The 142,711-nt window shown below is 46.8% G+C and overlaps 1 protein-coding gene and 3 long non-coding RNA genes across 31 annotated transcripts; all 4 read left to right on the top strand.

The window, feature by feature from the left end:
- The first annotated feature begins 3,219 nt into the window (after positions 1-3,219).
- Positions 3,220-11,474, top strand: LOC127696602 (uncharacterized). Its single transcript, XR_007980270.1, has 5 exons — positions 3,220-3,439; positions 3,525-3,638; positions 6,612-6,680; positions 9,716-9,783; positions 10,802-11,474. It is a non-coding gene; the product is annotated as an uncharacterized LOC127696602 (long non-coding RNA).
- A 3,615-nt stretch (positions 11,475-15,089) lies between these two features.
- Sec31a (SEC31 homolog A, COPII coat complex component) lies at positions 15,090-74,809 on the top strand. Of its 21 annotated transcripts, XM_052199423.1 has the most exons (29): positions 15,090-15,445; positions 20,256-20,369; positions 23,294-23,376; positions 24,090-24,213; positions 25,753-25,951; positions 27,241-27,336; positions 29,038-29,178; positions 32,082-32,224; positions 35,550-35,649; positions 38,739-38,900; positions 39,152-39,304; positions 39,514-39,747; positions 41,392-41,466; positions 43,359-43,397; positions 43,852-43,929; positions 46,208-46,283; positions 46,774-46,952; positions 48,351-48,477; positions 49,306-49,451; positions 50,996-51,169; positions 53,258-53,431; positions 56,317-56,409; positions 57,048-57,171; positions 59,888-60,226; positions 67,098-67,156; positions 69,320-69,580; positions 72,463-72,582; positions 72,978-73,049; positions 74,253-74,809. In XM_052199423.1, exons 3-29 carry the CDS (start codon positions 23,298-23,300, stop codon positions 74,430-74,432), a joined length of 3,747 nt encoding a protein of 1,248 aa, XP_052055383.1. In that variant the 5' UTR covers positions 15,090-15,445; positions 20,256-20,369; positions 23,294-23,297; the 3' UTR covers positions 74,433-74,809. The 21 variants fall into 21 exon arrangements, with proteins under 21 accessions (XP_052055383.1, XP_052055380.1, XP_052055385.1 ...); XM_052199420.1 differs by lacking the exon at positions 20,256-20,369 and having other exon boundaries at positions 15,091-15,445; XM_052199425.1 differs by lacking the exon at positions 20,256-20,369 and having other exon boundaries at positions 15,091-15,445; positions 59,888-60,181.
- Positions 60,233-64,810, top strand: LOC127696604 (uncharacterized). 4 transcript variants are annotated; one of them, XR_007980271.1, is made up of 3 exons: positions 60,233-63,572; positions 63,639-63,711; positions 63,747-64,810. It is a non-coding gene; the product is annotated as an uncharacterized LOC127696604 (long non-coding RNA). The 4 variants fall into 4 exon arrangements; XR_007980273.1 differs by having other exon boundaries at positions 63,639-63,676; XR_007980274.1 differs by having other exon boundaries at positions 63,639-63,672.
- On the top strand, positions 69,592-72,421 carry LOC127696605 (uncharacterized). Of its 5 annotated transcripts, XR_007980279.1 has the most exons (4): positions 69,592-71,102; positions 71,133-71,200; positions 71,369-71,564; positions 71,633-72,421. It is a non-coding gene; the product is annotated as an uncharacterized LOC127696605 (long non-coding RNA). The 5 variants fall into 5 exon arrangements; XR_007980275.1 differs by lacking the exon at positions 71,633-72,421 and having other exon boundaries at positions 71,369-71,619; XR_007980278.1 differs by lacking the exon at positions 71,633-72,421 and having other exon boundaries at positions 71,403-71,611.
- Positions 74,810-142,711: the final 67,902 nt, after the last annotated feature.

Raw genomic sequence — 142,711 nt, forward strand, 5'->3', positions numbered from 1 at the left:
CCCAGAGTTTGCTAATCTAGTTAGCCAACTTGTCCTGGGGAGCCCCTGTCCTCCTCTCTGCTGAGATCACAGGCGGCTGCCATCTGCCCAGCTTTTTGGGTAAGTTCTGGGCATCTGAACTCCAGCTGAGTCATTTCCCATGTTGATTCCTCACTTCTTAGCTGTCATTTAAGCTCTATAATGTTTATGTCTTCACCTATTAAAAATAAATATGTTTGGCAGCTGGTTTGAAATCATAGGTTTGGAGGTCCCTGAGCATGGACCCCTCCCTCCCAATTAGCAAAACGCAAAACCATGGATGCAAATTGCAGGGCTCTGAGCAGTCAAAGGCAAGGGATTTTTGTGCCCTGCGTGGAAAGGTAGTTCCAAACTGTTCAAATGGTCATTAAGACCTGTATCGACCGGAGGTTTTGTGGTTAAGAGCACAGATAACCACCCTCCTGTCCTTTTAACTATTTTTTGAGACAGGGTGTTTTAGAGTCAGCATTTCTGTGATGAAACACCATGGCCAAAAACAAGTCGAGGAGGAGAGCATCTATTTGGCTTACACACTCATATCACTGAGGGACGTCAGGGCAGGGACTCAGAGCAGCGGCTGATTCAGGGGCCAAGGAGGAGTGCTGCATACTCATTTGCTCTCCATGCCTTGCTCAGCCTGTTTACCTATAGAGCCCAGCACCACCAGCCCAGGGATAACCCACGCACAACAGGCTGGGCCCTCTCTAATTAAGGAAATGTCTTACAGGCTTCTGATAGCCAGATCTTCTGAGTAGAGCCATCCCTTCTTCTGTTGACTGTCTTGTGTGAGGCTGACGTAAACCTAGCCAGCATATAGGACCCGTGGACACAGCCCTAGCCAGCACACAGGACTCGTGGACACAACCCTAGCTGTCCTGGAAGTGTGTAGATAGATCAGGCTGGCTTTGAACTTAACAACTCCACCTGCCTTTGTCTCCTGAGTGCTGGTATTAAAGGCGTGCACAACTACATCTGGTTTCAACACTCCCCACTTACCCCTCTCAAAGCTACTCCAAGTGGGCCCGTCAATCACCTCAACAAAAAAACCAAAAACCAAAACAAAACCAATTGCTTGTTCCAGAGACATTTGTGTTTAAAACCCTTCCTATAAATGTAGGCTGGCACTATGAAGGTGGCTTGGCCTGTGCTCATTTTTGCTCTTTGTGAGCAGGCTTTTATGCCAACAGTCTCTTTGGCCATTGTTTATCTCCCCTTTGGGTGACTTCATTTTACAATACTGAAGCCCATTTATCTTCAACAGTGTGCTCTGTGTGCCTCATCTGAATTATTTCATTGTCAACAAGAAGCGAAGAGCTCAGGTGAGTTCGGTGGGAGAGCCAAGGGTCAAAAGGTTGGTTTGAGGATACAATAAAATAATTTATGTAACTCATCTGGGTTATTTTGGATCTTGATGAGTAGAAACTAGTGCTGATTTTTACATAAAAGCAAAGAAATAACCAGTTTATCACATATAAAAGAAATAAATTATTTTATTTGAAAAGAAATTCAGGGCAGTTAGAAATCCACATATCAGCTTGGTATAATAGTACAGGCATACAATCCCAGCAGTCAGGAGGCCGAGGCGTGTGGACAGAGTTCTGGATCATCCTCAGCTATATTCTATGTTTGAGGACATCTTGGGATATGAAACTTTCCTCAACAAAACAGCAACAAACAACAAACAAAACTCAAGTGCCCAGGGGGAAAAAGGCTCACCTGTGTTAGAGATTCCACCAGGCTGACTGAATTTCCAAGATTGGAGACGAAATGTTATAGGTCCAGAGCCAAATTATCTTGTGCTATCTTTAGGAAGAACCAAGAACGCTACTCATCAAAAGCAGCACACAGATCTGGTCTAACACACATCGCCCGACCAGTATGGAGAAGCCTGAGATTTTCAGTGGGGAAATGAAAACTGATTCAAGGAAATGTTCAGGAAAAGCTAACATCTGGCACTTAGGATGCTGGGTAGTGTTGTAAGTTGATGAAATCTAGAAATTATGAAGGACATGGGCCTCCGAGCACGTCTGTGGGGGATCATTCTGAGTACAGTGACTGGAAAGGATGCCTCTAATGTGGGAAGTGAATCCTGTATGGAATAAGCTTGAAGACAATGCGCTGTGCACATTTCAAACCTGCGCTTGGTGGTGCTGTCATCCCAGTGCTGGGGAGGCAGAGAAAGCTGGAACTTGAGGGCTTTAAAGCCAGCCAGGTTAGTCTAATTGGCCAGTCCCAGATTACCAGTGAGAGGCTGTCTCAAAAAAACAGGTGTCTGGCTCCTAGAGAGATACAGCTGAGGTTGATCTCTGGCGTCCTCAGGGACCTGATCCACGCTTGCACCTACAAATACACATGCATACACACTCGAAGGCTGACATAAAAGCATCCGTTACAGCCAGTGACAAGCTACCAATTACCTACTTGCTAAATGACACCCAATGGAACTCACATCACATGTGAATTGTTATTCAACGAATTTTGACACTAAGAAAATGCGACCCCGTTTCACATAGTGCAGGGCTGTGTTTGAGGCCAACTTGGGTTACATGTGTAGTCTCCGGTCAGACTGATATAAACAGGAAGACAGCACCCCACAAACTAAAAAGGTTCTCCTTGGAAGCTAACGTTAGTAGGAATTTATTTTGCCCACTTTTCTCCTCGGTGTGCCTTCAGCATGGTATTACTGACTTTCAGAAACTGGGGTGGCAAAGTCACCAACTCGGGAATTTCTTACCACACCTCTGAAAGGCTGAGATTATTGGCGTTCACCACCAAGTCAGACGCCTAATAAACGGCAAAATGAAAATTTTCCGATTAACGTCACTCAAGCAGGAAGGCAAAGGCTGAGCACCAGACAGGTCCGGGGGCGCACGTCCGGTGACGCTAGGCGTTGTGCCGCTGCCCCACCTTTGCAGTCCCGCAGCAGTGAGTCGGCTCGGTGGCTGGGCTCACCCACGCGGCCGGAGGACAGAAGCCACACTGCACTGGCACTCCCCGGGGCCGCGGTCCCCTGTACAGCAACTTCCGGCTGTCCTACCCAGTCGAGGTCCCTCTCCGCAGCTCCCGTGGGAGCTTGAGTTGCGGTAAACTCAGTTCCGTCCGAGGACTGGGCGGCCTGACCGGAAGGGCGGGCTTTGGACGCGCGGGATGGCTTAGCCAATCGCAGGCCAGATATGTCGTGGCAGCCAATCGGAGAGGCCCGGCTTCCTTAAGGGCCTTCGTGGACACGCTCTCCTTAGCCTTCCGGTCCTTCTTTTGCTAGAGCTCTGGTTTTTCTCCGGTTTCCACTTCCTCGCGTGTAATCCAGCGCCATCGCGCCGTGGGCGAGCATGGTAGTAGGTAGTAGCGAGATGAGAACCGAGCCCTGGTCATGGTGGCTCGCGACCGGGAGGACTGATTGGACAATGTCGCCAGGAGACGGGTAGGGACAGGTCGTGATGTCTGCCGATGTTGTGTAGCAAGTGGGACAAAAGAGTGATCTCAGCCTTGTCTGGTCTCGTTTGCAGGTCGCTGATGCCGAGGTGACGCGGGAGCTCCATGGGTGTGATACCACGGCAGCTTGAGTGAGGATGCTCCGGTGTCCTGATGAGAGACCTTTTTCTTGTGGTCAATAAAAGAAGGTAAAGGCTCTCCGGCCCGTGCTGCCCGCCATTGCGGTGGGCGCTGCACGGTACGGAAACAGGGAGGGCCGGCAGGTCTTTGTTCGGGGTTAGAAATGGGGCATCGCGGATGGCTAGCTTTCAGGACTGAGATTTTACTGGAGGCCTCCGATTGAAGCATTTCATTTCTTTGTATCCCTGAAATGATACGAAATTAAAGTCCAAAAGATTCTTTTTTTCCCCTCCTATTTTTTTTACTCAGGATGGAAGTCAACCGCGTCATCAAGGTATTAACTTACTCGTGCCTTTCCATTATATGCTTTTATCTTATTTGGATGAAATCAACAGTTTTTGCTGGGTTTCCCCCATTTTATATACTTATTATTTTGTTTCTTTTTAAAACACAGCCCATGAACTTTTGGGAAACCGGATGCTGGGGGAGACATAGTGCAAATGTTTGCTTGATTGTCAAGAATGCCAGGCTTTATGCTTTTCCTTAAGTGAGTTTCTTCACACTTAAGATGAGTTAAGTGAGGTTTAGTATCAGTAAGCAACTCGCAACACCTGTGTTTTTATCGTGCAGTGCTGGGGACTCGAACCCAGCACGTGTGCATGATTTCAGCTACTGCGTCACCATCCAGCACTTGTTTTTAGAACAGTTAGAGTTTTATTATCTTTTTTGAGCCAGGCTTGTTGCCTAGAATCTGTTTTCAAACTGGGGGTTATCTTTCTGAGTATCTCCCGGAAAGCTGGGAGCAGAGGTTCAGGCTGGTTTAGAGGTCTTACCTCACCCTGTCTGGACAGCATTCTTGTTTTGATTTTTTTTTTTCTTCAAGAAAGGTCTCGTGTAACCCAGGCTAGATCAGACTGGCTGTGTAGCTCGGCGTGACTGTTCTAGTGGTCATCTTCCCTCCACCTTCCCAGTGGTGTGCTCTAATGTGCTAGAGGGTGAACCTAGTGCTCTACCACTTGTGCTGTAGCTCTTGCCCAAAGAAACTCCATTCATATTAACTGTCCCTTGTCCCCCCAGTCCCTAGAGGCAGCTTTGCACCTGTAGAGCTGACCTGTTCTGTATGTTTCAGATAGATGGGATAAGAAACTAGTGCATAGGATTTTTGTGGCTGTTTCTTTTTCTCCCCTACAGAAGAATGGTAAGAGGTCACCGTTTTTGACGGACAGTGGTGGCATTGTGTGCCTTTAATCCCAGCAGAGGCAGCAGATTTAAGTGGATTAAAGAGGCAGATCACTTGGTTTCTAATGACATCCTGCTCTACAGAGTGAGTTCTTGGACAGTCAGTGCTACATAAAGACACCAGGTGTTGAAAAACTAAAAAAAAAAAAAAAAATGTTTAACCTTTTTATTGCCTGAGTGTAACCTTGTCTGCGTCAGACATTTAGTATTTGAGTGTTAGTGGGCAAGTATTGCTGCGTTTCTGTTCTCTGGATTATAGAACTGCTTCTCGAGTTCAGGTCCCTATTTACTACCAACCGAGAGCAGACGTTCCATATTTTTTATTTTTATTTCTTGCCACACGTGGAAGTAGTAGCTTGTACTGTGCCCCTCCTTTCCCCCTAAAATTTGTAAGAAGGACGTTCACAGTAAGCAACTTGAGGCAGAGATGGGTCAGACCCAGTTCCAGGCCCGCCGGAGTTACTGAGACCCTGACTCACAGTCTGAGAAGAGTTTATTTTTCTGGCACACGCCTTCTGCTCGTGTGTGACTGGAAAGCATTTGGCTATGTAGCATTGCACAATGTTTTGGGCCCAGTTTGTAGTACTGCGAACAAACAAAATCCATGCTCAAAGAGGAAAGGCAAGGCCTAGCGAGATGGCCCTGGTGGAAGCCTGATTGCATAATCAATCCCAGAATCTGTGAAAGGGAGGGAGAGAGCTAACCGCCCCCATAGGCTGATTTCCACAGAAGAGTCAGAGGACATCTGTACCGCCCCCCCCCCCAAGATAATGGATTAAGTTGAAAAACCATGATAACAAAAAACCTTAAGTATTTGTACAAGGGTTTGTGGGGATGGGTGAGGTTGGAGGCGATTCGGAGCACATGCAGCGCTGTGGCCTAGTCTAATAACTCCAGTTCCAGGGATCCAGTGCCATGCCCTCTGCGTATCAGGCATGAGGGTGGAATGCAGGCGCAGAGAAACGGCTATACATAAAAATAGATACAGGTCATGATTGAGGAAAATTTTTGTGATTAGTACCCAAAGAATACTTTTGTCATCTTACATTGTTAATATACTAAAAGAACATGAGGTACTGCTAAGTGCCATGACACTTCTAGAGAAGCGGGGTCCTAGGGGCAGCTGGGCAGGGAGGCGTGGCACTGGCAGCTGCTGGGAGCTTTCCATTCTGCTCCGCTAGCAGAGAGCAAGACACTTTGAGGGCTTTGGGGTTCCGACGAGGCCACACCTCCTAATCCTTCCCGGACAGACCATGTGAGGTGCCAATCACAGTCAAACCACCACATGGGCTGAATGATTTCAGAAACATAGCCTGCTAAGATATTCATTGGGGGGTGTGGGTGTTGGGGCTGAGCAGACAGCATGGGAGCATCTCCAGTGAGGTGCCTGTTGAACTGAGTGCCTGTCCCCGTGAGCCTCCCGGGGCACTTACGTGGGTCCTGATAGTCCGACAAGTCTGGCCATACAGCTCTGAATGTTTCCGGTCTCTCTGGTAATGCGACTACATTGTAATGCTGACAAATGGGGAACTATGCAAAGCCCATTTACTTAAATGTCATGGACCCTTAAATAAAACAACCTTTAAGAGACATTAGTGAACTGGTGTGGGCATGGAGTGGTCTGTGTGCTCTTTCTGTTCCTCTAGTGGCTGCATATCCGATGATTAAACTCTTCACTGCTGTTCACATAATGAGCTGCTGTGATTATTGAGGAACTAATGAGGATATGTAAGCTTTACTAAAGGTGCTGTAGCATCATGTGTCGGCCCCGGCACGTCTTAAAATACTATCCCTTCTTTCAGGAGCTGTGTTCTTGGTGATGTCTGGAAGAGATGCGTGGCTCTGGAAGATGATTATGAAAGACAGGAAAGGTATAATCAACTGTTTTGTATATATTAATCAACTATCCTGAGTGATACAGTCTGGGAAAGATTATGCTAGTAAAGACTGGAATCCTAAAGGCTTTGGTGAAATCTTAATTACCTATTTTGGGGGTGTCAGAAAAAAATTCTGATAGTTATTGTGTACGTGCTTTCGTGGAGGTTAGAGGACGACTTGGAAGTTCTCTCACCTTGGTCTCAGACATCGAGCTCAGGCCATCTGTCTTAATGACAGGTCCTTTAATTACTTTCTTTCTTTCTCTGTGTGTGTGTGTGTGTGTGTGTGTGTGTGTGTGTGTGTTTAGCCTGCACGTACGTCTGCATCATGTAAGGCCGTGAGGGCATCCGATCCCCTGCAACTGGAGATGGTTGCGAAGCTGCCGTGTCTGCCGCGAATTGGACCCCAGTCCTCTTAACCCTTAAGTAGTCTTTACAGCAAATCCCTCTAAGTTTCAGAGATGTGCTCTATGCACACGTATCAGGCATTTTGCCATAGTTTCTCACAATGGCCCTGTGGGCGGAACAGTCCTCTTCACTGGAGGGTTAGCTCTGTGTCTCTTGAGCATCCGACTGTTGTCAGCTTCCTGGCTAGTTGAGTCAGCACCTTCAATGCTGTGTCCTTCTGTAACTTATTCACAAGGTTTCCACACTGTAAGGATTCTGTTCTTTACCTCGTGCCTGGTAGCAAGTATCTTGGAGGTTGACTGTTGGCTAGCTTCTTTTAAAGATGTATCTATTTATTTCATATTTATGATTTGGATTTATACTTGGCATTTGGATTTAGTAACTGAATCCAGGAAATGAGTATAAGAGAATGCATGTCTAAGTGGTTTTTTAAAAAAATTTCTGTGTATGGGTGTTAATGCCTGAATCCAGAAGAGGGGATCAGGTCCTCCCAAACTAGTAAAGAGGCTTGTGAGCCGTGCGGCTGCTGGGAGCAGCTGGCTCTCTAAGCTGAGCCAGCCCTCCAGCCTAGTGCTGTGTTGCTCTCCCAGCTCCTGCCTTTGCTTTTCAAGACAGTCTCTGCATAGTCCTGGCTGTCCCGGAACCTACTGTGTAGACCAGGCTGGCCTCCAGTTCACACATCTTTCTTGATTTTTTTTTTTTTTTTTTTTTTGCCTGTTTGCATATAATTTATGTATGTGGAAAGTTCCTAGGGCATTTAAACTGTAGTCAGAATGCTTTCCTTGTTTGTTGTTTTCGGGAAGCATTCTTTCTTAATTATGGAGGTAATTGGAAAAGCTGGTGGAACTAGACTATAATAAAATTAGGTATCTTTGAGCTTAGTATTTTTTGGAGGGGGCTGTGGTCCAATTGTACAAACACTTACCATGACTGAAGTATGTTTCCATTTCCCCCAAAGCTTGATTTCTGTGGAGTGTGATGAGCATATACTTACACAATACTTGTCTCCTCCTCGGTGCTTGGAAAATCAGAATGTTGATACTCCGTACCCTACTGTATCAGTCTGGGTTCTTTAAAGGAACAGAACTGATAAATGGATACACACATACAGAAGTGGATATATCAAAGGCAGATTTACCAGGAGGCCTCACGGCTGTGGTCCAACTAGCCCTGCAATGAGAGGCAGGAAGCTGGTAGTTCAGTCCATGAGTTCTGATGTGGTAGAGAAACATTAGACTCTGCAGGAACTGGATTCTGATGCCAGCAAGAGGTGGGCAAGCTGGTGGGAAGCAAGCTCGCATGGGTCTGCCACCAGAAGGTGTGCCCGCCCACCTCCAGTGATCCAATTAAGAACTCCACGGATGTGCCCAGCTGCTTGGGCTGATGACCCAAGGCTGGCGACTCATTAGGAGCCGATCCTGGCTGTCTGGAGGCCTCTCATCTCTCGCCTGTAGGAGTGAACCCACTTCACTCACAGAGAAGACTGACTTTGAAGTTGAAGCACAGCATGGTCACCTTCAAAGTAGATGCATGAGAGAGCAACAGAACCTGACTATCACGCCACACATGACGCGCTCATGTCCTGAGTGTGATTGCAGCTGTTGCGTTGCAGTCATAGCTGTTTTCAGGTGCATGGTGTTGCATCTGGGTTACATGTTGGCCACACCTGCTAGGAAGAGCTTAGTTGGAAACCTCTAAGAAATACAGTATACATCTAAAGTGGCTGCAGAGATGGGTCAGTGGTTAAGAGCGCTGGCTGTCCTTCAGATGGCCTGGTTCACATCCTAGCAGGGACATAGCTGCTCACAGCCACCTGCCCCTCCAATCCCAGGGGAATCCGAAGCCCTTTTCCTTGGGCACATGTAATCAATCACACAGGTGAAACACTCTTACTTATAACATAAAATAAATACCCTTAAGGAAACATAATTAAATGCTGGAGAGATGGCTCAGCGTTTAAGAGCTCTGACTGCTCTTCCAGAGGTCCTGAGTTCAAATCCCAGCTACCACATGGTGGCTCACAACCATCCGTAATGGGATCTGACACCCTCTTCTGGGGTGTCTGAAGATAGCTACAGAGTACTTACATATAATAAACAAATCTTTTTTTTTAAAAAAAAAAAAGGAAATATACTTAAAGCACAAAATATACATTATATAAGGTAGACATTTTCATATGTGGTTTGCTTGATAATGAGAAGATACACTAAGGTGATAAGAGATTGTCTGAACAAAGTAGATAGTATACTTGAATAGGCTTCATGAATTTTTTGATATGTTTTACATTAGAAAATGGATACTTAGTTGTAAAGCTGAATTTACATTTTAAAGGGCTAGGAGAAAACAAAGCTTTTCTTTTTTTAATTTTTTCTTTTTTTTGATTTGGTTTTTCGAGACAGGGTTTCTCTGTGTAGCCCTGGCTGTCCTGGAACTCACTCTGTAGACCAGGCTGGTCTCGAACTCAGAAATCCACCTGACTCTGCCTCCCAGAGTGCTGGGATTATAGGCATGCACCACCACCACCGCCCGGCGAACAAAGCTTTTCTAAGTAGAGCTTAAATTCAGCAAGTACAAATGCCTGTGATTAGCTTTGTGCACTGATTTGTCCATGTTTCTTGTAGGAATGAAATCAAAGGATCTTTTTTGTAACATAGATGGATGTATTCAGTAATTTGAAGATTTATATAAGGTAAGGATTTGTGAACTTACTAAGTTCTTTATGCAGAGTTACTAGGGTGGTTTTCAGCTCTAGCTATGCCTCAGTCTTTTAGGTACCTGGGATTTCTGTGATTGTTGCCTTGGTTTTCCCCAGTCCCGATATGTAGAGATTGCTTTGAGGAGCACAGCCAGTAGGAGACATGCCTGGGGATCAGTGTAAGCAAACCTTCACTGTGTGAGAGCCACTAACTGGCTGGCCTCCCTGGTGTCATCCATGCCTGGCATTTTCTTTATGTGTGGAAGGAAACATTCCCACAGCCAGCTGGACATGCATTGGGTCCTGACTTGCCTGGGTAAAGGTTACTGCAACAGGCCATACCTGTTAGCTGGGTTGGGAGTCAGTGCTGGCTGGGTATGGGTGTACAGGGGGATTTTTTCTATGGCTTCTTAATATTAGTTTGCTAATGGCCATGCAGGACCAAATGGACTGGTAATGTATTACAAAATGGGGGTGGGGGGACAGGCCTGCTGACTGCTAAAAGGGGTACTTATCTCTAAATGAAGAATGTCACCTCCACATTAGAAAGTTGGGATGATCAGAGGTACGACCCAGTAGTTAAAGGAACAAATTGTAGAAGAGGTAGGAACTAGCTACTGTGCAGTTCAGTGTTCCTTCTTCCATTAATGACTCCTTAGGGTACTCCCGTTTGCCAGCCTGATTTGTCCCTTCTCACCCAAAAAACCTAAAACTACAGAGACTTACTTCTCTAAAATTAGTGAATATTTAAGGAAATGATAACTCAGGACTATGGTGAGAAAACTAGAATCAGTTAAGAAGCAAAACCATAAAATCAATGAAACAATTGGTTCAAAACAGCCTTTATTTCTGCTAATGATGGAAGTAAAATGTTCTAAGCCAAATGGCCTGTAACAACAGACTACCTAGACCGGAGCCCAGGCTCTTGGAGATCACTCACCCACAGCCCTGCAATCGTCTGCACTCCTCCATGCCTGCGCCTTCCTGCTCTAACAAACTGTTCTTCACACAGGCCTGCTGCTGACCTCAGTTAATTCTTGGGACCCACAGTGTGGAAGAAGAGACCTGACTCCTGACAGTTGTCTTCTGACCACATATACACAATAAATGTGATTTAAAAAAAACAAAAACAAAAACAAAATAGTAAAACTGAAACATTAGACTGTTGCTGTTTAATTGAAATGTAAACATGCAAAGGTTAATGGAACAAACTGCTGGTGACAGTTTTGTTCAAACTGTACACAAACCATTATCCTGTTTTGAAATGAGAAAGGGATCAACATTGTCAAAAGAAGTAAACTTGTAAATCTTTCCCTTGTAAAGATTCATTTGTAATGGCAATGCTGTGTGCCTGCAGTGCCCTCAGTGCAGCTGAAGCTACAGGCAGCTGTGAGCCATCTCTCCAGCCCAACTTTGTGAATATGAATTTGAAGTCTCTGCGTTGTGGAGAAAAAGCAAGAGTCCTGTGTTGGGATGTTGTGACTGCAGCCCGTTAAATGAACTGTAACTTCCTGTCTGAGTTGCTTTCTGGGGAGGGCTAGCTCAGGCAGACAGAAGTGGCCTCGTTGACATTGCAGGAACCACACTAAATGCCTAATAAAAACAGCCAGTTTGTCCTCTCAAATGCAACTCCAGTCTTAGCTGCTGCTCATTTGTAGTGTAACAATAAACATCGTTTTCTCCTACTCTGGCTGGTGAGCTCTTTATTGCTTGCTACTCCAAACCACAGCAGTTGTTGCCCATACCAGGGTGTGGGGAAAGCGGAGACTCCTGTTTCTGAGTTAGGGCTCCTTCAGTCAAGTGGTCAGAACAATTGTTAGTGACACCCAAAGGTCCCCAGCAGGGGTGAGTTACTTAGTTGGGGACCAGTGCCCCTGGTCTCTGTAGGAGAGCTTGTCCTCCCTGTTAGCTGGGTCACACTGCCTTCTCTGGTAGGGACCCACTGTTCCCTTTGTCAGACCGCTCATCACTCAGGCTCCTCTGGAGTTGGCAGCCACTGAGACGTAGAGTCTGCGTACCCAGCGGCTGTGCCTCATCAGTGTCCAAACTGCTAATCTCTTTTTTGCCCCACTGTCTTTCCCCTTCTGGCCTGCATCATTAAGACCCATTTCATCTGAGGACTTCATGACATCTGATCCAGTAACTGGAACTCATGGTTCTTGACCTTTAGGTGTTGGCCCTTGTCAGGCGTCTTCATTAAGGTGAAACACTCCTTTAGAGGGTTGTACCTTGGATGTAGATTGGGCCCTTGATCTCTTGGAGATGCCATGTTTGGAGTTGGGGTCCAGGGTTCAGGCATTCTCTGTTGCTGTAGACTAGTCATTGGGAGGGAAGTTTCTGGAACTTCCTTGAAATGTTATTTTTTTCTCCACAATACAAACTCCAGTTCTAGGTCTGACTCATGAACAGTAATAGGCTATTTGCCTTTGTTCCTCAGCTCACTATGGGCTGCTATGTTTTCTTGAGGGAATCTCAGCTGAGGATGACCTCCAACCTGTATTTGTGCCCCTTTCTCCTATGCACTGGCATCATAGGCATGTGTCACCATGCCTTGCTCTTTTCCTCCATTCTACCCAGCATCTTCAAAAACCCAGTGAAACAAAATAACCAGTTGTTGACTGTTGTGCCTATGTGACTTAAACAGGAGGCTCCTAAGGCTCTCCTCCCCTTTCTGGTCACATTTACCCCCTGAAGTCAAAGTGCAACTAGTTTACATAATTGGAGCCCTATGCCCATCTTACCAGTTAGATAAAAGCCAGTCATGGCTGATCCCTGACAAATCATCAACAGGAGCTTTAGGATTTCCTAAGGGTTAAGAGCCAATAATGTTCTTTCAGAGGAACCAAGGGAGAACTGACACCTGGCCTCCCCATAGGTGCCTGGATTCAGTGTTCATCCCCTCCCATAAGACACAGAATTGAAAATAAATTTAAAAAGATTTCCTGCTGCCTGAAGCTCCATTAGAGACCTAAACAGCCTGGGAGAAGAAGCCTTCCTGAGGTGCTTCGAGGTGTGTGACAGCAATGCCACAGAGCACTAACCAGGCAAACTTGATTGCCTTTGCATCACGGGAATCAAGAGCTGTGCAACAGGCAGTCTAGTGACCGAATGGTGAATTTTACTGACTCCATCCACCACATGTATTAATACCTCCATTCTGGCTTCAATGAGTAGATCAGTCTGGAATGAACTTTCTGAAAGTTTCATTTTCATTGATAAGTTCACTGAGATGAGCTAAAAGACTTGTGAATGGTACTAGTTTTTCCTTGATTGGTGCAGGTGGTCCTTTGCAAACTCTGATATTGTACAACTATCACTCTGACACCAGTCTCCCACAGTCAACCTAATGGTGCAGGACTGCGAATCCCAGCCACGCAGGAACGTTAGGTTATCAAGTTCATGGACAGGAAAACCTGTCTCAATATGAAGGCTGCAGATATGTATTAGTGGTAATGCACTTACCTAGTATACGCTTTCTGTTTCCTCTTAACATTCCACCCAGGGTGCCCCGGCCTGGTTAGGTCACCATGGTCAGTAAAGGGGCTGACCTTTACTGCGCCCAGGAAGTTCCTTATGTTTGCTGTGCTGGGGATCACTGCCTATCTCTGTCCCTCTACTGCTGGAGTTACAGATGTTGGCTGCTGCCCTGAGCTGTTATATAGGTCCTGTTCTTGTGCTGGGCTTGGGTGGCCTACTATTTTCTGAGCTCTGTAAACTTGCTCTTTAAAGTGAAATACATATGCAGGACACTGAGGGGTGAATAAAGATCATTTCCACTTTCCAGTACTTTGGGCTACTGGCTTTTTGCTAGGGATCAAACAGCCTGGTGTACACTGTGCAAAAACTCTTACTATAAAGCACACCCTCAGCATGGAAAGACAAGGTGTGTCACTATGTAGTTCAGGCTAGCCTCACACAATCTTCCTGCTTCTGCCTCCATGTCCCCCTTGCTGATAGTTTGTGTTTTAAAGACGCATTACTTCATTTAAGGAGTCTGTAAGTAAGGTGTTACAGAAGAGGAGAGTTGGGTGAGGTCAACATTAGGAGACCTCAGTTCAGTCCAGGTGCTAATAGTTACGACAAGTGATTTCACTGCTGAAATAATTTCACCCTAAATTAAAAGTACAACCAGGCAACACATCCTTTAAGGGTAGAACCTCAAAGGGAGATAGTAATATCCTAAGTGTCTGGAACCAAAGGGTCCCAAACCAGCCTCATCTTGTTAAAATTTACAGAAATAGACTAGAGCTAGCTTAAGTTGGGATAGGGAATCTCAGCACCTAATTTCTTTTGTTGTTTATGGTTTATTCACTTTTGTGTGTGTGTTGAGTGCCTGCATTTTTTATGTATGCTCAATTGCATGCAGATATTGCTGGAGGTCAGACGATGTAGGGTTCCTTTAAAACTGGAGTCACAAAACCCACTGCCACATGGGTTCTGGGAAATAAACCCAAGCCCTCTGCAAAACCAGCAAGTGCTCTTAACTGTTAAGCCATCTCTCCAGCCTTTGATGGCGGTATATATATTTTTCTTTTTTTTTGCTTTTTGAGAAAGGCTCTCTTGCAGGTCGCCCAGGGTGACCTGAATTTAGACTAGCTTTGATCTCCTGATCTTCCTGCCTCTACTTCTGGAGTGTGGCATCACTCTTTTGCTCTACAGACCAGCTTCTACATTTCCAGTTATTGGTTTAGATCCCTCATTGGAGATCTCAACTCTCCAATCTGAGAGCATCACGTCAATTAGGGTTCTTACTTTGTTCCGGTAGCCCAGGGTGAGGGCTAAAAGGTCTGAATACCATGGATAGTTACTGAAATATTAAGAATACTAACTTCATTCAATATACCTCACTCACGCAGCTAAGACTCTATAGAATATAAGTAATAGCCTTTGGGTGTGTGCGACAAAATCACGTAAGTTCTCAAAGGGAAGATGAAGAACCAATAATTAACTTAGCCAAGTCACAAACTGAACCGGTCCTTGCAGCCCAGTTTTCGCTCGCCTTCCCAATGTGGGTATTGTCGCCAGCAGCTGCTGACGCTTCACAGAAGTGCTACGTGGCGTCCTCGCGGTCACCGCTCTACTTCCACGACGGAGACGCCCAGCGCGACTTCCCCTTGATCCACCGCCAAGCGGATGCATCCTTAGGTTAGGCGCCTCCTCACACAGCGCGGCGGAATCCTCACCTCCGGCGGGACTAACCTACCGGAGTTGCTGCTCCCGGAAGTGCCTTACCGCGGGGTGGGAGGAGCGAATCGCTGCTTCCGGAAGTGCCGGCCAGCCGGGTGGGCGTGGCGAGTTGCCGCACCCGGAAGTGGCGGCCTGCAGGCGGGGCTGCGGCTGCCACGTTGGAGCGGAGCAAGGAGGTGGCCCTGGGCCGCGGAGGAGGGGCGGCGGCGGATCTTGGGAGAGTCGGACGTTCGCCGGCTAACGCAGGACAGGTCGCTGAGGTCCGCCAGGTGTTTCCGCCGTTTGTTTCCTGCCCCTCGCCAGGTTCGGTGTCCGCTGCCGAGGCCCGCGGCCCGTTCTCCGCTGACGGCGCGCCCCAGTCTCGTTTCGGCCCCGCCGGGACAACGCCTGGAGTCTCAGCAGCGGGGTGATCGCGCCCCTCATCCTCTGCCAACGTTTCCAGGCTGCCCTGCTCGGGAGCGAGTTTGAGGTTAGGAGCCTTTCAGACCCTGTGCACAAAGTGGTGCGAGCCCGAAGGGCATGGAAGGGAAACAGACCTCGGGATTATTCCTTTGACTTCAGTTAGGTTGAGATTTTTGTTTTAAATTGTGTTTGAACTGTTGCCAAATTTAAAGGTTCATGATTTGAAAGGAAGGACTATCACTTAACTACGATTGTATTATTTAGGGACAGCAGTCGCTAATCACAGCCTGTGCTTCAAAAGTGTATGATTTTGCTGCTGTTGTATTAAATTACATTGTGAGGCAGTTGTAAAATAATTGCCTGGACTTGTGGGCATATAAACTTTTTCGGTGAGCTCGTAGAACTAATTCTGCAGGTCTTCCTGGAAGTTGCAAGATAGTTCTCCAAATTGTTAAACTATAAAAAGCTGGAACTTGGTTCTTTGCCTACAGTTGTAACTCTTTAATATATATATAATTAGAAGTTTGCTCATGTCAGTAGCTCCTATATCCTGATTATTCAGGAGTTGGCTAAAATGTTCTTCCCTTTTAGCCAGGCGGTGCTGGCGTACGCCTGTGATCCCAGCACTCTGGGAGGCAGAGGCAGGCGGATTTCTGAGTTCGAGGCCAGCCTGGTCTACAGAGTGAGTTCCAGGACAGCCAGGACTACACAGAGAAACCCTGTCTCGAAAAAACCAAATTAAAAAAAAAATGTTCTGCCCTTTTAAGTGATTCTGTCCTTGGTTCTCTCTTAGTTAAAGCAAGCCAAGAAAGGTTTGCCGGGAATAAGAAATTTTGGATAATTTCTCTCAAGTTGTGAATGTTACACATTATGGACTGGAAATGTGAGATTTGAGATGAGTTTTGGATTTCACTGGTTAATTTTGTAAACAGTTTTTTTTTCCCCTGAAACATGTAAGAGTAGAAAGACATTTGTGAACTATAAAAAGCAATGATTATCAATCTTTTGGCATTTGTAGCCCCCCTTGGAAGCATTGGCTGTCTTCCTAGAAAAACCTGTGTACACTGTGTGCACATACTGGGTAGAATTTTCTGTGTAATTTCATGAGGTTTGAAAATTCCACATTAAAAACTTGTCAAGTGATACAGCTAAATTAATTTCTTTTTTTTTCTTCCTCTATTCTTCCCCTACTTCATTCTTTGAGATAGGGTCTCATATAGAGTAGTCTATATGAGACAACTCGTTGACTAGCTAAGGATGACCTTGAATTCTGACCCTCCTTCTCTAACCGCCCTAGCTGTGGGATCTCTGGCTTCTGCCACCGCACCCGCAGTATTTTCTTTTGTTGTAGATTTAACTTCATCCCCTAACATTTTATCTTGTTGATTTGTAAGATAATGTGCAATTCTGCAACCTTGGTTGATTTTTTTTTTTTTTTAATTTGGTTGAATGAAGTGAGCCTGGAACAGCTGATGATGCGAAGTAACCCTCGGAGAACAAATATTCCTATCCTCTATGAGTTATTCTGCCTACTTGGATCTTTACTAAACATAGTGCCAGGAAGGGATTTGCACTTGTCATTTAAGAATCAAAGGTGTTGAGTCCATGACTTCTGACTTCGCACTTTCTGAAGTGTGGGGCAGCTGTTTGCAAAGTTGCTGTTTTTGACAGAATAGTGCTGTTGGCTTTCACGTTGCTGCATAAAACTTGGAATGTGGAAATGAGTTTAGGCTTGCAGAGGTGGCTCATCAGTTAAGGACACAAGCTGCTCTTCCTGGCACCACATCAAGTTACCTGCAAGTGCCTCTCCAGGGGGACCTGTACTCACACGCATGTGCGAACGAACATAGACACAAACACATATGCATGCAATTTAAAAATACTAAGGACAGTCGCTAGAAAGAATAAAGTTTCCACTTAAGTCAATGTAATTATCATGGAGAAAAGGTTAGTTAAAAAATGAGAGTTCTTGTCAGGAACATAATGTTCTTCAGATGTTAGGTTTTGACTTTTCTGTTGAGGGGAGGAATACACAGGACCTTAGGTATCGTAGGAATGCACTGTGAGCTGCATCCCTAACTCTTGCTTTTTTGTTTGTTTTGTTTTGTTTTGTTTTTTTGAGACCTTATCTGTGTAGCCCAGGAGGCTCAAAACTGCTGATCTCCTACCTCTAGTCTCCAGCACTAGGATTAGACCAGCTCTGTGCACCACTTCACCTAGCACTTAGATGTATTCTTGAAGACTTGTTGAGATAGACGGTTTAAATTGTGAATTGAGAACAAGAAGCATCCTAAATGGATAAGCCTTTTCTCCAGGCCCTTTATTGTGAGCTCAGAATAGCTGTTATTTGTATTTATTTACAATGAGCTAGACGGTGTTCTAAACACTCTAACACCCCATTTAATCCTCAAAAGATATGATGTGGGTAGCTTTTGGGGGGAGGAGTAAGACCACAAAGATGCATTGAGGTGAGCGTTGGACGGTGGGTGTCTGTGGCAGGCTTCAGTCTCCCTCCTCTGCTGTGCACACTGACTTGCAGATGATGGGTATGACTGACCGCTGTCCTCAACGGCCTCATTTCCTGTTTCTATGATTATGTTCTGGGTAAAATGCTCTTAAATGAATTATGCGCAGTGTGAATATAATCATGTAGTATTGAAAGGCTACGTAAGACTGTAAAGATAGTTTGTCATTGAGAAGCACAGATGGCTTCATTCTGTCCCTCATGTTTTAAGAAAATCATCTGCAATTAAATATTTGTAGGAGAAAACCCAGTGAGACTGGAGACTTCCTTCGTAAGTACATGGAGTAGGATGTTCTTGTTTGATTTGGTTCACAGCTCAGGTGTAGGCCATCATTGTAACAGTGTTGAGTTGCTGTTCGTGCAGCCTGCATTGAAGCTTAGTTCTGTATAGCTTAATCAGAGGAGTAAGTTTTACTAGAAAGTTGAGTGTTAGAGCAAAGAAATAGATACACTTAGGAGTGCTTTGAGTTACTACTTAGCTATTTTATGTCCCTGAGGTTATTTCTGTGTTACACATTAACTAGACACTCAGGAATTAAGTAGCCCTTGGACTTCTGCTGTCAGTAAGTGCACTGTGATTCTAGTCCAGATATTATCTACCTACCTACCTATGTATCTCTCTCTCTCTCTCTTTCTCTCTCTCTCTCTCTCTTTAGAGATATTAGGACTCTGTGCGCTTTACTGTGATTTCTAAGCCCAAATCCCAGCTTAAAAAAAATAGCAGTTTGTTTTTCTTTTTAGAAATTATTCTGAAATTAACTCCTACCTACTTCTTGCTAGTATTTTTTTTTTAATATGAGATCATGTAAGCAGTTAAAAATTAATAAAAGAGTTTTATCTGACACTGGCCTTCTTAGCTTATCAAGGTCATTAGTACATTTGTTTTCCCTTGAATATAAGCATTAAAAGTTAAAACAAGGGCTGGAGAGATGGCTCACCAGGTAAGAGCACTGACTGCTCTTCTGAAGGTCATGAGTTCAAATCCCAGCAACCACATGATGGCTCACAACCATCCTTAAAGATATCTGATGCCCTCTTCTGGAGTGTCTGAAGACAGCTACAGTGTACTTACATATAATAATAAGTAAATCTTTTAAAAAAAGTTAAAACAAAATTTCCATATACTTTTTCCGTACCTCAGGCTACCCTATGTAGATTTGGCTTTTTGTTTGTTTGTCTTTATATGCTTTGGCCCATTTATCTGTATCCCTTACATTCAGGAAACTTTTGGAGGCCAGAGAAGGTCTCAGATTCTGGAACTGAAGTTGCAGACAGTTGTGAGCTGCTGTGTGGGTGCTCGGAACTGAGTCTGGGCTTTCTGCAAGCGCAGTGGACACTTTGAATCACTGAGCCACCTGGTTAGCCTCAACCTAAGCAGCTTTGAATCCCAAAGGAGTAAGGATTACTACCTGATTAAAAATTGACACGATGGTACATAAAGCAGTTTGTAAAGAGGCAGACTGGAAAAATCCATAAGTAATATGTGCTAATAGGGTAGTTATAGAAGTATCCACGGAACTGGGTTTCCATAAGTGAGCTGGAACTTGAGTTTTCTCTTCAAGTCAGTGACTGACAGGAGGAAGAGGCTTAGGCGAAGAAGATAGGTCCTGGGTTGTTGTTGTTGTTGTTGTTTGGGGGGGTCCCTACAAAATCAGAATGTTTTTTTCACCCGGAATGATCTCCTTTTTTTTTTTTTAAAGATTTATTTATTTTTATTATATGTTAAGTACACTGTAGCTGTCTTCAGACACTCCAGAACAGGGAGTCAGATCTTGTTACCGATGGGTGTGAGCCACCATGTGGTTGCTGGGATTTGAACTCAGGACCTTCGGAAGAGCAGTCGGAGCTCTTAACCACTGAGCCATCTCACCAGCCCCAGAATGATCTTCTTAAGTATCGGACTCAAAAAAAAAGTAATCCTTTTTATACTGGGTCGCTATATAGCCCTGGCTGGCCTGGAATTTACTGGGTAGGGCCAAACTAGTCTCAGATTTGCAGACCTGCCTCTGCTTTTAGTCCTTTATTTTATTTATTTGTTTGTTTGTTTAGATACTGAGACATGAACCTAGGACCTTGTACAGGCTAGCTACTAAACACTAATATTTTTATTTTTAAATTGAAATGATTACTATCTTTATGTGTATGTGTGATTGCAGGCCACGTGCGCAGGCCACGTGTGCAGGCGGAGTCTGGGCACTGCTTTAGAGTCCATTCTGCCCTGTGTGTTGCAAGGTCAAGCATAGGCTGCTGGGTTTTGCCACCTGAGCCTTTATCTACTGAGCCAGCTTGCCTGCCTTTCTTAATATTTTTTTTTAATCTAATATTTTTTATTGTTGTTGTTGATTTAAAACAGGGCCCCATGGACCTAGTCTGGCCAGGAAGTAGCTGAGACAGGAGGATGCCCATGAACTCTTGATTGTCCTGCTTCTTCTGGAGGGTTGGGGCCACAAGGCCTCCGCCATTCTAGGTTGGCACTCTAGCCACTTAGCCGTGTGTGTGTGTGTGTGTGTGTGTGTGTGTGTGTGTGTGTGTGTGTCTGTACACATTTTGATGATGATGATAGCAAAGCTGAATACACAAACATAGGCAGTTTAATTTTGGAGTTAAACTTCTGAATTCACACATGGCTGTTTCTTGCTAGCTTGTGCAAATTATCTAACTTTCTTTACCTTAATTTTATCATTTATAAAATCTTGAAGCAGAAGCATTTTTGTTGTTGCTGTTGTTGTTGTTGCTTTTTTGTTTTTTTTGGATTTTTTTTTTTGAGACAGGGTTTCTCTGTATAGCCTTGCCTGTCCTGGAACTCACTCTGTAGACCAGGCTGGCCTCGAACTCAGAAATCCGCCTGCCTCTGCCTCCCAGAGTGTTGGGATTACAGGCTTGCGCCACCATGCCGGCTCAGAAGCAATTTGAATGCATACAACTCAAGTCTAGAGACAGTGATGGGAACTTGCCCCTCTGAAGGGCACCTGGGACACCAAGTGCAGAGTGTGGCCACAGAGCGCTGAGAGCATTTCCTCGCTGGCGATGCACTGGGAACGGGTTGGGACCGATGTCACGGGCAGGGTTCAGCATCGCAGGGATGTATGTATGTGCTCGTGCATGCAGAGAAGGGGAGAGTGGCTGTAAGAGTTGGTCCGTTTCCATGTCTGCGATGACCCAGAGGCAGAGGAACATCTTTCAAAGCTGACAAATGCATCAGTAGAAATGCAAGCATATTTAGCCTCACAGAGATAAATCCTGAGAGATACTGCTATTGACTTAACCAGGATCTCCAGAGCAGCAGTAAGGTTATGTGAGCCAGGGCTGGAGAGATGATGGCTCAGCAGTTAAGAGCACTCGCTGCTTTTGTAGAAGACCCAGATTCCCATACCCACTTTTAACCCCAGTTCCAGAGGCTCTGACACTGCCCTGTGGTTCCTCTGGGCACAGTACATGCACAGTATACAGGTATGTGCAGGAAAAGCAACCACATACATAAAAATACTTTTAGAAAAGATTTTATGAGCTAACTTCACATGTCTCGCTACAGTTAATGAATAAATTGAGGACTAATGTCATTAAATAAAATTATTTGAAATTACAAAGGTAGAACCAGCAGTATATTGAAATTCAAATCGAAATGTTCTAGAAAAAATTAATAATTACACAAAAAGAATGAACCCTAGCAGAATACAGGTTATGAAATCAGATAATAAAGCTGGTCTGGATGGCCTGTGCTTACAATCCAGTGCTGGGGAGGTGGGGACAAGGGACTCCTGCAGCGCTGGGGAGGTGGGAACAAGGGACTCCTGGGCTCCCCACTAGACAGCCTAGCTGTATGGAGAGACTGTCTTGGACTGGAGAGATGGCTCAGTGGTTAAGAGCACCGATTGCTCTTCCAGAGGTCCTAAGTTCAGTTCCCAGCAACCACATGGTGGCCCACAACCATCTGTAATGGGGTCTGATGTCCTCTTCTGGGATGTCTGAGGTCAGCTACAGTGTACTCATGCAAAATAAATAAATCCTTAAAAAAAGAGAGATAGAAACACTGTCATACAAAAGAAGGTAGATAGCTTCTCAGGTGCATTGCTGGCACACATACACACACTTGTGTGCTTGTACATTTTATACACACTAAAACCATACACGTGATATATGGATAGTATTCTACAGGGTAGTTTCCCTAACCTAAATCTGTATTTATTGTTATCATCATCATCATCAACATCATTATTATTGTTTTTTGTTGTTGTTGCTTTTGTTTTTTGAGATAGGGTCTCACTATGTAGACTTGGCTGGCCTTGAACTCACTGTATAGACCAGGCTGTCCTCAAACAGAGATGTACCTGGTCTCTCTCTCTTGGTTGCAGAAATTAAATGCATGTATCACCACACCCAGTTATTTATTATTCTTTAATTTATAGGTTTGTGTATATGTTTGAGTGCATATGTATCATATGCCATGGAGGTCAAAGAATGAGTCGCAGCCCCTAGCCCTGGACGAAGTGTGGATGCTGGGAACCGAACCTGAACCCTCTACATGAGAAGCATGTGCTCTTAACCACTGAGCCGTCTCTTCAGCCCCATCAAGACTACTTTTGAAAAATCAAAATTATATACGCACAGTTTAGACTTGGTCTAAAGTCACTGGATTTATTTTATTTCTCACTCTGGCACAGGCTGTCCTGGAACTCAGTGTGTGCCCATGCCTGCCTTGACCTCTGTCTGGTTCTCCGTCAGCTGGTTGAATGCTGGGATTATAGGCACACACCACCACTGACTGTGAGACTGACTTTAAAACGGTTTTTATCATTGCACAGTCCTCCCCCCAGAAGATCGTCTTGTTTATCGTGTTGGTGTCCTTAGTCCTGATACGCTCTTGACAGTTTGAGAAGGGCATGTGTCACTTTGGCTGTTTGTTTTTATTCTCCTGGGATGTTTTATAGACTGGTTTTTTTAGATAAGAGACTGTAAGTTGAGCATACTTAATTGAAACATCTGAAAAGCTTCATATTTTGAAGCATGTTAGATCTTGTATATCTGCACGCTCAGCAATCGGGTATGAGAAACAGCCCAGGGTTAGAGGAACCCTGAAATCTGCTCAGTAGTTGGGTGTGGAGAATACCCCAGTATTAGAAACCCTGAAATCTGAAGCATTTCTGGTCCCAGTCATCTCAGATTGCAGGTACTTACCTATGTTATCTGTAAAGAATTAGAATAATAGAATATTTGTTTCAAAAAGTTCCTCAGCTTATGTCTAATATTAGACATTTCCAATAAATGACAGTTGTATTATTGGTATTTGGGCATTATTAATACTGTAGTGATTTGTTTGTGTGTTTCTCTATATGTATTTTTAATATTCTTGGTTATATGCTCAGTTTAAGTCTCTGTAAAATGTTCATTTAGCAGGATGAAGTTAAAGGAGATAGATCGTACAGCCATGCAGGCCTGGAGCCCTGCCCAGAACCACCCCATTTATCTAGCTGCAGGTAAGCTCAGGAGAGGACCGAGTGAGTGTCCCAGTGCTGTGACTGCCAGTCCTGGGACTGCCTTCTACTTGTGTTTTAGCTTCAGTTCAAGCTTCATCTTCTGAAAGGTTTGTCATTCTCCAGCAAGGGCCCTCCCTTTCCCTTCCACTTAACTTTGGTGACTGTCCCTTGTCCCACTCAGCATTGGTCATTGTTCCACAGTCTTTCCCAGTGGGCAGGGGGCTTGTTCCTCTTTAGCCCACAGGTGGTTGGAACAGCAAATGACAAAGTTTCGATGAATGGTGAGCAAACTTGACAGAAGCCTTTTTTAATAAGAGCTGCTTTTTAAACATTAATTAATTTACCTTACATCCCGACTGCAGTTCTCGCCCTCCTCTCCACCCAGTCCTCCCCTGAGCCTCCAGTCTACTCCTTAGTTTCAAGAGAGCTGCTTTGTGTAAGACTTAGAGCAGATACAGTACATCCTGGGACTGTTACTCCAGATAGCTTCTAAAGTATCTACAGTCCTCAAGCAGCTGCCTGTAACTGCCTACCCTTGGCCCTGGGTCACACCTTAGTGCTGCAGTCACATAGCCGTGCTCAGGTTGTATGTGCTGAGGTCCTGTCACAGATGAACTCATGACATCAATTAAAAGCATGCATTTATTTTCTCTTTCATGCCCCTCTGGAGTCTTTCCTTTGCATCTGTAGTTACCATCATATGTTTTCTGTAGGAACATCTGCTCAGCAGTTGGATGCGACATTTAGTACCAGTGCTTCCCTTGAGATATTTGAGCTGGACCTTTCGGACCCATCCTTGGATATGAAGTCTTGTGCTACTTTCTCCTCTTCTCACAGGTATGAAATTCAGCCTTAGGTTCACAGTATTATGTAGCTATTTGTTTTTGTTTTTGTTTTTGTTTTATTTTATTTTATTTTATTTTATTTTATTTTATTTTGAGGCATGGTCTCCTGTAGCCCAGGCTAGTCTGGAGCTCACTAATAGCCAAGAACAGCCCTGAGCAAATGCTCTTCCTGCCTCTTGTCATGAGTGCTGGGATTATGGACAAGTGTCACCACTTATTCAGTGCCTATGACAGAGCCCAGGACTTTGTGAGTCCAGGCAAGCACTTAGCCAAGTGAGCTCCAACCTGGCCCTGTCTTGTTTGTAATTATGATTAGAAGCTTTAGGAAATAATGCCAATGGCGTGAAAAACTTGTAAAAAATTGTGCAATTGCATTTTTGGGCAAGTAAAGTATATTTTTAAAGTTAATTATGAATAAAGGAAAACACACACACACATACTTACTTTTTTTTCCTCTGAAGACAGGATCTCTGTATTCCTGGCTGTCCCCAGACCTAGCTATGTAGACCAGGATAGACTGAACTCACAAAGATCCACTTGCCACCATGCCTGACTGTTTTTATCTTGTGGAAGTTTATGTGGAGGGGGCATGTGCGCCAGAGTGGACAATTTAGAGGATTTGGTTCTCAACTTCTGTGTTGGCCCTGGGATCAAACCCAAGTTGTCAGGATTGGCAGCAAGTGCCTTTGCTCTCTGAGCCATCTTGCTGTACTACAATGCAGAGAAAGGATGCTTAATTTAAGAGTGAAAGAAACCTTGTATGGTTTTATTAGGTTGTGAAGAAACAGCGTACACTAGCTGAGGGATGAGTCCTGGGGCTCAGTCCTCCATGAGCTGGAGGGCTTCTGCCTGTTATAAGATCCCAGGATGAACTTGTCATGGAGCTTTTCCGACCACTGTCATGTACTTCCACACCTCTTCTAACTTTATCTCCACCTGAGACTGTCTCCACCTGAGACTGTCTCCACCTGAGACTGTCTCCACCTGAGACTGTCTCCACCTGAGACTTGTACCAGAAGCAAGGCACAGAATTTTGACCCCATGCCTTCATTTAGAAAATTTCTAATTAATTTTGACACCATGTTTCTACTTTGAAGATTTCCAATGACTCCCTTAACACTTTTACTGTTTCAAGAATACAGATTAGTAGACACTCCTATAGCAAATAGATTGGTTTATTTTCTCAGAAAGCATTTGGTAAGCTCTGGTTTGCAGATGTTTACAATAATTATTAATATTAAGTTGTACAGTTTCTAAATGATAAAGTCATTATTAAGCTCATATCTTTTGCCATGCAAGTGACTTTCTATATACTGTGTTACTCTGTAGAGCCTTCACTGTTTAAAGATCAGGAAATCAAATATGAATGTATAAGTAAATAGTAAAAATTCTGTTTTACTAATTATACAATCAGCAAGAGTCAAAGAGAAACTAATTTGTATTACATAGAAAGTTAGAGACAACAAATATGATTAAAAATTTTTAGACACTTACTTGACTTGAAGAATGACATATATATTTTCTTCTTAAGGTACCACAAGTTGATCTGGGGACCTCATAAGATGGATTCCAAAGGAAACGTTTCTGGAGTTCTGATTGCAGGTGGAGAAAATGGAAACATTATTCTTTATGACCCTTCTAAAATTATAGCTGGAGACAAGGAAGTTGTGATTGCCCAAAACGACAAGCATACTGGGCCAGTGCGAGCCTTGGATGTAAACGTCTTCCAGGTTTGACTTTGTTTGGTATTCATTCATAGTTCTTAAAATATGTCTGTGTCATTTGAAATAACTTTATGACTAAACTAGGATTCAGTATTGGGAATGAAAGGTAAAAGTTTAAACCTTTAAAGTTCAGAGCTGAGATTAGGAGCTGGCCATGGGCACTTTGGGGTACAGGCAAAGGAGCAGGAGTTTGAGGCTAGCCTCAGCTACATGGTGAGTTCAAGGCCAGCCTATATTTCAGGAGATCCTGTCCCAACAGCAACAACAAAAGCCCAAGGGGCTGAGGAGACAGATGGCTGGTAAGGTATTCACACCATAAGCAGGGGGCCCCGAGTTCCATTCTCAGAGTCCCTGCGGGTGGAGCTCAGTGGGGAGGAAGAGGCAGGGGGATCCCTGGGACTTGCTGCCCGACTAGAGTGGCCTGTTTGCTGAGTTCCATGCCAGTGAGAGCCTATGTCAAAGGAGGTGGACAGTGTTCCTGGGTGACATTTGAGGCTGTCCTCTGACTCCATATGCTTCTGTGCACAGGTGCGTGCACACTCACATTTTGCGTGTGGGCTCACACCACCAAACACACGTGAAAAATAAAACTCTCCCCACCCAACCAAAGCTGAAATGAAGACACTGAAACCATCCTGCTGTCTGTCTGGGTTCCTTTAGATAGTAGGAGCCCCACGGTTGGGAAGCTGCACTGCTTGGGTTTCAGCACCTAGCACCAGCTGATAGAAACTTAATGAGCAGGAACAGTGGCAGATGAGACCCGTTTTAGCGTCATTTTAACCCAGGAGATCTGAGTAGAACCCACCCAGGAATACTGCTCCCTGCAACAGAACTGTGTGCCCATGAGCCAAAGGTCGTGAAAACAGACAGCAGGCTTTACTAGCTGTCGTGGGCCAGTTCTGGGTGCTGGCTGTGAGGTCCCAGAAAGACAGCTGTAGGATTTGGGTGTCTTGAAAGCAGTAGTTGCGATAGTTTTGTCTTCTGTAGTCACATTGTCTTCCAGAGACGCACTTTCACCAATGCTAGGACCTGTGTGGCTGATGTGATTGAGCTTTAGCAGTTAAACCAGGGAACTGTCACTTTTTTGTAATGTATTTGATTTAAAATGAGTTTTATTGTCAGTAATGTACTTCATTTGAAAAGTTTTATGATGTTTCTCTAAAAAAGTTGGATAATTATGTGATCCAACTTTGTGATCAATTTGTTGTTTGTGATCGTTTTGATCAATAAACGTTGTATGTATTAAACATGTTGGCTTTTAGGTATTTGCTACTTAGTCACGGTTTCTTTTGCAGACCAATTTGGTGGCCTCTGGTGCTAATGAATCTGAAATCTACATTTGGGATTTAAACAATTTTGCAACTCCAATGACGCCAGGAGCTAAAACACAGGTATCGTGTTAATTGATGATCAGTGTAATCAAGGAACCAGAAAAGCCATTCTTTTAAATGCGTTTATGTTGATTTTAAGAGTTTAGAACATAGAGACCAGGACTTAAATATCATTAATTTTTAGTAGTAAAGTACTGATAAATATGTTTCTCTCGTAAAGTAGATGCAGGGAGATTGTCCTGAATTTGAAATCAACTTGGAATATAGAATGAGACCTTAAATAAACGTTGCTGTGTGTGGTGGTGCATACCTTTAGCCCCAGCACTCAGCAGGCAGAGGCAGGCAGACATGCCAGCCTGATCTACATGGTAAGTTCCAGACCAGTTAGGGCTACATAGTGAAACCTGTCTCAAAAAAGAAAACAAAATGTAGCGTTTTTTTAAAGTAACCATGCTTCTCTGAGCAGTAAGTAGTCACTCAGCCCTACCAAGTGCCATTAGGTGTCCCTAGGCCTAGAGAAGCACGCAGAGCAGTGGGCGCTGAGGGCCTGCAGTTGCTCACAGTGGCACGCTGCTGCTTTGAATGCCAGCTCTTCATCAGCGCGCGGATCAACCCACTTTCCCTGTGTGCCTCATGTAGGCTGGGTCAGAGCCTCGCGTGCTCTGTTTTTGAATTTTTCATTGTTTTGTGCATCCTCAGGTGCCCTGGCCACCCACTGTACCTGCTTCTACCATTTTGAGATCTTGAACGGTGGCTTCATGATATGGTCTGCTCCTTACAAAGGCTTTTCCCTGTAGTTCAGCTGCTTGTGTGTCCCCCCTACGTGTAGGACACACCCTCTAACCATCACCAGGTAGTCTGTCGTCTCTCTTGCAACAACATCAAGTAAAGAAACATCTTGCTTTATAGCAGGAACTCAGCAAATGCTTGTTGCATGAGACAACAGTAAACAATATCCAGTATTTGAAGTCATGTATGTCTGTGATTTAAACAATCTAGTATATGTTGTCAATGTATGATAGAAAGGAAATTAATGGAATAGATGGGTCTGATTTTTAAGTAATAGATTTCTTTAAAATAAAGGGTCGGCCAGGCATGATGGTACATGCCTTAAACCCCAGTAAAGGCTGGTGGATCTCTGAGTTCTAGGGTAGCCAGAGCTACATAGTGACACCCTGTCTGTCTCAAAAAGAGGAAAGGGAAGGGAAGAAAGGGGAAGGAAGAAATTACAAATGAAGAATTATAATTTATAATTAAATTTCTTTTTTAGTTTTGTGAGGCAGTCTTACTATGTCATTCTGGCTGTCCTGTAACTCAGTAATGTAGACCAGACTGGCCTAGAACTCAGAGATTGGCTTGCCTCTGCCTCCAGAATGTGGGTACTAAACATGGACACCACCACATCCAGCTTCATAATTAAATTTGAGTATAGCTATGCCCCAGTCACTTCTGTGGCTGTGATTAAACACTGCCCCAAAATAGCTGGGGCAAGACAGGGCTGGTGTGCCTTCTGTATCGTACCGCAGGCTGTCGCCGGGGAGTGGAAGGGCCTTCCTTGCCTGGCCTGCTCACTTACCTCAGGGGCAGTCCTTCTCACAGTGGGGTGGAGACCTTCGCTTCGTCAACAGCCCAGAGTGTTGTGCAGGTGTGCCACAGAGCCTCTGACAGGGTCAGACTCCTCACAGTGACTCCAGTCTCTCAAGGTGACAAACACTAACCAGCACAGTAGTGAAGTGGTTTTCAATGTTTGTTCCTTAATAGCCACCAGAAGATATCAGCTGCATAGCCTGGAACAGGCAAGTTCAGCATATCCTAGCATCAGCCAGTCCCAGTGGCCGGGCAACTGTGTGGGATCTCAGGAAGAATGAGCCTATCATCAAGGTCAGCGACCACAGTAACAGGGTGAGTGCACGAGGATCGCGATGAGCGTGCGATAAGTACACTGTCATTTCTTTCAGGAATTCACAGTTCTGCAAAATTAAAATTCTGTCTTTATCCATCAGTTAATAGTGGGAAGAATGCAGCTCCCTTAGTGAGAACAATTACATATCCAAGAAGTCATGTTGGATATGTTTTTAAGCTTTAAGCACTTTATTAATTTTGTGAGCATGTGTGGATACACGTGTGCCCTGAAGCACATGTTGACTGAGAGGACAGCTTTTATGAATCTTTTCTTTTTACCAGGTGGGTCCCAAGGATCAAACTCAGGTTGTGGGGACTTAGTGGCAGGACTTAGTGGCAGGCACCTTTGCCCAGTGAGCCATCTAGCTGGCCTGATTTTTGTCGTTGTTGAAGTTAAAATGTAAATATTTTTATTGCGCTTATCTATTTGTGTGTGTGTGTGTTCATGTGGCAGGATGGATGTCTGGGCATCCACACTCCAGTGCGCACTTTTGTGGGGTCCGAGGACAGTTTGCAGGAATCGGGTCTCTCCATTTACCATGCGGGTGGGTGCCAGAGATTAGACTTGCGTTTGGCAGCAAGTGCCTTTGCATGTGGAGTTGTGTTGCCTGCCCTGGTTAAGGATTCCCTAAAGCGAGAGCGCCTGAATCACAGTGTGTATCGCCATAAAAACTCCTTAGAACTGTTGGAAAAAAAACTTTTCCAGGTTATTATTGTTTAAGGGGACAAGAAATTTGAAAACTAAAGTTTCAGTGGAATAAAACATAGAAAAATAATTTTCCTCATCATATGGAATATTTCTTAGAAATCAAACTTCTGGATAATCCTCAATAATCTTAGTTGTCTCATGAAACTTCAGATGGTAGCTGTTGCTTGAGACATTTTTCTTTTGAGTTTTTTTTTTTTAATTTTTTTCTTTTTAAATTGATCTTTTTTGAAGATAGGTTACTTTTATTTTCATTTTCAAAAATGTTATATTTTAAGTCTATATAAAATATTTCTTTTAGTTACAGTATTGGCATTGAAATTCACTTTAGATGAAAGAATCATTTTGACTCTGAATTGCTTTGTGTGTGTCAAGTAGATGGACAGAAAGCACCCAGATGTTAGGGTTTGAGACTGTTGCTTAAGACTGGAGAGGTCTTAATGTAATGGGGCTGGAGAGGTGGCTCAGTGGTGTGGAGCACTGACTGTTCTTCTGAAGGTCCTGAGTTCAAATCCCAGCAACCACATGGTGGCTCACAACCATCTGTAACAAGATCTGATGCCTTCTTCTGGACTGTCTGAAGACAGCTACAGTGTACTTACATATAATTATAAATATATCTTTAACAAAACTGTTTTGTAACACTGAAAACTGTGGTTCTCAGCCTGTGGGCGCGACCCCTTTGGGGGATGTCACCTTTCACAGGTGCCAAGAACTGAGAAAAGGAGTGTCCAAATGACGAAGTCAAATTGTGGGTCCAAGCTGGTGGTCTCTATTCTGCTCAAGATGGCTCCCCACACAGCTGTCTGTAGATAGCTCTTGGCCCTGTAGTCTGCACGAGACAGCTTTTCAGACTGCTGTCTTTTGCTCTGCTATAGACAGTTTTTTCTTGCTATTCTAAAAAATTCTGGTTCAGACCACTAGCTTTCTGCTCTAGACAGACAAGACAGTTCTCTGGTTGAGACAGCTCTCTCTGCTGGTAAAAATTTTAAAAGCTCTCTGGATAGCTCATGGGTTTTCTGACAAAAGCCCAGCTTTTTGTTTACAAATCAATTCAGTTATTTATTTCAGATTCCCCTCCTGACCATCCCAGGAAGCAGCATTCCATGTCCTTAGCCCCTTGGCTCCTAGAAAGAGAGCAAGCATTAAGCACAGATAACTGGGTAGCACCATTCTGACCACACCAGGACCTCAATTCCAACTAAATTTGCTCTGTCCTAGGCTGACTTTGAACTCAGGAATCTGCCTGTCTTTGTATCTTTCTGACAACCTGGCTCATGGTACAGCTGCCTCTGTTCTTTTGATCTGTGAAGATCCTTAATACAATTCATATTGCACCCTTATTTTTTCCATAGTTGAGAAATTATATATTTTTAAACTCATGTCGTTAGAGTTCCTTTTTATAGTCTTTTTTTTTTTTTTTTTTGGTGTTTTGGTTTTTTGGATTTGGTTTTGGTTTTTCCGAGACAGGGTTTCTCTATGTAGCCGTGTCTGTCCTGGAACTCCCTCTGTAGACGAGGCTGGCCTCGAACTCAGAAATCCGCCTGTCTCTGCCTCCCAGAGTGCTGGGGTTACAGGTGTGTGCCACCACCGCCCTGCCCTTTTTATAGTCTTAAGGGCTGTCCTGAAGGTCTCAGCACTTACCTTTTTGTTAAAGACATAGACACATCTCAACTCCTGATCTTGCTGTTTCTAATTATCATAGACTCATTAAGGTTAGCAGGATTAGCATTAGCTTTTCTCAGAGGAATGTGAAAATACGTACATTATTACACAAGTAGCCATCGACCCTTAGACTTGTGAAGGCCTGTGCCCTGTTGACCCTGTCCCAGGGTCAGGAGCTGTGTCATTTTACCCCCACTAAGGCCATGACAAACATCAAACACAGGAGTCTCCTGATACCGCTGGAAAGCACAGATAATTATATTATGATTCATAACAGTAGCAAAATTACAAGTTACGAAGTAGCAATGAAAATAATTTGTGGTTGGGGGTGAGCACAGCATGAGGAGCTGTGTTGAAGGGTCGCAGCATCGGGAAGGGGGAGCAGCACTGCTGTAGCAGGTTCACAACGGGTCTGAATGAGCCTTTCGTTCAGTGCATTTCCTGTTCATTTCAGTAACGACATAGTCCTCACATTTTATGTCTGCTTCATGAAGTCCCATGATTGCTGAGGTCTGAGCCTTCCTGTCTGCAGATGCACTGCTCTGGCCTGGCATGGCACCCTGACGTTGCTACTCAGATGGTCCTGGCCTCCGAGGATGACCGGTTACCAGTGGTCCAGATGTGGGATCTGCGGTTCGCCTCCTCTCCACTCCGCGTTCTGGAAAACCACGCCAGGTACATGCTGCTGTACAAGGAGCCTTGTTTCTTCATATTTTGTTGTAAAACATACTTACTCATGTTCATTCGAAGCAGTAGTCATGATTTCCTCTCCAAAGTGGGGGATAGATAGATCATATCACACTCCCATGAGTCTTTTGTTCAAGATTGTCCAGCACTTATTTCAAATAGTGGACCAGAGCAGAGACGTGTACCTATAGTCCCAGCACTTGGCAGGTGGAGGTAGGAGCGCGGGAGTGAGGCCCTCAGCTACACAGTGCGAGCGAGGACGGCTGCAAGTCACCAGAATATCTGGAGGACTGTCAGATGCTGTGAGAGCTTTGGGCATGCGTAGATGTGCGCTTAGGCTGCAGTGCTCCGCAGCCCTCAGAGGCCGGGCTGCCTGATGCCCGATGCTGTCTCTATGGGACTTTAGAAGTCAACGCTTTTGGGCCAGTACATGTCCTCTGCTTTAAGTGCTCATTAACATGCCGAGTAGGTGTTCTGAAAACCCAGGAGCTTTCTCATGGTGCAGTGTCATTACATTTCATTAATCTGGTAAACTGCCTGATGTTGATACTTAGGTGGTAGCAAGTTTATTTGAATTAGTTAATGTGTTTAAATAAGAAAATCCCTTTTAGTATTGTACTAGTTCCTAAGTTCCTGAGGAGTGTCCATTCCTCCTATTTAATGACAGGCAGACTGAAGTCTGAAGTCCTTTCCACTCCCCTATATGGTAGCTTTGAAGGAAAGTCTTGAAGTCTGTGATCTGTCACTTCTCCTAAAGGAGAAGACCTGGTCAGAATATGTTTTCATTAACTGTTATACTTGAGTGTCATTCATAGCAAGAACAGATGATTCTGAGGAATCTTAATGTTTTTTATTCTTACTTAAGATTGAGTTTATCGTTCAGTAAAAGACGCTAAATTCGACCTGTTTACGTTACTTTCTTATTGCTATGAAGAGACCACAACCAAGGTGACTTAGAACAGAAAGCATCAGGCATGGCCCTGGCAGTGCCTGAGAGCTCACACCTGGGCTATAAGCAGGGTCAGAGACTGGTCCTCGTACCTCCTAATCCTTCCCAAATGGTCAACAGTTGCAGACCAAGCATTCAGAAGTAGGAGACTGTGGAGAAACCATTGCCCTACCTTCAGGGCAAACTCTCCTAACAGACAATGTGCAGTCATCTGTGTGATTCCATAGTCAGTCCTCATGACAGAAATGGCTGTAGAAACTGCAGTTGTACATCTTACAGGACCGAAGCTCAGCAGGGTTAAACTGGTCAAGGGTCATAGATAACCAGCCACGTGCTGACTTCCAACCCTGAACAAGGTGCTCTACCTCAGAGCATGGGCGTGGCGTGGCCATCATTTACCAAGCACGGTGCTGGCTGGCAGAAATGAGTCAGTCTCTAGTTAGCTGTTTTCTTACACTACTAAGTGGTAGATTGCTTAGTTGGAAGGTCTCTTCCAGCCTAGAGTCTGTTTCTTTACTAATGTATACATATCAGGCTGGAAAGATGACTCAGTGACCTGTGGCTCTGCCCGAGAACCCCAGTGTGTCGCTCAGCACCCACGCCGTTGTCAGCTCGTGCCTTCTGTAAGTCTAGCTCCATGGGGTCTGATGGCTCTGGCTTCCTCAGGCTCCTGCACTCATGTGAACACACACACTTTAAAAACATTTTAAAATGAACTTTGACCACTTGTTGCTATGTTAGAGATCAAACCCAGGGCTGTATATATGCTAAGCAAATGCTTACCACTGAGCTAAACACTGAGAGCCTCCAGTGGTGTGAAGGTTCTCTCAAGAATGATTAAAAATAAAAATTTTGGTTTCTCAAAGAATCTCTGAGTAACACAGGTATGAATACAGAAAAGGCAGAAAACTGTCTTTCTCTAAATAGAGTACAGAAGAGTGTGTGTGTGTGTGTGGGGGGGGTATATGTGGGGGTGCACACATGTTTGTGGAGGCCAGAAGTTAATGCTGGCGTCTCTCTGAGCATTCCTCAACCTTATGTTTTTGAGATGCCGAACCTGGAGTCACCATTGTACATATAGCTAATGGCGAACTCCTTGGATTTGGCTTTCTCCAGCTCCCTAACGGGGATTATAAGTGTGTGCTCCCATGCTTGGCATTACATGTGTGAGTCTGAATGTGGGTGTGGGTGCACACATGCCATCCTTCACACATGTTGAGCTCAGAGTAACCTGTGGGAGTCGGTGTGTCTCATGGAAGCCAGGAATGTGGGCCCTATGTGGGTCATAGGGCTTGGCAGTGGGTACTTTTACCCACTGAGCCATCTCGTGGGCTGGGTTTGGGTTTTTTTGGGTTTTTTTTTTTTTTTTTTTTTTTTTTTTTTGAGACAGGGTTTCTCTGTGTAGCCCTGGCTGTCCTGGAACTCACTCTGTAGACCAGGCTGGCCTCGAACTCAGAAATCCGCCTGCCTCTGCCTCCCAGAGTGCTGGGATTAAAGACGTGTGCCACCACCACCACCGCCTGGCTGTGGGCTGGGTTTGTTAGCATGCTGACAGCAAGCATGTCACTACTGAGCAGCCTTCCCAGCTCAAGGGTTACACTGTCACACTGTACAGCCCAAGGAAGACTACTTATTAATACTTGGAATAATGCTTGGAAGGATTACTCTTATACTAAGGTTACAAATATCCCTTACTCTAAGATAGTTATCTATAAAAACATGTTTCTAGAATCTAGAGTTTACTATTTCCTTGAAACATAACTATTTTTTTTCTTGTCATTACACTTGATAAGGAATACTTCGTGATGGCAGAGGTAAGCAGTAGGACTAGGATGTGGGTTGGTGGGAGAACACTCCTCCTACCTACAGGAGGCTTTTCTTTGTGTTTTTGGAGACAGGGTTTCTCTGTGTAGACCAGGCTGGCCCGGGACTACGCACAGAGATCTGCCTGCCTCTGCCTCCCAAGCTGGGACTGACGGTGCATGGCCCCACACCCTGCTACTCAAGGCACTTTTATCTTGTGTTTTCTCATTAAAAAAACTAGCCTAGGGCTCACTATAGTCGACGTGGCTGGGCATTGGCTTTCCTTTCTTACCATCCACACCTGTGCGGTGCTAAGCACCCGGGTTACTGTTAGCAGCCCGTGAGTCCCCGCGCCTACAGGCCTGGCTGGGAATTTGTTTTCCTCAAGATTGAACTATTCCTCATCTCTTTTTGGTTTTTCTTCATCTCTGTCTGTCTGTCTGTCTGTCTCTCTCCCTTCCTTTCTTCCTAGGTAAACGGTCTGGACTAGTAAGCAAAGGTGAGTCCCGTCCCTACACTTTCTTCTCATGGCTCCTCTCTCCTGTTTATTTTTTTTTATAGGGGGATTTTGGCAATTGCTTGGAGCATGGCAGATCCTGAATTGTTGTTAAGCTGTGGAAAAGATGCTAAGATTCTCTGCTCTAACCCTCACACAGGAGAGGTAGGAGGAGGAGTGCCAGGCTCTCAGCCTGTCAGCCCTTGTAATAGTTTCTCTCTACCCGAATAAGACCTTTCCATGTGGATATTGAGCACATAATTATAATTAAAACCATTGGTTGATCTTTCTCTGTTGGAACATAGATTCTAACTACGGGCTTTATTTTTTCTTCTTTTTCTTTTAAAAACATTTTTTTTTTTTTTTTTTTTTTTTGGTTTTTTGAGACAGGGTTTCTCTGTGTAGCCCTGGCTGTCCTGGAACTCGCTCTGTAGACCAGGCTAGCCTTGAACTCAGAAATCCGTCTGCCTCTGCCTCCCAAGTGCTGGGATTACAGGCGTGCGCCACCACCGCCCGGCTAAAAACATTTTTTATAGAGTGCTTTTTTTGTTGTTTTTTGTTTGTTGTTTTAAGACTTATTTATTTCATGTATGTGCGTACACTGTCGCCATCTTCAGACACACCAGAAGAAGGCATCGGATCCCATTACAGATGGTTGTGAGCCACCACGTGGTTGCTGGGAATTGAACTCAGGACCTCTGGAAGAGCAGACAGTGCTCTTAACTGCTAAGCCATCTCTCCAGCCCTAGACTTTTCTTAGCATTGGTGTTTTTATGTGAATTGGTGCTTTCTATGTATGTGTGCGAGGGTGTCAGATCCCGTAGAACTGGAGTCAAAGCCAGTCCAACAGGCAGGGACTGGGATTTGAACCTCGGTCCTCTGGAAGAACATTGAATGTTCTTAACCACTGAGCCATCTCTCCAACCCCAAGCTATAGCCTTATATCTTTGCCTCTTCTCTATTTTTTTTTTATTATTATTATATGTAGGTACACTGTAGCTGTCTTCAGACACACCAGAAGAGGGCATCAGATCCTGTTACAGATGGTTGTAAGCCACCATGTGGTTGCTGAGATTTGAACTCAGGACCTTCGAAAGAGCAGGCTGTGCTCTTAACTGCTGAGCCATCTGTCTAGCCCCCTGCCTCTTCTCTATGAAAGCATATCATTGCAGATGCTTTTGTGTACTTACTCTGATGGAAAACCAAGAAAAATGTGAAGGCTGGGGCTGGCAGTGTGGCTCAGCGGTCAAGCGTTCGCTTAGCCGTGCAAAGCGTTAGGCTTGGTTTCCAGCAGCATTCGGAACTGTCTTCTGGCTGGCAAGCCGGCACAGCAGATAAGGCTGGAGACCTGAGTCTGCTTCCTGGCGCCGGCAGAAAAGCAGGGTGCAGTGGCTGCATGTAAGTCCACGTCAGCACTGCTCTGTGAGATGGGAGCACTCACCTCTGCTAACGTGGCTCTGCCACCGCAGAAACGAGAGGGTGAGACACTTCCACAGGAGGAGGGAGAGCGACGCCTGCACTTGGTCATCCACCGGTGTAACACACACACACACACACACACACACAGCGTGAATAAATAAAATGTTTTAATAGATTTCCTTTCTTAGGTGCTGAGATTTGAACACAGGGCCTCAAGTGCTTGGCTAAGCTGTATTCCTGGCCTGTCAGTAGATTTGCATCCGTCTTATTAAAATAAAAGCAAGTTCTTTAGTTCCTTGGTTTCCAGTTTAAAGTTTTAGATTATGTTTTTTTGTAGGAATACAGAAACCTTAAGGTTAGGGAGATGAGAACAGAATTAATCCAACAATAAATTCGGCCTGTGTGATTTGAAGCCAGGAAAAAACTCGTGTGTTTTTTCCCTTTATCTGTTCATTTTAGGCCAGGTTCTTGGAACATACTGTTCTCTTACCATTTCCTTAGTTGTAAAATAAACATATGAGTATGGCTGTATTTGTTTGGAATTTGAAGGAATTGACTTTTCAGTATACATTTGCGACAACTGAAAGAACTAGATTTTCTAGTTCAGTGAATTTCCAAGTTACAGATTAGCCAGTAGAAACACCAAAGGCCCGAGGGCGGGGAGCCTCTTCACCCAAGGTTGGGGGTTTGCTTGTTGTTTGTTCTTTGTTTGTTAATGCCATGTAACACCAAAGCTAGTACCTCCTAAACTTCTGCATTGTCACCACGCTCTGGGTCAGCAGCACTCCTGATAGCTTTTTTTAAATTCAGTATATTTTCTATTTACACTGCAAATGTTGTCCCCTTTCCTGGTTCCCCCTCCCCTGAGCTGATAACTTTTTATTTATTTTTAATTTTGTCTGTGTGTATATGTTCATGTACAAGTGCGTGTGCATTTACGTGTATATGACCTGGCTGCCGGATATTGACAATGTCTCTTTGTTAGTTGCCTTTCTACGTATCTTTTGAGGCAGGATCTCTGACTGGCCTCCCTGAGGGCTGGCATCTAACCCCAGGAATCTTCCTGGCTCTGCCTCCCTAGCTGTGTGGGTACAGTCAAGTGTGGGTGCGGGGCTTGAACTGGGGTCCTCATGCTTGCCTGGCAAGTGCTTTACAGACGGCACTATCTCCCCAGCCCTGGCACAGCATTCTAAACGCCTTGCGTGTCCTTTCCTTTATAGGAAACCTGCTAGGCTCCACCAGCACTAGGAATGGCATACACTTGTTTACTCTCATGCCTAAAAGCTAGAGCTATCGGTCTTCCTATGGGTGTGGTTTGCAGAGTTTAGCCTTTTTTTGTGTTTTATTTTAAATGTCTGAATGCTCTGCTGCATATACATCCTCAGACCAACAAGGGCACCAGGTCCCAGTGCCGATGGCTGTGAGCCGCGTGTGGTTGCTGGGAAGTGAACTCAGGACTAGCCAGTGCCTTAACCACTTAGCAGTCTCAGCTCATACACTTCGGTCTTTAAGTGACCTAAATATAGTGAAATTTGGATCTCACCAGGCAAAACCAGTTGAGGGGAGAAAACATTAGCACTTGGTAAAATGTTGTGGCCTTTCCAGTTTGTCTGCTGCTGACGTTTTAGGAGAGAGGAATCCTGACTTACATCCCTGCTCCTAGTGGACGCTCCCAGGGCCTCTGCACTGTAAGGAGAACTTGCTGTCAGCTTTCCTGGCTGAGCCTCTTTCTTAAAGAAAATGTTCAGCTGCACTTACACCAACCTTAGTGATTTTGCTTATGACCTGGCTATACCATGTTCTAACGTTTGCTCATTTTATTTATGTCGGGCTAGGTATTATATGAACTTCCCACCAACACGCAGTGGTGCTTTGATATCCAGTGGTGTCCTCGAAATCCTGCTGTCCTGTCTGCCGCTTCCTTTGATGGGCGGATCAGTGTCTATTCCATCATGGGAGGGAGCGTAGACGGCTTACGGCAGAAGCAAGTCGACAAGGTAACAGGCAGCATTACGGCTTTTGGTGATTGCAGCCGAGGACAGTAGCAATATGTGTGCAATTATTTATAAAGTGACTTACCAACCAGCAATGTCACTTTACTGGATAATTGTTGGATATTTTGTTGTTGTTGTGGTGGTGGTGGTGGTGGTGCTGCTGCTGCTGCTGCTGCAATATTTTGTTGTTGAAAAATTGCAACACAGTTTGCATAGGTTACTGATTTATACTTTTTTTTTTAAAAAAAATCTAGCTTTCATCGTCTTTTGGGAATCTTGATCCCTTTGGCACAGGACAGCCTCTCCCTCCATTACAAATCCCACAGCAGACTGCTCAGCACAGCATAGTGTTGCCCCTGAAGAAGCCCCCCAAGTGGATCCGGAGACCCGTGGGCGCGTCCTTCTCGGTAGGTGGATCTGTTTATGGTCAGGGCAGCGTGCTAACTGAGGAGCTGTGGGACTGCACCAAGTACTGTTCATCAAAGGTGGTGTGGGGAAACTGCACAGGACAGCTGACGGGCGGATGGAGGTCTGGGCTGTGGGAGGGCGTGTCGTGTCGTGTGTCCACTCGTGGGGAGCTCAGCTCCGCAGCTCACGGCTCATTTGCCTTTCACAGTTTGGAGGAAAGTTGGTGACCTTTGAGAATGTCGCAGTGCAGCTGCAGCAGGGAGCGGAGCAGCAGAGGCGGCAGCCCGTGTTCATCAGTCAGGTGGTGACAGAGAAGGACTTTCTCAGCCGGTCGGAGCAGCTGCAGCATGTCGTGCAGTCTCAGGGCTTTATCGGCTACTGCCAGAAAAAGATCGATGCTTCCCAGACGGAGTTTGAGAGAAATGTGTGGTCTTTCTTGAAGGTAAAGTTGGGTTTATTTTTAGTTTTCTTTCCTCTGTGTGCCCATGCATGTTCATTTTACAGCAAACACATTTATTTGCTTAGCTGTTTCTCTGGTCCTAAAGGTAGTTTTCATTATTAGTAAATTATTCATATTATAATCAAAATGTGTTTTCCTTTTCAAGAAACATTTGAGATAGTGTGATTTCAGAAATGCAAGATGAAATTCAAGAAACCCAAGCTGGGCATAGTAACACGCCTCTGTAATGCCAGTACTTGGATGTCAAGCTCAAGGCCAGACTGGGCTATTACAGCAAGACCTTGTCTCAAGCCAGAAAAACTCAGAAAGAGAACACAGCATAATCTCTTACGTCATTATAAGCTAAAGAGTGTGGAAATAACGTAAAGGAGAGAGACATCATTGAGCAGACTTAACATTAGGACCTGACAGGTGCTATAATAAAAACATAAAATATTTAGTATCCATCATAGCCCTGGCTAGTGAGCATGGGCAGAGAGTTGGGGTGGGGTGGGTGGGGTGCTTAGAGGTATTTCTCTTCCTGCTGAAACAGATCCAAAGGAAAAACCTTTCAGCAAACTGTCCTCTCATAGCAGACTCAGTTTCCTCATGGGCATTTTGCTTTTACAGATGTTTCTTGATACTGATATTTCTAAGAAAACCAATCTTGAATACAATAAGGTTCAATTCTATAATTCTGCAATTAGAATGTGTTGGTTAGGAGTGAAGTTTCGTTTCTGTGTGAGACAGGGTCTCCGCTGTGCATGCAGTTCTGTGTTGACCAGGCAAGCCCACGAGCTACCTGTCTGCTTCCCTAGAGCTGCGGGTACAGGTGGGGCCAACATGCCCAGCTTAGCTGGAAGATTTGGAAAAGGGTTTGGATATCGAATACTGTATACACTGTTTACTTTCTCATAAAACATGAATTACTTTGTATTTAACAAAATTATAGGTAAAAAACAAGCCTCGCTTATCCAAAATGATTAGTTATACATTCTTAGCTTTAAAAAATAGCTGGCTTATTCAGGCCTGTAACCCCAGCAGTTGATAGTCAGAGGTGGGAAGGTGAAGACATCAGAATTATTGTTTGCCACATAGAGTTTCTGAATCTGAGGCTTGGGATACCTGAGATCCATTCTCAAACAAACAAAGCGCTAGTTCTTAAAAGAAGTTATTTAGGGATGTGGTGGCACATACCTTTAATCTCAGCACTCAGGAGGGAGAGACAGGTGACTTTTTGTAAGTTTAAGGTTAGCCTTGTCTAGAGGTCAACCAAGGCTATAGTGAGACCCTACCTGAAATAAGCCATCCCCAGTCTGAACTGTACAGGAGAGATGGCTCTTTCAGATGAGCTGAGTTGGGTCCCCAGCCTTGGATTAGGGACCTCACAACCACTCGTAAGTTCCGCTGTAGGGGACCGGTGTCCTCCTCTGACCTCAGCCAGCATTGAACACATCATGCAGACGCAGCACACAGGCACACATTCTCAGAGTTTAAAGAGCAGTTTTTAGAGTTAAACTCTTTCTGAACAGTGAATTTTCAAGATTTTGTAGGCTTTTGATTGTTTAATAATTTGATTTGGAAATTCATAGAATAACTAGACTTTAAATGTATGTTTGTGTTTGACGATAATGTCTCTTTTAAAAGGTAAACTTTGAGGAGGATTCTCGTGGAAAATACCTTGAGCTTCTGGGATACAGAAAAGAAGATCTGGGGAAGAAGGTGAGTGTGAGAAAGTAAAGTGACTGTCTTAAGTAAAACATTTATGTGTTTTTGTTTTTATAAAGTTCTATACAGATTTTATCAAATCAGTAAACATTTAGTAAGAATTCATATTTGTTCACAATGTGTTTTCAAATGCAAAACTCCACTTCCTGGCTGGATTTAGAAGCTTCCAGAACTACCTTTAACTCAGCTGAATCATCATGAATAATTGGCCTTGACAGACGCCCCGAGCACTGCAGCTTTATCATGGTCTTTCCAGCGGGGAGCTACAGGGTGTCCCCCCAGCTCTGTGGCTCACGGGGACATCGCCACTGTCTGAGCTACTGCAACCTCCCATCCAGCTCTGTCAGTGCTTGCCCTTTTGTTTTTGTTTGTTTTAAATGCTTTTCAAAACAGGGTTTTTCTGTGTAGTCCTTGCTGTTCTGGAAATCTCTCTATAGATTAGGCTGGTTTCAAACTCACAGTGATTCACTTGCCTCTGTTTCCTGAGTGCTGGCACTAAAGGTGTGTGCCACCACGGCCTGGCCATCATGCAATTCTTCTTCTTTTTTTTAAAAGATTCATTTATTTTATTTATTTGAGTACACAGTAGCTGTCTTTAGACAGCACCAGAAGAGGGCACCAGACCTCATTACAGATGGTTGTGTGCTACCATGTGGTTGCTGGGAATTGAACTCAAGACCTCTGAAAGAGCAGTCAGTGCTCTTAACCACTGAGCCATCTCTCCAGCCCCGTCATTGAATTCTTTTTTGTTTTGTTTTGTTTTTGGTTTTTGGTTTTTTTTTGAGACAGGGTTTCTCTGTGTAGTCCTGGCTGTCCTGGAACTCACTCTGTAGACCAGGCTGGCCTTGAACTCAGAAATCCGCCTGCCTCTGCCTCCCAAGTGCTGGGATTAAAGGCGTGCACCACCACGCCCAGCCAATCATGGAATTCTTAAATGGCACCTTGGTTGCTCAGCTGACTTGTAGCAGGAGTGGGGTTGAACTGTCCCAGGCCTAAGTAACAAAGTACAAGTAGTTTGCTTTCGTAGTTTTGAAAGAATTGAATTCCCTTTTTGAGCTAGGAAAACACATTAAGTGTTGTTGTCTTCTCAGAGAGGGTCTTAGCTCTGTCTGTGTTGGCATGAGCAGCAGTTGCAGTGAAAACAAGCCACAGAGACTTGAAAACACTTAGTTTTCTGTCCTGTCACCACCTCTGCCAGCGACTGAACTAATCTGTAGAAAACACAACTGCCTGCACAGCGTGTGCTCTCTAGGTGTGTGTCTCTCTGAGGGCACGTGGCATGGAGGCTTGTCCTGGCGTCTGCTGGGGCTCTGCTTATTTATGCCTTCAAAGTATTTATTTGATTTTATTATTAGCAGTAACCCCTTGATGCTCTTTATTTTTCTGAGTTTTCAGGAGATTTGAATTTTACTTACATGTCTGGAAGCAAAAAGTTATGAAATAGAATTCTTATCAAAATACACCTAAAGCAGTTTGTCTTTTTAAAAAGTATAAGGCAGGCGTGGTGGCACAGGCTTCCTTAGCAGGCAGAGGCGGTGGAACTCTGAGTTCCAGGCCAGCCAGGGCTGCAGAGAGTCCCAGTTAAAGAGCAGACAACAACCAAACATTATTTCTAGTTACCTAAAACAACAAAGGACAAGAAAGCATGTTTCTCTTAAGGTTGATTTTGTGATTAGACAGCAGAGCTGAAGACCATCTGAACAGTAGAATTCCATGTAGATGAAGCTAGAGCCAGTGAGAGCCAGCTCTGCACAGATGTTCCTTTCCCTAGACATACTGTCCCTGATAAGAATGTGGAGTTGCCCTGAGAACTGGCTAACACTGACCTTGCTGTTCGCCCTGAAGTAGAATTCCCTTTAGTAGGTGAGTTGTTATTTTCATTTCAGATTGCTTTGGCCTTGAACAGAGTGGACGGATCCGATGTGGTAAGAAGGCCTTACAAATAGCTGCTTTCTGAGAGTTTGCTTAGATCATGACAAGGAAGGGTAACTTGAGAAGTTGATCTGTCTTGTGCTTCTTGGTTTAAAAAATACCAGTTCTACGTATTTTAGTAAGTTCATAATTCTCACCTTAAGTCGAGCTATTAAAGCATGTCACTCTTGATATATTTGAACTTTATAAGAGGGAAAGGGAAAACTGAGTCAATACCTGTTGAGATACTTAAAGCTCTTGTATGTCATGTGACATGTGGTAACCGGAAGGAAGATGGTGGCAGTGATAGTTCTTGCTCTCCTTTTAATGTTGTTTCTGGAATAAACTGGCCTGGTTGCTCCTTATGATCAAGTTCTGGATGTGGTTGGTTGGGTCTCTGTCTCTCTTGTTACTAATAACCTTGAATGCCTCATTCCTCAACTCCTCTGATTGTTTTATGTACCGAAGGCTCTTAAGGACTCTGAACAAGTAGCGCAGAGTGATGGGGAGGAGAGCCCTGCTGCTGGGGAGCAGCTCGTGCCAGAGGTACTGATTTTTCTATTCTATCGGACAACTGTGATAACTGTGCATCTCCGGGACACCTTGGACGGTCCTGACTGACCGTTGCCAACTGTGTTTGAATGTACTGTTCTCTCAGGTGTGTTTAGGGCAGAGTTTGTCACGTCGCCTAACAGAAGTGTCTCTGCTCTAGTCCCTGGCCCAGCTTCTGGACGGTATAGCTTAAAATGAACAGCAGATGTGCGATGTCCTTAATTGGCTCAGGAGGCTGCCAGATGCTAACTGAAGAGAGATTTTATTTGGAAATGCAGTTGCCTTGCATGTCAGCTTAATGCTGTTTTCTTGACACATTAATTTGTATAGCTCACTGTCAGCGATAGAGGCTTCTGAATTAGTCCTGAACTCGGGTTACCAGTAAAGAATCTTTTATAAAACCAAACCAATTGTGATGATTTACTGTGTATCCTTAGCTGTGCTTGGTAATTCTTGAAAGAAATTGAGAAGAGACCTTGAATACAAACTTGTATCATTTGTTTCCTTTTGATTCTCTTTCTTTCTCTCCCCAACTAACTTAACTAATTCTAGAATTTATTTTTTTTGCTTTTAAATTTTATTTAATCTTGGAAAATTAATCAGGTTCTTATTTCATATCTTTGACTTTTCCATTGCCTTTGGGGACTATCTTGACTATGAAATACTTACAACATAATTCATGAATATTTTGGGCTACTACAAACTGATTATAAAATATATTTTCTATTGAAATCAATTCTTTGAATTTAAGAAGGAAATAAGGAGTACTTATTACTGAGTAAAATCTTCCTCAACCTTTGAACTACTCTTGGAGACACCTAGGGAAATTTATAGATATCTACAAGCATGTTCATTTGCATGTAGACAGATTAACTGACTCATCAAATTAAACACTTGCTTGGTCACGCACGCAGAGTAATCAGTTGGTGATGAAATGTCCAGTCAGCCAAACACCTGTTGTCAGCGCAGACTCTGAAGGCTTGACACAAACGAGGCAGAAGGGAGAAGACTCTTCCCTCTGTCCTGATGATACTGTTTGCTTTTCAATGTAGTATCTTTTATATTTGGGCTTTTCAGTACATAAGAAATAGTGCATTTGGTGCCCCACTAATATCTCAGGAATTCATAAGTAAAGGTTTATTTACTTGTGTATAGAAAGCACATCTGAAAATGGTAAGTTAGAAAAACGGTGTTGTTTGTATGGTCCTGGGGATTGAACCAGCGCCTCCTACATCCCAGGTCTGGATCTTCCCACTGATGAGCATCTCCAGCCTTGAAAGTTCTGATCTGGGAACTTGTGAACAGCGATGGTGGGGTGCATCGCTGGCGTATCCCTCAGCGTGGTGAATGTAAACTGCTTTTCTGAACTTTAGACACTGGATGGGGTTGGGAGAGGACTGGCCTGCTGTAAGGTACTGAGTTCTGCACCTTGGATGGGCCTGTGCTAGACCCCACTCAAGGATGCAGCATTCTGGATGGTAGGCAGCGCAGGCGCAGGGGTGGGAGGCTGTTTGATGTCATGTAGGATAACTTTGTTTTCATTTAAAAGAAAAGACTTGGGATATCTGCATAGGCTTTACATGTCCCTGATCGGAAATTCTGATGTTTTGAATTTCAGATAATTTTATTTTCAGATTTTGAATTTAGTCACACAGTTTGTAACCTTTACAGTAGGATTATGTGTACACACATGCTCATATACAACCAGGCTATGTCCTGTTTCATACATATCTAATTTAAAGGGAAACATTATAATTTTGTATATTTAAAAACCATGTTTATCCTGTCTGTTTTGTTTGGTTTTTGTGGCTCTGGAGACCACCCCCACTCGCTGGGCCTGCGCTCTGTGCCTGAGTCAGCTGCAGGCTCTGCTTCACTTCATCCTAAAGACACTGAGTGATTCGTTTTCATGATTGACAAAAACATTTCGTAGACAAACCTGTAGACGCTAGAATTAGAAGCATGTCTATTTTGCATCCTTGAAGGGATCAGAGTTGGGGGATCTAAGTCAGCGTTTTTGCTTTTGACAGCAGCTTTTCCTGTATGTGTGGCGAGTGTGCACACCTGACTCGGTGTCTCAGATGGCTGGAGTATTTACATTTCATATGGGAATTACTGGGTCAGGAAGGCTGGGATTCTAGTGTAAACTTGGACGTGGGAACTTTGGGAAACAACTTGGTGTATTCTATGTAGATGAATAATCACAGAATTTTTTAGCAGTAAATTATTTTGATTTCCATTTGGCTAAATCGTGCCCTTTTTATCTCTTTAGCGCATTAAAGAGGAAAAACAGGAATCTGACTCTCTGCCCTCAGCTGGGGGGACATTTAACATCTCTGTCAGTGGGGGTAAGTGGCATTGGCCTGGATGTAAGGGCCGTTGTCTTCCAGCTTAAATTAGACAGAGCAAGACAGAGTATGAGTGTGTTCAGCACATCGATGAGGATTGTGAACTCACACTGTTTGACGTCATGTAGGATAACTTTGTTTTCATTTAAAAGAAAAGACTTGGGATGTCCGCATAGGCTTTCAGTTGCCTGCCAGTAGACATAACTAGAATGTGTTATCGGCAGGTGGGGTGAGGAAAGAACTCGTCTCGGAAAGTTCTCACTCACCTAAGTGATCTTTACTAATACAGAGTGCTACTGTGTGTACATCCTGGTTTACTTCCATAACTTCCATAAATACTCACAGCTTATTTTAGAAATTTAATCCACTAGTAATAAATTAAGCTTGTGGTCTCCATTTGTCTGTGTATGAAATCTGTTATACAGAGTTTTCTTGTAATTGTTTTTGTTAACAAACTCTATTTAATGTGAATACTGTTTTCTTGTTACAGATATTGATGGTTTAATTACCCGGGCTTTGCTGACAGGCAATTTTGAGAGTGCGGTTGACCTTTGTTTACACGATAACCGGATGGCCGACGCCATCATATTAGCCATAGCAGGTGGACAGGAGCTCTTGGCTCAAACGCAGAGGAAATACTTTGCAAAGTCCCAAAGCAAAATTACCAGGGTATGTTAATTTTCAAAATAAATAGACACACACACTCACTCTCTTAAATACAGATATGCTTAAATTATACTTAATTTTATTTTAGCTGGTGTTGTGCATACCATTAATCCTAGCACTCGGGAGGCAGAGGCTAGTAATGTCTGAGTTCAAGACCAGCCTGGTATACAGAATGAATTCTAGGACAGTCAGGTCTACACAGAGAAACCCTGTCTCAAATCTGCCCTTTCCCCAAAAAATTATATTTAGTTTTCAGCTGGGGTCTTGCTGCATAGCCCAGGCTTCTCTGTGTCCTCATCTCTCTGCCTTGGCCTGCTGAGTGTCAGAATTATACGTCTGTGTGTTACTCTGTTTATGAAGGGGGTGTCCTGTTATTATTATTATTAATAATAATTGAGATACAGTAAAGAATTAAATTGTTTGACACAGAAATGGTAGTTTACATTTTGATGTGAAATAATTCTGTTGTTTTGATTCACTTCTAAAAAATTAAAAACATTTCCAGAGTTTAGAAAATTTTATGGTCAGAGTTACAGTTATTTCTTAACCTTTTTCAGAAGTTAATGCACATTTTCCATGCCTTTCTGCATGTCTCGAACATTCCTGACAGATCAAGATCACATATAGATACATGTGTCACCTTGTAGACACGGTTACAGTGTAAGCTGCTTCTCCCTCATTGTTAAGGACTGCTAAAAATGTTTTAAATTATTCTACAATGTTTTATGGTCAAGATGTAATATGTCCCAATTTGGGGTTGTTTATGCTCATTTTAATGTTTTCCTCATATAGGCAAACAGCATTGTTTTGTATAGTGAGTAAAACCTGTTATGTCTAAAGATTTGTACAGAGTTACTGGAATCTCTGGCATAGCTCTGACCATTTTTAAGCTTGATGTAATTTTCCATGTCTCAGAAAAGTAGTTTTAGAAATTTTTTTTCCAGGCAGGGTTTCTCTGTGTATCCCTGGCTATCCTGGAGCAGGCTTGGCTGCAGACCTCTGTCCTGCTTTGTCTGCACACGGCCCTGCCCTGGCCTTTGACCTTCTTTATGAAGTCCCTTTACCTTCCAATAATGTCTCCCAAGATGCCATGCTTAGACAATGTTTCCTGATCCATTAGACCCAGGAACATCTTTCTGTTTTCTTCATATCCTATGCTTTCTTCTGAGGCCCTTTATAAAATACACTGATGTAATTTTCTTTGTGAAGGAAAATAATGTCTGTTATTTGGTTCAAAGCATGTTTTCACTGTGCTACTGTTTGATTTGTCATGAAAACCCTAAGTAGTCATTTTGAAAGGTATAGGACACTGCAGCAGGGATTGCCCTAGGTTAGAGCACAGCACTGCAGGAGCGTAAAGATTAACTCATTGTCATGTTGTTTTCTGTTTCCTTTTCCAAGCTTATCACTGCAGTGGTGATGAAGAACTGGAAGGAGATCGTTGAATCTTGTGATCTTAAAAATTGGAGAGAGGCTTTAGCTGCAGTACTGACTTACGCTAAACCAGACGAGTTCTCGGCCCTGTGCGGTAAGAAACAAGCCGCACGTGGGACTGTCACCTAGGTGGCCAGGGCACTGCATGGGTCAGGAGTTTTACTAGAAATTGTTGTCTAATCACAGATGAGAATTGTAAAACACAAAGGTGGGCAGTGCTCACTCGTTTACCATATTCATGGTTGTGAATTTGATTCTCAGTGGGGAAACAGATGGATGGAAGGGAGGACGGGGTGGCGAGATTGAATATGTCATTTAAAAGTAATTTCTTCTGTGATGTGGTTTTTGGACAGAGCAGTATCTAGGATTGGCCTCTGCTACTTAGTAGCTGTATGAGGAGAAAAGGTCATTTCCTAAGCCTCGTATTATCTCTAAGTGGCACATACGCAGCTATCAGTAGACATTAGTTGGGGTCAATGTATAATTGTAACAGGTAATAATTTATCATTGCAGACCAGGGCTAACTTGGTGACCAAGGAAACACAGAAACTTTCTTGTTGGCATGGATATTTACTATATTATTCTGAAATGTTGTACCTGTAGTACATTGAGCCACCAATGACAGTTTCTTTGTGTGCATTTGGAGGTTTTTGTTCAGATTTTTCCATTTATTCTTTCTAATCTACTTGCTGGAGAGCAAGTCTGTAGTGAGCTATCGGATTTCTATGGTGTGGTGTGCTGTCCATCTCCATTAACAAGTAAATATTTCCTGAGCACTTAGGGGGATTGTCTTTCTCTCTGGTTCTAGAATTGACTGGCTGTAAAATCTAGACCGTACTTCTGAGGACCCTGCTGAGCTGCTCACAGCCTCACACAGATGAAGAAGGGTCTCATCTTACCTTGCTTCTCTCTTGATTCACAGATCTTTTGGGAGCCAGACTTGAAAGTGAAGGAGACAGCCTCCTGCGGACTCAGGCCTGCCTCTGCTATATCTGTGCAGGGAATGTAGAGAGATTAGTTGCTTGTTGGACAAAAGCTCAAGATGGTAGCAACCCATTGTCTCTCCAGGTTAGTATCTTTGCAACAAAAGGTGCTTGTGTTTCAGCATGCCCTCCCTCCGCGGACCACCCTCCCTCCACAGACCGACCACCCCCTGCCCACGTGCTGAGCTAGAATGCTTTTGTTCTAGAAGCTTGCTGTTCTCACCTGCCTTACAGCTGCTCTGGGCGCATCATCATGTGTGCTCATTGTCATGGTTGACAAAGCCAGGTGTGAGATGAGGGCTAGTCAGGGTGGACGACGCTGTCGGTCAGATGGTATGTGGCAGGAACCCGGAGAGAAGCCCAGGGTTTAGCTGATTTCCCTTTAAGCTCCAACCTCTGGCAGAGAGGGCAGCGTGGGCTGGAGAACGGGAGGCCTCGCAGCCCTGAGGAGAGGAGCTCTGATCAGGGATCGTGAGCTATGAGAGAAGCGGAGCTCAGGTTAGCTCTGCCACACAGACTAGAGAGAAAGCCGAACTGTGGAGACTATGCTAGGCCTCAAGCAGAGCTTAAAATTTCCCCCAAGACACCTACTGGGCAGTTTTACAATATCTCAGTGTAGTATTTATTTTCTCTCTGGAAAAAAATTGATGCAGAGTCATTGTTCTAAATATCATTCTTTTGAGACTAAAAGTCAGGTTTGTTTGTTTGTTAAAACCAGCTTTTCCTTCCGAGTGTTTCTGAGACACAGAGACATAACATGTTAACCACTTGTGGATCGAGGGGAGGGTGTCACGCGTACTCCTTCAGAGCAGAGCCCCCATTCCAAGGCCTGCTCTCCAAGAACAGCCCACAGCCTTCGCCACAACCATGTTAGTCAATCTGCATTATTGTAGGGAAATGACTGGACCAATTAATTTTTACAGAGAAAGGGCTTTATTGGGTTCATGGTTTGGAGAGTCCGTCAAAGGTTGGACCCATGGCCTTGGGTCTCTGGCAAGGGCATCCATCATATTAGAACAGGAGGCACAAGAGCAGCAGAAAGGGACCTAAGCACACAGTTCCCTCAAGGAGCATCCTCAGGGACCTAAGGGGCTCCTGTTAGCCCCCCCCCCCAATCTTCCGGGTCCTCCCACTCCTCAGCAGAGCCAGCCTGCCTGTGGAGGACATTGAACATGAACACGTGGTGAGCCTTTGGAGGTGTCATGCCTCTCGAGAGACTGCGGACTAGTGATATCATAGGGCACTGGCATGAACGCTTGCACATGGCTCCTTCTCTGCCTGCCAGAAGACGACTCTGTTGCTGGGTACCTGCCCATCACATTTAGTTGGCATATTTTCATGTCTGAGGCCATTGGACAAATGTCTGGCAGGTTGAGGATGCTTAGGAGATAGTGACTTTGTCCGTGAGAGGCAGGCTTCTTCCTCCTCCTCTTCCTCCTCCTTCCTCCTCACTGGCCGTCCGTCATCCAGATGGTGCTCGGTTCTTGTGTGTTCTTCAAGCAGGGAGGGAGGAGGCGCTGGGCTTCTGGTAGACTTAGGGGAGCTTTCTGACTGTTTCTTTCCTGCGCTATCATTCTCACTTGTTGGGGTCTGATTGTCTCCTGTCCCTTCCTCTTCTCTCTCATTTAGGATCTGATCGAGAAAGTTGTCATCCTCCGCAAAGCTGTGCAGCTCACCCAAGCCCTGGACACCAATGCTGTCGGGGCTCTTCTGGCCGAGAAGCTGAGTCAGTACGCCAGCCTGTTGGCAGCCCAGGGCAGCATCGCCGCAGCCCTGGCATTTCTGCCTGACAACACCAACCAGGTAACTAGTGGCCATCTTCATCATTGCTGGTTTGTTTTGAGGCAGGTCCCTGGCTATCCTGGAGCTCACTTTGTAAACCAGGCTAACCTCAAATGTATAGATATCCCGCCTCTGCTGCCCTAGAGCTGGAATTATGCCCAACTCACATTTTTTTGGTTTTTGTCTTTTAAAGAATTCCATGTTTCCAATCTTGTCTTGAACTTACTATAAAGATGAGGGTGACCTTGAATTTGCCTCTGCCTTCCCAGAGCTGTGATTACAGAGAAGTGCCCCTGGGCCCAGCTGGTCTCCTGTATGGGCGTGTAAGACCTTCTGTCTTAAGACTGCCTTAGACCTCTAGATCATCCAGTCATAAAATTAAACCCTGTGTTCTTAGTATCATAGTTACACATATTTTCTTGTATTTGTTTTGAGATAAGATCTCAAACCTATATGTAGTGAAGGCTGGATTTGATTCCCTGCCCTCCTGCTTCCACCAAGCTAAGTGCAAACTTTAACCAGTAGTTCACAAGATCAGAGGTCGGCTCTCTCCACCCATGTGGGACCCAGAGGGCAAAGTCAAATCATTGGATTTGTTGGCAAGTGCCCTTACCTGTTTGTTGAGCCACCTTGCGGGCTAATCACATATATTCTCTGTTTATTATTCTTTATACTGCTCTTTGGACTTTAATGAACTTCATTGTGAAAAAGAACCTTAATGCTGATGCCTCTTAGTGTCAGAGGATGCTTCACATGTTCATCGCTGTTGTACACCCCCCCCCCCACACACACACACACAGTGAAGTGTGCTTCTCAGAGGGAGCTGCACTGACAAAGCGCCTGGCTGTGCAGAGTGGCTCCTTGCACTCCCTGTGCCTGGGGCCTGGTGAGGCAGAGGTGGGCGGGTCCCTGGAGCTGCTGCCAGCCAGTGTGCGTGAGGCCCTGTGTGCGTGTGTCATAGAGACAGAGGCACACAGAGCGCACTGCCCCGGAGGCTCGGAGACAGCATCAGGTCTCTGGGAGCCAGAATTGCTGCTCGGAGCTGACTTGGGGCCCTCTGGATGAGCAGTCAGTGCTGAGCTGTCTGTGCAGCTCCCCTCCCCAGCAGCCTTAAACTGGCAACCAATTTATTAGACTTTATAATTTTCAAGATAGATGGAGAGATGAGCTGGAGAGATGGCTCAGCTGTTAGGACCACTGAGTGGACTTCTAAACAACCCACAGGGTATCCCACAACCACCTGTTCCTCCATCCTAGGGACCTGTCACCCTCTTCTGACCTCCGCGGTACTAGTTAGGACAGTGCACAGACAAAACACACTGCAAGCATAAAATACACAAACTTATTTTTCCTTTTTTGAGACAGTCTCTCTATGTAACTGTAGCTGTTCTGGAACTTTCTCCATAGACTAGACTGGCTTTGAACTCACAGGGATCTGCCTGCCTTTGCCTCCTGAGTGCTGGGACTAAAGGCAGTGCCGAAAGCATTTCTGAAGCCTTGTAGCCCATTGCTTTTTACATTTTTGTCAGTTTCTAAAAATGTGTGTATTATACATATTCTCTCTCTCTCTCCATATGTGTGTGTGTGTGTGTATGTATATATATATATATATGTATTTATGTAGTATATATGTATGTATGTATGTATATAGATAGATTTAAATTTTATAGATCTGTGTAGCTGTGGACCCAGGCTTGGGTCTAATGTCTTTCTAGAGTGTCTCTCAGTTCATCTGTCCTCCTCTTGCCTTCAGTAGCTGTGGCAGTTGATGAGCCCCTTTCCATGTGTTTCTTAAAGTAGTCCTGTGACTGGAGAGCACCGTTACTTTGCCATAAAACAGCCAAAGAGCAGCGAGGATTCGGCACTGAACAGGTGTCCTAACCAAGAGGGCCATAGGTCCAAACCCTGCCTCTCAAGGGACAAGTCGTACTGTGTGCCCTTGATGCCAGTCTAGGATGTTAACTCATGAGTAGCATGTCTTTTCTAGAATGCTCGACATAAGAACTTTGAAGGGGTCTCTTGAAGAATGTTCAGATTACTTCAAGAATAATCAATGTGCTCCCTATAGCTGGATCAATTCACAGTTTTGTTTTCTTCCACTTTCTACAGCCAGATATTGTGCAGCTGCGTGACAGACTCTGTAGAGCCCAAGGCAAGCCTGTGCCGGGGCAGGGATCATCTGAGAGCCCGTATGAGAGACAGCCGCTCTCCAAGGGCAGGCCTGGACCAGTTGCTGGCCACCCGCAGATGCCCAGAGTTCAAACTCAGCAATATTATCCCCATGTGAGTGATATGGTCCAGGTGATGTGGAACCGTGTGTGCGCGTCTGTCCAAATGGATGGTTTTAATGTGCTTGGGAAAAGATGCAGTGAGAGTGCACGGGGCAGATTGTGTCGGACCCTGCTTCTCAAAATCACCTCTTTCATGCAGTTATATCTGTTTGGTTTAGTTCTGTTTTGAATCTCCCTAGCGAGACTGTTTCTTCAGTCTCAGTCAGGCCTTGTACGTGTACCTCTGCCCCCTCACTTCTACTGGGCTCATTTACCAAAGTAGCAGGGAAAGTGGTGAAAATGAGTTAATGCCTCAGCTTGTTTTTGAAGGCCGTTTCTGGGAGGTTTTTTCCATCACCTGGGTAAGCTCATCGTGTCCTCTGTATCCACACACTCAGGAGACGTAACCCGGACACAAACGCTGAGTAAAGAGAACGGACTACAGGCTGTGAAGCGTTGGAATAGGATTGCTGGCTTTATTTACTCTTGTGTTTCTGCCATAAAATGTGATTGTGTTGGTTTTTACAGTTTCATATGCAAACTGTATGTACAGACCAACACATAATCTTTTCTTTTCCTTTCCTTGACAGTGTCTTACCATGTAAGCCCTCGATGGCCTGGAACTTAGTATGTAGATCAGGCTGGCCTTGAATTCATGAGATCCACTTGCCTCTTTCTCCAGAGTGGTGGGGTTAAAGTGTGTGCTACCACACAGTGCCCTTCCTTCATATGCTTAAATGGAAGGTACTTTTTAAAAATAAAGTATAAATAGTCTTGACTGTTAATGAAGTTGACATTTCAGTTAGAACAACTTGGTGATAGAGTCAACAGGATTTTATTTTTTCATTATAGGAAAAGTAAATCTAGACGGCCAGGGATGGCGCACACCTGTAATCCCAGCACTCTGGGAGGCAGAGGCAGGCGGATTTCTGAGTTCGAGGCCAGCCTGGTCTACAGAGTGAAGTCCAGGATAGCCAGAGCTATCCAGAGAAACCCTGTCTCGAAAAAACCCAATCCAAAAAAACCAAAAAAAAAAAAAAAAAGAAAGAAAAGAAAAGAAAAGTAAATGTAAAATCGTGAGGGACCTGGATCAGTTAACGCTCTCTTTCTTGTACCTTGAATCAGTCCTTCTTCAGAACTGAACAAGAACAGTGCTCAATCAGACTGTATGCAGATCAGCTTTACCCTGTAGAGCACTGTGTTTCTGGGTGCTTCCCCCATTCACTGTGCAAGCACTCACTGCAACTCTCGGTGAGTGTCTGGCATCAGGCTTGCTGTGGCATTATTCCTGGGAAACAAGCTGCACAATTCTCTACCCTTATGGACATTGCACTTAGAAAGCTGTCATGGAAATGCAGGTGAAATGTTGACCAGGTCAACAGAGAGGAGGGTGGGATGTCACAAGACCTTGCAGGGTTCAAGGCCCAGAGGTGTCATCTGTGCCCTGCACAGCTGGCTGAAGGCTAACGGCTCAGATGTCTCCTGAGGTGCTAATAAGGCAGGGCGTGCTGCACTCGGGGAGGCGCGTGTGCCTTTGCCTTGTCTCTTTCTGAGAAATGTTGAGAGCATTTACAGACTGTTGGGTTTGTTGGGCATAGTAGTGCAGCACTTGCATATTCAGTTCACTCGGGGGGTGGGTACAGGCAGAGCTCTCTGAGTCGGAGGCCAGCCTCCTCGAGGCCACAGCAAACCCCAGGTCAACCAGAGCTACGTAGCAAGATCCAGGCTCAAAATAAAACAGCAAAATCAGAAAATAATTGTTTCACTTTTACCAATCTTGTATCTTAAGAAAAGCAGGTAAATTCCATCAAATGAACAGGGATTTTCTTGCTGCATGGATGAGGTCGGTGGTGTGGAGTTTTAAAAGCAGTGTTTGCAGGTGGAAGGGGAGGAAAAGAGGAAAATTATTTTATATGCATATGTCTGTGCTGGAGTTCTATAAAGATTTGCGTACCAAAAAGGATTTTGATGGCTTGAACCGGTTTTAGGAAGGCCTGGAGAAATGGCTCGGCAGTTTAAGAGCACTGACTGCTCTTCCAGAAGTCCTGAGTTCATTTCCCAGCAACCACATGGTGGCTTACGACCATGATCTGTAATCTGATCTGATGCCTTCTTCTGGTGTGTCTGAAATAAGTTTTTAAAAAAGAAGGTTTTAGAAAAACTTTTAGACTGAACTTGAGAGTAAGCAGCCTGGGGTAGTAGAGGCCAGCTCAGCCCTAACCCTGTCCTCCGAGTCGGCGTCGTGTGGACCTTAAAGTCAGCTCTAAGGAGGGCTCAGGGTGAGCCAAGTCATCTGGACTGTGGGATTTGGCTGGGTGTTCTGAGGGAAGCATACCTACTGCCTGTGACGGGCTCGGCGGGCCTGTCGCTGGTCAATAGCAGCATGGAGATGGGCACTCAGGTTCCCGCCCAAGGGTCGTCTTTCTCTACTAAGGACCTCTTCCCACTCTCTCTTTTTATTATTTACTTATGTATTTATTTATTCATTTATTATGTGTTAATGTTTTACCTGCATGTACACCAGATCCCCTGGGGCTGGAGTCACAGATAGTTGTGATCTGTCCTGTGGGTGATGGGAATTGAACCCCAGTTCTCTGGAAGGGTAGCCAGTGTCTTTAACCACTGAACTACCTCTCCAGCTGCCTCATTCACTTTCAGATGAGCTGCTTCTTGTGCTGACTGGGGTTTTCACACTGTCTTTCCTGCCTCCCTCCAGCTATTTGGTTGTTTTTCCTTTGGAACCAGGCGGCCTGGAAGCCATTGCCTTGCTATGTGTAATCTCACTGCTTTGACTTTTGCTTCGCATCTTGCTATTAAGCCCTTTTGAGTTGTTTGTTTTCTTCTTTTAACGTTTTTATTTTTTATTTTCTGTGATTGGTATTTCTTTGTTCAATTCAGGTTAGAATTGCCCCTACTGTCACTACCTGGAGTAACAAAACTCCCACTGCCCTCCCCAGCCAGCCACCTGCAGCCTCTCCCTCTGACACACAGGTATATCTGCTCACTGACTATATATAACACTATATAGAGCTATCACCTGATTCTATAGATGATTAGATATGCTCTCCCCTCTCCCTCTGTTCTCTCCAGCCCCTTCTCTGCATCCATCTGCCTGCTCGGTGCATTTTATTGCTTGTGGGATACAGCTGCAATTTCTAGTGCTATTAATTTATTCTCTTGCCCTTCTCTTCTTCTGCAGTTCTAAATTTACTTGAGCTAGAAAAATCTCAACCAAGGTTCAAATAATGGTTTAAATTGAATTTTCTGAAGATGTTTCTCTTTCTTGTAAGAATGCAGAAATGGAAGAAAACCAAAAGTCCCCTTATGCTATTTATCTCGAGAGTCCGGAGCAGTCAATGGGAGTTAGTAGAGATGAAACTTGCGGTGTTACCACAGTGCTCTCCACCCTGTTGTAGAAGAGGCCTTGCTGCTGCCGTCCGTTCTCTGCAGTCAGTTTGGACCTTTAGATCACTCAGAACGGGTTCCGAGCAAGATAGGATAGGCCAACTGCAGTTTCCTCATATAATAGCTTAAAAAAATAACACCCATTCCATTTCAGAGACTGCAGGGCTACTGGTGAGACTTGGTCCCAAATATAACCTTCCTGTTTACTCTATTCCCATTCCCAGGGAGAAAACCCTCCGCCTCCAGGGTTCATAATGCACGGCAATGCTATCCCAAGCACCACCGCCCCGTTGCCTACGTCTCCAGGCCATGTGCACAGCCAGCTGCCACCTTACCCACAGCCGCAGCGTAAGTAACGGGGCCTTGGGCCTTGGCGCCTTCACAGTAGCCTGCCTCCCTTCATGTACTTAGTGGCAGCTAAACCATGGTCCAGTCCGTTTTGACAGGTAAAATCAGGGGGCCTAGGGTGTCGCTCAGTGCGACGGCTTGCTTCGATAGACCAGGAAAGGGGGAGGTGTTTAGAGTCTGTGCTAGGAAGTGGCTGCTGTGTCACCCTGTTCAGCGCAGTGGTGCCCTCTGTTCCTGGGTCATGTGAGGCCTGTAAAATGAATAATGTGTCTTACGGTTTGGTATAGACAAAGACAGCTGCAAAAATTAGCCAGTATATTCTTTTTCTTCAGGCAACTTGACACACACCACAGTTTTGGCAAGTTAGTTCATTGGACATTTGTGGTTTTGTTTATTTTTTTTTATATTTATTGTTTTATTATTGTTGGTTTCCATTTTATTTATTATTGTTGGCTTTATTTATTAGTGTAGGCTTTTAAAAATGAATTAGCTTTACAGCAAAATTGAGCAGAAAGTACAGGGTGTACACACATGTTCACCCACACAGAAAGTACAGGGCATACACGTGCTCACCCACACAGAAAGTACAGGGCACACACACATGCTCACCCACACAGAAAGTACAAGGCACACACATGCTCACCCACACAGAAAGTACAGGGCACACACACATGCTCACCCACACAGAAAGTACAGGGCACACACACATGCTCACCTACACAGAAAGTACAGGGCACACACACATGCTCACCCACACAGAAAGTACAGGGCACACACACATGCTCACCCACACAGAAAGTACAAGGCACACACATGCTCACCCACACAGAAAGTACAGGGCACACACACATGCTCACCCACACAGAAAGTACAGGGCACACACACATGCTCACCCACACAGAAAGTACAGGGTTCACACATGCTCACCCACACAGAAAGTACAGGGCACACACACATGCTCACCCACACAGAAAGTACAGGGCACACACACATGCTCACCCACACAGAAAGTACAGGGTTCACACATGCTCACCCACACAGAAAGTACAGGGCACACACATGCTCACTCACACAGAAAGTACAGGGTTCACACATGCTCACCCACACAGAAAGTACAGGACACACACACATGCTCACCTACACAGAAAGTACAGGGCACACACATGCTCACCCACACAGAAAGTACAGGGCACACACACATGCTCACCCACACAGAAAGTACAAGGCACACACATGCTCACCCACACAGAAAGTACAGGGCACACACACATGCTCACCCACACAGAAAGTACAGGGCACACACACATGCTCACCCACACAGAAAGTACAGGGTTCACACATGCTCACCCACACAGAAAGTACAGGGCACACACACATGCTCACCCACACAGAAAGTACAGGACACACACACATGCTCACCCACACAGAAAGTACAGGGTTCACACATGCTCACCCACACAGAAAGTACAGGGCACACACACATGCTCACCCACACAGAAAGTACAGGGTTCACACATGCTCACCCACACAGAAAGTACAGGGCACACACATGCTCACCCACACAGAAAGTACAGGGTTCACACATGCTCACCCACACAGAAAGTACAGGACACACACACATGTTCACCCACACAGAAAGTACAGGGCACACACACATGCTCACCTACACAGAAAGTACAGGACACACACACATGCTCACCCACACAGAAAGTACAGGGCACACACATGCTCACCCACACAGATTCTTCGTATCCTGCTCCACGGTAGTGTATGTTTTGCAGCCATGAACAAATGATGCTCTCTTGTTGTGCCAAAGCTAAGACTTTATGTGTGTACAGTCTTAGATTTGTCTGTTCTTTGACAAAGAGAGCAGTTACACTTGAAAAAAATAAAACATGCACCGAGGCACGGGGATGCAGGCCTTTAATTCCATCCCCGGGGCGTAAAGGAAGGAGTTTGTGAGTTTGAGCCCAGCCTGGTCTACATAGCCCCTCTCCCCTGCCCCTCTTCCTATCCCTCGCCCCCCCCCCCGCCCCTCTCCCCTGCCCCTCTTCCTCCTCTTCCTATCCCTCTCCCTGCCCCTCTCTCCTCTCCCTTCTCCCTGTCCCTCTCTCCTCTCCCTTCTCCCTGTCCCTCTTCCCTTCTCCTCTCCCCTATGTGTCTCCCCCCTCCCCGCCCCTCTTCCTATCCCTCTCACTGCCCCTCTCCCCTCTCCTTTCCCCCCTCCCCACCCTGCCTATGCAGTGTTAGGCTCTGTCAGATGTTTGAGGGTGGAGGCTGAAGTCAGCTACCAACATCATCTAGGGTTTTCCAGACAAGTGCAGGCTCTGGGCCCACAAGTTCTCATGGCGCCATCTGGTGGCTCGCGGCTCTCTGCAGTCTTCACAGCAGCAGGCACTCTCAGAGAAGGGTCAGTCCTGTCGGCTCTTGGATCTGACGTCCATGTCTCTCCGAGGGAGCATGCTAAGGCTTTGTGTTGTTACTGTTTTTCTGTGTATCTTTGAGTTGCTGGAGATGGAAGCCAGGTTGTTCTCCGTGCTAGGCACGTGCTCAGTCACTCAGCTCCATCCCCAGGCATAAGTGCCAGCCGTTGGTCTTCCTGTTATAAGGTTAATGATTAAGACCATCTTCTGTGATCTCAGTACTTTTCCTTCCTACTTCAGTGTGAGTAAACATGTAACTAATTACAGATTTCTGTTTCTTCCCCTTGGTGTAGCTTACCAGCCAGCCCAGCAGTATTCCTTCGGAACAGGGGGGTCAGCGGTGTATCACCCTCAACAGCCTGTTGCTCCTCCTGCCTCTAACGCTTACCCTAACAGCCCGTACATACCTCCTGTCGCTTCCTATCCTGGGCAGCCTCCGCTGTACCCGGCACAGCAAGCCTCCTCACCTCCCTCCAGCTCTGCCGCTGCTTTCCCTCCTCCCCCCTCCTCCGGAGCATCCTTCCAGCACGGCGGACCTGGAGCTCCACCGCCGTCCTCAGCTTACGCACTGCCTCCTGGAACAACAGGTACACCGCCTGCTGCCAGCGAGCTGCCTGCGTCCCAAAGAACAGGTCTGCGCTTGGAAGGGGTCTGTCTGCGTGGCCTCCTGAGCGGGGGGCGGGGCATTATCTCCAAGTGTTTGTGAGCGGAGTAACGTGGGTATCGGCTGAGTTTTTATAACAAATTCTAAAACTGCATGAGTGTGAGCCTCCTGTAACGAACGTCAGCCCAGACTAGCACTTCAAAATACTAAACCTGGATAACCTGCTGCTGCACGTGCTTTAAAAGGTAGAAAATTAGTTGGCAGGACAGTGATGGGGGATACTGTCAGGTGAAGTGCAGAGTGTTGGAGGGCGGGGCGGGTAGGGCATCCTGGGAGTTGAGCCGAGGCCTCAAGCGCTAGCGACAGCTCCAGTGCTAAGCTGTGCCTCCAGCCCAGTTCTTTACTTGAGCTGACCAGTGCTCCGCGTTGTTAAAGTGCCCTTGTGGGTGGGCGGCTCACCTGCTGTGAGCCGGACAAGCTTGCTGAAGAGACTTGACTTCTGGAGGTTGACCTCTGACCTCCACAAACACGAGGAAATAAGTGTGAGAAGCTAAGAAATCTTAAAGTAAGGCCCGGGCATCAGCATTTGACAGACATCCCCCTCTTCAGAGTATAATGTGTGCTCACACTAGTGGGGCAGCAGGGTGGAGGAAGACGCGTTTAACCCTGATCCTGAGCTGCTCTGGCAGAGGCTGTTCTGCAGTTTTCTGGTTTAAATGCTAAGAGTAACTCTGATAAAAGTATCATAGTCTGTGGTAGAGGCATTCTTTTCAAATAAATACAATAAATATGGATATAAAATATTTTTAAAATATTACTACCTTTAAAATTTTGTAATTGATCCCAGAATTATAAACTCACCTCTTTCCCCATTTTCTAATATGTAATATTAACATCCAAAGAGCAGAAATTACACACTACAAGGATTTTGGAAATTTGCGTTGTCTTGGCTTTTATCTGTGGAAGTTCAGCTGATGTTTGATACCATATACCACCAACCCCATGTGTAATAAACTGCTTATTAACTAAGAATAATAAGGGATCGACAGAAACTAAAAATTAAAACAGACTGTACTAACTTGCCAGCATCGGTACAGTGTTCACTCACTGTTAACTGAGGTAAGGGTAGTCTATATATGATGGATGGATGCATTGGACAAAGCTGTCCAAAGGGACAGCTTGTACTCTTCGGTCTTGAAGCGAGTGTATCAGACTTCTCAGCTATTGCTTACAGATGTTTTTTGGGTTTTTTTGAGACAGGGTTTCTCTGTGTAGTCCTGGCTGTCCTAGAACTCTCTCTGTAGACCAGGCTGGCCTCAAACTCAGAAATCTACCTGCTTCTGCCTCCCAGAGTGCTGGGATTAAAGGCATGCTCCACCACCGCCCGACCTTACAGATGTTTAATATTCTACTTAATAACTGTGGACAAAGTTGACCATGGAAGAGGAGAGCACTGCACACATTTCAGTTACTATACCACAGACACGCCCTAGTAGCTTGATGGTTTAGAAATGGGCACTAGCTCCTAGACTTCCAAATACCCTTTACAATATTTTTTAAGATGTATTTATTTTTATGTATATGAGTATGCTGTGACTGTACAGATGGCTGTGAGCCATCATGTGGTTGCTGGGAATTGAACTCAAGACCTCTGCTCACTCCAGCCCTGCTCACTCCAGTACCCAAAATAACCTTTAAACCTAGATAAGCAACCATTCTGAGCAGCTGGATATGATTCTTCAGTAAAAGATAGGTGTGGGCTCAAGTAAATGCCCTCTTAAGTGGTGCAGAAGTAGAAGGGGAACTCTCTTATTAAAATGCCTTGGGCATGACCTGGCATTTGCTGTATGTCTTGCCCTCGGTCTTCACAACCCTGAGAAGCAATCTCTCAGACTTATAGATTGTGGATGAGGAAACTGGAGCTTCTCAGTATTGCGAGCAGTCTCAGAGCTCACCCGCTGCTGCTCCGGTTTAACCTGGGTCGGTGTCCTCGCAGCGCATTCTGTGCTGGGTGTTGGAGCTCTCGTGTCAGCATAGAGACTTCTCAGTGGTGGGATTACGAGAATTCGCCAGCACCACTGCTGGAGGCTTTTGTCACTGTCCGTAGAAAATAATATTTGCACAGAAAATGAAACTGTGCACAGTATTGTTTTCTGCCGTAGGCAGAAGTATGTTTGCACGTCCACTGTACTGGTGTCACCCGGCTGACAGGCGGAATGGCTAACAGGAAGAGCGCCCACACTGACCTTCCCTGGCGCTCAGCATGCACTGCACATGGCTCACTGCCGGTTCTCCTGCATGTCAGCCTCCCGGACGGCTTAGCTACACTTACCTCACCATGCTTTCCTTTGGATTTCCTGAAGATTTTGTTGAAGTTGCATAATTGTGACTAGAAAGTTTGTCATACTGTAATGTGTCTTGGATCATGAGTTAATGTTTGAGATTTAGAAATTCCAGCTGACCAGTGGGTAATTACTGTTAGATCCTACAGATTTCCAAGTGCTGGGGTTACAGGCATGCACCACCACTGCTAATTATTCAGTTCCTAATGAGAACCTGTTCCCTCTGTAATTGGAATTATCAAAGAAGTAGAGAGGCATAAAAGACCAGTGTATTTCTAAGGAATAGCAAGTAACTCCTACAAAATAAGATTTTGTATGTGTCACATTTTGACTAGCCTCCTGCAGTAGGCTAAGGAGTCTGTAGATCATGCACTAGGAAAGAGTCTGCTGAGCGACTCTGGGCTGCCAAGGGGGTGACCGAAGTGGCGCGCAGGAGATAATCTGAGGTTTCCTCATGGGAGAGATTGTGACACACGCTGCCCCTATTCCTGGGTGAAGTGGCAACAGCACAGGTCCCTGTGGCAGAAAGTGGTCTCCGTGTTACTGTCTAGGCTGAGTGGGTGCTGTTTCCTGTGTCACTGTCTAGGCTGAGTGGGTGCTGTTTCCTGTGTCACTGTCTAGGCTGAGTGAGTGAGTGCTGTTTCCCGTGTCACTGTCTAGGCTGAGTGGGTGCTGTTTCCCGTGTCACTGTCTAGGCTGAGTGGGTGCTGTTTCCCGTGTCACTGTCTAGGCTGAGTGGGTGCTGTTTCCTGTGTCACTGTCTAGGCTGAGTGGGTGCTGTTTCCCGTGTCACTGTCTAGGCTGAGTGGGTGCTGTTTCCCGTGTCACTGTCTAGGCTGAGTGGGTGCTGTTTCCTGTGTCACTGTCTAGGCTGAGTGAGTGAGTGCTGTTTCCCGTGTCACTGTCTAGGCTGAGTGGGTGCTGTTTCCCGTGTCACTGTCTAGGCTGAGTGAGTGCTGTTTCCCGTGTCACTGTCTAGGCTGAGTGAGTGAGTGCTGTTTCCTGTGTCACTGTCTAGGCTGAGTGAGTGCTGTTTCCCGTGTCACTGTCTAGGCTGAGTGGGTGCTGTTTCCCGTGTCACTGTCTAGGCTGAGTGAGTGCTGTTTCCCGTGTCACTGTCTAGGCTGAGTGAGTGAGTGCTGTTTCCTGTGTCACTGTCTAGGCTGAGTGAGTGCTGTTTCCCGTGTCACTGTCTAGGCTGAGTAGGTGCTGTTTCCTGTGTCACTGTCTAGGCTGAGTGAGTGAGTGCTGTTTCCTGTGTCACTCTCTAGGCTGAGTGAGTGGGTGCTGTTTCCTGTGTCACTGTCTAGGCTGAGTGAGTGCTGTTTCCCGTGTCACTGTCTAGGCTGAGTGAGTGCTGTTTCCTGTGTCACTGTCTAGGCTGAGTGAGTGAGTGCTGTTTCCCGTGTCACTGTCTAGGCTGAGTGAGTGAGTGCTGTTTCCCGTGTCACTGTCTAGGCTGAGTGAGTGAGTGCTGTTTCCCGTGTCACTGTCTAGGCTGAGTGGGTGCTGTTTCCCGTGTCACTGTCTAGGCTGGGTGGGTGCTGTTTCCTGTGTCACTGTCTAGGCTGAGTGAGTGCTGTTTCCCGTGTCACTGTCTAGGCTGGGTGGGTGCTGTTTCCTGTGTCACTGTCTAGGCTGAGTGAGTGGGTGCTGTTTCCCGTGTCACTGTCTAGGCTGAGTGAGTGAGTGCTGTTTCCCGTGTCACTGTCTAGGCTGGGTGGGTGCTGTTTCCTGTGTCACTGTCTAGGCTGAGTGAGTGCTGTTTCCTGTGTCACTGTCTAGGCTGAGTGAGTGGGTGCTGTTTCCCGTGTCACTGTCTAGGCTGGGTGGGTGCTGTTTCCTGTGTCACTGTCTAGGCTGGGTGGGTGCTGTTTCCCGTGTCACTGTCTAGGCTGGGTGGGTGCTGTTTCCTGTGTCACTGTCTAGGCTGAGTGAGTGGGTGCTGTCTCACTCTTTTTCTTGGCTTACTTTGTATTTGTTTCTAAGAGAAAACACTTTCAAAAATATGATAGCCGTGGAGCTAGGCGGCTGACCCTCTCTCTCTCTCTCCAGAATCTCTGCTCCTTTGATTCTGGTTCTGGTTTTGAGTCTAACTGTTATGACCTCCGTGCTGTCAATAAGGGATCCTGTGAAAACTGCTGTCCAGATGTACTTGTGCTGCAGCTTGGTGAGAGCAGAGCACTTGCAGGCCTGCTTGGGAACTAGAGAAGCCATCTCGGTCCCTTGTGTTCCGTGAGCTGGGGCAGAGGATAGCCAAGGGCAGGCCGGGGCAGAGGATAGCGGGGGGGGGGGGGGGGGGCAGGCTGGGGCAGAGGATGGGGGGGAAGGCAGGCGAGGCAGAGGATGGGGGGGGCAGAGGGCGCATAGCCGAGGGCTGTTCTCTTGACTCGTGCCCTGCCCACTGAAGCTGGCTGGGTCTGAGAGGTATGTGCAGACATAGACCGGTAGTAGACCTCAGTAGACCCACGTCCGTGCTTCTGAGGTGCTCTGGGCCTGCCCAGCCTAAGAACCTGACAGTGGGCGTAGCGTGTTCAGTGTGTACTCTTACCCTCTGCAAGAGGCTTGACAGTAGCACTGGTGTCACTTAAGAACTTTCTGGAAAGGCAACGTTAGGTCCTACCTTAGCCTCACACATTACTCTACTTGAACAGGTTCTCAGGCAGCATAGGTCCACGGCTTTGAATTATGCCACCATGACACTTGCTGGCATACGGCGGGGAAGTGCTGTGCCCTTAGGATGTGCTGAGCTCCACTGACACCTAGAGAAACTGTCAGGAGAGAACTAGGGAGACACTGTGCTTACATGAAGGATGAGCCTCTGTTAGAGGAGACAGTGCTGTTTTAGAGTTTGTTGCATTTGATAGAACTTAAAGGAATTAATAACAACAAAAACAAAAAAAAGAATGACTTTTGTAATTGGACAGAAGACATTTCACATAACTTCATTTAAGAGTAAGTTTTAGGGCAATTGTGGTAGTACATATTTGTAATTCCAGCACTTGAGAGGCTAAGGGAGGAGGATCATGAGTTTAAGGTCAGCCTGTGCTACTTAGTGAGCAGCCTGGGCTACACTGAGAGCAGACCAGGCTATCTAGTTAGAGACACTGTCAATAAGTAACTTAAAAAATTGTAAAGTTTTGTTCCTTTGAGGTGAGTTTGCTTTTTCTGGGTCCTGTTAATCAGGGAAGAAAAAGTATAAAGTGATAATTTTAGAATGTCTTCCGTGATACTATCTAAGTGACTTTTACATTTTGTCTACAGAAAATCAATTTTTCCAAGACCAGGCATCTATACTGGAAGGTGAATTGGTTGTAAAACATACCTTAGTAAATAATTTAATCATTAAATACAGCTAATGAATGGGCATTAACAATAATGCATGTGGTCAGTATCATTTTTATTTGGCTTCTTAATTGAATCAAATTTTAGAAGTGATTAAATGTATGTAACGACTCCAGCTCTAAATCATGGAAGCTGCCGTCTCAGTGAGCATGACAGGATTGGTGTGTGCAGCTATGAACATGGGGTGGTGGGTTCAGTGATTCCTGTGTGGTGCTCATTCAAGAATGCGTTAGGCAGAAGTGACGCAATAGCTTGGACCGACTCCTGACTGTTGAGAGCCCTGTTGGGCCTGTCTCATGGTGAGCATGTAGGAAGTTCTGTTCAACAACAAAGCAGCTAAGTCCATAGTGTTGAGGGAAAGAGCAGACCTTGTCCACTTTCTTTGGTTTGCCAAGCAGTTTTGTTGTGATATAATAATTTGTATCAGCTCAACAAGCAAAGGGGACAGGGTGAGGGGAGGGTGTTCCCCAAACCAACTCACTGTGTGTCTTCACATGTTCACGCACATACCTGTGCTTTAGCAGCTGTCTGCGTTCATGGCCAGGTATCAGTGGCCAGGCCTGTGATTTGGAAGCTGTCTGACTGTGGCATGTTGCAATGTGCTGGCACTAAACAGTACGCGCTACTCATGGCCGGCTCCGTCTCTTCTTACCTTGAGAAGCCAGCACATTGGGTGTTCAGTTTCTGCGGAAGCCGCTGTGTGTGACCACAGTGTCACAGGGCAGGAAATGATGAGCGTTACTACTGCTATTCCGTGTTTGTCCTGTGTTACTGGGCGTGGGCCCCGGCCTCCTGTTCTGAGCAGACATTCCATCACTGAGTTGCTACCTGGCCTAGAAACTTTTTTTAAAAGATAGAGCCATGTTCAGCATGTGCTGGCGTGTGTGTTGAGTTGCTCTTTTGGCACTAGAGGGCTCTCTCCCCTCTTCTCTGTACATCGAGTGTGACAGAGCTGAGCAGACACACTCGGCCAACCGATTTTTCCTTTATCAGGAGAGGAGAGAGAGCTGACTTTGAAGGCTGGCTGTCAGTTTAGACAGAAGGACTTAGGCCTGAAGTGTAGGACGGTCCCTTTACGTAGCAGTACCATCAGGATATGTTGTCTAAGGCAAGCCCTGTGTGACCCCGGCTGATTGGTGAGCCTGTGTGGCAGTTACCTCACAGTTAAGGAGAACTTTTTAGGGTTCTGAAGGAAAATGTCTTCTGTTCTAGGTCCTCAGAATGGTTGGAATGATCCTCCCGCTTTGAACAGAGACCCGAAGAAGAAGAAGGTAATGGAGGAAGTTCTCTATGCTCCGTGGAGCACAGCACACTTAATGTATATAAAATGCATCCTACCGAGTTTTCTTCTAATCCATGGCAAAAGGAGGGAAGCTAGACAGGGAAGCTCAAAGCCTTACCCTGCGCTGTGAGTGGCGCACGGCTGTGGTCCCCATGCCTGGGAGGATGTGGCAGGCAAGCACAGGGTGATGGCCTAGGAACCTGGGCTTCCTGGCTTGGCCTGTGCTGGCATCTCCTAACAGTGTGCTTGGCAACCTGTGACACTTGGTGCGCATTCCTTGTACAAACTTCCTCTCCAAACAAGGCACCCAGCAGCCTCGGCTCTAGTCCTCCATTGAGCGGCACACGAACCCACTCTGAACAGTGCAGTAGGTTTCTCCTCCCCTTCCTGACCACCAGACTTGGACGACTCTATCCAGTCATGCACTGCTAATTGTCAAGTACAAGAGCAGACAGGCTGATCTAGCCTGGACGAGCATTGGGTTCATGTGTAATAAAGCAGCCCTGTCCACAGGTCAGCCATGGGTGGGCGGAGCTTCCTGCTCTCCGTCTAAGTCTGCACAATTCAGCTTGCATGTGATTAAACCATATTTGCAGTGGAAAGATGATTAAGTAAATTAACCTATCAATCAAAATAGAGAATGAAAGCTACACTTACTAGCCAGGCCCTTGCCTTTGGACCCCAGCAATACCAGCAAGCCTAGGACCACCAAGCAACCTCCTTCGTGTGTCCTGCTGTCTTGTTTGTGACTTGTCTTGACAGTGTTTCTACTCTGCTCTCCCCCACGTCCCAAACTGAGACAGCGTTTCTGTGTACTCCTGGCTGTCTTGGAACTCAGCAAAATCTGCCTTCCTCTGCTTTTTTGCTTTAAATAAAGTTGCTTTACCATGAACCCTTATTTCAGTCTTTAGAATAAGAGGCTAAGGCCATGGAAACCAACAGCCCAGATTCCAGCCATAGTCTGAGGCCAGGCTTGGTCTGACTCTGTAGTGAGAGCCTATGTCAGATGACCTTTCCTTACCCATCCTTACCCCAGGAGAGCTGACAGTGGTGTAAACTAAAGAATGCCTCTTTAAAATTGTCAGCCCCGCAGGCCTCTCAGGCAGCAGGAAGCAGAATTTTTGACTTTGCTGTTGAGTTTTAGAAGTTTCTTTGGTCCTTTGGTATTCTAGCAATAATCATGATTATACAACATTTTTTAATGATTTATTTTATTTTATGTGTATTGGTGTTTTGTTTGTATGTATGTTTGTGAGGTTGTAGGATCCCCTGGAACTAGAGTTATAGACAGTTGTGAACTGTCATGTGCTGGAAAATGAACCCAGTGTCCCTAACCACTAAGCCATCTCTCTAGTCCCTTGCAATACTTTTTTAAAAAAGCATTTCTGATTCCCACCCTCCCACCCCAGTGTGTGTGTGTGTGTGTGTGTGTGGGTTTGCCTGTGCCAGCCATACACTCATAAGTGTGCCACACTGTGTATAGGTCAGGAGACACCTTGTAGAGAGCTGGTAAGTCCCGGAGACTGGACTCAGGTCCTTGGGCTTGCTGGCAATTGTCCACTGAGCCACTTTGCTGTCCCTGTCACAAATAACATTAAGTGAAGAAATGACCTGTATTGATTGTTTATATGTCAATCAGTTTTTACAAACTATTGAGTATAAATAGTGTTTCTTTTTCCTTTCTCAGAAGCTGTATAATAAATTCTTGGTGATTTCATTCTCCAAGAATACAGGCTAGAACAGAGCACTGGGGGACATTAAGTCAGTAAGGAAACCCCAATAAAAAGCTGATAGTAATCTGAAACCTCATCTGCTGTTTTTAGTGCCAAGTAGTAGCTCCATAGTGATCTATGAAACTGGAATTACATCCTGTTGTCATGGAACGTGCACACGTGCACACGGCGCACACACGGAGTGAGTCTGTGGGAGGACAGGGAGATGGCCCTGAGAGAGAGAGAGAGAGAGAGAGAGGCGTCTACTTGGATGCTTTACTCTGCAATTCTGCATCACACTCCCTTTGAAAGAGTATTCTGCTAAGCAATGTAACTGTGGGGTACTCTCAGGCCTTGACTTCTGTTAGCTAAAGAAATGTTTTCCTTTCCTTTTTTTACTTTTGCTACTTTAACTTTTTGTTTTTTTCATCTTTTAAAAGATGCCTAAAAACTTCATGCCTCCTGTTCCCATTACATCACCAATCATGAACCCTTCGGGTGATCCCCAGTCACAGGGCCTGCAGCAGCCTTCAGCTCCAGGGCCACTGTCAAGCCACGCCTCCTTCCCGCAGCCACACCTAGCAGGCGGCCAGCCCTTCCACGGTGTACAGCAGCCTCTTGCTCAAGCAGGCATGCCACCGTCCTTCTCCAAGCCCAACACTGAAGGGGCCCCGGGAGCTCCCATCGGAAACACCATCCAGGTATCAGTGGATCTGCGGGAGTGCACGGGGAGCAGGCTTGGTCGGTGACTCGAGCTCGTCAGGGTTTTCAAATGGCAGCTTCATTCTAAGAGTCTGATAGTACATGTCTGTCACTTTATAATGGCGTGGCCATGCATGAGCTGTTGGGGAGTGTGTGTTTACTATGTCTCCATAAGTACAGTGTTTTCATAATCTAGTCAGGACACAAGTTAAGATTGGCTGTATCTGACTGAGACTGCTAAGCAGAAGCTGCTCTTATAGGTTTTTCCTTTTAAAATGCTTAGTAAAACTGTTAGGAGTTATGTCATTTAGTGTGTACACTTAATACCTCCTAGGCTAAGCTCAGTGTGGTAACACACATTTTCAGGTAGATCTCTGGGTTCAAGGCCACCCAGGTCTACAGAATGAATTCCAGAACAGCCAGTGCTACACAAAGATACCCTTTCTTAAAAAAACCCTAAGTTAGCCTTACCTCTAGATAGGGAGACACGTTTGTGTATGCTTTTCACAGAAAATGTTAATTGGCAGTGTCCCAGAAGTTAAAACCTTGTAGCACGTTTCCGAGTCTACCTGGAAGGACAAGGGTGTTTTGACTCTACATCCGAGTGTAAAGAGCTGGGGTCAGCGCTCACTGTGAGGAACATGACAGCCGGCCTGGGAAACACTGGCTCTGCTGCCTCTCCTCAGCCATGCACACTGGCCGAGGGGGAGAGCATCCTGCCCTAGACACCTCCAAGACTGCAAGTGTGGCGCCGCCTGGTCTTACTCAGTGTTTGGCCAGGACATTATGGCTTCCCATCCTTAATGGATAAGGGCCAACAGTTAGCCCTCTCCAGGACTCCTGCACTGAGTCCTCTCCACGCCAGTCTCACTGGCCTCCCTCTGTCCCCTCATATGACCTGTGGCCTTTCCTGTCTATAGTCTAGAATGATTTTCTCTCCTTAGTTAAGTGGTTAGCCAAGCTCATCTTATGTATCTGAGTTATAGTGTCTTTGAATTCCTGTAAGCATTAACTTTTTAAAAACTTTATTTAGTATTTTTCTTCACTTTACATCTGAATTGCTGTCCCAGTCCTTCCTCCCACAGTCCCTCCCCTCCCCCTTTCCTTCTCTGAGAGAGTGGAGTACCCCCTACCCAGGTATCCCCCAACCCTGGCACATCGAGTTTCTGCAGGGTTAGGCGCTTCTCCCACTGAGGCTGGACAAGACAGCCAAGCTAGGGACGCAGGCTCCACAGACAGGCCACAGCTTTAGGGACAGCCCTGCTTCAGTTGTGTGGGACCCACATGAAGACTGGGCTGCGTGTGCTACATCTGTGGGGGATGGGGGGTGCAGCATCAGCTTACTGTGGGTAGGTACACTGTCACACACCTTACTGTGTGGGTAGGTACACTGTCACACACCTTACCGTGTGTGGGTAGGTACACTGTCACACACCTTACCGTGTGTGGGCAGGTACACTGTCACACACCTTACTGTGTGTGGGCAGGTACACTGTCACACACCTTACTGTGTGTGGGCAGGTACACTGTCACACACCTTATTGTGGTTAGGTACACTGTCACACACCTTACTGTGTGTGGGCAGGTACACTGTCACACACCTTACTGTGTGTGGGTAGGTACACTGTCACACACCTTACCGTGTGTGGGTAGGTACACTGTCACACACCTTACCGTGTGTGGGCAGGTACACTGTCACACACCTTACTGTGTGGGTAGGTACACTGTCACACACCTTACCGTGTGTGGGTAGGTACACTGTCACACACCTTACCGTGTGTGGGCAGGTACACTGTCACACACCTTACTGTGTGTGGGCAGGTACACTGTCACACACCTTACTGTGTGTGGGCAGGTACACTGTCACACACCTTACTGTGGTTAGGTACACTGTCACACACCTTACTGTGGGCAGGTACACTGTCACACACCTTACTGTGTGTGGGCAGGTACACTGTCACACACCTTACTGTGTGTGGGCAGGTACACTGTCACACACCTTACTGTGTGTGGGTAGGTACACTGTCACACACCTTTCTGTGTGTGGGCAGGTACACTGTCACACACCTTGCCAGTTTGAAGCTTTTCTGCTTTCCCAGTGGCCTGTGAACCTTCTTAGGACTGAAGTCATTTCTATGTCGGCTCAGCAGTGCGTGGCCAGCTCCAGTGCATCACTGCCTGGTGTCTTTTGCGTGAGTGAAAGAATGAACTGATGAGGAGAAGGGCAGCAGACGAGAGTCCATGCTTGCCCTCCATCGCTGTCACTAGGCAGTGCCACCACACTCCGCTCGGTCTTACCCTTTGGCTTCATCTCACAGGTTTTCTGTAATCAGCCCCCTTTAAGAAGAGTAAAGGAGTAGTCAGGTGTGGCCCACAGTTGTAGCACTTTAGAGATTAAGGTAGGAGAATCCCCATGATTTCAAGCTAGCCTGGGTGTTACAGCAAAACCAAAGCAAACTGTAAAGGGGATAAAAGCGTAGCAGAATACACAAATGAGGGACTGTGTGTAACCATCAGGTACATCAGGGCGTGTGTGTATGTGTGTGTGTCCAGTGCAAGAATTGATCCCCAGGCCTCACCTGTATTGGACAGGCAGTCGGCTTAGCCAGGACCCAGGCCTTAGTGTGTACAGGCTAAAGCTGTCCAGGGAGCACTAGCGCCTCCTACTGGCATCTCATCCAGTTCTTCACAAACCCCTGAGTCACATGTTAGACCTTCACTTTATTTTTAACAGATCTGCCTCCAAAGGCGGTTGGTTCTCTTCACATAGAGTGAGGATTTGTATATAATGCACTTTCTGCTCCTTACATAGAATGAGGACTTTGTGTATAAAGTACTTTCTGGTCCTTACTTACTGTTTTTATAACATTAATTCTTTCAGCATGTGCAGGCTCTGCCAACAGAAAAAATTACCAAGAAACCTATTCCAGACGAGCACCTCATTCTAAAGACTACATTTGAGGACCTTATCCAGCGCTGCCTCTCCTCAGCCGCAGACCCCGTATGTCTTCTTTTTTCAGTTTACTTAATACTTAAGTACAAATATAACCTCTGCTCGAGAGTTGGGTCAGCACTGTTACTATTGGGGAGAACCAGGTCTCATTCCCAGCCGCCACATGGCAGCTCACAGCTGTCTGTAACTCTACTCCCAGGGGCTCTGACGCCCTCTTCTGACCTCTGAAGGCACTGCACATGTGTGGTGCACACACATGTAGGTGAAACATGTGTATACTTAAAACTGTAAAATAAATTTGTTTAAAACCTTCTTTTTAAAGTCCTTTGTGGTGCTCCTTCATTATTGAAAGTGGTCAGAGCTACCTCCACTGCATTGATAAACAGACCCTCAGCATCCTGAGTGCAGGATTCACGTGTAACTCCTGTTTTCCTCTCCTGTAGCAAACCAAGAGGAAGCTAGATGACGCCAGCAAACGCCTGGAGTTCCTGTACGACAGGCTCAGGGAGCAAACGGTAAGGTTCGGGAGGTGGCGGTGGACTCTGACAGGCCATGACTCCTTGTTGCTAGTAAAGTGACTCACCAGCACTCACTCTGCGGGATGGCGAACTTGTCACGTAAAGTCTGGAATGGCTCTCCCAGATCCCGTTGTGTGGGGTGGGGAGAGACCGGAAGAGGCGCAGCCCGCCCTTCTTATAACAAACATCAGAAATGCAAACCGGGCTGTGCTAGCCTAGGGTACCTGACCTAAGCCCATTTTACATGGCCCATGTCAGAGACCAGAGACACCGCAGGTACCCAATTTTCTAGAGAAGACTCTCTCGTCTCTCCGGAGTCTAAGACTCTTGATTTCTCCCACAACAGCTGATATAGAAAGGAAAAACCAGTTGTCACTGCCAGTTGGTCAGGGTAGTATTCTATGACTGTGAGAAATCACAGCGAGGAATCACTGTGGTCCTCGTGAACTGACTTGCTGAAGCCAGGGGTAGCAGCATGGGCCAGAGATTCCACTTCCTGGTGAGAGGATCACCTGAGCCCAGGAGTGTGAATCCAGCCTCGGCAACACAGCAAGAGCTGGTTGCAAAGAAAAAAAGCAAAACTTTTTAAATGCCAGAAGAGAAGGTAGACTTATTAAAAGTGATTAAAGTCTGGGATGTGGCTCTGGTTAGCACTCGACCAGCACATTGACAATCCAGGTTCCATCCCCATCATCACTGACAACCCTGGGTTCCACCCCAGTCATCACAAAAGATGGAAAGAAAAACTAGTTAAGAGCTGGTGAATTGCATTGTATGGCCTTGAACTCAGAAGAGGACAGCAGGTTCAGGATCTGCTGTAGAAAAAGCTTCAAGTCGCTGGGGTCCCAGCTTTGTGCTGTCCTGATACACAGCCTCCTGAACTCAAGGGAAATGTTAAAGGCTCAGGGACGTAACTGGAGAAGGAAACCTCCATTGGAAAGAGATGTACGCAGTCAGCTTGCAGGAGAAGTCAGTAAGGACAGACCTGCTCTGCAGCACTGAAATTCATAAAGGACGCGTCTCACTAGGCCTCTACAGTAAAGTCTAAAACCTTTGTCTGGTGTAAAACATTCCAAAATGCTAGCTAGTTGTGCGTTGGTGAAGAGTGTCTGAGGCTCCTTGTAAACCTGCGGGTTGGGTGCTCGCAGAGCACTGTGGGATGCCCTAAGCTCACTCACCTCCTGCCTGCTTTCTTTTCAGCTTTCCCCAGCAATCATCAACGGTCTCCACAGCATTGCGAGGAGCATTGAGACCAGGAACTACTCGGAAGGGCTGAGCGTCCACACGCACATCGTCAGCACCAGCAACTTCAGTGAGACCTCGGCCTTCATGCCTGTCCTCAAGGTTGTCCTCAGTCAGGCCAGCAAGCTGGGCGTCTGAACACAGCCACACCGTCCACTGACATTGCCACTTCTCCAAAGAAAGCCATGCTAAGGCTGGGACCACGCCCTCATTAGCATGTCTCCATGGTCGCCTGCCCGCCCGCCCGCCACCCACCACCCACCCAGGAGCTTGGACTTTAGTTCTGCAGGCATACTCCCTAGAACTGCTTGGACCCCGGTGCTTTCCTTTGTTTTAACCTCCTGTTGCCCGTTATGATTTTCCTATTCTGCAAATGCGTCTTTCCTGGATTACACAGTGTGCTTTCCTGAGGGATTCTGACAAAATGTGGTTTTTAAAACTTCGGTGTACTTTTTAGGAAAATTGCATCTGGCTATGTATAAAACAGACCTAAAATAAATTTCTCTGATGTCTTCCCTGCTTTCTCCGTGTCAGTCAGATTAAAGTGTGTAATCCTACCTTACAGTTAGTCTTTTTCTTTTTACTGCACTTTCTCTATTTCTGAGTGGGTGGGTGTGGGCATGCCTCTGTCTGTGGAAGTCAGGGCAGCCTGTAGGGTCAGTTCTCTCCTTCCTCAGCATGGGTCCCAGGCACGGGACTCGGGCTGCCAGGGTTGGCGGTCATCACCTCTGCCCACAGGCCGCCGGCTGGGAGGAGCACTTCTTGGCGTGTGCAAGGCCCTGGTCTCCATTCCATTGCTATAGAGCCGTGGCGCTCGGCCTTCCTCATGCTGCGGCCCTTTAATACAGTTCAGTTCCGCATGCTGTGGTGACTCAACCGTAAAGTTATTTTTGTTACTACTTCATAACTGTAATTTTGCTACGTTTGTGAATTGTGATATAAATATCTGATATGTAGGATATCTACTATGCAACCCCTGTGAAAGAGTCAGTCAATCCCCCCAAAGGGGTTGTGAGCCCTGTAAAAGGTTAGTTCGACCCCCAGAGAGGTAGGAGTTGTTTACCATAGAGGGGAAAAAACCAGCTACACTTTAGCCTGGTCCTGAGCAAGTCTCTGTGGGAGCTGCTCCATGTGTATTAGCAGACACTCAGGCAGAGTGGATCAGCTTTGGATGCATGCAGGAAGGCAGCCCCATCTGCATACCTGCGCACACAAGGCTGCATTCTCCCTGTACAAGTATGTTCAGTGGTCTGCTTAGATTCAAGATTGAATTGTCTTATTTCATAGTTAGAGATTTGCTCCCCTGTTTTCTAGTAAGTTACCTGTAGTCCTGAGGTTAAGTTTAGAAAGAAAACATTATTACAGCCAGGCTCCTAAATAAAAGCCTTATTTTTCTACAGCCACTTTCTCTATCAGGTGGCTTATTATCTGCCTTTAGGTAGAGCAGTATGACTTGCAAATCCCCTTTATTACTGGGTGGGTAGATGGGCTGTTTCAGGGAGGTGGAAATTTGCCCAGGAGGTTCTCACAGCCTTGGTAAAACAGGTCGCAAGAACCTGTTTCCTTTGTTGAGACACCCCCCTCCCCCTGCCTCTCCCTGACACAGGAACTTTAAAAAGTTAAATTCAACTTTGTAGCCAAGAATAGTTTTGTAGCAAGAAGATGGAAAAGCACCAGCCAGCCAGCATCCAGTGTCAGCATCGTGTCTAGAGATGGCAGCAGCTGTGTTTGCCCAGCTTCTGGACGGACTCTGAATGCGGCCAAGTTCAAGACTCCAGCTGAAGGTAAGCTGAAGGCTTTCTCCCTGGCATGAGGAACCCATAGGTGGGGGTGGGGGTGTTGAAGAAAGCAGTATAAAAAGAAGGGAATGCATTCCCAAAAGTAAGACTCGTGACAGGTCCCAGTGTGGCCATGGCCTGGTGACAGCAAGTCCAAGTGTGGGGGTACAAATCCCCGGCTCCCACTGCTGCACGGAGCCTTGGAGACATTTCATATCAACAAATGGAGGTAAACTGAGCTGAATGACAGGTTTTTTTTTCCCACTGAAGTATAAAGAAAACAGATTATAAAACGAGCAGTTTGTTATCTCAAGATAAACCTTGATGTTCTCCTTTTGAGTCAACTTGATTTTGTAAATGGTTCTACTTTAATAAATGCCTCTACAACTCAGGGCCTCCAGTTCAAAGCACAGCTTGCTTAACAACCCAGTGATGATCATTTGTACGGTGAAAACACCCCAGCACGCAGAGAGCTGAGGCAGGATAAGAGCAAAGTTGGTCTGTATGTACTAGGGAGAAGGAACAGTCTTTTAAAAACCTCAGGCATACTAGTGGTTGTGTAAGACCCCCAAAAACCGAGGGTGCCCCAGCACCCCATGCCTCGGAAGGCGACACCCAAATCACTGGTGAGAAAGGGTCTCAATGCAATAGCATGAGGATTTCTTTATCCAGAATTCTGGGTTCCATAGCCATACACTGCACAGGGGTAGAGGACTGAGGACCACGAGTGCCGAATTGCGACAGCTTTTATAAGTTTACGACAAAGCCTGCGAATCACAAACCAATCATTTCTTAGCATGGAGAGCCCGTGAAATGCCAGCCAATCGTGACAGCTTTTATAAGTTTACGACAAAGCCCGAGAAATGCGAGCCAATTGATTTGTACCACTCCATAGTTTTTAGGCCAATCAGTTTAAATTATCGGAGCCCGAGCTCAGTGGACCAATTAGTTTCCTATTTTCTTGGAGTCTATAGCTGCGTGAACTCCTGCATAGGGGTAATGGTGTAAGCAGTTTACAGAAGCAAGATAAGCTTAGCTCATTTCCAGTTACCTTGTGGGGCCAGGATCACCTATTCAAGGCCTTTCTGCTATGTCTAAACAAAGGGTGGGCTCTGGAATGTGACCTTTTACCTAGTTTCTAACAAAGCGAGATAGCATTTTAAACTACTGACTTCTTGGGGTCATTAGAGTTAGGCTGTATTATTTTCTATCCTTTCAGTTGCTGGTCTACTTTTGGAAGATACGGCTCCCTCAGCACATTTATCTGTCGTGCAGTCAGCAGTTCCTGGTTTGTGGTCCCACGTTGTGGGAAATGTTAAAAAATGAACAGCCAGCTCTCCGCAGGGCCGGCCCGAGCCCCCCCCCTCCAATCCCCCTGCACCCCCCCGCGCCCCCTCCAGCTAGCCCCCCGCAGCATCTGGCTCGCTAGACCTGGGAGCTGCTAGTACTTCCTCAGTCATAAACCCATGTAGTTGGTGATCCCACATTCCAGTAACTAAATGGACCTGCCAACGCTCTGTTATATATCACAATACCAGTAACCCAGTGAAACCAATACTTAAAGCTTAACTAACCAATCAGATTTATGTATTAATAATATCACATTTTACAAGATGTCGTTATAATTATTTCAGAGCCAGTTGATAATGGTAAAAGCTTTATCCCAATTAATCTAACCTTAGGATACCATAACTTGTGGCTGGTAATTGCCATGCGGTGGATTCACGGCCTCCTTCTCCTACCCTCTGATGCTCCCAATCTTAGCACCTCTTAGCTCTGCCTCTCATTCCCTGTCCAATCACGGGCTTCCTCTGTACTACCATAATTGGACACTGAAAGTCCTGCGACATGCCCCAGACTTGAGTTTTCTTGTTTTGTACTTTTATTTATTTATTTCTAAGCAGAGGAAGGGTTCTGAGGGAATGTGGTCTGTGGGGCTTCCATTCCTGGTGCCCACAGACGCCAGAAGGCATCGTATCCCCTAGAACTGGAGTTCCCAGCAGTTGTGAGCGGTCTTGTGGGTGCTGGAAACTAAACCTCAGAGCTCTTAACCACTGAGCCACCCTTCCACCTCCCGTCTCTATGCTTATGTTCCTCAGGTTTGTGAAGTGGACCTATCCCACCGTGCCCAATGAGATGCCAATGAGATAGGAGCAGCTGTTGAGAGCCTCAGAAGTCATTTAGATTCAGACCTTCCCTGGTGTGCTGGAGGGTTTCTCCAGCAGAGTACAAGGAGGAGGAGCCAGGAGCCAGGGCTCTGAACTGGAGGGAAGTCTGGGTGGTAGTCTAGTCTGGTTGGACCCAGCTGCTGGAAGAGTGCCCTCAGGAAGACAGTAGAGAAGAACAACGATCAAAGGTTGCAGTGCTTTGCCACTGATAGGGTTTGTCCCTTTGCTCTGCCTCAGTCTCCCTGGCTGTAAAACAAGGGGGAAGGAGCAGGACGAGCACTCTGACTTTGCTTAGGCCCCAGAGCCTATGATCCACCTGCCTTTGCGTCCGTGGCTTTGTATATGACCTACGTGCCTTCCGGGGATGGAAACTAAACGTGAATGAGGAGCAGGCTGGGGAGAAAGATGACAAAACAACTATTGATTTCCAGTCTGGAGCAAAAGAAATGCATCATGCACCTTGACTGGAAATGAGTGGGCGGCCCAGAGGGGCAGGCTTGTGATCCGAGGCCTGCAGACAGTCTGTCTGTGAGCAGTGAGCCCCTCCTCAGCCACAAGCTTATATCCCCAGCCCATGGGCTACCTTGCATGTCAGCTGCCAGCCAAAGGCCTCAAGCCAGGCCCCGTGTCACTCTCCTGCTGCAGCCTGGGAATACTCTCCAGTGCCCTGCCTCCATGTTCCCCACCATGATGATATGGACTGAACCTCTGAAACTGTGAGCAAGGCCCAATGAAATGCTTTCCTTTATAAGAATTGTCATTGTCATGGTGGCTCTGCATAGCAATAAGCATGGACTAAAACAGAAGTTGGCACCAGCGAGGGGTATTGCTGAGACAGGTCTGACCACACTTCTTGTTGGTAGAATGTGGGTTGGAATTAGGAAAGCAGTTGATCACTTTAAGCAGGGGTTAATGGGCCTCACAGGTAGGAGCCTGGAAGACGGTGGGACTGAGAGCACTGTAATTTATGATATTCAGAGAAAAATATTAGTAAGTGTACTAGAAACCATTCTTGTGATATTTTGGAAAAGAATGTGGCTGTATTCTTCTCTTGTCCAAAAGATTGGCCTGAGGCTAAATTGAAGAATTTTTGTATTAATGGCGTTGGCAGAAGAGATTTCAAGATAACCTAGTAGTGACTGTGTCTCATGGTTATTAATGGTCTCTCATGTTGATTTATAAGGAGAAGGAGTAGACTGATGGAGGAGTGATAAGGTTTAAGGAGAAAACGAACACCAGGTAGTGTAATGGATCCGAGGTGCCAGGCGGTTACAGGTGTAAAGAAAGGCCTATGCTAGAAGGAAGAAAGGGATTGGTGACCGCGGAGCACAAGCCCACCCAGCTCAGCTTCCGACTTGTGAAAAGGAACTGAAGAAAAGCTTAAGCACTGAAGGAAACAAGCAACAACAGACAGCTGATAACAACGTATTTGAATGAGGGGCCACACGAGCTGCAGAACTTAGCAGCTTTGGCCACGTGGTTCTGGCTTTAGAGTCAAGGATATAAAAGAGGTGTTGTTGAATTTCCCTCCCCATCTAAGAAAAGCTGCAAAGGTCTGGTGTGTGTCAGGGTGTCTGTTGTAATCATAAAAAGAGAAAGAGGTTCTGAGAATATGCTCTACAGTGGTGTGGGGGAAGGGGGGGCCCCAGCGGGCCCATGCCGAGGCATCCCTTCCCCCTGAGGGACCAGACCCACACAGGCATAGTATAGAATAGAGTTTATCCAGGGCAGAGGGTGGGAGTTAAGAGGGTAGTAGAAGCAGAGAAAGGCAGAGAGAAGAAGAGAGAAGTGGAGGCTGGCCATGACCACGTGGAGAGAGGGGGGAGGGGAGGAGAGCCCAAGATGGGCAGAGAGAAGCTGAGACTGAGAGAATAAAAGAGATGTGAGAGGATCCCGCTCTCTCATCCTGCTTTCTTGCCCTCTTCTCTCATCTCTCCCCATCTCTCTGTTTCCACGTGGTCATGGCCTTCTCTCATCTCTCTATCTTCTCCTTTCTCTATATTTCTCTATTTCCCTTTTCTCTCTACTCTTTTAATAATAAAGCATGGAGAGAGAGAGAGAGAGAGAGAGAGAGAGAGAGAGAGAGAGAGAGAGAGATGTAAGAGAAGTAAGAGAGAGAGAGGAGGGGGCAAGCAGCCCTTTTTATAGTGGGCCAGGCCTACCTGGCTATTGCCAGGTAACTGTTGTGGGGGGGGGGAGCTCAGACAGAATCCTAACAGTGTCCCTGCATGGAGGCCCAGCGAGGCCATTGAGCGAAGCTGTGAAAGGTGAGGCCTAGATTGCCTTAGAGACCTTAAGATGTGGAAATGCCCAAACCGTGGGCACTGCGGGAAGAGCTGGGGGTTGGCATAGAATCTCCAAAACCTCAAGCCAGGCCCAGTGTCTTCCTCTTCCCGCCACCTGAAGATTTGCTTGTAAAACCTTCTTCTCCAGACCATGTCTGCCTGTGTGCTGCCATGTTCCCCGCCATGATGACAGCAGACTAAATCTCTGAAGCTGTAAGCAAGCTCCAGCTAAATGCTTTCTTTCAAGAGTTGCCATGGTCATGTTGTCTGTTTACAGCAATCAAACAGTGACCAAGGCATCTTCCAAGTCACCTCTGCTAAGTCAGCTGTCAGGTCTGCTCCTCCTCCTCTGTGAAGCGCCCTGACCTCCAGGCCATGTGCTCCTTTGACCTTCAGCAAGCGCAGGTCTTGTAGGCAGCATGATCGCCTGCTGGCTACCTTCTGCCTTCTGTCTTTTCCACCAGAAACGGTTTCCAGCTAAGGCACGCCAGGCTTGCCAGCCATGCCAGCCATGACGGTCCTTACCCTGTACTCCTCCCTGTTTCGTTCATTGAGTTTGTTTAGAACATTCTCACTGTTCGTTGACAAGTTGGTACTTGTCTTTCTGGAAATCTGCCCCCTCCACACACTCTCACTGGGCACCCACTTCACAAATGGCTGCTAATTCTGGCCACTGCTCTGTAAGTCAGTTTCCTGTCACGGCCCTACCCAGTGTACCTCAGCCTCCTTGTCTCTAGTGTCTCTCTTGTGGTCCTGTGTTCTCCTTTTGGAGCTTATCCTTGACAACTCTTACTACTATAGGCCTAAGTCCCAGCCCCTGTCCTTGGAGCACAATGGCCATTTCCTATGCTAACTCTCATCACCTAACCCTCATCTCTCTAAAATCCTCCACGCACTATGGGATATTGACTTTCTCCTTTCCCTGTTACCACATGGATCCTGCACAGACGTCTCTCACAGTCCCTCAGTTACCTGGGTCCCTTGTCTTCTGACCAGGCTCACTGACATGCTCCCACACTCCTCAGAGAGGCTGTCTTCGTGCTACTGAGTGTGGCTGTGTAACCCTAACTGTGTGCCCCAAAGCCTGAACGCCCATGGCTTCTAGTTTTAGTTAAGTCAATTAGGCTGGTGTTGGTAAGAACCATGCCTAATAATCAGCAATGCAGAGAGAAGCAGAAGTTAAGTTCATGTGTTGACTCCCAGTACCAGCTAATTATGCTAAAGACCACAGTAGCTCTCCAATTAGATGCTTGTTAGCTAGAAGCACTTACCTCTCGCTTGCCACTTTCTATAAAACCTTACCCCAGTAAGTGTTTGGGGCTCTTCTCCACCAAAACTCTTGCTGGTCAGTGGTGGGCTGAGCCCAAGCTAGCTCATATAAAGACCCTGGCGTGATTGTATTGGATCGGCTCCTATCTGTTTTTTGGGGGGGTTCACAAAAGTTTCATGGCATAGCACTGGTTCGGATGCAAAATAACATAGCTGCAGGGGACGCAGTGTGGTTGGAGCCTCATCAAGTCAGCCATAAAATCCAGTAATACCTTGGGTGTATATTCAAAATAATTATCTTAAAGAGATATGTATACACCCTTGCTCACTGCAACTTGCTCCCATTGGCTGAAAGGTGGCAGCAACTGGAGTGTTTAACTGGTGAGTAGACTGTATGAAAACTAACTGTTACAATGTTTACTAACCATAAATAGATCAGGTGAAGGTTAGCTGTTACAATGTTTACTAACCATGAGTAGATCTTATAAAGGTTAACTTGTTACAGGCCAAAGTCTGCAGTGGGATAACCAGGATTCTTTGGTCCAGGAAGACACAGGTCCGGTGGGAATGACAAACTGACATGACCACAGAGGCAGTTTGAAATCTGAATGTATTATTTTTGGGTATCTCCTAGTCCAGTCAAGTTAACATCTCAAATTAAGCATCACATTCATCTGTAAAAGGCTAGGTTTTCTCAGGCAATATAGGGTGTTTACCCAAAGTCCAGGGCACATGAGGTTAAACAGTTTCTTCATCTTGGTCCCGCTGTCGCGTTGGCCCAGGAGCTGAAGAAGGACGTGCCTAGCTTCCTGGTGAAAATGGCAGCATTGTAGAGCTTGGGAAGCTGCCTGGCTCGCGCTGTCCTCCAAGAGTACTTCCGCCTAGTCTGCGCTGTCCTCCAAGAGTACTTCTGCCTAGTCTGCCCGTTGCATTCTTCTCTGTGCCATGCCCGGGCCACTGTAGCCCCCCTCCCCCCACCCCCTGGTGATCAGTTCCCTGTAGTCCTTAGCCTCAGCCCAGGGCCGCCCTAGGCCCTGCGCATCAGCTGGATCAGCTCCAGCCTCTAGCCCTCAGCCTGGTGAAGTAACTAACCCATTCCTCCTTTGAGTGTCTCTCTCAGTCTGAATTGAGTCTTTGTGAGTATTAAGTATGAACTGTATCCTGAATCATACCTGGATAAGCTAAGAAGGTTGTTTTGCTCAAGAACTCCCTGGGTAGGGCTTGCAACACAAAAGTAGTTCTTCATAAACTTCCCTTGCTATCCAGGTGGGCGTGGGCAGAGATAGCCTGTCTGCACAATAAGCAAGCTCAAGAGTTAAAGACAGAACTGGATTAATTTATCTGCTGCAGATATCTCTGGGATATCCAAATTCAGATGTAAATCTCCTTAGTCTGGCCTATTGTTTGGAATCCACCTGCCCTGAAAGGAAATGACTAAAAAGCAAAAAAAAGAACCTGTAACTAGAGTTCCTGGAATGCTTTTTCTACTGTAATAACATAAATGGTTGGAGCAAAGCGTCGCAGAATTTTTTGGCTATAAGATGGATTCTTATATATCTATATTTGCTTGGTTATACTATGTCCCAACCATTAGGAAGAAGGAGAGTTTAGAATTGCCTAGTGAGATTTTCAGCTTCTGATTATATAGAGAGTTCTACTTTTCCCAGTAGACATTTCTTGCCTCTGTCTTTAAAATATCATTTTTACAGGCTTCACTGAGCAGCCATGGCACATTTACAATATTTACTAATGGATGAGTAGACTGTATGACGTTAACTGTTACATTAACAGATGAGTAGACTGTTTGAAGGTTAACTGTTACATTGTTTACTAACCATGAGTAGATTGTGTGAAGGTTAACTGTTACATTGATGCAATGTAGAATCATTGGGAAGATGGGCTTCTGACACACTTGTGTTGGATTGTCTTGTTTACATCAATGGTAATGAGAAGACCTGCCCATTTTGTGGTTGGCACTATTCTCTAGAGGAATCTTAATCCAGTAACATGGCAGCTCTGACAAGGGATCATGTTCGAAGATATGATCCTGCTGGAATGCAGTGACAGCATTGCACAGCATGCCAGAAGCCTTGGGTTCACCCTGGGGTTGGAGGTTTATAATATGTTGGAACTTCTTGAATTTCTAAGATCATACAAGTGATCAGTCTTGGCTTCAACGTGGGGAACAGGAGACCATACCTTGTGCACATAGGATCTGGCATAAAAACAAGCATTTGTTCCTGACAAACAAATATCTGAATGGTGAATGGGAGAGCAGGCAAGTCCTTCACAAAAGTCTTAAGGGAGACTGTAGGCCAAGTGAGTTGTCCACCCAGACAGAGAAGACAGTTTGAAGTGGACAGCTACAGGACTCCTGGGGGTCCGGTGGGAGCCAGAGTGGAGGAAGAAGGGGTCCCCGTCTGTATGGCAGATGATGCTCTAGTGTGTCCTGTGCTATGTTGATTCAATCCCAGACAAATTTCCTCTCGTTCTACAGTGTCAGCTCCAGCAGAAGCACTAGGAGCCAGGACTCCACCAACCTGAAATCTGGCCTTGGCTTTAAATTAGGCCTTGTTTCATCTGGTTGATGGGACGGGATCCGCTATCAGTGAGAGCCGGCTGTGTAGTCCTTCAGGTACTCAGCCTTGGTGGCTTTTTTTTTTTTTTTCCTCTTTAGGAGTCTTGGATTCTCAACAGCAAGTAATCAAAATACCAGCTTTAAAACAAAACAAAATGGCACCTTTTCAACCTTTCAACAAGCAACAACAAGCAAAACAAATCAAAAGCCATCAGGTCGAAAGTGGAACCCAGAGCTCCCTTCTCCTCTGCCCCCCTGCAGTGGCACTTTCTGGGGTGCCTGCTCACTTTCTGGGGCGCCCGCTCACCCTCTGCTTCCTTGCAGCTCTGCTTGCTTCCACCCTCTCAGCAGCCAGAAGTCTGCATTAGAGGAGAGACATGGGCGATTTTCATAGGTAAGTGAATTGCCTCGGAACATTCTCTGAGATCTTCCTAAAGCCTGGCTCCTCGAGGGGCTACTTTAAGGGGCTGGAGAGATGGCTCAGCGGTTAAGAGCATGGACTGCTCTTCCAAAGGTCCTGAGTTCAAATCCCAACAACCACATGGTGGCTCACAACCATCTGTAATGAGATCTGACTCCCTCTTCTGGGGTGTCTGAAGAGCTACACTGTACTTACATATTTTCAATAAATAAACCTTAACCAAAAAAAAAAAAAAAAAAAAGAGGGGGCTACTTTAAGGTTCTGTTCTGTCCCAGCGTGGGGGAAGAGGCCTGATGGGAATTCACAATCAACACTACTGCAAACACAGGGGTGCCTCTGCTGTGTGTAGCCCGAGAGCCAGCCCCAAATCATCTCTGTATCTCCAATCGGTAATCACTGGCACTTACTGTATGCTTACATCATCCATGGCCACCTAATCAGAACAGCATCACTGCTCACCCTCTCACTGGTCCAAGGAATTTTACATCTAGACCAAAGGCCTTGAGAACTGTTGGTGGGGATCTGGCCTTAACTCTTAGGTAAAAAGGCAGGGAAGATGGGGTTCCCGATAGGGGATTGTCTGGGACTTGGGTTTGGAGGATCTGGAGAAAAATACACATACCATATAACAAGGGGGCTATAAGATGCCCCACAGGCTACAGACCCCAGGGACCTCACTCCACGAACCACCCAGGCGGCCTTGCTCTTCAAGACCTCTGCAGGTGATCTTGACAGGCCTTTGTTGTGAAGGTAGGTCTTCCTTCCCTGGGTTCTCTTCCCAGTGTCCCCTCCCTTCCCACAATCCCCCCATGTTCCCCCCCTCTTTGTCCCTCTTCTGTGCCGCTCCTGCCCCTGCCACCTCCTCCTCGCAGTTGAGTAAGGCTCCTGCAGCTGTGTCTGTGAACTGCCAGCCACAGAAGCCAGCCACCAAGATCTACACCATCGGGCCACTCTGAGTAAGCGTATCCCAGGGTAGAGACGCCAAGTGCAGTACATCTTGTTTGGAGGCAATAGCGCCCACCACTCTCCAGCCATGGCAGCCCAGGCTACTGACCCAGCCAAGGTCCCCTTCAGCAATGCCAAGGAGGAAATCCATGCGGGTTTTGAGGGATCAGTGGGCGGCAGTGGCCTGGAGCAGTAGGACACGCGAGGGGAGCGGCTGAGCCTCGTCTGGAGGAACACGGTCCTGATGAACATGCTGCACTTAGGGACTGTATACTCTGGTGCTCGTCCGTAAGGACGAACAGCTCACTCTGCTGTGGGGTAAGTCTCGCCGGCGCCCACTGCACCCTGGGCACAGGGCAGGGGCCAATGGGTGCGCGAGGACACCGCTCTGTTCCTGCTTCGCAGAGCGCCATGCTGTCCCTCAAGCGCAGACCCCAAAGTGCGCAGTTCTCCATCCTTTGGTATTTCTCCCTGAGGAGTTTGCTAGTTCTACTCACCTTCCACTCCTCAGTTGGCTGATGGAAAGCAGAAGCACCCGGCTAGGGATCGCGCTTTTATGAGCGAAGTATATGGTCTGCTTGTGAGAGGACTTGGAGACTTGGAGTTCCTTCCATCTTCTGCCCTTCCATTTCTAGGTCTTCTGGACCATAGTCCTTATGGCTGAGTCAAAACAAGAAAAGGAGAGGAGGGCTCCCCGAGCTGGGGAGGGGTGGGGATCTGCGGGCTTGAGTCCTGGAGTTTGTGCACCGGTTCTGCTTCCCTATGCTCCACACCACCTCCATCCTGTGCCTGCTGCGTGCTCTTTTGTGCCCTGTTACAGCCGAAGGTGTTTTTGTTGTTGTTGTTGTTTTGTTTTGTTTTTTTCTTTTTTTTTTCTTTTATTTTTTATTTATTTATTTATTTTATTTTTTATTTACATTGCAAATGATTTCCCCTTTTCTGGGTCCCTTTTTTTTTTTGGCTTTTTTGAGACAGGGTTTCTCTGTGTAGCCCTGACTGTCCTGGAACTCATTCTGTAGACCAGGCTGGTGTCGAACTCAGAAGTCTGCCTGCCTCTGCCTCCCAAGTGCTGGGATCAAAGGCGTGTGCCACCACTGCCCGGCTTGAAGGTTCTTGATAAAGGAAGAAGCCCATGGATTGGATTGTGGCAACGGAAGAGTCCTTTCCAGAACCCCCCCCACCCCCCCCTCCACATCACTCAGTGTGGCTCTGCTCCCCAACTGTGAATGCTCATCCTTCCTTCACACCCCGCCCTTGGGATGGGTCCTGCTCTCTGTTGAGTACCTTCAGCCAGGAACTTGGTGCCTGCTTTGCAAGTCACTCTGTGAGCCATCTAGCAGGCTTTTCTGGCCCCCAGACTGGATTTGGCTTGTCAATCATCCAGACACAAAAGATGCAGACATGGACAGGTTGGGCCAGGAATCTGAAGAGGTAATCAGAGATATCTTAATAAAAGTCCCTTTAAAAAGCTCCACTCTGGGGTCTCTAAGGAGCAGGGCAACGGAAACACAACTTACTTTTATTTCCAGAGGGGGAACACGAGAACAGCAAGTGCAAAGCCTGCTTCCTGGGAGTCTTTTAGACATAGACCCAGCCTCAGCCTCCTGGGTGGATCTAGGGTCACTGAGTGCTAAGCTGGTCTGTGAAGGACTGCGGACCGGACTCTTGACAGAAAACCCATCTAGTGAGTTGGTAGCTCAGGGCAAATGCTCTGTGTTGAGAGGTGTTGAAACAGGCCTGGGACTTTAAGAATCCCTAAAGTCTTTGAAGTCTGTCCCCCCACAAGCTCCAGATAACCTGTTGCCTCATCCCTGCCTCTTGCAATGCCACCCCCTCCTCTTCAATTCTTTGTTAAATCTTACAACTCTCTTCCTTTCTCTTAGGCTCTTGGTGACAATAGTGTACGATGTTAACTATTGCTCAGTGCAGACACTCCCATGGCCAGCTCCATCGGTCGCTGAACCCCAGAGCCCATTAGCCTCTGGGAGCTCCAGCCTGACTTTTAATAGCTGAAGAGTATGGAGAGTTCTCTGCGAGACGTGAGCACTTAAAGTATTATCTTACATGTCTGGAGTGCCGTGGGGCCCACAGGCTCCAAGCCTTACGGCTGCTGGGCTCCGGGAATCTGGCACTTGGCCAGGAACTACACAGTGGAACCCTCTTTCCAGGTTCGCCAAATGACCTCTGCCTTTTCCAGACTCTTCTCAGTGTCAGAGATGGAACTGGTCCTGAAAGACATTTACCCAAGGGCGCATCCTTCAGCCTTAGGCTTCTGTAGTTGCTGCAGAGAAACTGACACAGGACACAAGCCTGGTCTCCCCTCTGTGGGCAAGGCTGTGAGACTACATTCCTTTTCCTCCCTGAGTAGATTCCTGTAGCTGCCAGCAGCCACATGTAAACCGGGTTACCTGTTGAGAGAATTTTGGGGTTATAGGGAAGAGGGACGAAAAGAAAGTGCGGCTAAGTCAATGTTCACTGATCAAAGCCGTAAACTTTAATGGCGCCAGACCTTTTAACAGTTTGGGCAAACCCTTCCCCCCCAGACTCCGGGCTGAGTTCCGGTGGAAGTTGTCTAGCTTCTCTTGGAGGTCCTCGTCTTGACTGCTCCGGCAGCTGGGTGGGTCACCTGTTTAATTCAGGAATTCCTATACCTGGAGGAACAATGAACTTAACCTTTACTTCGAGCGCTCCACCCTAGGTGGAGCAGGATCCTGGCTAACTGGGAGAAGTTAACCTTGACCAAAGTCAAACTCTGACCAAGTGCAAGACTGCCCCAATATGGCTCTGTACAGATTCCTTGAAGAGAACTCTCCTTCACTGGTCTCAAAACAACAACAACAACAACAACCAAAAAGAAGAGCCAGTGACGATGGGTGTTGTAGTTTCAAGACTCACACTTGTGACTCAGGAACATTCCAAGCAATGGCTTTTATATGTGAGTAAGTGAGTCGATCATGTTCCAGCAGAGATTGGCCTGGATGACAGCTAGGCCCGCTCAGTAGCCAGAGGGGACTGCAGAGACTGCTGACTCGGCCACTTCCAGTGAAAGACACACGCATCTGTGCCGGTTGGAGTCATTCTCCATCATTTCCCTCAGAGGTTCAGTCCAGCTGAATTCTTGTCCCAACAGTCTGCTTGTCCACTTTGACCTGAGCTGCCAAGGAACAGGCTGAGGTCATTCCCTGCTTGACATTCTTCGCCCCCAGTGAGGATGTCACAGAAAATAGGAGCAACCATTCAGTACCCCCTGGAGGGGTAAACATACCCAACCGGGTGTCAATATCGTGGAGCTGCTTGTGTGGTAGGAGACTCCAAGCCGTGGACCAAAGCCTCCTCCCTGTGGGCGCCCTCACCTCTCCAACATTCCATGGCAAGACGAGTTGTTTTCCCTCATTGAGCCTCAATATTCTCTCTCTCTCTCTCTCTCTCTCTCTCTCTCTCTCTCTCTCTCTCTCTCTCCCTCCCCTCCCCTCTCTTCTCCTCTTCTCTTCCTTTCTCTTTTTCTTTGAGACAGGGTTTCTCTATATAGTCCTGGCTATCCTGGAACTCACTCTGTAGACCAGGCTGGCCTCGAACTCAGAAATCTGCCTGCCTCTGCCTCCTGAGTGCTGGGATCAATGGTGTGTGCTACCACGCCCTGCAGTCTCATTTTCTAAGCAGATGGGATGTCAGATGTACTTGCTACCTGGAGGTCCCTAGGGTTAGGCTATGAGTTTCATGGATAACCCCTCCCCCCAAACAAACAAACAAACAAACAAGCAAACAAACAAACACCAACCCACATAGAGACAACTGTGGAGAAATGGCTGCCTAAAGACAAGCCCATAAAAGCGTGGCTTTGAGTCTCCTCACACGAGGCAGAAAGGCAATGTATCAAATCTCTGGATATCCTGGTATCAAAGGGAAAGTCCTGGGGCTACTTCCCAGGGAGCTGAGTGAAGACAATTTTGTCTTCTCAAAATCTGATGGATTCCCTCCAAGCTCTTGGTTATTGACAGCAAGGACTGGCAGGAACTTTTCTGGCTTTTCCCTAAATGCCAGAGTCTTCTCCTAACCATGCCCCATGGAGACACGGTGATTTTTGTTTTCACGGTTTAGTATGTGGTTGTACACTGTGTATGTGTGCGTGCGCCATGACTAGAAAATGGAGGTCAGAGGTGACTAGCAGGGGTGGGTTGTCTCTTTCCAACATGTGAGTTCCTGGTATCAAACTTAGGTTTTCAGGCTTGGCAGCAAGTGCCCTTACCTGCTGAGCCATCTCTCAGAATAATGTTTTGTTCTTCGGAGCTACCACGCATGCAATGCAGTACCAAGCATGCGATGCAGAACCAAGCATGCAATGCAGTACCAAGCATGCAGTGGAGTGATTTGCCCTCATTCCTCTCAATGGCACTTGCCTTCTGCCGTGCCCCAGAATACATGGAGCCACTGTGAAGGCAGATGCAGGAGTCCCTGGTGCCCCTCTGTGCACTATCTGGAGTGGCTATTTGGAGTGAGCTTTAGCTAGTGGCCGGGATGCTGAGGACAGTGGCAGACAGACAGGGCAGAGGGGAGAGGCGTCTGGACTGGCCGACGCCGCAGTCCAACTCTGAGAATGACATGCAGATGAACAAGCTGCCCCCGAAACTTGGGGTCCGTAGTCTTGGTTGGCTTCTTTTGCACCAGGTCTCTCAGGTTGTGGAGGTGCCTCCCAGAGCATCTGAGACAGGGAACTCTGTCTTCCCTGCGGGTTTTCTCGGGCAAGCAAGGCTCAGTGGACAGGCAGCTCTGAATGGGAATCCCTGACTCTATCAGCTGCATGGCCCTGGACAGATTCACATCCGATGGCCTGTCTTTTCTCACCCGTAAAAATGAGTATGCTAATGCCATGTTCTCATGAAAGCTATGAACATAAATTAAGCTGAGATGATATACTTAGATGGTACATCAGGCCCACAGCGCATTAAGTAACGACAGTGCTCGTTAGTGTTGTAGGGCCAGATGCTGGCCCCTTTCCTTCAGTGAGAACATGAAAGGCTTCCCTGGCATAATCGATGAGCACAGAGCTTGCCCAGCTGCCTCTCTTGTTTTGGTTTTGGAGATAAAGGCTCTGTCTCAAAATTCTCCAAAAGGGATGGGCACAACCCCTCTGTACCACCCCCTTTCCTCAAAGTCTTCTCTTTCTCACCATCTGCCTCTTTCCTTCCTCCAAGTGATCGCCAGTGTCGGGAGTGGAGAGTCTTTATGTTTGAGTGCCAGGTCACTTGGCCTAGTCTAGTGAGCACAGACAGTAATAGTTGCTGTAGAACCAGGGCAGAATGATTTCTTTGGATCTCTCAGGCTTTGACTTGTTTCCCTGCCTCCCATCACTTAAGAGAAACCTTTAATGTTCAGTTAAAGCGCTGGGGAAAGCAGGGACCACAGCTCCCTTTAAGGCCTGCCAGTCCCAGACTGTTACAGCAACTCCTGCATTTTTAATAGGAACAAGGATAGAAGCCAGCCGGGTTACAGCACAACCAGAGGTAACAGTGTGCATTTTTGCTGGGTAAATAGTCCCAGCAAGTATAAATATAGATTGAGGTTGACATTATTAACTTAAAAGAGAAACCTAATGAAGGTCATACTGGACTACTCTATAATTAAGAAGCGAAAGTTGCAGAGAAGGAACAGGGGTGGAAATCCTCACCATACTCGTTAGTTCAGCTTTAGACTCTTCTGTTTACAATTGTAAACCTCAGCTTCTTTGTCTCAGGAAAAACAAACAAACCAACAAGAATAGTGTCTTAGTCAGGATTTCTATTCCTGTACAAACATCATGACCTAGAAGCTTACACTTCTACGCTGCTGTTCATCACCAAAGAAAGTCAGGACTGGAACTCAAGCAGGTCAGGAAGCAGGAGCTGATGGAGGCCATGGAGGGATGTTCCTTACTGGCTTGCTTCCCCTGACTTGCTCAGCCTGCTCTCTTATAGAACCCAAGACTACCAGCCCAGGGATGGCACCACCTATAAGGGGCCCTCCCCCTTGATCACTAATTGAGAAAATGCCCCACAGCTGGATCTCATGGAGGCACTTCCCCAACAGAAGCTCCTTTCTCGGTGATAACTCCAGCCTGTGTCAGTTGACACAAAACCAGCCAGTACAGATAGTAATACTGGGTTGGCTATGGGGACAAAGTGCTTGCCAAGGACAGCCACTCAGGCCTATCTACTATTTTTACCTCCAGAGAAATGGAGACCAGGGGAGAGGGGACTTTAAGTAACTGTAGCTCAAATGAGAAACATGACTTAAATGTCTAAATTCAAATATTTTGTCACAACTGTGCTGTAACAGTTGCTTAGAAAAGCCAGTGATACACTGGGCAGAAGGTGACAGACACAGATGTGGTTGTTTTGTTTTGTTTTTGTTTTGAAGGATCTACAAAAGAAAGTGTGTTCGGGTGGCGTTTCCCTCCTGCATTTTTTTCTGACTATCTGTATTCTCCACCTTCTAGTCCCTCTGCCCTGCCTTTCGCTGAAACGACATAGTCTTGGGGTTAAGAGTATGAGCTTCAAGACAGGTACATGTGTGTAACTTTAGTATTTCTTGGTGTGGAAACAGGAGGATTGTGAGTTCAAAGCCAACCTGGGCTATATGGTGACTTGTAGACCTGACTTAACTACATATAAACCCTGTTTTAAAAACAAACAAAGAGTGTGGACTTTGAAGGCAGAGGGTCTGGGCCTGGAAGTCTGCCCAGGAAATGTGGAAATGTAGCCTGGGCCAAAACCTCTTCCTCGCTCTCCTTAGGGTCTCCAGCAACACCATGGCACTGGCCGGGACCACAAGCCCCAGGCTGCCGCTGGAACGAAATGAAGCAATGTGGCCAAAGCTGCTCTTCGATCGTTCCACACGGAACACTCTGCCTTCGTGATGTTCTTCCCTCCCGTAGCTGGGTCAAGGGCTTTCTGTCGAGGGTGAGGTTTGCAGCCAGGTCCCCCACCCCCCGGGGAAAACCCTCTGCGAGTCAGGAAGCCTGGTCGAGAAGCAGAGCAGTTGTCTCCGATTTCATTTCCCTGGGCGATCCATTGGGGGCCTCACCAGGCAGCAGCCGCCCTCCCTCGCTGCTGCGTGTGAAGGGTAGTGAGAGAGACCCCTACTGATTTCTTTTCTGCTTTCTTTTCAATCCCAGTGGCTACATCAGGATCACAGCCGTAGCGTTAACGTCTAGTCCGAATCCTCCCCGGCAGCAGCTGCACTGGGATCTCCCAGCATGACGCTTGTGTTTCTGTTCATTCTTCTTTAGGTGTCGCTGAAGTACAACCAGCTGCAGAAACAGTATTTACCATTTAGTAACGGGGAATGGGGCACATGCCTATAATCCCCAACACCTGGGAAAGTGTCAACAGGAGGATTGCTGTGAGTTCAGGGCTGTCTTGAGCTACACAGTGAAATTCTGTCTTTAAAAACAAAACAAAACACAACAAACCCCAAATCAATAAATCACCTACACTACCCACCAGGCCCTGATGGTGAGACTGAGGGTTGCTGTCTAAAGCCTCAAAACAGCTCAGTGGTGGTGGTGGTGGAGGGGTGACCAGCAGAGTCTCCTGTAATCCTGGGCTGACTAGTGCAGGGGCTTTTAAAGGTGTCTGGTGAGGATACTGGCCTGTTTTCATCTCCCTCCCTTCCTGGAGCTGGCTTTAAGGCATTAAATCAGCTAGTCCTCCCTAGCCCACATTTCAGCGATGATGATCCTCCTGCAGTCTGTTCTTTGTCTCATGGTGTGCCAAGGTCACACCAGAGGACTCTGTGGCCCACAGCTGCAGGCTTCTCTCGGAAGACATCCAGGGATTTAGCATAAGCCCTCAGCTCCACCCTCTCCCCCAACACACACCTCTGGGCTTTAGGAGCTTCCTGGTGCCCTTGATCAGCCCTAGAGAGTTTTAGGGCTCAGTTCCTGCATGTTTGCAATCTCTCCAGATGACTCTTCCACACAAGAAAAGCGACGCTCCTGGACTTCAAGTCCGGCCACTGTTAGCAATTCAGAAGCTGAACCTGATGGGATTTTCCAATTTTTCCTTTTAGAGACTTCCTCCATCTTAACACCATTCTACCCTTCTGATTCCCATAGCGTATTTTCTAACCAACAAAAGGCTGTTGCTGAAGTCTTTTAACCTGCAGCAGTTGTGATGTTTAATTCATGGGCAGGAAAATTAATTTTATTCTTGTTAACGGAGCTAGGGGAAATAACCAAGAGACCTTGTACATGGTCCTTGGAGTTTGGCATGTCTGTTTGCACTGAGAACAGTGAGGTGTTCTGAAGGAAGGGTTCTACAAATCCAAGACGCTTACCCCCAGTCCTGCCAGTGGTCAATGAAACCCAATGCACAGCCTTAGAAACAAATTTTATCCTAAAAGTTTGGCCATCTCTCTAGTATCCCTATTCTTTCTTTAAGCACAGCACACACACATTGTGGTGGTTTGTATACGTCTAGGCCAGAGAGTGTCACTTAACACTAATTTAGAGGTGTGGCCTTGTTGGAGTAGGTGTGCCATTGTGGGCATGGGCTTTAAGACCCTTATCCTAGCAGCCTTCAGATGAAGATACAGAACTCTCAGCTCCTCCTGCACAGAGCCTTCCTAGATGCTGCCACGTTCCAGCCTTGATGGTAACGGACTGAACCTCTGATTCTGTAAGTCAGCCCCAATGAAATGTTGTCTAAGAGTTGCCTTGGTCTATTCAAAACAGTAAAATACACACACACATACATACACATACACACACATATACATACACATACACACATATTAAATACATATTCAACAGTTTTCTGCAATTATTACAAGGATCAGCAGCAAATGGTTTAAATGACAAGGAAGACTTCTTTTACAAAAATTTAAAATTCTTCTACAATTGTGAGTATGTCTCTGTGTGGGTTCATGCACATGAATGCAGTACCCTTGGCTGCCAGAAGGGGGCATCTGACCCTGTGGAAGGGGAGTTGCAGGAGGTTCGGAGCTGCCTGACTTGGGTGCTGGACTTGAATCCTTCCCAAGAGGGTCACAGAGTCATCTCTCTTTACCTCATATAAGGAAGATACCTAATTTCATAATTAGAAACCTTGAGGTAGGCACAGGGGCTGGAGGGGAAGGCCTGTGGTAGAGTGTTTATCTGGCATGAATCCTAAGAGAAGCTTTATCTCCAGCAAAAGAAAAGTTCAAGAAAAGATACTTCCGAGTAACCTTGCAGAAGAGCCTTTGTCTGCAGCAGGGAGAGTGCGACCCTCTTGAAGTCTCGCTTGGTTAAAGTAAAAACTCTTTTCTGATCCTCTCAGTTCCCTTTAGGGTTGGGTTAGATGCTCTTTGGTAAACCATGTTCCGGCAAGCAATGGGTTAGCATGGGCCAGTCAACCCAAGCAAGAGTGACTACTGTCTCTGTGAGCCGTCAGTTAGCTTTGAAACAACTGAAATGTACATCTTACAGGTTGGGGCTAGGATGCTCGGGGTGCCTGGAGATGTGTCGTCCACGGATGTTCGCTTCCTGGTCACAGCCTGCACCTTTTCATCGTGTCCTCTTATGAGGGCAGAAGGGGTAAGGGTCTCTGGGGCTTCTCTTTTGAGGGTATGGATCCAGTTCCATAAGGATACCGTGGGGGTGATTTGATCCTGAAGGCTCTGCCACCCTCTCTCTCTCTCTTCCCCCCTCGCCCCCTCCCTCCCCCTCCCTCTCACTCCCTCCTTCTCTCTCTCTCCCCTCTCCCTCTCTCTCTCCCTCTCTCCCTCTCTCTCTCTCTCTCTCTCTCTCTCTCTCTCTCTCTCTCTCTCTCTCACCCTCCCTCTCCCTTTCTCCCCCACCTCTCTCTTCCTTGGGGTCACCTTCCGACGACACTCTGGTTGCCTTGTTTTCTATAACAGCCTGCTCTGTGCCTCCCTGACTATTGACTGGAATCTCTGACCTTAGCAGAAAGGAAGCGTGTCTCCCTCAGCTGTTTTCAGTGGCATCTGATCACAGAGATACAAAGTAACGCAAAGTAACTAATACAGAGGCCTTTCTCCACCCTTGGAAATCTTGCCTTTGGACCTGTCTTCCCTGAGAGCCCTCGCTACCTGGAGGGTAGACTCAGGCTCACAGCTTTTCTTGGCTTGTCAGGGTGTCTGTCATGTTGAATGGGGCGCAGGGAAGCCGGTTCTGAACGTGGGGAGCTGTTAACCGTGCCTGGAGGTAAATTTTGAATCCCAGTTAAAAAGAAACATGGAATGAGTTCTTTCCCATAGCATAGGACACATTCTCCTAGACTGTTGGCTTTCATGGCTGACCCTTATTTTCCTCATATTTTGGTGACATGGGACTTTTTGTATTTTCCTTAAGAAGACATTTAAATTTCTGGTTCTCGTTTTGCTTCATTCAGCAATATTTGATACAATATTTTATTAACTTTCTGAGAACTTCACACACACATATATAATGTATTTTGATGATATCTGTCCCCCCACTATCACTCCTGTTTGTTTGTTTGTTTGTTTTTAACCTACCCTGTCCAATTTATGTTCTCTGTGTACTCATGGAGGCAGGGGCTTCCACTGGAGTCTGGTAGACTTAAACGGCCACACCTTTAAAGAATTGTGATTCTTGGGGCTGGAGAGATGGCTCAGCAGGTAAGAGCACTGACTGCTTTTCAGAAGGTTCGGAGTTCAAATTCCAGCACCCACATAGTGGCTCACAACCATCTGTAAAGAGATCTGACGCCCTCTTCTGGTGCTTGTGAAGACAGCAAAAGTGTACTCATAAAATACATACATCTTTACCAAAAAAAAATTGTGATTCTCCTTGCCCTGGAAGTCATCAACTGTCACTAGCTCCTTAGCTAGGGGTGGGGGCTTGGGAGACCCTCCCCGTTCCATAGTGGACTGTTGACCTGTTCCATCTTGTTCAGTAGCTGCTCTGAGTCCATGAGGACAGTGCCCCTGTGTTGTCCAGGTGACACTTTCCCTCTGCACCCTTTCTGACCTCTGACCCTTTCTGACCTCTGACCCTCCCTGACCTCTGACCCTCCCTGACCTCTGACTCTCCTTGAGCAAAACAAAATGGGAGCCTTGGCTACAGAGTCTGGAAATCCACTTTTTAAAAGTGTAGCTGTTCAGAACAAGACCCCAAATGTAGCCATCGTGTAAATCATTCAGTCCAGCATGCATACAAGCCACCTACTTAAGGCAGGTGCTAAGTGGATGCCGTGCTGGATGCCTGCTGGGTCCCCCAGACAGCAGACCCCTAACAGTAGCTCTGAAATGTTTCTGAGAGAAAAGTCCTCTCTCCGTGAGCTTGACAAGAATAGAGATTAAAGCTCAGCTTTAACTTTATTTTCTTCCTGAATTACATCTAGGACACAAAGATTTACAAATGTGAGACAGGCTCTAATGTATAGCCTGGAATAAAACTGTATCACCTAGGCTGGCATAGTCTTTGGAGCAATCCTTGTGTCTCATCTTCTCAGATGCAGGCATTACAGGTGTGTATGTATACCTTGCCTACTTGGGACCTCAGAGGAGCACATCTGATTTCTCCCCCACTACAGTTTTCAAGACAGTTGTCAAAATTCCACACATGGAATCAGATATATATCTCAGAAGTTAATTCACTCTTATAACACACGTCTTTGTAAGAGGCTTTTCCACATGGCTAGGGTGAGACCCACCTCTTAGCAACCTGTGACTCCTGTGTCTCCAACATGTTTGTTTGTTTGTTTGTTTGTTTGTTTTTGGGTTTGGTTTTCTTGAGACAGGGTTTCTCTGTATAGCCCTGGCTGTCCTGGAACTCACTCTGTAGACCAGGCTGGCCTTGAACTCAGAAATCTGCCTGCCTCTGCCTCCCAGAGTGCTGGGATTACAGGCGTACGCCACCACTGCCTGGCTTCTTCTTCTTCTTCTTCTCCTTCTCCTTCTCCTTCTCCTTCTCCTTCTCCTCCTCCTCCTCCTCCTCCTCCTCCTCCTCCTCCTCCTCCTCCTCCTCCTCCTCCTCCTTCTCCTTCTCCTTTCTTCTTTTTCTTCTTCTTCTTCTTCTTTATTTTTAAAAAATTTATTTATTCATTTATTTTATTTATATGAGTACACTGTTGCTGTGTTCAGACATACCAGATCCCATTACAGATGGTTGTGAGCCATCATGTGGTTGCTGGGAATTGAACTCAGGAAGAACTGTCAGTGGTCTTAGCCACTGAATCATCTCTCCAAGCTCTCTCTGTAAGTGGAACCTTAGCCGCATGCACAGCGCCCTGGAACATTCTTACTCTGTAGTTCAGGCTGACCTGCAGCTCATAGTGATCCTGTTCCTTAGCCTCCTGACTTCTGGAAGTTTCTAAACCTTGAACTTTGGGGACACATTCAAGCCCCAGCGTCATGAACACGCAGGGCCTGAGTTCCTTTTCACGTTGGCCTTCATATTCTGGAAAGCAGACACACTTCTCAGCCATCCTGGTTCCTTGTGAAATCGTGAGGCGTGTTCAGCGTGTCCTTGAGGGAACTGTTTAGGGTTCTCTCATTCAGGGGCGTGAGTGGAGGGACAGCTGGAGAGTGCCGAGAGCCCCGGTGACCCCGTCAGGTATGAAGTGACAGAGCTGAGCAACCCCTCATCCCTGCCACATCCTCGACCATGGCCTCCAGGGGTGGCCAGATGTGTCTATAACCTAAAGGTCAGAGGGGTTGTGGACTCCACAGAGTAGTTAAGGTGCTAATTAACTTCCCAGTTTCTCCCGGGCCAGGCACATCCCTCATGGATACTAATTGGGTTTATGAAAAAGATAAAGTATTTTCAAGTGCGGAAGAGGACCTCTGGGCAGCGCAGTAATGACATTTGGCGTCGTGCTGGTGTGTTCTGTGTTCAGACTCCCTGAGGGAGCCCGTGTGGACCATCCTTTTCTATACCTGCCTGGATACAGGCAGGCTGAGAGGTTGTGAAAATCCACTTAGATTCCATGTCCCACACATGTATGGCCCCGGTCTTCGTATGAGCCGTGTTGAGAGGCACCAGATGAGCAGGCTGCCATCCTGGCCCACAGAAACCTCGGGTGAAGTGAGGAAGCCTGTTATGATGCAGTGTGACGAAGCCAGAACAGAAACGGGGCCCCAGGGACAGCTAGAGGAGGAAAATGCGCGGTCAAGGTCCCCTGTGTGACGGGGTGACATAAAGTCACTTTTGAAAAGGTGAGTGAGCATCCTGAGGTAGAGAGTGAGGGGGAAGGCTTCGTCCAGGCTTCTGTAAGGCACGTGATAGCCGCGGGGTGCCAGCTGTGGGACAGGCAGTCGCTGGAGACGCCCCAAGCACCGGTGTGCTTCTGTGTGCCAGGCACAGTATTTGGGATTTTAACTTTAGCCTGAACATGACTTTGAAAATATAGATATTTTATTGCCAATCCATAGGGGAATCATCACAACTTACTGGATAGCACAATCTGACCTAAACTACATTTCCTATTTGCTCTGATTTCATATCAGAGACCCAGGCGCATTCTCATAGTGGGCTCAGTGCTGGTGCCTTTCTGCAGGACTGCTTTCCTTTGGTCTGAACATTTCTGAATGTTGAAGCCCACCAGGCTCCTGGCCTTTTTATAAGGGACTGCAGACATCTCTCGTGGGAGAAACCAGTGCCAGGGAAGATGGTGCTTCTAAAAAATCACAGAGTCTGGGAGGGGCAGTCAGAGTTTGCACAGGAACTTCTGAGCCTGGGGCCACATATTCTGAGGTGACACTCTCCCATAGGCTCTGACATCCTACAAAGGAATTCCTGGGGCCTGGGATGCATGGGTGACTCTGGGCTGATCCCTGATGACTCGCCCATCACTGCTGTCTTGATGACAGTGAGAAGGGTATGGGTACCACTCTCCCCGTGTGGCCTGTGTGAGGATGGAGGCCCAGGTACCTCTCAGCTATTCTGTGTCGGAATGAAGAGCATGCGCCTCTCTGTCTCCATGATCTGCTTTTCCCTGATTAAAAAAAAAAAAAAAGCAAGTGGGGCCCCTGGGCAGCTAGCTGATGAGGCTCTGCCTGTCTAGCCTGCATTCTTATCAGATCTCCTTCCCATCCCGGTCTCCTGCTTGTAAACCCTTCAGTCTCTGAGGCCAGTTGCAAAGAAGATGTTTTTGAAAGTAATTCTGGAGCTTTATAGGTCAAAACCAGGACCAGCCTTATGTGCCAGCTGAGAGTGGGCAGCCAGTGGGAAAGGTTATTTTTAAAGACATTGGCTTTATAAAGCCCTCAGCGTACGCTCAGCAGCTGTCCCAGGCATCAGAGCTGGATTTCTGGGCTCGGTTCTGCCTCAGCCATTTACAAGCAACGGGGAAATTGCGTACGGTACGCAGTCCTGTGTCCATTGGGGGGTGTCTTGATTTTCTTCCATCAGGATGTGAGCAGAGCCTCGGACTTTAAAACAATTAATTGTGCTGATCTCAAGGAGGTGGACGTTAAACCTCTGGCTCTTCCTGAGAGGAGCCAAAGGGAATGGATATTCATTATGCACTATTATCCATTGTCCCTTGGAAATCTACCATCAATATCCACATTATCACGTGCTATTTAATAGACGGGAGCACTAGGTCAGGCTAGGGTGAAGGGAAATTTGAGGGCTTCTGAGTTCAGTGGATCCTTATGTGATGGGTCTTCACAGAGTCCCCAAGTGAGTGGGTTCCTCACATTGTGGGATAATGAAAAGACAGAAAGATCTGCTACATAAGCTTTGGCAGTGCTCGGATCAAACCCAGGCCCCTGCACGTGCAAAGTATTATCTCTACCTCTGAGCTACTGCTCCAGGCTTGGGTTCTCCAGACGAGGCTCTCTCTATGGAGCAGGCTTTGAATGTGTGTATAGAGCACAGGTGGCCTGAGACTCACGTTCCTCCTCCCCTCTGCCTCCCAAGTGCAGGATTCGGGCGGGAGCTACCACGCCCCACTTAGTTCTCTCATCTTTCGTTTATTCACGATTGTGTGGCAGTGTCACCATTGTGAGTGGAGCAGTGTGGGGCTGAGAAGCCCTTTCCTGCCTCTGTTCTGCTCTGCCTATCACAGAGACCAGATGAGCAGACCCCCGAGGACTGGGTATTATCACCGAGTTAATGATGACAGCAAACGTATTTATTATCTTACAGTTCTGTAGATTGTTAGCTTACGCAGGTCTTACTGAGCTAAATCAGAGGGTCTCTCACATTAGGCTTCCTTCAGGACCTGTTTGCTGGCAGTGAGCATGTTTCCTTGACTATTCCAGGCCTTGTCTATGCCCCCATCTTCCCATCTTCCAAGCCAGCAACAGTATGTTGGATCTTTCTTGTGGGACCTCACCCCAATCTCCTCTTTGGCTTCTCTCCACTTCTAAGGTATCCCTGTGGCTCTGCTGAGAAGACTGAGATAGTTGAGGATTCTCCTTTGCCTTGTAATGTAACAGTCGCAGACGCTAAGAACTAGGATGTGAACATTTTTGAGGTTATTCTGCCTAACCTACCCAGGCACCAAAGGAAGGAGGGGCTGCCTTTTGTCCTCTAGTTATTGTAGGTACTATTTGAGTAGACATGCTCAGCTAAGTACAGCTTATTTTGAAGAGACTGTCCTTGTGGTGGGGATGTTGAGGGTCATCAAACTCGCCAGTTCTTTGACCTCATCTTTCCCTTCCAGAGGGATGACTTGGCCAGTTCACAGGCTGTGTCCCACGGACCACGAATGCAGCTCTCCTAGGACCATTCAAAGGACACCTGATGGTGTCACAGTTTGGACATTCACCTTTGGCCAGGTCCCAAGGTTGACCTGGAGGCTGTATGAGATCTGGAAGCTGTCAGATGAACATTTTATTTGGGATGGAGATGAGGAGATATTCATGGCCCCGCCTCAAATGCAGAATGCATCCTCCCTTCTGCACATCCAGTACAACAGTGTGTGAACATGGATAGAAGACAAACATCTAATAATGAGAGAAGACATAAGGGGTGGGTGCTGAATATGTAAGAAGGTCCAGGGTGGGAGGGGGAGGTCCTGGTCACTTGTAAAATGACAGTCAGACATTGGGTTTAAGGTTTTTCAGGAAAATATGTCTTAAGGGTGAGGTTTGGCTTGGTGATGAGACCTCATTAGATAATTGCATAGGTTTGGGGCTTTTTTTCTGTTTCAGATACTGCTGGGAAAACATTCTTTTCAGTGACCTTGGGGAGTCATGGCTTTGCAGGAAGCCCTGAGACTGGGAATGTGGAATACAGGGAGTGGGCACCCAGCTTTATAATTAAAAGTGAAAATATGATACCCTTTAACAGTTCACAAGAATGTCAAGGGGTTGAGATTCAGTCCTGTGACAGTATGCTTAGAAAATAAGCATTAAAACAGATTACAATAAAAATAAAAAATTCAAGATGGCAACAGCATCAGAATCAAATGAGCATGGCTGTCTTCTGTCATGAGGTTCTGTGTTATTACACAGATCACACATTCATAAAGCTGTCTCTGCCCGGAAGTAAGGTATGCCGTGGGTGTCGCCAGTGTGCTGAATGTGGAAAGGATGCACACGGCCTCTGTTCAGGGCTTGAAGAGTCAAGAATCTTCACTCTGAGCCTTCCTTTTCTTACTGAGAAACATGTCTGGCTGAACTGAGTGTCTGCTGCTATCGAAAGGTACTTTGCTCATTGACAAGGGCCAGCCTTGACTGCAGAGGTGTTCCTGAGGAAGGGGTGCTTGTGAGTGGCAGAAGAGATGACTTGAAGTCAATCATGGGTACAAGCTGACAGCTCTGTGTTCTGCTACAGCTGTGTAGTTAGCTCAGCTCTTACAGACCAAAGCCCAGCCCTTTATTTACATGTCAATTCAACCATTAACCCAGCTTCCCTTTTGATTATCCCATGAATCAGCATCTTACAACCTCAGCCCCTTGATTCTTAGAGACAGCAAGTGAATTTTTTTTAAACACAGCAAATGAGCTCAGAGACCTGCCTGCTTTTGTAAGCACAAACAGTAAATTTAGCTGGGTGGGATCCCGTCCTGAGATTACCATTCCCACCATGCCTGGACCTAAACTCACTCAGTCCAAGGCTCAGGAACCTACCTGCCTTTGTAAGCACAAACAATAAGCTAGCTGGGTGGGATCTTGCTCTGAGATCACCATCCCCTAAATCTTTTTTTCTCTTTGCTTAATATCTTTCTGACAAGCTAATTCATTAGCGCAGCTGTCTCTGTTCTTTCAGGTCATACAATTCCCAATTGAATCCTTATATTTTGCATAGTTGAAAAATTATATATTGTTGAATCCATGTTTTCAGAGTTCTTTCCCACTGTGTTAAGGACTGTCCTGAAGTTCACAGCATTTACCATTTTGCTGAGGAACACATTCTTGCATCCTGAATTTTTGCTGTTTCTGATTATATTTATTTATTTATTTAATGTATATGAGTACACTGTCACTCTCTTCAGACACACCAGAAGAGGGCATCGGATCTCATTATAGATAGTTGTGGTCCTGGGAATTGAACTCAGGACCTCTGGAAGAACAGTCAGTGCTCTGAACCACTGAGCCACCTCTCCAGGCTTATTGTGGAGTCATTAACCTTAACAGGTAGAACATTCCCAAAGGAGGAACATGACAACATGTACATTATTATAAAACAAGCTTTACACCTAGAAACCATCAGCACTTGTGAAGGCCAATGCCCTACTGGCTTTGCTCCAGGGGCAGGAACTATGTCACACAGTTCCTTCCACACCATCCGCGAAGGAATTCGAAGCTCAGACTTCAGAGGCAGGAAGGGATGGGGTGGGGGTGGGGGAACAAGGCTTTCTCAGAGTCTCTCATTCTTGATTGGTCTTGGGGAAGCCTGTGCCTGTCCATCTTACAGAAAGCAATTATTTCTGACCATTTGTACTGTGGTCCTCAGACTCCTTGCCCTCTGGGCCTAACTGTAGACTCACTTCCTGCAATCACAGGTACTTCTGTTTCAGGTATCTGTTGTTGCTGTTGTTGTTAACTTGTTAACACTCCATGGACATAGATTTACTGATGTGAATCATGGATTATGTGAGTTTTTTAATATATAATATGTATGTAATATTTATATCAACATTTTATTTTATTTATAATAGTAATTATGATATAATTTATTTATATTTATAATTTTATTTATATTTTATTTATAATTTATATTCTAAATTTATACTATAAGTGATTATTTTTCATTATTTAATATTTTATAATACAAATATACAAATACAAAATCTAATTTTATTTATATTTATTTATATTTTATATTAGTATATAACAATGCTATAATAGTATATATTAATATCATATATATAATAATTATATATTATATGTATTATAATAATATATGTTATAAATATTTATATTATAAATAAAATCATGTTTTATTTATAATATATTTATAAAATAAAATTTATTTTATAATTTTAAAATTTTATAAATTTAATTTATAATTTTAAATTTTTAAATTTTTTATTTTTTATAATTTTTAAAATTTATAAAATTTTATAAAATAAAATTCATAAAATAAACTTATATTTATAAAATAAAATGTAATTGTATTTATACAATTACTTACACATAATTACATATAAGTATTTATAATATATATTTAATCATATATATTATTAAAGAATCACATTTATTTATTGGGTGTGTACGGCGAACATGTGGAGGCTATAGAACAACATGGAGAGTCAGTTCAGTCTCCCTTACGGTGTTCGGAGGTGGGGCTTAATGGATGCAATTGAACCGTGAGGTCTGCCTGTGGACCCGTCTGTGCATTCCTTAACCGCATTATTAGGCGGTTTTGGAAACTGGAAGGTGGGGCCCGGATACAGGAAGCCCGGTGCTGATGCTGCGCCCGCCCGCCCAGCACGGTTTGCCCTGTCTGTCTTTGGCTCCTTCCTCGCTGTGTCTCCGCGTCCGGGGACCATGACATGAACATCTTTCCTTGGCCTTCCTCCACGGCACTCCTGCTTTATCATGCGCCCGACAGCAGTAAAGCCTGAAGGGACTAAAGCCAAAATAAAAGTAAAACAATGTTTTCATGGCTTTATAAGATTGCCTTCTGTCATCTGTGTTTCCTTTGCTAACGTATCATTTTAGGTGGGTATGGTCTAAGCGTCTGTCACAGGGACAGACACATGTGACCAACGCAGTGTCTGTGTGTGCTTCTTGTGATTTTTCTTTGGCTCTTTTTTTCCTATTCTGGTTTGTTTGTTTTAATTGGATATTTTATTTATTTACATTTCAAATGTTATCCCCTTTCCCGATTTCTCCTCCGGAAAGTCCCTATCCCCTCTTGCCTCCCCTGCTTCTGTGAGGGTGCTCTCCTGCCCACCAACCACTCCACCTCTCCACCCTGGCAGTTTCCCTCCCCTGAACATCGAGCCTTCCCAGGACCAAGCGCCTCTCCTCCCACTGATGCCCGACAAGGCCATCCTCTGCTGCAAATCCGCTGGAGTCACGGGTCCCTCCTCGTGTTCTCTTTGGTTGGTTGACGACTTAGTCCCTGGGAGATGGGGAGGGGGGCCGGTCTGGTTGGTCGATATTGTCGTTCTTCCTATGGGGTTGTAAATCCCTTCAGCTCCTTCAGTCCTTTCTCTAGCTCCTCCACTGGGGACCCAGTGTTCAGTCCAATGGTTGGCTGCGAGCATCCCCTCTGTATTGGTCAGGCTCTGGGAAAGCCTCTCAGGAGACAGCCATGTCAGCCCCCTGTCAGCTTTGCTTGTTTTTATTTCTTCTTCTTTTTCTCTTCCTCCTCTTCATTTTAGATGACTTTTTATTCTAATGTGGGAATGAGTGAATGGGTGTGGATTTGGTTGTGTGGGGAAATGGGGAGCCTGGGAGGCGTTGGGGGAGGGGAAACTGTAATACAAATATATTGTATAAAAATGTTTTAATAAAAATGTATTTCCTCTTAAAAAAAAACAAAAAACTGACCAATGCAGCACCCCTACTTGTCTCCCCAGACTACATCCCATGATGCATTTCTTTTTCTTTCTTTTTTTGTTTTTTAAGATTTATTTATTGTTATATGTAAGTACACTGTAGCTGTCTTCAGACACACCAGAAGAGGGCATCAGATCCCATTACAGATGGTTGTGAGCCACCATGTGGTTGCTGGGATTTGAACTTAGGGCCTTCCGAAGAGCAGTCAGTGCTCTTACCAGCTGAGCCATCTCACCAGCCCCCATGATGCATTTCTATCACAGCTTTTGGCAGTGACTGTCCACCAGAGGGGACTCTTGGTGAGTTCTAGGCCAAACCCTACCTCAAAAAAAAAAATCAAATCAAAACTAGACCAAACAAGAAGAACGTTCTCTTCTATAACCCCACTCAATTATTTCTGCATACTTTAAATTACTTTTGCACAATTTCCGGGTGACTTCTTCCTATGACGGGGAGATCCTTTACCAACATAGCTGAATCTGTGCTGTGTGTCCGTCTGTGCCCAGCGGGATAGTGAAGCTCAAGTTAACGCTCAGCTCACAGCCCTCCAACCTTGTATTGATTCCATTTCCGTCATAAAACGTCGCATCTTCTGTAAAGTACTGACATATTTATGGGTCTGGGAAAACATTGTTTGCTCGGCTCACATCAATTCCCTGACTAATCTGTGCTGTGTGGTGGCATCTGATTAATTTATTAACCCTCAGTTCTATTAAAAGGCAGAGCATGAGAGCAGCAGGGAATTTTAACGATGCTTCTAGTCTCACCCTGCCGTCATAGCTGAGGACCACAGAGACGGCGGTTAGGACCGGAGTCCGGAAGCTTTGCTCTGTGCCTTGAAGGTCCTCAGAGCCAGGCCTCATAAACACTTTCCAGTCAAGATCCCTTTATATCCAAGCAACCGTTACACAGCCCCAAGGATATAGCTAAATAAAATAGGCGTACAAATCAAACATTCTCTGATAATAAATCATAAGGAAATTTACTCTAAACAACTCTGTTATACAGTTATCTCCCTGTCAAGTATAAAGGCAAATTTGCACACTAAGAAGACAGACGTGCTTGTTTTTCCAAAAGAACGGAATCTTGGCTGAATATTTGAGGCGTGGGCGGGAAGCATCTTCCACCCTTTCAGAGCGTGTCAGTAGCTGAGTCAGTTCTGAGAATGCTGGTTCGCAGGAATACATAATTCAAAGAGGCAGAAATAGGGTTAAGGCCATTTCAGAAACTGCTGGTAATTCTGCCCTAACCCCAAGACATCAACTAGTGGGACTTTGTTCTCTCTTATTACCAGGAGGGCTCCAGGTTGTCCTTGTCCACAGAGTTAACTCACTGGCCCTCAGATAGAAATTTTTAAAATCAAACATTCTAGTGCCTTCTACTGATGCTACTTTATTTCCAGCCCAATTCCCCGGTAAAGAAATCTCAACTCAATCAGTAACAATACAAGCTATAAGTCTAGACTGGGCGGATCTCCCACTGCACTACTCTATTCCCATCTATATTATCCCAGATAACTTTCAGTTTGTCCAGGCTGCGAACTTCTCTCCAGCCTCTCCCTCCCAGACATCCTCTGTAGCTCCTCCCCTTTTCCGTTGATCCTTTTCTCCTCCCCCAAACCCTCAGCTCCTCCCCCTTCCTCCTGCCCAATCATTGGCTCAAGCCTTTATTTGAAAAGTTAAGGTGGGGAGAAGGTTCACAAGGCAACTCCTCATCTGCAGCCCCTCCCAGGAGTGGATTTAGCATCAAAATACAGGCCCAGGGCTATCCACCCATCCTACCACATGTGGGTAGCTTCTTTTTTGTTATTTTCTTTTTCTCTTCTTTTTTCCTTTCCCTCCTCATCCTTAAACTTTTTTTCGTTCTGTTTTGTTTTTGTTTTTGTTTTTTTCAAGACAGGGTTTCTTTGTGTAGCTCTGGCTGTCCTGGAACTCACTCTGTAGACCAGGCTGGCCTCGAACTCAGGAATCCACCTGCCTCTGCCTCCCAAGTGCTGGGATTCAAGGCGTGCGCCACCACTGCCCGGCTTCTGAAACTTTATAGCATGTATTCTGTGGGTGTTTGTGTGGGCATGGATGTTCTATAACCTGAACGTCGGAGGTCAGAGGATTTTCTGCAGCTGATGTCTTCTTTCCCTGGGTCCTGGCATTGAACTCGGCGCACCTGGCTTTGTAGCGACTGCCTCTACCCATTGAGCTACCTCTCCTCTCCTGACCTCCTTCTGTTTTCATCATGAGTCCTGGTGTCCAGGAGCTGAGGGAGGCCTTGGACTTGCTATGTAGCAGAGGCTAGCCTTGATCTCTTTCCCCTTCCTCTTTTTCCCAAGTGTTGGGATTGCAAGCATACACCACCATACTTGACTTCACCTCTCCAAGGAAACTCTCTGCTCTGTAGGACAAGGTGCAAAATTCATTTAAAAAGGCATTCATTCAGTCATATAATCACAGTTTGGGAGGTGGAGGTAGGGGGACTGAACAAAAGCCAGAGGCTAGCCTGGGCTACATAGTCAGATTCTATTTTAGAAACAACCAAGGGGAAGTAGGAAGAGAGGCGAGATGGGGGAAGAAGCGTTGTCTTATGTTGGAGCAACAAATGCCACGGGCTACATGGCTACGCGCATTGATCTGCCTCAGCTTGGAGCTGTCCGTCCACGGTCAAGGCGCCCACACTGGCGGCTTCCTCTCTGCCTTCTCCCTGCTGTGCAGCTAGGCTGCCTCTCTGCTCCACTTTCCTCTGCCCATCAGCATCCTTAGTGTTCTTCTAGCAGATTCAGATGTTCCCCACTTTAAGGAAATATTCTATATTTTTATTTCTGTACAATGTGTGTGTGTGTGTGTGTGTGTGTGTGTGCGTGTGGGTGCCTATGGAGACTGGAAGAGGGTACTTGGTTCCTGAGAGCTGGAGTTTCAGGGAGTTATGTGTTGTGGTTATAAAAAGAGAAATAGGTGTAAGAATATGTTGCATGGGCGTGTGGGGGAAGGGGGTGCCTCAGCGGGCCCATGCCAAGGCGTCCCGTCCCCCAGAGGGACCAGCTATACATGACATAGTATAGAATAGAGCTTATACAGGGCATGGGGAGGGGAGTTAAGAGGATAGTAGAGGAAGAGGAAGGCAGGGAGAAGGAGAGATCAGAGAAGTAGAGGCCGGCCATGACCTCGTGGAGAGGGGGGAGGGGAGGGGGAGAGAGAAGAGCCCAAGAAGGCAAGAGAGAAGCTAAGAGAGTGAGAGAAGAAGAGAAGCAAGAGAGAGAGACAGATGGACAGACAGACAGACAGAGGAGGGGCAAGCAGCTCCTTTTAGAGTGGGCCAGGCCTACCTAGCTGTTGCCAGGTAACAGTGGGGCAGAGCATACTGTGCGGTTGCCAGGTAACAATGGGGTGGAGTTTAGACAGGATCCTAACATTATGAACCTTCTGATGTGGGTTCTGGGAATGGAATTCAAGTGCTCTTGACCAGTAAGCCATCTTTCCAGCCTGTATGGAGGACACTTTCTCCTGTAAAAACAACAGCCCGACTGGATTAGGGCTGATTCTAACACTCCCTGAAAAGAACTCATCTCCTTAAAGGCCCGTCTCTAAATACCACCACCTTTGGGCTTCACAGTATGAATTTGAGGGGGGCACAGTTCAGCCCATACGTAGCAGCAGCTTTGATAATTTGTCTTTCTCAGTGTGGTATATCAGCAGAGATGGTATGTGTCCTCCTGGTTTATGATGGCGTGACTCACAGACACGCCCAGGAGAAGGGCCGGGAAGGACATAGGACTGCAGTTCAATTCTCAAGAGAGCTGTGGAGAAAGAGCCAGAGTCTGTGTCTACCCAGAATGCCCTCTGTTGTTTTCTGCTGCCAATCACACCTCTCAGATATGTCCTTTCTAACTGAACCCGTGTATCATTTTCCTTACGCAGCCATGGCCTCTCCTTAACCAGACTGCTATTGCTATGCTAACAGACTTTCTAACCTTAGCTCCCTGTAAGATTCCGGAGTAAAGTGTAGACTTGGAAGAGGGCAGGAAGGAGGATGTGTGCTGAGGAGAGGAGGCTTTGGGGTCTGAGTCACATGATCTGTGAAGGAAGTAAGTCCACAGAGAACAGATGCGCTTCCTGAAACCACCAGTGGTGACCATGGTCTGTCAGTAGCTGTGGGGTGTTCTTCCTTGGATGTGGACAGAATCCTGGTGTCAAACATAGGAGGAGGATTAGGATAGAACAAATTCCACTGATTGGAGGAGGGAAAGGCAAGGTGATGCTTGGGAGAACTTTGTGAAGATTCTTCTCAGTGTCAGGGGTGGGGATGTCAGATACCACAGGCCCTGATGACACTGATGTGATTGGTAGCTGCAGTTGGCAAATCTGGAGGAGCCGTGGTACCTGTCCTCATGTAACGGCCGACACAAAGCATGCTCTACTGTAACTGCTCACCACGAGCCCAGCACTGGCTTCTGCCAACGTCAGCTCTCGGACCCGCGAAAGGTACGCGGGGAACTGAATGCCGCTGCCTGTGTTTAGAGAGGTTTGCAGCAGGGAAAAGCCGATATCCAGAATCCTCCAGTGGCCAGGTGCCTGCTTCCCCACGCTCCTGCTGTCTGTGCCTGCTGCATCCTGTTTTAGGTGTTGAGTTATAAACAGGGGTGAAGCCAGGCACTGCCCCTGCCCTCAGTAGACTTCCTGTCTAGGTGAGGAGAGGCACAGTAGCGTGACGAGATCAAATGGCGACACGGGCTGGCAGATGCTTCAAATTGAGTGACTGATGAAGAGCGGCATGGGGGTCTGAGAGAGCAGGGCTGGGATGAACTGAGAAAGGTTCCTGTAGGCCACGGGACTTGACTGCTAATAAAACAGAGAGTGCTGTGACTTGTGGTGGCATTTGGGAGGCTGAGGAAAGAGGACCTCAAGTTTGAGGCCAGTTTGGGATACATGGGGAGTTCTGGGCCAGCCTGGGCTACACAGTGAGATCCTGTTCTCAGTGGCCTCTGTCTGGACGTGGTGTGTTGGTTAGGGTAGATACGAGGCCAGGGAACAGTGGACTGCTTTAGTTAGAATGCTCAGGGCACCTGTTTGCTCTCAGGGTGTCCTGCTGTGGTCCAGGAGTCAGCTGCTAAGGGCTGAGTGTGGGTGACTTTCTTCTTTGAGTAATAAATTTGGACTCTGTCTTTGTTTGATGTTCTTTCCCATGATGCATCTGATTTTAATCAAATGCACAGCCAAGCATGAACAGGCATACCATAGCAAATAGGGATTCTTTTTTTTCCCCTATCAATTAATTTCAAGGACAGATTTTTGTTTTTTTCATGTGTACTGGCTGGTTTTTTGTCAACTTGACACAGGCTGGAGTTATCACAGAGAAAGGAGCTTCAGTCGAGGAAGTGCCTCCATGAGATCCAGCTGTGGGGCATTTTCTCAATTAGTGATCAAGGGGGGAGGGCCCATTGTGGGTGGGGCCATCCCTGGGCTGGTGCTCTTGGGTTCTATAAGAGAGCAAGCTGAGCAAGTCAGGGGAAGCAAGCCAGTAAGGAACATCCCTCCATGGCCTCTGCATCAGCTCCTGCTTCCTGACCTGCTTGAGTTCCAGGCCTGACTTCCTTTAGTGATGAACTGCAACGTGGAAGTGTAAGCTGAATAAACCCTTTCCTCCCCAACTTGCTTCTTGGTCATGATGTTTGTGCAGGAACAGAAACCCTGACTAAGACACTATCCATGCACTGAAACCCACTCCCTGCTGGATCTGCCCACTGTCCATTGTCTATACTTTCCTGATACATTCCAGAATGTATCTGACCTCACAATAGGGAGCCAGCAGAGGGGGCTGCCATGGTGTTGCTAGGAGTGACCTACTTCATTGTTTGGAGCGCAGTGCATCTTCAGCTCAGTGTGGGGGTGGGGTGTGTGTGTGTGTGTGTGGTGTGTGTGTGTGTGTGTATGTGTGTGTGTGTGTGTGTGAGAGAGAGGTGTGTGTGTGTGAGGTGTGTGTGTGAGGTGTGTGTGTGAGGTGTGTGTGTGGGCGCTCCGGGTTGCTAAGTGCATTACTGGGAAAGAGGTTTGGGCATAACTCAAGCTAAGCAGAGTCCTGGGTTTTCAATTTATCCCTGTGCTGGCCCGCTTCAACTGTTAAGAAAAAAGAAAATTAGTAAGGAAGAAAGTTCTTGCCATTCAGACAAGCTTGATCACAGGTACCAGATGGACACATGTGTGTGCACGGGCAGCTCATGGGTATGGGAACATGTATGATGCACGGATGGCCCAGGGGAGATAGGAATCCTGAGAAGTGATCTTGAATTCTGGCATTTGATTTTTAACTTTTAATTGATTCTCTGTGAGTTTCCCATCATGCACTTCAATCCCACTCATCTCCACATCCCTTCATATCTGCCCTCTGCCCTTGCAACCTCCCCCACAGAAGAAGACAAAAACAAAACAAACAAAAACCATCTGTGTCATGGAAGCTTCGTCGTGTCACACAGTACACCCTTTGGCTCAAACAGCTTTGCTTGCAAAGGTTCATGGCAATGAGTCATCGGTCTGGTTCAGGCCTCTGCTCACACTGCTGGATTCTCACAGGACTCCTCTCAGGTATCCTGTGGTAGCTCTGTGTCATGGAGATCCTACAGCCTTGGATCACCCGTGCCACCAGGGTGAGCTCTCCAGCTTTGCCCGCTGAGGGGCAGGGACAGCTCAAACATCTCTTGCATCCTCAGGGCCAGCTCACCCACTTGCTGCAGGTGTGTGTGTGTGTGTGTGTGTGTGTGTAGGGTACGGCATGGGGGCGCAGCTCTCCTGTACAAAAGCCCTCAGGCTGCCTATTGAGGCCACCAGGGCCAGCTCTACTATGATGCACAGGTGAGGTGTAGCCCACTTGGTCCTGATTGGTCCAGAAGGGTGGGAGGGATGCCTAAAGGTTCCGCCCCCATGCCCCCACGCCCCCACAGCCAGACGCTTTAAAAGGCATGATTGCATATATTGAGTGTGAGAAGTCTGTGACCAGCCCATGGCTAAGCTGATGTTCTTGCACTCTTGTCGCCGAGATACACCTCAGACATCTGCATTACGCTGCTTCACGTTTGATGGCAAACTTGGGAGAAGAAGAAAAATGACGATACAGACTCTGAGATTTCTCATAAGCTGAAGTGATTCCTCTCTGTTTCCAGGCCACTGACTAGGTGACAGATTACAATATAAATCTTGACAGAATTTAAAAAAAGATAGCCTGGCTGGGGCCAACCTTCGGTGTTGAAGGCATAAAATTAAATTTCACATTGTGTTATACACACGAGGGCTTGTCTTTATCAGGTCAGTCAGGCAGATATGATTTAGTGAGTTACGTTTAGAGAGATGGGGGGAGATTTTTTTTTTTTTTTTTTGAGGTAGCATCTTTCTACGTAGACCAGTCTGGCTCGCTTCTGTGGTCCTCCTGCCTCTGCCTCCTGTGGTTTGGGATTTCAGACATGCATCATCACACCCAGTGAGACTGGGCAACGCGTTAAAAAGCATTATGTGCTAACGTTTTGCATTAGTATGTTTGGTATTGCTGCTTCTTCTGTCTGTTTGATTAAAGGACTCTGTTCTAGGGCTGCCTTACTTAGGGTTCTACTGCTGTGAACAGAAACCATGACCAAGGCAACTCATAAGGACATCACTTGATTGGGGCTGGCTTACAGGTTCAGAGGTTCAGTCCATTATCATCAAGGTGGGAGCATGGCAGCATCCAGGCAGGCATGGTGCAGGAGGAGCTGAGAGTTCTACATCTTCATCTGAGGGCTGCTAGCGGAAGACTGACATCCAGGCAGCTAGGGTGAGGGTCTAAAGCCCCTCAGTGACTTTATCCCAAGGCCACATCTCCTAATAATGCCACTCCCTGGGCCAAGCACATTTAAACCACCACAAAGGCTAAAATATGACAATCCCTAGAATTTTCTCCTCCCTTGGGTCTGCTCAGTTCTGTGTGCTGTCCCTCGAGCCTTGCAACTTGTGTCAAGCCGAGACGTGAAATAGAGGTCAATTTCACAGATCCTTGTGATGGTGAGCTTCACACCATGAGGTTACACATTAGCCTGCTCTCTCTCTCCTATCGTCCCTGTTCCTCAACTGCTTCCTGGAGACTTAATATGAATGTCCCTTGAACCGGGCGTCGTGGCGCATGCCTTTAATTCCAGCACTTGGGCGGCAGAGGCAGGCGGATTTCTGAGTTCAAGGCCAGCCTGGTCTACAGAGTGAGTTCCAGGACAGCCAGGGCTACACAGAGAAACCCTGTCTCGAAAAAAACCCAAAAAGATTGCCCCTCCCACAGGGAGGGATCCTGGAAATGGAAGCTGAGATGGGCGTGTCTGTCTCAGCTGAAGCCCTCTAGTCCAAGATGGAACAGTTCCCTGGACTGTGATCCGCAGCCCTCAGCAGGTTCCTCCTGGCTGTGGAACGAGCACGTGGGTTGCTTTGACGGGGAGGTGGGTCATGGAGGGGAGCCTGGAAGGACCTCTCTGGCCAGCCCACCCCGCTTGTGGCATCCACTTGCCTCAGTATTCTGATGAAAGGTCCTATCGCTCTTCTCTCTTTCTCTGAGTTTTTGCATCCGGACAGCGTCCTGTGACTCAGGCCGTTGTTTTCTGTGACGCCGAAGTGCAGGAGCGAAGGCGGAGCCCTCTGCTTACCTTCCAGTCCCCGCCTGCTCTGCGCGTGTGCACTTTCTTCTGACCCCTCTCAAATCGTCTTTGTATAGTTTTAACTTATTCTACAGCCATTCCGATTCTTCACTGAACTCTCTTTCCATATCTCGAAGTGGCTTCTTGCCTTCACGTTTGTTTTCGTTCTCAGGACCTGGGCGGAGATGGGAGATAGCTCCTTGGAGTTGTTTGGACACCGTGAGTTCAAGAGGATAGCTCTCTTGAATTCGAAGGTCCACCCGTTCTCCTTGGGCGCCATCACAATGGAATTAGTAGCTCGAAGGGGACCCGTTGGCCTGTGTCTTTTCACGTTGTTTGTGTCTCTGCACCAGGGCTTGTGTATCTAGAGTTATTTTGCTGGTTATGGAAACCTGTGTCCCCTCAGCCCTGCAGCCCCCTCCCCGCCCTGCCCATGTTCTTCCTTTTGTGGAGGGATTTGTATTGTTTCTAAGAGAACCACGTCACAGAAGAGGAAGTATCATTTTCTCTGTGGAGTTGTAGGCTCTGTCTGTGATCTTCCTCCAAGCGTCGATGTTGCCTTGGTGACAGTCGCTATCGAAGGGGTAACACACTCTTGGCTGGTCCTCACCTCCTTGGCTGTTTTGTATGGCTGGGTCAGCTGCGGCCTGATTCTGGCTTTTCTGCACTTTTGTGCCTGTTGTGGGACTCCTTGCATCTGGGAGCCGCACGCTCTCAGCTCTGGCCCGACCCCGGCCTTCATAGCCTCCCGTGCTTGTTTTAGGGTTCCTAGATCAGCTTAGGCTCGATTCTGGCTTCCCCAGCCTCCCATGCGGACTCTGCCACCTGGGCACCTCACCCTGGGTTAGTTTGGGCCTCCTTCCCGGGTTCACAGTTTCCCCTGCAGTTTCTATGCACACTCGGTGGGGGGGGGGGTGGGCTTGCCCGGTGGGGCAGCCTCCAGCATTCTTACTTGGTCTGTAGTGTTTGCTGAATTTCCCCTTGTACCTTCTATTCTGAATTTTCCATCGTATCTTTACACCTTCAGCTCTGCCCTTTCTCTTTCATAACCAGGAGATAGAATTTTCTTCACTTGCGAAGTCATGGTTCCTGTGAGAATTCCTCATTGAATCGTCTCCTCAAGATGCCTGGCTATCTGAGGTCTCTCTTTCAGGTTCTGGACAAGGAATTTCATTGTGCTGTGAGACAACCTCCAGGGACAAGGAAGCTGACATTTTCACACATTGTCGGTCTGAACCCCTGCCCGCTGCTTTCCACTGCTGCTGGTGTCATTGCCCTTGGGTGTAAACTGCCAAGCCTGGTTCTGCCTCAGAAGCAAGCACTTCCCCAGGCCTTGGAACACATGGAATGCACCCTTCAATCTCCCCAAGCTGCATTTGCACACGTATTTCTCTAGTACACCTAACAACGACTGGCTGATTTTCCTGTCAGCTGTGGGGTGTGGAGAGGGGAGGGCGGGTATAAATGACAGGAAACATTTTTGGTTATAAAGGCTTTCCAAAACTATTCTCCAGGACAGAATAAACTGTGCCTGTGACAGTAAAGAAGGCAACGACTCCTGTGACTATCTTAACCCCAAAGCCCCCACCCTTGCACCCTGTACAGTTTGCCTAAAGAAATGTCAGATGCCAGGAAAAACAGGCAGTGCAGTGCAGTGGTTGGAGCCTGGCTTCCCAGGGAACCCGAGGCCCACTGCTTTGTGGGTTTGGAGTTTGCACCACCCCAGGTTTCCTTTGTGACCTTAGGCAAGTCTCCTTTGCTATTCTCCTAACTTTAAAGTGGGCCGCACAGACCTGGTCGTGCAACTGAGCCTGCCTCCCAGCCCCCACCCCCAGGTAGCGCACTGGTGCCCAGGGAAGGGGACAAATGTGATGTCTGATAAAGACTGGATTGGGTGGCTGGGAGAGAGAGCGCGAGAGGAGGAGGAGGGCAGGGAAAGAATGGATGCCCACAGGGAGAGTATTTCACGGTAAATGAGCTTTTAGGATTGGGACCATCAACGGAGAACAGACGTGTGGGTTTATTTGATTCAGTTGGCTGAGGAGGAAGAAGAGAGGCTGATTTCTTATCTGGAGTCAGAGAGGAAGATAATTCTTCCCAGAACAACTCAGAGACTGGAAGACTGCAGTTCTCAGCCATATCGCTCTCTCTGCCTAGGCTCTGTCTACTCCAGTTATTCCTGGATCGTGGTGACAGCTTTGGGCTTGGTCAGGCTTCCGGTGATCAGAGCCTCGGCTGAGGATTGAAGTCATGGCTTTCCGGGTCAGAACACTTCAGTGGCCGCCTCTGAATGGCTCTTCTTCCCACCCGTGTCCATTCCCACCCCTCCTCATCCTTGCTGAGAGCCACAGACACTAACCACAGTCAAGATTCTAATTCTGCACGATCGTCAGCCCTGCGTGTGAACGAGGCTTTAAAGTCAAGGTCAACTTTAGAAAGAGGCTGCCAACATTTTGCCTTCTGTTATTTTCTAATCTTTGTAGAATAATAATTTCCCACACAAGCACATTTTCTTGGCGTAAAAGACTTAATTAAGACTAAGTACTTCAGCTGTGATCCGCCTTCCCACAGTGCTGCTGACACAGTGTCCAGCTCAGTAGAGAGCACTCGGCCTGGAAGCCATCTTGTTTCCCCCAACTCCAGGGATCGCTTTGGCTTTGGCAGAGATCTCTAACAGGGTAGTATTCTTCTCCTCTCTTCTCCCTCCCCTCCTGCCCTCTCTCCTCTCTTCTTGCCCCCCACCCCCAGCACTGAGGTCCAAACCCAGGGTGCCACCCCTATTGGGCCAGTGCTCCATTCCAGTCCAAGAACACTATTTCTTGTTCAGATATCCTCCACCTCTTCTCCTCCCCTCCTCTCCTCCCTCCTCCTCCCCGTCTCTTCCCTTATACATCTCCTCCTCTCCTCCCTCCTCCTCCCTCTCTCTTCCCTTATACATCTCCTCCTCTCCTCCTCCCCTCCTCTCCTCCTCTCCTCCTCCCCTCCTCTCCTCCTCTCCTCCTTCCCCTCCCCTCCTTCCCTCCTCTTTTCCCCTCTTCCCTCCCCTTCCTCCTCTCCTTCCTCTCCCTCTTTCCCTCCTCTCTCCCCTCTCCCTCCTCCCCTCTACATCTCCTCCTTTCTCCTCCCCTTCTTCCCCTCCCTCCTCCTCTCCTCCCTCCCCTTTCCTCCTTCTCTCCTCCCCTTCCCCCTCCCTCTTCCTCCTCTCCTCTTTCCCCCTCTGCCTTTCCTCTTTTTTCCTCCCTTCTTCCTTTCCTCCTCTCTTCCTCCTTCCTCCTCTCCTCCTCTTTTTCACCCCTCCTCCTTTTCCTCCTCCCTCCTCCCTTTTCTTCTCCCTCAAGTCCTCCGCCTTTTTAAACAAGGTCTCACCATACACTCCAGGTTTGCCTCAAACCCGCAGTCCTCTTGTCTTTGGCTCCTGTGTGCCGGGATCCCCAGTGTAAACTACTATACCCTGTTTCTTTTAAAGTCTCAAATCTCTTATAATTCATTCAAGACACAATTTTTCCCACTTGTTCTGAATACAATCTTCCTTTGGAAGTGGGTGTCAATTGCAGATAACATCTTGGTTAGGGGTAGGAACCCCAGTTCATTCCCCTGTCTCAGCAGTTGGACCCTGTCTGACTTGAACATGTCCCGTGCATGTTTCCATAGTCTCTGCGGATTCACTGGGGGTCAGTGGGTTGTGTCTGCAGGACTGTTTCCTAGTCCTCTGCTCTGGCTCTCGGGATCTTTCTGCCTCTTCTGTGTAGTCCCCTGAGCCCTGAGGGCAGGGTTGAATGGAAACATCCCATTTAGGACTGAGGGCTCCAGTACCTGCCCTGTCTGCACACCGTCCAGCTGTGGGTCTCTGCTAGTTCCTGTCCCCCGCAGGAGGAAGCTTCTCTGGGGACAGTTGAGCAAGACACTGGTCTATGAACAGAACAGGATGTCACTGGGCTGACTTGACTTATACATGAAATTTAGGGAAGGGATTCTTAGTGTTAGCATTCTGTCTAAGCTCCACCCCACAGTTACCTGGCAACAGCCAGGTATGCCCCTCCCTACAGTTACCTAGCAACAGCCCGGTAGGCCTGGCCCACTGTAAAAGGGGCTGCTTGTCCCTCCTCTCCTACTCTCGCCTCTCTCTCTTGCCCTCTTGCTCCCCCTCTCTCCCCTTCCCTTCCCCCTCTCTCTACATGATCATGGCTGGCCTCTACTTCTCTACTCTCTCCTTCTCTCTGCCTTTCTCTGCCTCTACTACTCTCTTAACTCCCCTCCCCATGCCCTGGATAAACTCTATTCTATGCTATACCATTGTGAGGCTGGTTTCTCGGGGGGGGGGGGGGGGGGGGGGAAGGATGCCTCGGCATGGGTCCTCCAAGACATCCCCTCCCCCACACCTCCACACCCCCCAACATATCTTAATAGCTCTTTATCTTTCTCTAATCACGATATTAGTGCGGAGACTCGGATCTAATAAACTCCGCAGGTTTGCACCCCATCTCAGCCACCACACTCCCGCTCACTGGTAAGCCCCCATACCCCGACTGGTCAGAGCACCAGGGAGAGTTCTTGAGCTCGGAGCTACCCCTGTACTGCCCTGACCCTCGTTTCAGGACTCTTTCCTTGGGTGAGATTTCCCTCTCAAACTCCTTGGAGTTTCTTTCTCGCATCTGGGAATTCCAGGCCTGGCCTGGACAACTGCTCTCTGGTTCAGCAGCACCGCTCTGAGCGTTAGACTTTAGCCCCCACCCTCGGGTCAGCCTGCTATCGACCAGTAGCTTAGACTTTCCCCTCCGCCTCTCATTTGCGGCCTGCTGGTTTGCCTGAGGAGGAGGTCTGGCCCCGCCTCCTGCTTACTGCCCCCCCCCCCCCCACCTCTGCTACTTGGCTCTGCTCTCTATGCGGGAGGGGTGGGTCTGGCTCCTCCCTACGCCCCGCCCAAGCCCAAGGCCCCCATGGACTTGCTTTGCCTTGCGCAAGAACTTCTGCTGTCCCCACCCCCTGCCTGTTTGTCCACTATTGCATTTTCTTTTAGCTGCCCCGCTGCAGCCGCGAGAGTAGGTGGAGCGTCCCTAATCTAAGAATCTCTTCACTATCCAGCACCCCAAACAACAACACACACAAAGTGAAGTAATACAATGTACTGCTTGTACATTGTTTATACTCAGATTTAGGGTTGGGTGGTGTTCGCCTTTATTCATAGAACTTGGAGGCAGAGGTAGATGAACCTCTGTGAGTTCGAGGCTAGCCTAGCCTATATACTGTGCTCCAGGCTACCCAGAATTACATAGTGAGTGAGACCTTGTCTCAAAAATAAATAAATAAAAACAGAATAACTTGAATTTAAAATCTTGGTGTTCTTAGGTGGAATAAGTAGAAATAAACCTAGCTGAATCTAATGTCCTCATTTGTCTAACAAATAAAAATGAGTGGGAATTGTGTGGGTTTTTCCTGTGTCCTCCAGTGCAACTTTCTCCCCCAACCCTGTTGTGGCAGGGCTAAATTAACCCTTTGGACTGAGCCTGTGCAGCTGTTTCTCTCTTTCTTCTGCACAGGGCCGGCAGGACCTCCCATGTTTTCCTTCCCTTGGTTTGACTCTGAATGGGCATTGGTTCTCATCCAAAACTCTAACCATTAAAACATATTTTTAGGTTAAAATGGGCTCAAGGAACAGATTGAATTCCTCCTCACTCTAAATCCCTGCTTGTCTAAGGGGACACTCCGCCACACAGCCACACGCACAAAAGCTCCATTCAAATCCCCAGGTAATTCCTTTTCCCAGCGATAATCTCCCTGCTTCCCACAGTATATTGAATTTGTTTTCTTGCAGCTACTTCAGCTGTGGTCTGAAGATCGGGCAGTTCCTCTCCTCTCCTAACCGGCAGCCTCTCAGCTCCCTGCTCCCCCACACCTTGGTCCTCTGGTTTCACCCTGATGCTGATGAGGGGCGAGGTGGGTAAGAAATGTTTTAGAAGAGAAGGAAGCAAAGATGCTGTGGTGGCGGCTTACGGACAGCCGCACACGCTGGTTATCAGTTGTCAGGATGGTCACAGTTATCAGGAACCTTCCTCAGTCAAACACAGCAATGACCGTGAGCAGGCATCTATCTGAATATATAATATAGCCACTTATGGTGCTAAACACTTGAATAAACACTCATTTAACTGCCTCCCAAACCCGTGGACTAGCTAACGACTAGTTACTCAAGAGGAAGCTAGTGAAGTTCGGAGAAGCGGTTAGTAAGTGATGCAGCCAGAACTTAGACCTAAATCTACAACACTTGTAGTAGTGCAAGAGGAAGCCGTGAACTCTGGAGTCGGGATCTGCTTCTATACACTGCCTTTTACATATCACCTGTGACATCACATATCAGCTGTGACATCACATATCTGCTGTGACTTAACATTAGCTGTGTCATCACATATCAGCCGCGACATTACATATCAGCTACGACATCATATATCTGCTGTGATATCATATATCAGCTGTGACATTGCATATCTGCTGTGACATCACATGTCAGCTGCAACATACATATCAGCTGTGACATCACATATCTGCTGTGACTTAACATTAGCTGTGTCATCACATATCAGCCGCTACATTACATATCAGCTACAACATCATATATCTGCTGTGATATCATATATCAGCTGTGACATTGCATATCTGCTGTGACATCACATGTCAGCTGCAACATACATATCAGCTGTGACATCACTTATCTGCTGTGACATCACATATAAGCTGTGAAATCACATGTCAGCTATGACATCACATGTTGGCTGTTACATTATATGTTAGCTGTGACATCACAATTAGCTGTGACATCAGCAATCCCTCAACTTCTGGCATTCCAGTCTCCTCCGTTAGACAGAGAGCCAGCTACACCCATGTTCTGAACCGACGGTTCCTGGTTATGCAGAGTTGGGCGTATCAAGTATTCAGTTTTTATGCGAATTATGCTGTCTCTTCTGAGATCTATTAACTCTCCCCATTTACTCTATCCCAACGTCCCCAAGTGTCTTGAAGACATTTTAGAGCTTGCCTCTGCTTTAGCAGTCACTTTCTATTCATCCAGGTTCCCATGAAAGACAAAAGAATATGACAGCGTTGTGGCGTGGGGTGGAATATGACAGAGTTGTGGCGTGGTGTGGAATATGACAGCGTTGTGGCGTGGGGTGGAATATGACAGAGTTGTGGCGTGGTGTGGAATATGACAGCGTGGTGGCGTGGGGTGGAATATGACAGCGTGGTGGCGTGGGGTGGAATATGACAGCATTGTGGCGTGGAGTGGAATATAACAGCATTGTGGTGTGGGGTAGAATATGACAGTGTTATGGCGTGGGGTGGACTATGACAGCGTTGTGGCGTGGGGTGGACTATGACAGCGTTGTGGCGTGGGGTGGAATATGACAGAGTTGTGGCGTGGGGTGGAATATGACAGCGTTGTGGCGTGGGGTGGAATATGACAGCGTTGTGGCGTGGGGTGGAATATGACAGCATTGTGGCGTGGGGTGGAATAATCCACTGATGTAGCTGATACAGTTGACAAAAATTAAGATGAGACACTGACTGACGTGAAGAGAAAGTTTAAATATGACTAGCAGACCAAAGACTTATCAGCGTAGGTTAAGAAGAAAGCCCAAGGAAGGGAAGGAAGGAGCGAGCAAGAAATAACAGGAAGTGTACGTTAGAAGATGAGGTGTCCTTCCGGGAAAGCGGGCCTTGGGGCAGGGACTCCCGGAGGGTCTCTAGGTCTCTTCCCAATGGTTCTCATTTTCCTACAAGTCGGCTCTGCTTTCTTAGTTTTCTAACTCATAGACAATGGAGGCCATTCCGGCTCTAACTTCTCATGTCTTCCTTACTGTGTCCGACTGCACCTTCCACGGGATCTAGATTCAGTACTTTGGGTTACTGGTGAGAGTTTCATAAAGCAATCCTTTCTTTAAAATGGAAAACTAGCACTTCTTTCGAACTAGTCACTGATCTAAACTCTTTGTAGGTTTTTGTTTACATGCAGAGGTCATAAGAGGGTGTCCGAGCCCCTAGAACTGGAGTTACAGCCTGCTGGGAGCCATCACGAGGTGCTGGGAATTGAACCCCTGTGCTCTGCAAGAGCAATGAATGATCTCTTGCAGCTGCTTACTTCCGGTTCTTCTCTGCCCTTCTCGCTGGCCCTGAGGCGGGAAGGTCTGACTGCTCGCCAGCTTGCTTTCCTGAGTGCCATGTTTGGTCCATGGAGCGCACGCCTATAGAAACCCCAGAAAAGCAGACTGACCCCCAAATGCCTTGCTGTCACCCTGAGTATCTCGGGAATGCACCTGAGATCTGTTGTCTGCTGTTTTCCGAGGGAGCTGAAAATATAAACTCCCTCCGTAGGCTGGAGATGAAGGAGACGCAGCCTTTGCCCATTTCCCGTGTGGTAGAGAAGGCCTACCCCCATTAGTGGCTCTCTGTTGACTGCCCCACATACACTCTGCCCTTTCCCACCCTTGATCTGGATTAGGCACCTGTGAATGGTGACTGAGTTTCATCCTTTGTGAATTTTGTTTCTGATAGCTGTGGAATCAGCGCCTCACAGAAATGGACGCCGGATCCTCTCCCTACAATACAACCGCAGTCACTGACGCCATAGAGAAACAGGCAAGGCTGTGAGCAGTTCAGTTCTCCACGGCTGCCTCGCACCCCAAACATGGCAGCTTCAGGCCATGGGGAGACCATTCCTTGGATTCTATGGCTCGGCCGAAGGCTTCCCAGGTATCTGCCGCCCTTCACAAGGCTCATGAAGGACGCTGTGGAGACCTGTCTTTCTCACAACTTCCCACTGTTGAGGGATCCACGCTGAACCCACTCACCTGCTCAACCGTCTCTATAGCTTATGGGGAAAGCGAGTGCGTGGGGTGCAGGGGTTTGGAAGAAGTGATGGGGTCGGGGAGGGGGAGGGGGAGAGGGAAGGGGCCAGCGAATCAAGGCGATCACCGGCTCGGTTCCGCTTCAGGACGTGCTGAAGCTCAGGTTTTTATTTTAAAAACCATTTCTAAAATCTCTGCGTGTGTTTTTCTTGGGTCCAAGTTGGAAGGGCCATAGGAGACCCCAGCAAAGGTTCTAGGGATGGGCGGAGACTGGAGACTTCTCAAGGGCCAGGCTTGCGGCTGAGAGACAAGAGGAGAGCGCCCGCCCGCCCGCCCGCCCGCCCGCCCGCCCGCCCGGGGCTCGTACTTAGGCAGGTTTAGCTGGCGGATGTCGAAGCTGATCAGACCTGGACTGGCCTCGTATTTTAAACAAATGCAAAAGCATAGACAAGAGTTCATTTCTTTTTCTCAGTCTCGGAGGGGATCCCACGACGGGCCCAGGATGCAGGTCCCCAGCTGCTTGCCTAGAGTGCGTTAAGACCCTGGGTTCATGTCCCAGGCCCACTTGGCATGGTGGGGAACACTAGTCATCCCAGCACTGGAAAGGCAGAGACAGGGGGACTGGAAATTGAAGTAATCACCAATTACATGGCACGTCAAGGCCAGCCTGGTCTTCATAGGTCACTGTATCAAAAAATATGGAGAGGGGAGAGAGGAAGAGGGAGGGGGAGACAGAGAAGAAGTGGGGAGGGGGACAGGAAGGGAGTAAGGCGAGGGAGAGAAGAGGGAGAACATTTTATACTAAAACTTTTATTTCATTGTGGATTTCTTTTTTTATTTTATTTTATTATTTTTTTTAATTTTTGGTTTTTTCAAGACAGGGTTTCTCTGTATAGCCCTGGCTATCCTGGAACTCACTCTGTAGACCAGGCTGGCTCAGAACTCAGAAATCCGCCTGCCTCTGCCTCCCAGAGTGCTGGGATTACAGGCGTGCGCCACCACCTCCCGGCTTATTGTGGATTTCTTAAATCAACAATTGAGGCGAATGTAAGTGCTGGCCTCTGTCTACCTTCCGAGGTTCCTCCGTCTCTATAAAATCGCAGTGTACATGACTCCAGCCAGCCCTCCCTCCATCGCCTCCCCCTTCCCCAATGTGGCAAGATCAACTTAGAAGAAGGTTAGGGTGAGTTTGGAACCTTGCTAAGGGTGATCACCACCCGGTGAAGGCTGATCTGACCCCGACCTCCTCGAAGGGCAGTATAGAAAGAGTGCCAGTAGGGGGCGCTGTACCCACACCTCTGGCATCCGTGCAATGCTACTGACTTCATGAATTGCTAGATAACCTAAAACTAGAGAGAGATCTTTGAAACTCCGCCACTCGCAGATTTCTTCTTCTCCGTGATGTATCTATGGCCTGGAGCGGTGCACTGTTGGAAACTGGGCTTAAATCCTGTCTCTTGACTCACAGGTCTCCACTCTCCAGTTCTCCCTACAGCCCTACCTCCATCTCGGCCGTGACTTCATATACCTTAGCAGTGTCAAAAACAAGTGAATGAACAAACTTCGTGTATGTGTAAAGCTCGGCACCGGACAGAATAGACTCTTGGTGCTATTTGTCTGCGTCCTTTTACACCCGTCCCTGCGGCCAGTTAGCAAATATCTAGCTGGGATGGAATTAAATTTTCGTTAAAAAAAGTAATTTAGTAAACAATTGCAAAGCCATGGGGAAAGATTCCAATTTTCTACAAACAAAATGTTCAGGGAGACGAGGCAGTATGCAGTGTTAATCTTCGATTCTGTTATTGCTAACTTAGGGATCTTGGGGAAGTTTCACTTTGCCGCATCTGTAAAATGGAGCAATGGGGTTGGTGGGCCGTGGCGGTCCGAGCCGTCGATCCCTGCAAATGGTAGTGAGAGGGGTAACTGTGATTCAGAATCTGTAATCCGGAGCCGAAATGTAGTTGCTTTTGTCACAATGGAGGGATTCCTGTTCTGGCTGTGGGTAGGTAGCTGTGCCGTAGGGTCTTCCGCATCTGTGTGACACCAGACACCACAGTGCCTGGGAGCTGTGAAAATGGTGGGTGGGTGGGTGAGTGGCTTAGCTGTGCAGCTGGGGAGTGGAGAGGAGATGAGAGAGGAAGGAAGCCTGCTAGAACTCCTGCTTCCCAACTGGGAGCCCTTCTTATGGTGGGGGTGTGGCTGGGAGCTGGGGAATAAAAGTAACAGGGCCAGCAAGATGGCTCAGTGGGTAGAGCCGCTTGCCGCCAAGCCTGGAGACCTGCGGTCAAGCCCTGACATCCACACGGTGGAAAGAGAACTGATTCCATTAAGGTACCCTCTGATTCCACACATGAGCACATGGGCACACACACACTGAATAAATGTAAAGAAATAGTAACTGTCTTCTTTCTGTGATAACTTTTTTTTTATTTTTAAGTTGTGGGTTTGTTTTTGGTTTGGGTTTTAAGTTGTGGGTTTGTTTGGGTTGTTTTTGAGACACGTAGCACAGTCTAGCCTCAACCTTGCCATGTAGCCCAGGATGGCCTTTAATTCATGATGCTTCTGCTTCCGCCTCCCAGGGCTGGGATTCTAGGCCTGGGGTTCCCCACCTGGCTTTTGGGGTCACCTCGTATGGTGTCATCCGTTTGACACTGACTGGTTCTTGTCTGATCTCCTCTGTGCTGCGGTTTCCTCATTTGGACCAATGCCAGCAAAAGTCTAGATTCTGCGTATTCTCTTTAGCTAATTAAGCTGGCCTTGTGTCTATTCTGTAACATGATTCAAATATTTATTTTGTTTAAATTTTAGATTAAACTTGACTGTGGCTTTTGTGGACTCCTACCTGTGGCACGGATATCTTGGACCTCCGTTTCATCTCTTTCCAGCAGCTGTAAGACTCTTCAAGGTGATAGTGTTGAAACGTTCCTTTGACCAAAAGCCACGCTATAGATCAGAAAGGGACGGAAAGGCACGCGGGAACGCAACACCCATTTCTTTTCCTGTTGTGCACACACACTGAATAATCTGTAGGTATATTTGACGAATTGGGAATCTAGTTCATTAGAGAGCTCGGGAGTCTAAAAATCCGGCCGCTTACAGGAAAATTTATGAGAATATTAGACTGTGCAGCCACCAGAAAACAGGGCACCAGGAACACAGGCTGCATTGATAATCTTCCGCCCGAGTTGGAGCTGTGTTCACTGAACAAAACCTTCTCTAGTCAGCGTGACTTAGGGGAAGAATGTAGGTGATAGATAGAATGAATGAAACAGTAATGATCACCTAGAAGACCAGGGGACAGATGCGAACCGCAGGGCAGGGTCAGTCCTACTGGATCAGTGGTCGAGGAACGATGGGCCTGGTTGATCCGGCAGCAAGGAAAACACAAACCCTTGGGGAAAGACTGAGTCTCCATAGATCACCAGAACAAACACCACCAAGTTATGAAATGCAAGTTATGAAGATAAAATTATCTTAAATATAAAATCAACATCTGGTAAGGCTTTTGAGAATGCTATGTCCCCATACTGACATAAATTAGTACGAATATTTCTGGAACACAACACAGTGCAGTGATACGAGCCACGAAACACCACAGCCTTTGGCCTGGTGAACACTTGAGACCCTTTCTTGGAGAAATAAATCAGCACAAAGATACAGGGGGTGTGGGGGGAGCTAGAGAGATGGCTCAGTGGTTAAGAGCACTGGCTGCTCTTCCAGAGAACCCAGGCTCAGTTCCCAGCACCCACATCATAGCTCATAATCAATTGTGACTTCAGGGGGCTGGATGTCCTCTTCTGACCTGCACAGACATCTTTACACAAGTGTTGTACATGTACACACTCATACACATGCATACACAAAATAAATAAACTTTAGAAAAACAACAAATTATCTAAAAATTACTAAATAGAAATGGTATGTTTAATCAATATAATACTATTAAGAACAATATACTTGTGAGTTGTGAAAACAAATAGAACAGTGAGTGCAAACCAACGCCAAGTGAGAAAATAGTTCACTTAACTTTGTAAACACGGACTGTAGGCTTACTTAAGAAAAAAAAAAAAAGCCAAGCAGTTAAAGCTAAGAAGAAATCATTTGGGCTCATAGTATGGCCTGATAAGAAGTTAATTTGATTTTTCTATTGCTCTGAGGTTTTGTACCTACTGCTTCCTACAAAACTGATTAAAACACATTTTAAAAAAATTAATATTTTGATGTGGATGGGTGTTTCCCCTACATGTATGCCTGTATGCCATGTGTGAGGTACCAAGAAGGCTGGTTGAGGGTGTTGTGTCCCTTGGGATGGGGGTTACAGAAGGCTGTGAGCCACCGGGTGAGTGTTGGGAATTATACACTTGAAAGAGAAGTTAGTGCTCTAACCACTGAGCAATCTCCTCAGCCCCTACAAAACCCAGGGTTATAGACCTGCCTGTAATTCCAGCTTCGAGGAGGCCGAGGCAGGAGAATGGCTGTCTTTGGGTCTTCCTACACAGAGTTAATCAGACCAGTAAGGGCTGCAGATCCAGACACAGTCTCGGACGACAAACCCAAATAAACAAGCAAAGGCCGTATCACAAAAGGCCATTTATTAAGAGCAGGACAGAGGTGACCCTTGGCCCTCTATGTGGCTTCTGACAGCTGTTCAGATCCTAGATACCAGCTGGGAAGACACAGAGTGTACCTACCACTCTGGGCCTCACAGACAGGCTGCTCACGGCAGAGAGGAATGTCATGGTGGCTCTAAGCCTTGGGTCGTTAGAGGAGGCAGTTTACCGGGAAGCTGTCTGGCTGCCGTCTGTCTGTCTGGCAGCTTGCCTCTGGTCTGGTTCTTCTGATTGCTTGGCTGTGTGGCTGGCTGGTTTGGACATGAAGCAGCCAGCGTGGGATCTAAAGGGGCGGCGAAGAATTGGTTTTCTTCTGCGGGTGAGAATTCCCCCGTCACTAAGCCAGCACCACAGCACAGCTCAGCCGCCTAAGCGTGGCATCTTCTCGGGCTGCATCCCATCGTCCACTCCTCACAGCAGTGACACTCCTCAGTCTCACCTGCCTTTCAACACAGGGAGACAGCTACAGGCCTGCTTTATTTAATACTGGCCATTTTTCTTATGTCTTTACAAGCAGGGCACCTTCATTTGCCGTTTTGTAGCAAACAACTCTGGGTTTGTGCTTTGACAAGAGTCCACGTGAGTCAGGCAGTTCCCAAGGTCAAGGGTGGGGCAGGGGGCGGGGGGGGGGGGGGGTGGGGGGACCTGGGCCGCACCATCTGTGTTAATCAGCCCTGTGTCCAAATCTTGGAGTGGACAGTTCCTCGGTCTCTCTGTTTTGATGCTCAGACACACTTCCTGATGGAGGGGGGACAGGTAGGGCCCTCCTGAGAGGTCACCTGAATTCTCCCGTTGCTTCTGAAGCATTTCTTCCCATCTCGTCTCTCTGTGTCCCCCCAAGCCCCCTTCTCTTTACAAATTCCTCACAGCAATGGGATAACTTCACCGAGCAGGTGCCGTGCTTCAGACACGCCTGCATGTATGTTGACCTCTGCAGCTGTCTGTGAGGCAGATGAGGGGGGTTGATATCCCCATCTGACAGCTGAAGAAACAGTCACAGAGAATGGCTTGTCTAAGTTCACCAAATGGTCAGATCAGCTTCAAACCCAGCGGATGGTCTAAAGTGCAGGTTGTTGGCCTGCCGTGCCTCAGTGGGCCAGGCCTGGCCTGTCTGTGTCCTGGGGGAAGGGGTGGTGTGGAGAGCAAAGCAGAAATGAAGACTGAGGGGCTGGAGAGATGGCTCAGCAGTCAAGAGCACTGACTGCTCTTCTGGAGGTCCTGAGTTCAAATCCCAGCAACCACATGGGGGCTCACAACCATCCATAATGAGATCTGACGCCCTCTTCTGGTGTGTCTGAAGACAGCGACAGTGTACTTACGTATAATAATAAATAAATCTTAAAAAAAAAAAAAGAAATGAAGACTGAGGTGAGCACGGAGCTCAGTGCGGGGACTCGGGGCGTCTACATGCGCTGGGCCCTGGCCTCTTCGGATGTTGAACCTGTGCAAACACAGAGTCGTACTTAATACTTGTCTTTGCAATCAGCTTCATTCAGGACACCATCTGAGCGCCACCGGCCCACTTGCCCTTTCTCCTAGGCCCGTGCGACAGAAAGCTCCTGTCTAACGAGTTCCAGATGCTTCAGGTCTGGGAGCTGACCTTGGCGAACCCTGTGGCGGAGGGTCTGGAGGGTATGACTCCTAATGTCCAAGATCCACTTCCTTCTCTGAGTGTGGGTCCTGGATTACTTTCAATCCCTGTGTTGTTTAGAGGGAGAGTCTTGGGGATGGTGGTCTGCTGTCGTTGGCTAGACTAGTGACCTTAAACAGGCCCCGAAAGGCAGGACATTTCAGCTGGCAGGAGACTGAGAGAACTGAGAAAACACGTAGAAGACAGGCAAACCCACCTGAATGATGGAGGAGCAGATCTAGAAAACCGGATGTCACTAGTGATTTAAACAAATAAGCAAAACCAGTTTCTCTTTGCCCCTCAGGCCAGTGGCCTCCAGTTCACCATCTTCCTGCCTCAGCCTCCTGAGGGCTGGGGTCACACAGGCGTGTGGCACACCCAGTAAATGGCAGGGGAGTTTGGGATTATCATGAGAGGAGAAAAACAACCAAGTCCCTAGCAATGTCCCTAGGGTTCTCGGAACTCAGTGAGCAGAGGTGGGGAAAGAACGGAACTGTGGGGTTTGTAAGAGGCAGACTTTGGATGCATATTGATCTGACCCAGAGAGGTGACAGCTTGCTTTTTGCAAAGCCAAGGGTGATACTTGATGTGTAGACAGGTCTTGCAGTCGCTTTCTGTCACCTGGGGGAGTGCAGCAGGAGAAACTTGGCTCTCTGAGCCCTCTGCTGTGTGGCTGCTGATCTCAGAGGTCTGAGTTTCTCATCACTTGGTGTGTAGAGTGTGCTCTGAACCCTACACGTCACACTCAAGGGCACTGCCCAGAAGGCTCAGGGATACTGCGAAGCCTCCGGCTTGACTCCGCCCCTTCTCTACACGGGAGGATCCTATTGGGCGAGGCTACTGTGGCTGTTGCCTGGGGCAGCCAATGCTCTGGCCTGGAGTGGCAGGGCAGGCAGGCTGTAGATAAGGTCATGAGACTTTCCAGGTTCCCGCTCTGCCCCCAGACCCTGTGGACTCCTGCCAGCTGCCTTGGCCAGGCTGTGCAAAGCCAGGCCTTGCCCAGAAGCTGTTCCTTGCACCTCGGGTTCCTGACCAAAGCGAAATAATTGCTCCTTTCAACTCCAAGCAGATGGTCACCGGGACGGTCCGCCCCCCCCCCCCGGGGGCGGGGGGTTCTGCTGAGTACTTCCACTCCCAGATTTCTGCTCTAAAAGATGATATACTGTGTTGGTCCCTTGTGGATCACAGGGTTGAAAATTAAAAGGAAGAGAACTGAAAAAAAAAAAAAATAAAGAGTCAAAACAGCAAGAATTCGGTGCTGGCTCCTCTCTGTGTTTGGTGGTCTGGCATCTTCTGGGCACCTGAGCAGGCAACATTTCCAGGAGGAGCACTGAGCAGGCTCTCAGAGCAGCCTCCCCAGCAGGTGCCCAGAACAGCCCTCCCCCTCCCCAGCAGGTGCCCAGAACAGCCCTCCCCCTCCCCAGCAGGTGCCCAGAGCAGCCCTCCCCTCCCCCAGCAGGTGCCCAGAACAGCCCTCCCCCTCTGTGAAAGGAACACCAGTACAGGGCCTCGAAAAGACTTCCAAAAAATTCACTCTTCAGTAATTTCATGTATGATACAGTGCATTTAGACATATCCAGTACCTGCCTCTTCCTCTAGCTCCTCACAGACTCCCTGCCCATCCCTACATCTCTGTCCCAGCTTCTTGTCCCCCCTTCCTTGTCCTGAGTGCAGTCAGTCCTGCCCACGTGTGTAAGGAGCCATCCTCTAGAGCCTGGGCAGCCTACTACCATGGGCCATATCCCTGCAGAACTCTGACTTGCCTCCCAAAGGAGCCACCAACCTCCAGTATCTTCTTGTTTTAGGTTTCCATTGCTGTGAACAGACACCATGACCAAGGCAAGTCTTATAAGGACAACATTTAACTGGGGCCAGCTTACAGGTTCAGAGGTTCAGTCGATTATCATCACGGCGGGGAAAATGGCAGCATCTGGGCAGGCATGGTGCAGGAGGAGCTGAGAGTTCTACATCTTGTTCCAAAGGCAAACAGGAGAAGACTGGCCTCCAGGCAGCTAGGAGGAGGGTCTCAAAGCCAAATGCACAGTGACACACTTCCTCTAACAAGGCCACACCTACTCCAACAACATCACACTTCTAAATAGTGTCACTCCCTGGGCCAAGAGTCTTCAAACCACCACATTCCTCGTGCGGGGTGGGATTTTAAGAGCCCCGTCTCTCTCCATGCCAGACTGTTGGCTGACTACATCTTGTGCAGTTGTTACCGTGGCAACTACTTACAAGGAAAGCTAAGGGGAGATAAGGGCCCAAGAGGAAGACAGATGATGCAGATTTTCCTGGTGTGCTGCGGCAGCTTCTGACTCTATTTGAACTCAAGGATGTAAGTAAGTTTTGGCTTGGCGAGTGACTGGGCCGCACCTTCCCAGACAGAGGGATCTCCTACTGGTTGGAGAATGTTGTGGAAGTGTGTTCCATTAAAGGGAAGAATAAGAAACAAGTCTCAGTCTTGGTTGCACTTTTACTAATTGCCCAAAGGACTTTAAAATCACTCACGCCTCAGCCTGGATAGACTGCTTACTAGCATGAGGATCTCGTTAATCCCTAGAATCCACATAAAAAGAACACTTTAAGCCAGTAATAATTGTCTGTGTTCTACGCTGCAGTATGTGGTTTTTTGTTTTTGTTTTTTGTTTTTGTTTTTGATTTGATTTTTTTGAGACAGGGTTTCTCTGTATAGCCCTGGCTGTCCTGGAACTCACTCTGTAGACCAGGCTGGCCTCAAACTCAGAAATCCACCTGCCTCTGCCTCCCAGAGTGCTGGGATTACAGGCGTGCGCCACCACCGCCTGGCTGCAGTATGTGTTTCTTAAAACAGTTATATTTAAGGGGGAAAAACCCAAATAAACAAAACAAAACATTCATGTCCTTCCAATAATCACAATAAAGATAACCAGCCTATCAAGTGTTAGATTGGTCCCATTGAAAAAGTGCTTATGAACCTTGCTGTGAAAACCAGAGGTTCTTTTTTTTTTTTTTTAATTTATTTTTATATATTTGAATACACTGTCTTCAGACACACCAGTAGAGGGCATTGGATCCCATTACAGATGGTTATGAGCCACCATGTGGTTGCTGGGAATTGAACTCAGGACCTCTGGAAGAGCATTCGGTGCTCTTAACCACTGAGCCACCATCTCTCCAGCTCATAGGGTTCTTTTTTCATAATAAAAACCCCAGGAACAGAACACAGTTTTCTGTGAGCCCCTGTTATAGAACATTCTAGATGCATGCAGTCCCCACTTACTCAAAGGGCTCAGAAGCCAGGCTGGAGGCTCACCTGGCCAACAGTTAGTCCTCGCTGGCTCCGGGTGACTTGACTTGCTGCTGGCTCAAGGTTTGGGGGACCATCAGGGTTCCTTTTGAAGCTTTGCTTTCAAAAGGATCATGTCTAATTTCCAGAATTCAGGATGAGTTAGAGCCACCACAGAACAGAGAAGGGAAGGAAAAAGAAAGAAAGCACCCTCCGCCACCCAACCGAACTGCAAGTCAGTTGGAAGGGTGACATTTACAGTGAAATGGAAATAGCGCCAGGTGTGCTTGCACCTAGGACATTCCTGTTGGCTGACCGAGGCACAGACGCCATGGGGTTTGAGCATGTTAAGCTTTTTGCTAATCCTCAAGAGCACGCCGCTGTCTCTACTTCACGTGGGTGGGAAGAGTTATTGATTTCTGATTTCCAGGAAAGCCACTGTTTAAATCCACACACCATTCCAAGCTATTGACATAGGTACTGAAGCAAAGGCATTTTTATTGTGGATTTCTTTTTCACGCTCAGCATCAGACTCAAGGCCTGTGCTCCCCTGGTGAGAGCTGTACTAACCGCGCCATCTGCCAGGCTCCGGGACGGGACACAGTGATTCACTTTTTCTTTTTCAGCTACATTTGAACGTCACGAAGCATCTCTGAATTCTCCTGTTGAGGGGTCCTCCCACTGGTATTAATTATGCAACTTGATATTGCAGTAAAACCATCAGATCTTCTTTCAGTGGAAGAAGATGGATATCTATTCTTAATTTTTAAATTTCTTCGCTCCTTTGTTTTTAGTGAAAGTGTTAGTAATCCCCTGGCTGGCCTAACATTTACTGGCAGCCCAGGCTGGCCTCACATTCATTGGTAGCCCAGGCTGGCCTCACACTCATTGGTATCCCAGGCTGGTCTCACATTCATTGGTATCCCAGGCTGGCCTCACATTCATTGGTAGCCCAGGCTGGCCTCACACTCATTGGTAGCCCAGGCTGGCCTCACACTCATTGGTAGCCCAGGTTGGTCTCACACTCATTGGTAGCCCAGGCTGGCCTCACACTCATTGGCAGCCCAGGCTGGCCTCACACTCATTGGCAGCCCAGGCTGGCCTCACACTCATTGGTAGCCCAGGTTGGCCTCACACTCATTGGTAGCCCAGGCTGGCCTCACACTCATTGGCAGCCCAGGCTGGCCTCACACTCATTGGTAGCCCAGGCTGGCCTCACACTCATTGGTAGCCCAGGTGTAGCCGCCCGCGGCCACATGTGAACTGGAGACCTGGAAGAGAATTCTGGGGATAAACGGGCGAAAGAGAATTGAGTCAAGACGACATTTTGCTGATGGAGACTGACTTTACTATTATTTAGCCAATATATATAGTTTTTAGAAAACAACCCTGCCCCCCCCCCCCCCAATGACCGCGAATTCCTTGGTTCTTCTTCTCAGCTGGTCACCTGCTTCCAGTCATGCAGGTTTCTGCTGGTCTCCAGGTGAGACTGCCCTGAGGCAGCCTTGGTTGTTAAGGTGAAAGCGGCTGTATTGTTCCCAACGGAACAAGGGCTGGAGATAACACCAGGGGAAGGGTGGAGGCTGCCAGCCAGGATTGTCGCAGCTTGAATAGGATGGGCTGAGAAGTCCAGCTAAATGCTGTGGGGGAAGGGACAATTCCCCCTTAATTATTAATTTTTAACAACTCAGTGGTTATAAATATATTTGTCCAATGGACAACGGGCTTTTACCAGTGAGGGAAAAACAGAGGTCCGATCCCCTTAAACATTAAACGACATCTTTTTCAGGGGAGGGGAAATAGACTGCCTTAATAATTTAAGGACAGTCTCTCAATGTCAACCCTTATGCAGCCGGATGTGCTTTTCAGGGAAATTCGGAAGCAGGATTTTTCCTTTTCCCTTGCAGTGCCTCACCTCACACCTCAAACTGATGCCCATGTTTGTTATATTAACAAACATGTATAGTTCCGAATACTATGCAGCCTCATTTTCGAGGATCCACTGGTAAAGTAAATGCTCTGTGAATATTAGCTGGCTGGCTGGCCTTTATAGCCACCCATCCTCATCCTAGCGGCCATTGCTGTAGCAGCCGATCTTCTGCTGTGTTGTATCTGAAAGATACCTACTTAAAACACAAAAAGAGGTTCAGAGAAAATCCTGCTTGGTCAGTATCGGAAGGCCCAAGGAGTTCAATTTGATAGCAAATTTGTGGCTCAGGCAAGAGGCCTGGCTTGCAAATTAACTGTAAGAACACAAAGGAACCTTTCTTCCCAAGTAAGTGAGAAGCGGCTTAGGGAATGCCTTTGTGAATTAATTATACTTACCAGCAGCTTTAGGGTGTGTTTACCTGTCTTACCAATCTCTCTGACAGCCATCGTGCTTCATCTTCTTTTTGAGAAAAAATACAAACTGACCCTCTCCCCCAAATTAAAACAGGGTCTGAACCATTCCATGTATTAGTTAAAGGGTCGCGCCATTTAACCATGGCATAGGAATTGGAACTGGTAGGGTGCCAGTGCCTGTCTGCTGCAGATAGACCTTCAGAATCACTCTGCAGGAAATTTAAAATGAACAAAACAAAAGCAAGATGCGCTTTGGGTGACCTGGGGGGGGGGTATAGATTCCCCTTCTTTGTTTTAAAAAGCCAGTTTTTAAGGGTGTGACGAGCACGCTCAATGATTCCTTGACCCATTGGGTTATAAGGAATTCCAGTTTTATGTTTAATACCAAATTCTTTACAAAAGGAGATAAAGTTCTTACCAGAATAGGCTGGTCCATTGTCTGTCTTAATGATCTTTTGTAATCCCATGGTATTAAAGGCTTGTAAACAATGACCGATTATATTTCTAGAAGCCTCTCCCATATGTAGAGAAGCAAAAAGGAATCCTGAACAGGTATCAATGCAAACATGTATATATTTTAATTTTCCAAATTCTGGATAGTGAGTTACATCCATTTGCCAAATATGATTAGGTATAAGGCCTCATGGGTTAACCCCTAAGTAAGGCACTGGTGCTAAAGTAAGGCAATTAGGGCATTGTTTTACAATCATTCTTGCTTGCTCCTTTGTGATCTTATGACGGAGTCTTAATGTATGGCTAGAAAGATGAAATTTATCATGATCATGTCTAGCCATTTCTATAGGTTCTAAAACTAAAGCCTCTCCTATTAGAGCTCTGTCAATGCACTGATTGCCTTCAGCTAAGGCTCCAGGAAGACCGGAGTGAGCTCTTATATGGCCAATGTAAAAGGGATTTTTTTTTTCTAGCAAGAATGATGCTTTGCAATTGTGAAAACAAGGATCCAGCTGGCATATTAAAATTAAATGTGCCACAGGTTTCTAATAAGGGGACAGATTCGGCAACATACAAACTGTCTGTAAAAAGATTAAAAGTACTATCTACAGATTGAAAGACACTTAATACCACTGTCAGCTCTGATAACTGAGCAGAAAGCCCAGGAGTCTCTACGACCACCTGTTGATTATTAATAAGATATCCAGCTCTTCCTTTGGAAGAGCTGTCTGTGAAAATTAAAAGAGCATTATGCAACGGCTGTAAAGATGTCATTTTAGGAAATACAACCTCATGCATATTTAAAAACGTTATCAATTTGTCTTGAGGATAATGGTTATCTATAGTCCCTTCAAAGCCTATTTGAGCAAGCAACCAATCTGTGCTATGCTGTTTTAACCAAGCATCTTGATCTACGTTATAAGGCTGAATAATAACATCTGGTTCTTTGCCAAAATAAGTTAGCGCCTGCTTTCTTCCAAGCACAATTACTTGGGCTACTGCCTCATAATATGGCAAGATATTAAGCCTTGAAGACACCCTCAAATGAATCCACATCAGAGGAGCCTTTTGCCATAATAAACCTGTAGGCGAATGAGTCGTATTAAAAATTAGCAGATGCAAAGGTAAAGAATAATCTATATAGGTAACAAATTGATTTTCAATAGCTTTCTCCACTAGCTGTAAAGCCAAAAGTCCTTCTGAAGTTAATAATCTAGGGGATGTAGGATTAGCATTCCCCTTTAGAATATCAAATAAATGTCGTAATTCTCCTGTAGTAAGCTTTAAATATGGCCGAAGCCAGTTAATGTCACCCAATAACTTCTGAAAATCATTTAAAGTTTTTAAATTGTCCCTGTGAATAATTATCTTCTGGGAAGAAACAGCTTGATCTGTAAGTTTGAAACCCAGATAATTATACGGATCCTGGGTTTGTACTTTTTCTGGAGCTATTTGCAATCCTTTAGCGGCTAAAGCTTGCTGTAAATCTTTAAAACATAAAAGCAAAGTCTGAGGATTTTTTCCTGCAACCAGATTCATTTGTGATAAAAGTCTCTCCCCCACACTTAGGACAGATTTCTGGGGAGCAAACTGATTGCCCGCTTATAGCACCCCTGTTGTTAGGGCAATCACTTTTAAAATGACCCAGACTACTACATTTAAAACACTTTTTATTTTTTCGTCTCTGTGAAAGTATTCTCTGGATGGTGGTCCCCTGCAACGCTGCGGCCATTGCTAGACCCTGATTATACGAGGGGCCAATTTCAGAACAGAGACGAATATAACCAGCCAAGTCTGTCTTCCCCCTGTGAGGTCTGATGGCCTCGCGGCAGGCTGCATTAGCATTTTCATAAGCTAGCTGAGTAACCAACGGATATTCTGCCTGAGAATTTCCAAAAATTCTATTAGCTGTTTTTAACAATCTATCCACAAAATCCTGAAAAAGCTCATCAGGAGCCTGTTTGACACCTGTTAAGTTTCCACTAAGATCTCCCTTCGATGGTAAAAGATTCCAAGCATGGTGGGCAGCCATCACAATCTGCGCATACACTGCGATGGGAAACCCAATCTGATTAGTATTTCCTTTATATACACCTTCTCCCAATAACATATCAGCCTTCCATTCTGGATGGCCTGCCTGAGTATTTACTGTGGCAGTTCTTTTGCTAGTCTCACGCCATTCAGAACTCCAAAGCAAGAAATCTCCTCCTGACAAGGTAGCCTTACACAGGGTTCTCCAATCCTGTGGAGTTAAATTTGACTCTATCACAGTATCCAATAAAGCTTGTATAAAAGGGGCTGTAGGGCCATACTGAGCTACAGGTGCCTTTAATTCTTTTATCACTTTGAATTCCAATGTCTGATATTGTCTAATCCTATTCTCCTGGTCTGCGATCTCAAGGACAGGAAAAGCTAAGAGTTGTGACGTATCCTGCCCTTCTCCACCAGCCTGGCTTATCGCTCTTTCTAGGGGCGATTGGCGCATCTCAGGATCACTGTTCTCTCTAGTATTTGATTCCCTTTTTAGCTCTTGTAATTCATTAGTCAATTTCTGCAATTTAATTTCAAACTCCAACTTTTGTAACTGCATATCTCTCTGGATCTCGTCTCCTGCCATCAAAGTCATAGGCAGAGCAGATGGCACAATAGGGGCCCATTCTTCCCCATGAGATTCAGCTGTTCTCTTTTTGGAATGAGCTGCCTTTTTTATAATTAGCTCCTCAGCACTATCTCCACGTTTTTGTAACTTAGAGTGGGGAGTCAAACCCTTTCCCTTTCGCCTGAAGTAGCCCTAGAATGCTGTGGGGCGCAAGTTTCCGTGTGAACTTTCCTGTCCCATTTTTCCCTATCTATCTATCCCAAGCAGCTACTATGCCGGGTCAGCATAATTCTGCTTGCCTAACCGTATCCATCTACATCCACAACAATAGTTTCAAAGGAAAAAATTTTACACTAGCGCTAGCATTTAACTCCTATAGTTGTTTACCGTGCGGATACCATCTTCTTTCCACTTTTTCTGCGAAGCTTCGCCAGATAGGGTCACCTCAGGAAATTCTCCCGTATCAGGTCTGTCCGTGTTCAGGCTCCATTATGTAGCCGCCCGCGGCCACATGTGAACCGGATACCTGGAAGAGAATTCTGGGGATAAATGGGAAGGGGACAAAAGAGAAATGAGTCAAGATGACATTTTACCAATAGAGACTGACTTTACTATTATTTAGCCAATATATATAGTTTTTAGAAAACAACCCTGTCCCCCCCCCCCTCCCCCCCCCCCCCCCCCCCCCCCCCCCCCCGCCCCAATGACCGCAAATTCCTTGGTTGTTCTTCTCAGCGGGTCGCCTGCTTCCAGTCATGCAGGTTTCTGCTGGTCTCCAGGTGAGACTGCCCTGAGGCAGCCTTGGTTGTCAAGGTGAAAGCAGCTGTATTGTTCCCAACAGAACAAGGGCCCCGGAGATAACACCAGGGGAAGGGTGGAGGCTGCCAGCCAGGAATGTCGCAGCTTGAATAGGATGGGCTGAGAAGTCCAGCTAAATGCTGTGGGGGAAGGGACACCCAGGTTGGCCTTGTACTCCCTGATAGCCTGTTGGACATAACCCTGTGGCTAGCCCCGGGCCCCTAGCGTTCTGTGTGGCCCCTCCTCGTTCTCTTGTCCTTTTCTCTTGCCCTCTCTCTTCTCTCCTCTCCTCTCCTCTCCCTCTCTCTTATCCTCCCCTTTCTCTATTCTCTTCCCCTCTTTCCTCGTGGTCATGACAGGCTTTTATCTCTCTACCTCCCTTTTCTCACTTTATTTCTGTACAATAAAGCTTTAAAATCATGGGCTGTGTTCTTTCTTTCTTCTTCTTTTTTTAATATTTATTTATTTTATATATATGAATACACTGTAGCTGTCTTCAGATACCCCAGAAGAGGTATCATTACAGATGTTTTTGAGCCACCATGTGGTTGCTGGGATTTGAACTTATGACCTTTGGAAAAGCAGTCAGTGCTCTTAACTGCTGAGCCATATCTCCAGCTGAGCTGACTTTTCTTATCTAAACCTGCAGTGTTGAGTGTTGGAGCAATGGGCCAGGCCTCTCAGCGTCTCCAGATGCCAGACCGGACCAAGGAGTCCCCTGCCCGGCTGGGTCTCCTCCTGGAGGGGCCAGCATCAGAACGGGCCTACAGTAGCCCAGGCTGGCCTCAGAATCACTGGTAGCCCACACTGGTTTTGCACTTTTGCTTCTCCTGCCTCTGCTTCCCAACTTTTGGGATGACAGCTGTGCATCATCACACCACCCGGAAAATTATGAGAGGTATGATACATGAGGGTAATGCAGGGAGGCAGCTCTCGCTCTGTCAGCACTGCCAGTACGAACGTCCCGGGGTAAAACACTGTCATCTAGGTCTCCTCTCCCTTCAGATGAACTGCTCACGGGCACTATCCTTCTGACTTGCCAAACAAAAGCAACAGCAGTGGGTGATCAGAGGAGTGTGCATGAGTATGTGTGTGTTCTGTGAGCAGAGACCCCGCCCCATGCTGCATGGAGCCTCGCCCTGCAGCAGACTGTGTGTTCTGTGGTCTTCACCACGGGCCAGGCACGAGAGCAGTTCAAAGTTACCACCTGCCAGGCACGTGACACCTTCTCTTTTAACATGTAACCCTTAACAGGTAACCTTTCCAGACTTGCCTTGTGTGTCCCAGTTTAGAGATGGAGACACTGAGACACAGGACCAGAAGACAACTACACTTGTCCACATGTATCTACAGTACGTATTTTTTAAATCTGGGTTTTTGCCTTTCTCACCTATTTTAGGGCCTGAGGAGGTGTGCATGTATTTAATTTTTATTTGTTTACCACCAGACCAAAGCTTAATCCGTACTTCACCATGTAATTCATGTGTGTTCTGATTATTAAGTATAGTTATTAATGTTAGTGGGTGATGTGGGGGAAGAGAGGGAGAGAGAGAGACAGAGACAGAGAGAGATAGAGAGACCTCCGTAGACCAGGCTGGACTCAGACTCAGAGGTTGTTTGCCTCTGCCTATCCCAAGTGCTGGGACCAACAGTGTGTGCCACCACCCCCGGCTCCCCACCCCCACCTTTTTTTTAGCTTTAGAAAAAAGCACTAGGGATTAAATGAACGTAGGCCCTGACCAATGCCAGGCAAGTACTCCTTCCCTGAGCTGTGTCTTCATCTGCCTTTGACCCAATTGTTACCTTTTATTTTGAGAAAAGTTCTTACCCGCTTGTCCAGGCACCGCCACAAATCAACCACCTTGGGTGTGCATACATTTGTTTTTCTTTTAAAAAGCTGATACTATGATATAATTATAACATTTTTTCCTTCCCTTTCTTCCTCCAAACCTGTATACCTCTCCCTGATCTCCTTTAAATTCAGTCTCTTTTTGCATTGTTACTGAACGCGTGTATGTAAATGTGTATTTGTAAATATAACCCGTTCAGCTGTATAATGTCACGTGTATGGATGTTTTCGGGGCACAGGACAACCAATGGGTGTGCTGTTCCCTGGGCACGGCCTGCCCTCGGGCTCCCAGCTTTCCTCAGTTGCCTGGAGTTCGCTGTGTAGGGTCGAAGCCTTGTGGGTTTTCCCTGTCTCTTTGGCATGCACGTTGGTGTGGTCCTCGTCTGCTTCTTGTTTAGGCAGTCGTGTTGGTGGGAGTTTGTGTGTGTGGGTTTGGACATTCCTAGGAGACACGTCATACAGGAAACTCCCTCACCCTCTTGCTCCTGCAATCCTCCATCCTTCTTCTGCCATGTCCCCTGGGCACTGGGTACCGGAGAGCCCTGTAGACGGGCCTGCTGGGACTGGGTCCAAAACTCTGCATCTTGATTGGTGTTTCTCTTTATTTCATTTTCCTTCAGAGGGATCAACTTTGTGTGCGCGCGCGCGTGTGTGTATACATGTGTGCATGTGTGTGTGTACATGTGTGCGTGTGTGTATGTATGTATGTGTCTATGTGTGTTTAGGTACATGCATGTGTGTGATTATGCATGCACAATTGTGTACATGGATGAGAACAACGTTGGCTGTAGTTTCTTAGACACTGTCTATCCACATTTTGGGGGTGTCTGTCTTTCACGGGGAATCAGGCTCACCAGAGAGCAGGATTCATGTGCAAACACACCTGTCTCTGACATCCCAAACACACACACACACACACACACACACACACACACACACACACTCACCACCTCGACAAGAACTATCTCCTTAGGCCATGGCCACTCTTTGGAATAGTGTGGCTTTCTATTTATAGCAGAGACATTAGTGGGCACACTCATAAACAGCAGTGTGTAATCCATGCACGTCCGTAGCACAATGCTTTACTCAGAAGAAAATACAACCTGACCAACAAGGAAGAAGCCCAGCGTGGGAGGCGTGGAATAAACTTTGCACGCAGAATTTTGGTTTTCTAATTCTAATCTTGACAGCTGTGTAAAATGGAGAAAGATGAATGGAACAGGAAATCTTAATCAGATTCATCTGCCCTCACTCTTCCTAACTCATTAGGGAGCCTGAGTAGGACAAAGTCCAGGCTACAGATGGGAGACTGCCGGGATGGGAAGCCCCCAGTCTCCTGGCCTTCAGCCCTGCCCTGCAGTGACGGCCCAGCACTAAGGCACCAGTGCCATGCTGGAGAGCTGTTCTGTGTGCCTAACGCCTGGTGCTTGTTCCACTGAAGTCAAACATCACACCTCGGCCCACACCTCCATTTAGTGTTTGTTTCACAGGCAGGAGAACCGTGTCTATGGAAGAGTGAGTTGGCACCCCCCACCACCACCACTGGGAGGTGCAGAGAGGCACCAACTTCAAGCCACTTCTGATCCTAGGCATTTCTGATAAAAGATTCTCAACCTGTATGTGAAGAGCCATCTTTGAGACACCCAATTATTTAATATTTGGAAAAACAAAACGAAACAAAAACCAGCTATTTTTTCCCCTACTGGTCTTTTTCAAGTACAGAGACCCTAAAGCATTGCCCTGTAAGGTACGTGCTCAGGGAAATAGGCTAGTTTACAGTGGGGCCTTGCATGGTGTGCCTCCCTGCGCCCTGAGAGACTTCTTATATCCTCTTCCAAAGCCTCTTCAAATAACACCAAGCTTGTCTTTGGAAGACAGGGTGAGCCTGTTATTAGACAGGGGAATCGGTGTGTATAGACGCTGCCTCCTCTCCAGCCCTCTGACAAGGAGGCAAGGTGCTCACAGCACACTTACTGTGTTTGGCGGTGTTATTAGGATGCATGCATATTATAAAGGCGATTCATTAGACTGGCTGACAGGGCTGGG

Source organism: Apodemus sylvaticus, chromosome 11 (assembly GCF_947179515.1).
Source record: "Apodemus sylvaticus chromosome 11, mApoSyl1.1, whole genome shotgun sequence".
In the NCBI taxonomy this organism is placed as follows: Eukaryota; Metazoa; Chordata; class Mammalia; order Rodentia; family Muridae; genus Apodemus; species Apodemus sylvaticus.

Excerpts from the sequence above, each read along its gene's own strand:
- Sec31a (XM_052199423.1), top strand. The coding sequence starts at position 23,298 with ATGAAGTTAAAGGAGATAGATCGTACAGCCATGCAGGCCTGGAGCCCT. Across the intron at positions 23,377-24,089 it reads CCCCATTTATCTAGCTGCAG|GAACATCTGCTCAGCAGTTG; the intron begins GTAAGCTCAGGA and ends TGTTTTCTGTAG. Across the intron at positions 32,225-35,549 it reads GTTCTGGAAAACCACGCCAG|GGGGATTTTGGCAATTGCTT; the intron begins GTACATGCTGCT and ends TTTTTTTTATAG.